Below are 144,179 nucleotides of genomic sequence, written 5' to 3'. Positions count from 1 at the left end.
AAGTAAGACAGGAATGTTAACTTTTAAAATAATAAAATTATTCATTCCTTTTATATATCTTTTCTTCTATGGGATTGACATTTTGTGACAAATAATATATTAGCTTTTGGAACATTTTTATTATTAATTTATGGCAGTTTATACTTGTTAGAGTACTAAATATTTGGACATTTTCAAAATAATATTTGTTTGCCCTCTCTCGACTACGGGTAAAATTACTGGGTTGGTTGGCAGGTGGGAAAATCTTTTTTTCCTGAAAATTTCAACATCTGTTGATGGGAAAAGAGGAATAAAAAGAAAAAATTGTTCTGGAATGTAGAAAAAGAGTGAGGCCATTTTTAGTCTGTCAGTCAAAGAGGACAATCAAACAATATCTTAAAGATGGCTTTATCAGCAACTTTTAAATTTTCAGGAAAGTAAAATAATTAATTTTTTTTTTTTTTGCATTGCAGAATAGATTTTATGTTGAAACCAAATTGAAAACAGATTTGAATGAGGAACTGAAGAAATTATTTCAACAGCACGTGTTAGATCAACATATAGAATTCATTTTGTGTAAGTTGTGGAAATCCTTTTCTTTTAATGTTAATATGTGCTTCATTTCTATTTAATGATAATACATTTCATTCACAAATGAAGTTCAAAAAAATTCTTTGTAATATACATTTACTTCATACAGTTGAAAACAAATTTTTTGAGACAAGACATATAATAAGATGTTGTTTTTTGCACAGTATTGCATTTATAATCTTGGTTTGATTTACTGTAGGCAAACACAGTGACTTTTTTAAGGATTCACAAAGGGGTCATAATTACATGAATTTATAGAATCTCAATTTCTGATTTTGAATCCACTTAAGCAGTTGCCTCAGGCATCCTAATATAGGATGTCTGTTTGCCCCAATAAACACAAATTATACATCTGAGATTTGTTTTTTACACTGTCACTATTTTCCTTGCATTTACATTTTGTACGCTTGGACAAATTTCCGCGGAAAATTTGTGACCGCGTACATAGCGTAAATTAATACTACGCGGAAAAAAGTACTTCTACAGTATTTCAAGATTTTCTTTATCTTTCAGCATTATTGGAAGAAGCTAACTCCAAACCATTCACCATATCTCCCCCTACAATGGCAAACACAGTGAAGAACATACATTCTGTAAATCCAGGTAAGGATTCATTTCAAAGTCAAAGTATGGAATGACATCATATTCTAGATAAGGAATCATGAATTTATAGACCGATTTCTAACAACAAGCAAATTATGTTGATTTTGAATTAATATTTTTATGTCCACTTAAGCAGTTGCCTCAGGCATCCTAATATAGGATGTCTGTTTGCCCCAATAAACACAAATTATACATCTGATTGATTTGTTTTTTTATCTTTTTTCAGACTATGCAAAGATAAAACCAAGTCTCTTCTCTCGATTCCTCCCTACTGTTCTTCCTTCCACCTCGGTCAACGACTTGCCCTTTAACGTCTTTGTTCTTAGTATTGAACCTTAAAGCTTGAAAACTATAAGACGTAGAAGCATGGGGTCAATTGCATTGTAGCAGTACATCGCAGAAACTCGTCAGATGCAGGAAGAGATGAAAATGTTACAGGAATTCAGAGGGTCAGTCATTAGTGTAAAATTAAAGGAGTCAATAATTAAAAATTCAAGGGGTCAGTCATTAACTAAAATTCAAGGGGTCAGTCATTAATTATAAATTCAGGGGGTCAGTCATTAAGTAAGAAATGAGTTCTTATATTTACATTATTTTTCTGATGAATTGACACAAAATTTATGCCATTCGAATGTCATATTTAAAGCAAAACAGTTTGCACTATAGTTTTGACGTCATTTGCAGTATTATGACATAACAATGGAGATATTCATGCTCACCTATGAAAAAATGAACAGTCTTCCTTTTTGCAAAGAATCTTAAAGAAAAGTACATGTATTTGGAAATGGAAATATTTAAAATTACATGTTTATTTCTCCTCTCCTTTCCTTACAAAGTCATATTGTCCTTGAATTTGTTTCACTGCATGTATAATTTTTGAAAATGATTGATAATTGTTTCAGGTGTGATTTCAAACGGAAAAGAGCTGATGATGACGTACCTGTGAAGTGAGGAACAGTTGGTCAGTAAAATTCATAGTCTATCATCTACTCAGCAGAAATTCTATCTTTAATGATGCTTATTAATTAAAATATGGGGTAAAAATGGGGTATAATAGGGGTTTTAAGCATTGCTCTATAGTTAACTTGACGAATTGTTACTCAGATTTTGTGGAAAACCAAGAATTCACAATCTCTGTATATTAGTTATATATACATGTAAGGAGGTAACATTTTGAAATGAGACTCTCACATTTGAAATATTTCAGTCTCAACATTTTGAATTCTTAGATATCTTTTTTTTTTTGTAAGCCTTATCAGTTCCAAGATAATAAGAAGGTTTGATTGTATTATGAAAGCTGCAAAAAAGTGAACTAAATTCTTCCACAGTATACCCTCTATAAAAGTTTGTTTTTAATATTATCAGTATTAATTTTTTTTTAAACTTTTATTTCAGTTGGGAGCTTTTAATTGACTGTGATACTGTAGAGGAAGCCAGAGGGACTTTCTATTTTGCTGTTGAATTAAATTGTATGAGTGCTATGTGACATGTATTTAAATCACTCACAGTGTTGGAGTGGAAAAGTGACTTCCATACCATTCTTACACTGGAGTGATTTCCCTTTAATTTTTTTTTTTTTTATACATTATTGAGCATTATAAGTGTAAAATTATTCTTTTCCTTTAACTTCACAAATTCTATTACCATACTATGTGTTCATTTCTGAGTATTCATGTCATCTAGAACTTTTAAAAATTCACATTTTTTACCTCATTCGAAGAATTCCATCGTGTAAGCAAAATACCAGTGTTATAAAAGACTTATGTATACCGAAGTAAGCTGTAGTTGTGACATAGTCTGTCATGTTTCAACAGTTGGGTTGAAATCTGAATCTTGTAAACTCAGTCACAAAGTCCTTAAAGTTATGTCTACATATATACATTGTGTACTTTGTAGAGAACAGATCTACTGTTTTATATATGTATTGTACAGTGTATATGTTTTCTTATTACGACTTTTATATGACATTAGTTTTTCCATCAGTGAGAATTTGTTGGTCAAAATTTTATCAAATTAGAAAAAAAGTTCCTTTTTTGGAAGAAAAAAAACTACTCAGTTTGTGCTTGTCGTGTACTAGACTGCTGCTTTTGAAGGGAAGATTTGCAAGCATATAGATTTCTTTTCAGTTTTCTGATCTAGGTGACTGACTAGAAAAAAAGACAATGTGTAATTATTGTAATATAATATATAAGCTGTTTGCACCAGCAAGAGATATAGTAGCTTCTGTTGAATAAATAATAAAAAAAATACATTTCCATGTACAATAGTTTGTGTAAATTCTAAGTAAATTATAAGTCATTTTCCTTGAGGAAAATTGTAGTCTACATTATATTTCAACTCTCTTAAATACATGTTTCATATTTAATTTATAATTTATCAGTACTATAGCTGATATATTGGGTGTATTAGAGATCAGTTTTTAAAAGTAGAACCTAATGAAATCATATACTGTATACAGGATTATTTTTGCCCTGTGCTATTTTTGCCCTTTTGTAATTACAAACAATTTTGCCGTTTTAAATTATCCAAGTCATAGTCCTGATGAAGAAATTATGCTGTATACAGTAAAACTTGTTTAGTACGAACACGGATATTGCGAATTCACGGATATAGCGAAGTCGTCTTGGATCCCCAGCTATATAAATTTAATGAATTTCTTATACGGTTATAACGAATTACGGATATAGCGAAGTAATTTCATGGGTCCCAGCAACTTCGTTATAACCGAGTTTTGCTGTACAGTACTATAAAAATCATAGTTTCCTTAATTAAAATTCATCTATGAACTGATGCTTTGTGGTCACCCAAATTGCACAGTTACATTCAATTCATGTCTTGAATCTTCTACACTTTGTATGATTGTTGATATACTTTTAGTTGTATTGCATGACACTTCAAAGATTTTTTTTCTCATATTAAGTGTCAAAATATATTGGGTATGTTAAATTTAATGTTATTGATATATGTTTAATGATGAGTAACATTAAATGAATGAAAAAAAAAATGGTCTGTTTTCCAATTCTTTCACTTTGTGTTATATTATGAATGATAAGAAATTATACAAATCCACATAAACAAGAAGAGACAGAAATACTGTATAAGTAGAATTTAAGCGAGGATTTAATTTTGGCATTATTAGTGAGGGTGCTGACATCGCAAATATTGAATATCGCTAAAAATTAATTGCGTATTATTTGTAATTGCTTCTTTAGTTAGCATACTAAAATCGCTAAAATTACTTCTCGCTAAAAATAAAATACCAGATTTTAGGTAGAAATTGCTAAATTTGTGTCTCGCTATAATTTCCACTTATATGGTACATAAACATTTAGTTAAGTAGGCCTAGATGCTAATGTCAGAATGTCTAATGGTAGACTTTAACCCAGCATTAAATTGGTAAGATTTATGATGAGGTAGTCAAGAAGACTTCTGAAGGTGGTAAACTTAATTGCATTGGTTATAATGACGTTTTGGGCTAATAAACTTGATAAAGGGTCAGACAGAGATCTGAGATTAAGAGGTTTTAGATCTCAGAAGAATGAAGTTTCTGTGGGTATAAAACTTCAGGAAAAGTTTTCTAATAACAGCATTATCACAAACCACAGCCAAAATGTATGATCCTCTCCCATTGACAGTGTGAGATCCCTATTATAACTGTGGCTTGAGACAATGTCTTAACAGTTGAAGACTATTTTGTTTAATCAATGGCTCTCCTAAGCTATGACAAAAAAGTTTTCATTTTATTACCTAAATTCTAGTCGCTGTGCAGATAATTTAAATTAAGGCTTTGAGTTTCTTTCTAAGTTTCCCCCTCCTTTTCTTGGAAAAAAAGGGGGGGGGGCTCATAAATAAAATCTCATTATCTGCCAAAAATATAGAAAAAGTATAGAGTCAATGGAAAACACTATTCTTTATATTTTCTTTCAAACGTACATATGTTCATATGAAGATTATAATTTATATGCAAGCAATACTAAGATAATTACATGCTTGTAAAAAATCATGGGTCCAAAAACAAAACAATTTTATCAATACATGTATGTACAATTTGTTGTTAAATAAAGTTTACTGAAATGCTCATTGCTTTTATGAGTTTTAAAAAATTCCCGCTAAAATGTCAAAGCGGTGTCTCTGTAAGAAAAGTCCCGGACTAAATAAGACCGTTCCATTATGTTGATTATCGATCCCGATGTAAATAATATAAACAGCGCCCTCATATACGCTGATCCTCTCTCAACGTTTAGATTTTCTCTTCTGCACCAGTATCAACATACTAACTTGGATTTAAGCATTATTGAGAGCAGATTTAATTCAAGGACTTGCGAAATTTGCGTTTATCTAAACAATTACTTACTCAAAAAATCCCCTTTATAAGCATCGGGTTCGAGATCAGACAATGTTTACATCGGAACTTTTTACTAGAGGTAAAATTTAAACTTTCACCGTCCAAGAATTGTAAAATGGCGGGTGTGAATGCAAAGAAGAAGAAAACAGCCACTAACAGTAGTGTCAGACCCAGAAATGAAGACTCTGAATCAGAAGCCCCAAGTATGTCGGCTTCTGAAGGCTTTGACTACCTACAGAACCAGAACAAAGAGGAAAGGTTAGAGATTAGGCGAGGGTACAGGAAGCTGATGGAGCAGCTCCATGGTTAGTCTTTTCAAATCCTGCTGTTTTGTTTTCAAGATATGTCTATTTTTTACGTTTAAAGTTATAACGATATACATTGCGTCTGTTATGATAAAAAAAATGTCACAATTTTTTTTTCAAGTTATCCCCCCTGTGTCCCTTATTTTTTTTTTTTTCATTTTTGATTACTGTGCAAAAATTGACAAACTTTAAATATTTTTAAAACATGACCATTATAGAGTTTAGACTTTGGAAGCTATAGCTCTAATATTATTTTAATGTTCCTTTTTCTTGCAGATCAGAAACATGACATGATCAACCCTGAATCCACATGTCTCTCTGATGCTTTGCAAACGGCCAATGATCTGAATAAAAATGGTACGCATTTTATAATTGATCCATATTCATTGTCATGATGTAAAATTTCTGTGAATTAAGAAAGATGATATCTTGTCGTTTTCCAGTGCGGATGCCTAGAGAAGGAGCATTGGATTCTGCAACCATTCTCATGATTTCCAATTATGCTAGAATGAAAGTGGACAATTTAAAGACAGATTTTCTCAAGTTTGAGCCAATTGAATATGCAGAGAAATTGGTGAGTATAGATTCAAGTGGATATTCATAATTAGAATTTAGCATATGATTAGAGTGATGTATATGCAGGTCAGGTATAATGTACTGTTTTCTTATTTCAGATATCGTTCATAAACCAGGATCAACCTCGGCAGACGCAAGACGTTGCCATTTCAGAAAAAGGATGGGTCAGTTTGGGGGCAGCTTCACAGAAATTCTTTTTGAAATCACCAGCTTTTCATTTCATGTAATGATGTGCAATGTACTTTAAGGCATTTATCTGCATTTCACATTGAAACTAAACTTTTCTATTGAAGTATAATTTCAACTATAAATCCACATACTTGCAAAAAGTAATGCCTATTCAATATTTTAAATTTTTTTAAATATTTAAAAATTTGCAATTAAAGATGTAAATTTCAATATTTCTGACATTGATGTGTATTGAAATACACAAGGTCAGGACAGCTTTTTATTAGGTCACCTGAGTAACTCAGGTGACCTATTGCTATCCGTTTTCGTCCATCATGCGTCGTGTGTTAACATTTGAACATTTTCAGCTTCTTCTCTGAAACCACTGAACCAATTTCAACCAAATTTGGTATACAGCATCTATGGGTGGAGGGGAACAAAAATTTTGAATTTCATGGTCCCCGCCCCCCTGGGGCCTGAGGGGTGGGGCCAAAACCACTAAAATTATTGCAGTCTTTAAAAATCTTCTTCTTTGCTCCTGGACATCAAGCAGGCAAACTGTTGGCATGAATGTAATGAGCATTGAGTCCTCTACTAAAATTGTGAAATTCATGGCCCCGGGGTCAGGGGTTCTAGTGCTAGGGCGGGGCTCTATAGATAATATAGTGAAAATGCATTATTTCTTTGAAAATCTTCTTCTCTGCTCCTGGGTATTAAATAAACTAACTAAGCACATAGTTATGATGAGCAAGAATGCCTCTTCCAGATTTGTGAGTTTTATGGCCCCGGGGTCAGAAGTTCTGGTGTTAGGGCAGGGCTCTATTGATTATATTGTGAAAATGCATTATTTCTTTGAGAATCTTCTTCTCTGCTCCTGGGTATTTAATTAACTAACTAAGCACAAAGTTATGATGAGCAAGAGTGCCTCTTCCAGATTTGTGAATTTTATGACCCCAGAGTCAGGGGTTCTGGTGTTAGGGCGGGGCTCTATTGATTATATAGTGAAAATGCATTTATTCTTTGAAAATCTTCTTCTCTGCCTCTGGGTATTAAATAAACTAACTAAGCACATAGTTATGATAAGCAAGAGTGCTTTTTCCAAAATTGTGAATTTTATGGCCCCAGGGTCAGGGGTTCTGGTGTTAGGGCGGGGCTTTATTGATTATATAGTGAAAATGCATTAATTCTTTGAAAATCTTCTTCTCTGCTTTTGTGTATTAAATAAACTAACTAAGTACATAGTTATGATGAGCAAGAGTGCCTCTTCCAAAATTGTGAATTTTATGGCCCCAGGGTCAGGGGTTCTGTTGTTACGGCAGGGCTCTATTGATTATATAGTTAAAATTCATTATTCTTTGAAAATCTTCTTCTCTGCTTCTGGGTATTAAATAAACTGACTAAGCACATAGTTAAGATGAGCAAGAGTGCCTCTTCCAAAATTGTGAATTTTATGGCCCCAGGGTTAGGGGTTCTGGTGTTAGGGCGGGGCTCTATTGATTATATAATAATAATACATTAATTCTTTGAAAATATTTTCCTTTGCTTCTGGGTTTTATGCCAATGATCCAAGTATATATATATTTATGATGAAGAAAGATGCATCTAGCAAAGTGGTTTTTTTATGCCCCCAGGGTCAGAGGGGGGGGGGGCGTTGTGGGTTACATAGCTTGAAAGAAAATAAATTAATGCTTTGAAATCTGCTCTTTGGTATTAATCAACCATTTTATGATAACATTTGCAAAATTTTGAAATATGTAGCCCATGGGACAGCGGTTCCTTTAGGGTGAGTAGCACAACTGGGTATAAAGTGGAAGTGCATTTTCTCTTTGTTACTCTGATCTACCTCTGGGTATTAAGTAAATAGAGTAAGCATGCTAAGTTAAAAATTATGATAAGCAATGGTGCCTCTTTCAAAATTGTAAATTGTGAATTTCGTGGCCTCTGGTTTAAAACACGAACCAAATTTAATTGTTTGAAAGTTGTTACACAATACTCAGGTGACCTATAAGCCCTCTTGTCTTGATTGGAAGAATCAGTAAAAGTGCTGTTGAAGTTGCATAATTGCACATGATAACTGAGTAATTACAGAGCTTTGCATTTTTAATTTAGGGCTGGATCATTTGAGAGAGGGGAACCTGTGAAGAAAGTCAGACGAGTCACTGACGCTCGCAAGAGTGACAAAGAAAATGTATCTACAAGGCCACAGTCCCTAAACAGGTTAGTTTACAAAGGACATATCTCTGTTAGGACAATAAAACATGACTTCACACTTATAATGAAATCATTCTCAAAGTAAAGTAACATTCATTCCCGAAAGTTTTTAAATACATGGTGATTGACCTTACTTATATACTATATATACTCGCCTATAAGTAGGTTGTACGAGGGTTGTCCGTAAAGTTCGTGGACAACATTGATAATTACTGAAAAACATAAACAAAATATATGAAACTATTATTTTCATTAATTTTATGTTTCATTTTATAAATATGCAAGTTTTCAAGAAAAACACGGCACAATTAGTCATCTTTTTATCAGATACAAAAAAGAAACATACTCATACCCGGAGCACTAAAACGAACATTCTTGACGTTACCTGACGTCAAAAGCTAAATACGAGCATATGTATTTTTTTTCAAATTGGTCACCGTTTAACTCAATGCATTTCTTATGTCGTTTTAATCAGTCATAAAAATATGCACAAAATGTTCAGGTTTTATTTGTAAAATAATATTTAACAATGCCTGTCTCATATCTTGCAATCGTCCAACCTCTGTCCGTGTAAAGACGATTTTATTTACGGAAATACGGCAAAGTCATGTTTACGTTTAACTTACGAAATTCATTTTTGACAGCACTGCAGTGTCGGAATAATGGTTTACCTTTATACATGTCATCCTGTAAACTGTTTCTTCCGTCCGAAAATTATATATTCCACTTAAATACTACAAAATGGCTTCCTTTACTATATTTTCCCGACTGTTTACAGCATTTATGGGTCTCTGTTGGTGTTTTTCTGATGTCTACACAGAATTTTATCGCTGCTGTCTGCTCCACCTTTTCCGAAAACATCCCTTTTTCGAACAATCCCGACCCTGTCTTCATAGATTCTAACCTAGATTTCTCAGCCATTTCTAAACTTTGAACGTTCAAATTTTGCAGGTTTAAAGATGTAACTATTGTCAACCTCATAATGTAAAAGCAATCCGAATTTCCGCGGAATTTTTCAAAATACAAATGATATTTATAAAGTAATAAATAAATTTTTAATCAAAATATTGCGGTGCTCCGAATTACCATACCAAGCCTAATAATGAAGCCATAATTGTAATTATTTATTTGAAATTGAATATAATTTTACATTTTGTAATTCACATTTAGTATAGGATTATAAATATATTGATAATTAATATCAATGACACTATTTTTATTTAAATTTTAGCTTGTCCACGAACTTTACGGACAACCCTCGTATTTTTTCAGCTAATATTAAAGGGAATGACCCTTTAAGATACCAGTCTTTTTGTAACTCGCCTATAACTATACACTAATAATGAGTTTTAGTCCAAATTTCAACTCCCAAAAAACTGACTTATAGGCGAGTATATAAGGTAACATTTACCGAGTTCATAACAAATTTAAAAAGTTTGTTGAAATTTTAATAATACAATAAAAAAATATCAATAATAGGTGAGGTTATTTTTTTTCTATATAATGACCATCTTGCCATTTTAAAGCATATTTGATTGCGCCCATGACAAAAGGGCCTTATGGCATTTTTGCTAGAACAGAGAAATAACGTCATAAAGATGTGACGTTGCAGACTTACGGTGAACTTCGACGCAGAATTTTTTTAACCACGTGTTTTGACGTTTGACGCATCCAGAGTTTTTATCGCTGTTTCCAACATGTGGAATTTATTTTCATTTATAAATTAATTTAAACAATATCTGAATCTCCCAAACCACTGATTTTAATATATATAAATGAAAATATTAAGAACTGGTTTCTTAACAAACATATTTGTTATACCTTTAAAAAATTGTTCCTATACAAATCTATACGAAAAAAAGTTTAACATTTTTAATGTTTTGCTGAGCGGGCATAAAAAAATCGATGTTGGACCGCTGATCGAGTGAGATGTTGGACCGCTCGGAGAGATGTTGGACCGCTTACGTCACAGAATGGGCGGAGCTTAATTTCATTTTCATTCGTTGGTGTAAAATAGTGACAGACCTGATGTTACATTATGGAATATATTACAAAATACATGTATGTCAAAAAATATATAATAAAATGAAAGGTATAACAAAACATTTATTGACAGAGTTCTCGGGCAAAATGCGTTTCTGATAGAATAATCAACCTGTATACTCTAGAAAGATAAATTTTATTTACATATTTATATCAGATTTAGGATGCATGTTAGACAGGGGTATATTGTTAAAATATTGCAAAGGAAGATTGTCTTCCTTTTTTGAGATCCGCTCCACCACTCTCGATATACATCGCGATCGCGTCGATCACATGTAAACAATGATCCATCTGTGAATACTACTTAAACTTTTGTTAAATTGTTTGTACTAATGTTGAAACTAAACATACATCTTCTATGTTTTTACAAATTAAACAAAAATGTGTAAGAACGACAGTAAAGATGTTTGTATTTTCAATAAATAAAAAATAGGAGAGATAACTCTGATGTCAACAATCGATATAACAGGGGTACCAGAGAGGGACTTTCATTTGTATGAATTTGAATTTTCTCCCGGATTATAAAAGAGATATTTTGACCAAATAAAAACACTTTTAACTGTCAGCATAATCGCGATTTCAAGTAAATCTGATGAGAGAGAGAGAGAGAGAGAGAGAGAGAGAGAGAGAGAGAGGATGGAGGGTATAGATAAAGATATTTATATGGAGTCTATTTATCCTATATTGAGAAGTGTGAAACTCTATTGAAAAAAGTAAGTTTTCAAAACAAACAAAATAATAAAATACTCTAAAATTAAGAAAAAATCTTTTTTGTTATTTAAACTACATGTATGGCTATTTATTTTCAAGATCTCCAAATTTAATATACATGTAACTCTTTGGTACTTACGTGGTGTTTTTTTTTTTTAAAAACAGGGTTCAAATGTTTTAAGAATTATCTGCAAATTAATCCCTGAAACCATGAAGGACTTTGTCTTTCACAAAAGCTCGATCAGCATTGAATGTCTCCTAACAGATCAATTATCATGCTAAAAACCCAATTCATCACTGGACTTATAATCTCATTGCGGTTATCAGTGTAGAATGTATTGTTTAACCTGCCATCAAATTATGGATGTATATCATTATACATGTAAAAGCATATATTATGATTTTGTTTGTTTTGATTGACAAAAAAAAAAAAAAAAAAAAAAAAAAAAATCCCTATAAATCCAAGGTCGGGTTTTATTTCTTCATGTAAACGCTAACATAAAATAAAATTAAATGCTGAAAATACACGACATAAAACCACAACAACATGCATGCATTTTGTTTTATTTTGGCCGCAGTGCAGGGGATCGGGGTGTCCATTTATATTTCCGTAACATGTACATGATGTAAGGCTTTACATGGCTTAATTAGCATATCAAAGCTTCTGGCACTGGAACAGAATGGAATTCATACTCTGTGAAATTCACTTCATAAAATAAAAGTAGAAAACAAAATCATTACAATGAAGGGGATATTTTAATTAAATCATAAAATAATATGATGAATTTTCTAAGATACTTACATCACTACAATTAAAAATCTGACATTTTAAAACTCAACCAGTTCACAGACAATTGTCAGGAAATATATTATACAAAAAGTCATATTTAACTGACTGCATATTTAGGCATGGACAATTACATAATATTAATTTTTAACCCACCACTACCCCAACAAAATCTATACATTAAAATGCATGATTCAAAAGAAATTACAGGATATAGTTAATATTGATTTGTCTACTGGATATTTTTCAACCAATTTTGTTCAAAATTCTTTTAAAAAATTATGTAACTGGTTTATTTAATTTAATTCTTTTTGTATGCTTCTAAAACCATCCAATTAAAAAAAAATAACCAGATTTTGTTAATCTAAGGTGTCATTATATACATGTACATGTTAAACAAGTCTGAATTCATAGCAATTCATGATCAGTTCCAGGCTCGATTTAGGCGACTTTAAAAATGGCAATGCTCAGAATTAAAGGTACTAATATAAAATGAAGAATACCCGGTATTATGCAGTATTATTTCAAACCTACATAAAAAAGTGAATTTACAAGTTGTAGGGTTAATGGTATTGGTTGTAGGAGAGACACCCTTCCTGCGCACCTAAAAGTTGGGAAGTAAAAAATATTTATTTATTTATTTTAACTCGTGTTCACAAGAATTGTACGTTTCTGCCATTTAGATTAATTGTTACCCTACCCCCCCCCCCCCCTCCCCCAACCAACACACAAATAATCACACCAATTCATTCATTTGCTTATAAAATTTCCATTTTTTAATTGGCAAATATTAAAATATTTACTGCTAGACTGAAATAGATTTCGTGTATTCTTTATATTTTTCAAACAGCAGTGTCATTTTTAAACCTATGCAGACAGACAACCTTAAAGATGCAGTGAATCAACCGAATTTCTTTTGTATTTACTCTCTATTGTATATCGTTATAACAGTGTATCACACTTCACAGTTTTCCTATCTTTATATAAAATTTAGAAAAAAAAGAACGATCAAATAAATTTTCACTTTGCAGGAGCATTTAGGTAGCGTATTGTTGTTCCAGATATAAGGATGTATTCGCTTCAACAAAAGAATTGACCTATAGGAGAGAACAATTTCCCGGAAAAAACGACATTTAAAAATCACTATTTATTTGTTGTTTTCTACCGTATATATGTCTAAATTTTTCAAATTTGTATTTGATACCTCAAATTTATTATTTACAACTTTATAATAAACCTCCAAAGTTGACCGAAACACCATTTTGTCCATAAAAGCATTGATTTTTGCATGAATTTTGGCCTTGAAGTCCTTCAGGGCAGGCCTGCCCCTAAATAAAATTGTGATATTTTGATAGGTTAGGATGTAAGGAATAAATTAAGATAAGAATTTTTTAGGGGCACCCCTGCCCTGGGGTCGAAATTCACAAAAAACCTACAAAAAATAAGGAAACCTGATTTTCATCACCTGCTTGATATTTATGCAACTTATTGTTATAGTCAGACTAGCTCAGTTGATATAAGTGCTGACTTTTACAATAAAAGATAAAAAAAAAAAAAGTGCTGACTTTTGCACCTTGGATACTTTCTTTTTGAAGTCGGGGGTTCGAATCCACCTGGTACAACACTTTTAAACTTTTAAATTTCGCCTTTTCAAAGACTATTTAGATTTTTTATATAGATTTGTGTATTTTTCCTTCAATTATCTATCCTTTATGCATTCCCATTCTTGATATATAAGAAACACTAAAGAGATATCAAATCGTAACAATCCAATGTACAGTTCTCAGTCAAGGGGGAACGAACCTCAGTATAAGCACACTTTCTTCGAAGACAAGAATAACTCACTGTGTGTTACTCAATACAGGTATTCTTGGCAGCATTGAGCTGCGATGAATTTCAATTGTATATATTCCTTATAATTAAATCACATTGATTTTGGCTACATATTTCAGTAAATGCACTCATTTGGATTTTATTTAGGCCTATATAATTGGCACACATTAATTACATGTTTTATTATATCCACGGATAAATGGCCTAGACATGAAGAACGGAATTTCAGAGACAGTAGACACTACCTTTATAAACCATGAGAAGTAAAGACAAATATCAATTAGTACGTATGTAGATAACAAAATAAGAAAATCAATGAAAGGGTCCCTCCTTCCTCTACTAACTGAAATAAAAATTTAGAAAAAAAACAAATTATTATATGTATTTAGCCTAATGTCATTAATCGGAACGGAAATCGACAACCTTTTTGTAGAGAAAAAAAAAACCAAGCCCGGTCCTATAGGTCAGATCCCTATTTATAATGAAGTGATCCTTTTTTAAAAATTAATTTTCACATGTACGATAACTTGAGATATAGAGTTTTATACTGAATTCAGGTAAAAAAGTTACATATTGACCTATCGAGAGCAATGTTTAAATTAAAATAATTTTCTAATGAATTATGCAGGCTTATCAAATGACTCTTGCATGGATTACTAGTAAATATTTTGTTTGAGAAAATAATTGTTTTAAAAAAAACTGAATGGATGTCGCCCGCTGTTCAGGTCTCTTCCTGATGTCAGAGAAAAGCGAAATGTAAAACAAGCACTCACTCATAAATCTATACACCACTGATGAATTCATAATATATTATATACATGTATAACTATTAAATAATTATTAATAATTAAAAGAGACAATGAGATAAAAATGATATGTATTGGTAAATATTAAATATTATACAACTATTAATTACCATAGTAAAATTGCAGAAGAAAATCATTTTACGTTCACTCGGAAAACGCTTTACGTTGTTGAAAAACATGACGCCATTATGAACCTGTTAAAGTATCTTGGATAAAAATGAAGAAAAAACCTACTTAGAGTAGACGTAGAACGATAAAAATTCATATTTGGCAACTTCTAACCTTACTCTATCAAAATCCGTGAAAAACTCAAAATGTATAAAAATTGCCATAAGGGCCCTTTTCCCATGGGCGCAATCATTTATGACAAGACCATTATTGCTATGTTTGTAGATGAAGTCTTTTGAGGACACAGAGAAGAGTGAGGCCACTACAGCTGAAGTAGAAAAGCTGTTTGGTTTACTGCAGCATCTGTACAAAGAGACAGATTGTAAGTACCAACAAGTTTTACTAGTCAGACATGAACCCCGGTAAACTAACACATACATCCACATTGTGCTTGTTCATATCACATACATGTGTATGTTACGGGGATTGGGTACGTCAGACCAGTAGCTCAGTGGTTAGAGCACCTACACTGGAAGCGGGAGGTCCCTGGCTCGAGTCCCAGTCTGGTTGACATTTTCCCCCGCAGGGCTCTCGATTCTCTAAATCTGGGGCTGATATTAGGCCCCGTTCCCAATGCAAAATAGGTACCTTTTTTCCCAAAAGAAAGGTGTAAATTTCCCAATTTCCATAGCAAAATATTAATTAAAAAATAAAAGTCCATGAAACTTAATCGCAAAAAATGAAACTAAACAAAACACACTTGCAATTGAAAGTGAAACTGTACTAATATTTTATTAGTTCGCGCCAAATGCATTCGTAAACTGGTTCCGGGAACCAGGTTATTGTTTTTACAAAAATGTGTACTAATTATGAGTGCAGAGTATCTTGTCATGTAGTTTCGACAAAAAACATCATTTTGGTTTCAAAAATAGACATTTCATTTAAACATTAGTAAGCTGCACCTAGAAACATACCCACACTTCGGGATGTTCAGTCTCGTGCTGTATTGGTAAGCAAAGTTGTCCATGTGATCGAGGAAATTCGGGAATATGTGACTAGCGACTGTCCCTCGGAAAGACATATAACCACAATATCAACAATCAAAGATAGTGATGACAAAGCTAAATAAATGTACTTTCATAAATAGCCTACGTACCCATGTTTGCTCTGTTTAACTGTTTATTCAAAACCAGAGTTAACATGATGACAAAATGCTAGAAAAGCAAAATTTGAGGATTTTTAAAATGAATTTTGGTTATCCAACTTTTCCCAAAATGACGATAATTTTCCCAATTTGAATGGCCCCGGCCCCAGCCCCAAAAAGTGGTGCAGTGTTTCCGTTAACGCATATTTCTGCGTATTTTACGCATAAAAATTACTTTTGACCCCCCAAAACGTCACCTAGAGGGTCATCATGACGCAGAAGAAAATATAAAAACAAGTTTTAAAAATCCAGTTCAATATTGATTTTGTCATATAGAAAAGGATATTTTATATGTTTAATTTACATTCTGGACAACTTTCTAGGAATTAATCATTGCTTTTAGTTTAATTTCAAAGTGGCAGTGATTGAAATCGGCATTTCCACGTCAACAATCTATGAAATATTCTTCTGTACGACTTATCTTATTCTTAACAAAACCGGAAGTGTAGATAAAAATGGCGCTTCAGCATTTTCAGCATGTTCAGTCTTACATCGGCATATTTTTATCAGCTTGGCTTTGTCTAAAAGGCTAATTATGGTAATAAAAAGGTGAGGAAAGTTCAAATCATTAATAGACAGTTTTGTAAAGCAGTCAACCACTTTAAGTTGTTATCTTTTGATTGAGGTATTCACGAAACCCTTTGTAATCGGTAAAAATGTAACTGTGTACCGGTATAATAAAAGAAGTATACATGTATCAATTATATTTTACTTTCATTCTTTTAAATCTTAAATATCAATAATATGATCTTAGAAGGCAGAGCTAATGTTAGAACCGAAATCAAAACCAGAATTCATTTGACCCTCAAAAAATCTTTTTGACCCCCAAAAGTTTATATCAAAGGGTCATAATGACCCTTGGTTTTAAAAATTAGCAGAAACACTGGTGGTGTGAGAGCCCTGCCCCGCCAGTTACATGAATATAAAATATTCAGAATAGGGAGATTTTATAAAGTTTTACCATCATTTTGATTTTTATAGTAGAATGATTTTTTACGTGAAGAGACACATTTTATGTTTTCTATCATGTTTTACATGTCTTTATGTTATATATCTGCTATTTTGAGTTGGTTTTCATCCCTCAATGTTTTCTTTAAAGTTTGACATGTCTTTATGTTATAGGTAATCCTATCTGTTACTTTGAGTTTGTTTTACACCCCCAGTCTTTCAGTCAGACAGTGGAGAATATTTTCTACACATCGTTCCTTGTCCGGGTTAGTATCGGGATTTTCTGGTGTTAGATTAAGTGATTGAGTTATTAAAAATGACATAAAATTTTGCACATTTGTAAATATTTAAATATAAATATAAGTAACCAAAGGTGAAATGAATACTCAGCGTATTTATAAACCAACCACTTATTTATGCAAACAGAGTTACTACATTCGTATCATGTTTATAATGAATGTATATAATCATGAAAATGAAGTTTGAAGAAAACTCTTGAATAAAAAGAGAAATGTACTATATGTAAGAAATTTTTAAGATTATGATAAAATGTATGAAAAATGAATTTTCTGGTATTATGTTTCAGGATGGACTAGCAAAAATCATTTTGGATGATGAGAAGTTACCATTAATAGGTACAAGCTTAATTTTTAAAAAATTAAACTTTAAAATAAGTTTTTTAAATTTCTGAATACATGTATTAAATCAGTGTATTGAAGATTTTAGTTGTAATGAAGTTACATGAACAAATTATCATAAATTGCAATAGGGTGCTTTATTTTCTGATACAGCATACCTGGTAAATATAGCCACATGACAAATTAAATGTAAGGACTTGCGCCATAAGCGCCCTCTACTGAATTCCACATAGACATAAACGTTGACTAGTAAACTATAGTTAATGTGTTATTTTCCTTTTTCAGAACCAATTCAGAATCCAGAGCAGGAGAAAGTCAGGAAAAGGATGCCACACAAACAGGCAGTGGTCAGCATTACTCCTCAAGAATGGAAGGTAGGAACTAAAATTCTAAATTTAAACATGTGTATACTGATTGGTTAATAGAGAGAAAAGATGTTTTCAAAATTGTACCTTCCAAGACTAACTGCTCAGATTAGCACATGGCATTTAGAAATTTCCACAATATCAGTTTCAGACTATGGAAAGAGTAATACTTAAATGTTGATGTTCAGCATATGTAAATTAAGTTTGTATGTTATTAAATTTAATTATTACAGGAATTAATAGAGGTTTACAATATCACGGATCCGTTAATTCCAACTAGAGAGTCTGTCAAGCCAAACATAGTGAAGAAAATGAAGCATAAGTAGTTCTAACCCAGGGTCACCAAGGTTAGTGCAAGGTCATTGGTACTTAGGTCACCGTGTCCTTCAGCTTGGTTTAAAGAATACTCTGTAAATTCAGGAACAATTCTGAAGATATTGTACGTACATTTATGGAACAATCGCATTTCTGTTTTTGCCTCAGGGACCTCGCCAGAAATTAATGGGTCAGATGGACATTTTCCAGGAAATTTAAATGTCAACAAAAGTGGATCCATTTTAGTGCTCAGTCCATTCACAGTCAAAATGCATGTGCCATAAACAAGCATTGATGCTTGAGAATACCAGCAAAAGTATGTGTAAAAAGCCTAAAATCATGGACGTCCATGAAAAATAAGCAAGCTGTTAAAGGTTGGAGGCAGTGTGTTGCTTGTTGTTAAACTTTTCAGTATTTTTATCATTTTTATCAGTAGAACAAGATGTATCTTTTAATGTGTATACAGATTTTATTCAGCTGTTGAAATTTTCACTGTTGCAGTTCTTTTATAGAAAATCCAAACCCATTCCCTGTGCTCAGTTGATTTTGTCTTTGGGGAAGGAGTGGGATGGGGCTATAAATAAAATCTAGTCATTATACTTAAAAAACAAAATAGCATTGTTAGTTGGTATTAACTAAATTATGACTGGTTTTCAGTTTTATGTTTAGGAATATGAAATAGAGGCAAACAACGCTTTATGTTTTCAAGGTTTAGATACAAATAAAGGGTTTTTGTTTTAATTGATTTAAAATTAAATGAGAGATGACTCACTTAAGTAGTGGAAAAGGGCTTCTTGTTAATTTTGAAAGTTTATTACAATATACTAGTGCAACTTGCAACTTTGTTCTTTTAAATTCTGTATCATTTTAATGTGTTTATTTAGTTGTTTTATAATGTATTAGTTCATGCTATAGAAAGCCTGAGGTTGTTCATTCTGAAAATTGAAGTTACTATTTTAATAAGCACTGTTATAATACTCTTCATACTTGAAAACTGGAACGATGTCACGGAAAATTTCCAAGATGCTTCTTAATTTTGATGTGTATTTTCTTGTAAAACTAATCTTGATGTACTTTTACAATTTACCGGAATTGTGTTCAGTATCTTGAAAAAAAAAATCCATATTATGTACATGTAGATTTCAGATTATACAGGTATTTCCAGCATCTTGAAAGCCAATTGAACTGAAGGTTTTAGTGCTTTAATAATAAGGTCAAAGGCTACCTTTCATCATGAAATACAGTTGTATTTGTATATGTTATGTTTTATCATATGAGATTCTTAAATTAAGACATCTACTGAAAGTTTTTTTTTCTGTTCATATTTTTTTTGAAACTGTGGAACAATTTTCTAGATATTTTTCAGACTTTTGTATGATGTTTGAAAAAGTAAAGTTAAAATTGAATTTATGTGTCTTTTCTTTTCCTTGAAGTTATTACACTTCTTAATGAATTTTATCCATCCAATAGAAGTAATTCCATTTTAACTCAACTGGGACACTTTAATTAATTATAGTGACTTGTTCTCTCTGGCTGTTCCTCCTGTCTATTAACATTCAAACTTTTTTGAAGACCTTAATTCTACCAAAATTAGTATGTGGTATGTAGCTTATATTGGTAAAGGGTTACAGAAGTTGTGAATTTCACATGAGCCCCTTATTCTGCAATTCCAGTGGAGGAAAATAGGATAGAATTTCTCTAGAAATTTATTGGCTCAAGCTCTGTACTACTCTAGTCCTGCAGTGAATGCAATGTATGTTAGACAACAGTTGAGACACAATAATCAAAACTTTGCAGTTCTTGGCAACAAATCTTGTGGCTATATAGCCAACTACAGATGGTAGAAAAGTAAACTATGGGATTAATATTTATAGATGTAACTATTTGCAATTGTAATGGTAGCCTCACTGAAAATATCAATTATTAGAAGATGGTCTGAGAAACGTATATTTTGAATTTACAAGGCGGAGGTAAATGCAAAATTTACATGATAAAAAGTACAATTTAAATTGTCAGTTGTTTTTGACAAGCACATTTACAAAATTTTAATATAATGCACTTGCAACAGGGTATTATTCGGAGAGGTCATTCACAGTATCTCTTAGTCTAGTTATCTTTGTGTGAACTAATATGATTGCAAATATTTTTAACTTGAAACAGAATAGTAAACCCAACAGAAGAGTTTGCAATGGTACAATAATTAAAAGAATTTATTCTCAACCTTTATTCTTGATTAAAAATCTCTGAAAACATTCACACAAATATATTTTTGCTGCATGCTTATCAAAAGTCATCCTGTGCACATCTTCACAGAAGAATAGCCTGACAGTAGTGGTTAGTTCTATTTACAGAGCTTTAGCACGGCTTCCACCATTTTGCCCACTCCATCAAACACTTGGTGTACTGCTGTCTCGCACATGAAGGCTGGCGTCGTTACAATTTTGTTCTCAGAATCAATATTTACTTCCTATAAACTGTTGAGGAAACTAACTTGTCAATTAAATGAGTATAATTGTTAAATCGAATTTCTTTGAGGGATATTGTGTCTTGCATAACTAAAGATCAAATTGAGAAGACCTCTAGTTGTTTCATTTGTCTCAGGCTAGATCATAAGGATTTTAATAGAAAATCAGAAGAGCATCATGTTTTTAGAAAACATGCATATAAACAAGGTTATAGAAGATCTTCTTAGTGTTATGAGGCAAATATGGAAGGTATGCAATCTGCATTTTTCTATCCAAGAAAAACTTGTAAACTTAGAGAAAGTTATTTACTTCAGTTACTTGGAAAAATGAACTTTACTACAAATGCATCAACAGAATATTGGAAGTACACTTTAAATGTCAAACAGTACGCAAACTTAAGGATACATTAACATTTTTGTTGACATGTTTGGCACCCATGTTTTGACAGGCCCCTGCTGTACCAGCATACGGCCATTTTCCATCACTGTCCTTGTCTTGTCCTACTGTTACAGTACAACCTGAGATAGTCCTGGCTGCCAGAACAGGAGCTATACAGCATAAACTGAAAAATATGAGTACATGTTAATAAAAAGATCACCCATGGCTATCTTAAAATGTAAATACACATTATCCTTTGAAACAAAAAATTTTGAAAACTATTTTGCTGAATTTAATTTTCATTTCCTACATCTTTACACCCTAGTCAAAACTATTATAGCAGCTATATCTTTCAAACATTTTAGTAGTAAATGTACATCTTATGATTTTTCAAGTACAGTTTAATTTCAATACCTCAAACATGGATAACTTGAATACATTGCTAAGTAAAACTTTGGAAGTCCTTTAAAGTATTTTTACCCTGATATCTGGAATACTGTAAATCACTTTTTATTCGCGAGAACTTTATTTTCGCGTAATTACGCGAGACAATGTGCTAACGAAATTTTAATTTTCCTTACTTAAAGATTATATAGAGCAATAACCACAATTCGTGAAAATTTTGTCTCGCTAATCAACAGACAATGACTATCTTGTGAAAATAAGGTGTCGCGAAAATTTAGTGATCTACAGTACTTGAATGTCTCAAATTTTTTTCATTTCGATTGGGGTAGAGATAACAATGTTTGATTGTATGATATTTTCTCACCCAATAGGCTTCTTTGCAGAGTGAAATTCCTTGATGACCTTCTCCACTGATGGTTGGACTGTCATTTTATCTCCCTCAACGGCAAAGTTACTCCTGGAGTAAAAACACATTTGTCCCACTGAGTTTGAGATAACTTGTTTTCACTGAGTATTTGTTTTACAGAACAGTATATAGGTACTAAATACTAAAACATATTCGTTAAGTAAATATTAAATGTCATCAATTTTCAAAATTTTCATATGTCATCCTTTTTCTATAAATGCAATCTACCAGTTTCTAAAATACTGTATACAGGTTATTTTTGCCCAGTGTTATTTTCACCCTTTCACTCATGCAAACAATTTTGCCCTATTTTAAATTCACCCAGTCATCGTTATGTTTTGGAAATTATACTGTATTCTTTAAATTTGCCCCGTTTTAAATTTGCACAAATGAGGGTAGGGCAAAACGGGCGAAAATTTCCCTGTATACAATATTATTTAAAATCTGCTCAAATACTCAGTATGAGAGTTAAATCAGCTTATTCTAAACATGACCACTTACAGATTTTTAGCTGCGCCAAATCCTCCTGGGAAAATTATAGCATCATAGTCTTTTACATTGAGTTCACTCAGATCTTGAATTTTGCCTCTTGCAATGCGGGCAGATTCCACCAAAACATTTCTGCAGTGAACAAAATGAGAAAATAAAATAACGGTTATGGACAGTCAATGACATTAATAAGTACTAAAGTGAGCGAAACATTGCTGTCATCATGCCTTTATTCTTGTAGTCTCAAAGTTTACTAGTAGCCATCCTATAACAACTTTTTTCAGTCCAATAATATAATTACTGGATGGAAGTAATAATAAAATTTAAAAAAAAAATAATCTAAGAGTAAAACCAAGGTTTAATCTGTTCAGAATTTTTTATAAAAAGGCCTAAAACAGTGTGATTGATAATTTTACAAATAAAACTGTAAGTCAATCTGTCTGTCTGTAAAACTTTTGTTTCTGTACAATATCTCAAGAAGCCTTAGAGCTTTTGCAGGGAAATTACACATAACAATTCCCTTTGGCCTACGGAAGACCCTATTAATTTTGAGGTCAAAGGTCAAGTCATAAATTTGTAATATGTCTTTTTTAACACTTTCTTTTCAGTGCAATATTTCGAGAAGCCTTTAAGCTTTTGCAATGAAATTTCATATCACAACTCCCTATGGTCTAAATTAAACCTCTAAGATTTTGAGATCAAAGGTCAAGGTCAAATATTTTATACTTTCTGTTTGTGTAAAACATTAATTTCAGTGCAATATCTTCAAGAAGCTTTTGAGCTTTTTGCAATGAAATTTCATATCACAACTCCCTATGGTCTAAATTAAACCTCTAAGATTTTGAGATCAAAGGTCAAGGTCAAATATTTTATACTTTCTGTTTGTATGTAAAACATTAATTTCTGTACAATATCTCAAGAAGCTTTTGAGTTTTTGCAATGAAATTTTTATAATACCTTAACTCCCTATACCCCCCCCAATTTCTTGTTCCCCAGAGTCTTTAAAGTGCAGACCCCCCTATTTTAATGTAGAATAAAATCAAATGAATTTCTTTCCCCCCTTTTTTTGTACATTCAAAATGCTCACATGCTCTTGAAAGTGGGGGGGGGGGGGCTAAGTGTAAGAAAAATTATTTTGTACCTAATACAAGGACATTTCCCAGACTCTCTGAATTAGCTTGTTGGCAATGATTGCACTTACTATCATCATGAACAGAAGCCACATAATTTACAAATGTACTAATTACAATGTACTAAATGTATTCACTGTTTTTCTGTGCAGATCGAGGCGCCATATGATACCATACTGATTTATATGCATAAATGTTAGAATATTGTGACAACATGTAGGTATAAATCAAAGAAAGAATAATTAGAATACATACATAAGGTACATGGAAATAGGCATAAAATCATGCAGTTAAATGTGAATTTATAAGGCATTTTTTTGTGTAATTTTTAAAGTCATATATACATGTATACAACATAAGATTGAAAGAAATGGAAAGCATGATTATTTAGTGAATCTGCATTTAAAGAAGATAAAAAAAATTGTATCTAAAATATCATGGTTGTATAACTATAAGCTGTATTCATTACTAAAGAAGTTGAATATCATTTCTTAGATATTTCTCACACAACCCTGGGAAACAAATTACAAGAGTATTACAATATTAATGCAAGATATATCAACAAGTTACAACTGAAAAATATAAGTAAATCAGACTTGAGAAAATTACCAGTACCTTTTTTAAAGCAAAATTTTGAATCAAAACATAATTAAAATATAACTGCAAAATTATTTTGAAGCTATCTTTTTAAAAAAAAAAATGTGATAGAAGTGAATCCACAAGGATTGGTGGCCATCTATAATAACTGAAATGGGTAGATATCCTAAGCCCCTATTTATACTGTTCATGTAAATTAATTGTTTATTGAAGATGAAAAACTATATTGTTGAAAGGCAATACAGATGTACATATTTATACACTGTAATGATACATTTGATCTGAACACATGCACTAGTGACAATCCCATTAGAAAAAATGTTAAAGATCCTTTAAATACTAGAACTGCAAGAAGGATAAGGGGTTTCTTGGAAAAACAGCTTAAATTTTTACCTTTATTTAAGAAATAAGGTATCATTTTTTGAGTTTTATTGAGATGTAAAACGGGTTGGTCACGTGATCAAATCCCATAAAGCCCGAAGGGCTTTATTGAAGATTTGATCATGTGCCATCTCAATAAAACTCAAAAAATGATACCTTATTACTTATATTTACATTTGTGACTTATTCATACTTTATATTTGCCTGATTGTTACTTTTAACGTGTGAAATGCGTTAATTTTTCAAACCCAATGGCATGTATGTAATCAACTAAACGCGCGTCGACCCTTTATGACGTCACAGAGAAATTACGTCGAACGTTTATCCAAACGCACATCTATGCCTCTTGAAATACCTGTATTTACACAGTTATAAAAACGCTTGCCTTCAGTAGTGTTATATAAAGGAAAACATTTGCAAATGTAAATATATAAAGATGAGAAAGTCACAAAAAATACAATACATTTGTAACTAGAAATACATGTCTGTGATGATATTCTGCAGTATTTTGGATTTCTATTAGTCTTATGTTGTAATACTTAACATAAGGTAATACCCTGTAAACAAATATCCAATAAAAATTCTAAAGATTGTGCAGGTTATTCTGAGTTATTATTTTTTTTTTTTACATTTATTAATGTTCATGACTTATGCCAACACTTTAATTGTAAATAAATTAAATTGAATTGAAATATTTAACTCTGATAGTCCGACAATATCTAGCTATGACACTGATTTGATTGCAACCATATATTTCAAACACCAAGATTAAATTCAATTGTAATTTTAATTTCATCATTGTTTTGTGGTGTCAGTTGAGAAGCATTTTCCAATGATTTTAAAGACTTAGAAATACTGCTTGAAATAATAACACAACATCATTTATCTAACCTGTTCACTGCCATAGGCTCTCCCTTTGTGTGATCAATAGCGTGCATTTGTTCAATGTTTGGGGCAAATATTCCAACATCAGCTTCATGTCTGCTCAGATGCACCATAGCTCTGGAAATAATTTGTCTTTATGCAGAAAATGCTATGCTAAAACATCATATCAAAGATCCCAGTATAAAGAACTATTGTGCTATAATAAGTCAATACATGTAATTTATATATAAATTTTGTTTGTTTAACATCCCTTTCCAAAAATTGTTCACACAGATTGAGATGCCAACACTTGCCGGGGGAAGGCCGCAACAATTAGACCTATACTTTGCACTTAGGGACATAGAGCAGTGAGGAATTTTTTTGTGTCAGCACTAGCTATCTTGACATGGGAACTCGGTTTATACGGTTTCATCAGAGTAAACTGTCTCATGTCCTACAGTGGGATTCAAACCAGCAAGGATCAACTTCATACTCTGCAACTATTGAGTACGAGGTTTAATCAGTGAACATTGCGCCACGAGAACAACTTTTATTTTTAAGTAAATAAAATTAGGCCTACCATTTATCAATGCATCAAACATCATCGTACGTTTAAATTACAATTTTCAAAACCCATACATACGAGGATGCTTCATGAATTTCAGTTCCATCGTACACACCACAGCCCGAAAATATCTGAAACATTTAAAATAAACTAATCAGCTGACAAATACAAACTAGTTAAACCCAGAAAATCGAGATGTTTTTCATTTACAGCAGCTGAATAAAAAATTGTCTTTCGATCTCGGATTATGATGACATGTAAAAGTAGAAGTTACCAAAGCAACTTTGGGATTCTTGGCACCTAATACTGATGTCATATGCAAACAATATTTGTTCGTTAATGTCAAACTGTTGCTTCTAAGAAGCGATGTTAGCTTTCTCGACATCATTTCGGGTGACCTGTTCGCTATTTACGTGTATGCCGATCCCGATTTAATTATCAATAATTACGAAAACAGGACAAGATTGTGAAAGTTTGTCAACAATATGCGAACTGCAGTTTTGCGGGTAAGTATTTTTCCAATTTGTGATAAAAATATTTCAGTTTTGAATTGAATTAATCAATCAAATAGTCGAGAAAAGAATAATTGTGTATTATGAACAAATAAGTGTATGTTTTAGTTAATTTCGAATTTTCTCTGGTGTCAAAAGGAATAATGTCTTATCATGCCTACGGAGTAACTTTAGCACATGTCTTCTAAGTAGTACTAAAACATTGAAAAATGCTTCCATTATTATAAAAAAAATTCCACTACATCTTTAAATAATGAGAACAGTAGTATGACTAATGTAGACTTATGCAACTGTCAGACTCTAACCATGCTAACTCTGGACACTGAACTCTGTTGTTAGTAACAGCCAAACAGGAAAGGAGAAAAAGATGATTGGGCTGGTAATCGAACCCCAGACCCCTGCATTATTATTAAGCGGTAGGAACTTTATTGAATCAGAATGAACTGTCAACAAGTTAGGCTGATCGAGGTCGATATCCACATCCCTAACTGATATCTTCATCCCTAGTTAAACTTAAATTTAGTCTTCAACCCCAGAAACACACCAACCAGGTTTTGTAGGCCACTGGCAGGACTTTCGCCTGTAAAGTCCAGTTCTGGTTAATGACACCAATTGTATCAAAAAAGGAGAAATTGTGTACTTGGACTTGTACACAGATTTCTCTAGTTCCTGGAAGGAAGCCATCACATACTGTAATCTACTGTCCGTGTATTGCAATCCACAACACATTTGTGAATTTTAAATAGTAATGCAATCAGGTGTGCATACTATTAGTTGTGCATTAAACCAATAAATAGTGTTTCCTATTCGAACCTGAGGAAAAATAGATTTGCAATTGCAAGCTGCATGTAATATTTATTTTGTTTACATTGTGACTGAATAGTCTACCTTGACCATAATGGCTTTGGACAATTCAGAAGTTGTCATAAAGACATGTAATTATGAATTTTATTTTCTTTCAACAGGGAATCTTAAACCCCTTGAAGTCAGCATCTTCCAGACCTACAAGGAAGACATGGTGCGAGACCAGGAGGTTTATCAGAACCACAGCGCATCTTCAAACCCTAACAGCCAATCAGAGGGCTCTGTCAGAGGAGGTTACCATGGTTACAAGACCAGTTGATATGCTCTCGGAGGAGGAACAAATGATGAAAGAGTCAGGTAAATCAAATTATCAGGTTCTTTAAAATTATCATGAAATTGATCAAAATAGAAGGAATATGAAAAGTCAATTGTCAATGCAGTACCGTAAATCTTCATTTAATCATGTAATATATTTTTTCTTCCTGTAGTTGCCAAATTTGCATCAGAAGTGATCAAACCTTTGGTCAGAAAGATGGATGAAGAATCTCAGTGTGACCCCGCTGTACTCAAGGCTTTGTTTGAAAATGGGGTGAGTCCTATCTTATAACCAGATTCAATCACATGTTTGTAATTCAATTTATTAATTCAAAATTCATGAAATTGTAATGTCTTTTCTACTGTAGTTGATGGGCATTGAGATTGGCTCGGAGTATGGTGGTACGAACTCCTCGTTTTTTGTGGCAAACTTGGTGATTGAGGAGCTGGCTAAGGTAGACCCCGCCATCAGTGTCATGGTGGATGTCCAGAATACCCTGATAAACACCCTCATCAAGAAACTGGGGACCGAGGAACAGAAACAGAAATACCTCACCAGGCTAGCCACAGACATGGTAGGATTAATCACTTATGTAATATTTTGTTTATAATGTTTCTGAAAGAAATTCAAAATGCACACAACTTCAGTTGACTGAAGCAGCCTTTAAAGTGGCAGTGTGTTGTATTTTATGGAGTCACACTGCTACTAGCACTAGTGAACTCCTTAAGCTAAGTGGTAGAGCATAAGATTTCAATTTTCATGCTATAAGTTGAAGCCATGTTGTGGACCTGCTGAAAGTCAATCATTTCATTTTTGACATTTTGCTCATACATGTGTAACCGGTAACCAATATTCTAAAAATACCCGGTACCTTTTTTAAAAAAATTACTTTGATCATACATAGGTAAGCATAATTATATTGTATTTAGGATGGATGAGCCTAAGCCTTCTTTGAAAAAATGGTTAGGGATGGGTATCTCCAAAAATTTCGTATCACGATATATCACGATTTTTCTCCACAATATCACGATAATATCATGATATTTTTAAAAGCAATTTTTACAATGATTTTATATGAAAAGTCATTATTTTTCTAAAAAATATGCAAGAAAAACAAAATTTTACTTTCTTGAAATTTTTATGCATATAAAATCAATTATGTTGGACGGTAAGATGACGTTCTTTTCACTTTTTACATTTTTTATACTTTCTGTAATTGTAATTTGAAAGATTGATCAAATAAATTAATAATTTCTGGACTTTATAATATGTGCTTAAGACCGGTATTTACGTCTCCGTATCACAATACGTATCATGCAACAAAAAATCGCGATATACCGGTATACCAATAAAATTGCACATCCCTAAAAATGTCCACCTTTGATCTGAAAATTTAAAAAAAAATATTGCAGAAAAATTATGCTTTATCTAAACTCTAAAGCTTTATCATTATTTCTTTTTAACTTCTCAGGTGGGCAGTTTTTGTTTATCGGAGGCAGATGCTGGATCAGATGCCTTTGCCATGCGTGGAGCAGCAGTAAAACAAGGAGATTACTACATCCTTAACGGAACAAAAATCTGGATTACCAATGCTGAACATGCTGGGGTTTTCTTAGTCATGGTCAATGCTAACCCAACAGCTGTGAGTTTAACAAATCTTTATTTGACTTGTCATGGTAAAATATGCCTTTTTTAAAAAGATTCCAGAGCTACATTTAAATTGACAGAGATTTTTTATTAAGGTTCAAGATCCATCATCTCTTCACTTATTTAAACTTTTGACAAAACTTGCCATCTAAATTAACAATTTAATAAAGAAATAGTAGACTAGTCATTTATTTGTTAGAGTTATCTCTCTTGTCAGTGTAACAAAGAACCTTAATTTAACTGTTATTAAAGTACCTGGAGGCCAGTATGCACATGAACTGGTTTGTTGATTTATGGAAAGGATACAAAACCTATAGAAATGTTTTCCAGGGTTACAAAGGAATCACCACTTTCCTAGTGGACAGAGACACAGAGGGGCTGAGCATCGGGAAGAAGGAGGACAAACTCGGAATCCGGGCATCAAGCACCTGTCCTGTACATCTAGACAATGTCAAGGTCATTTACTTACAGTAGCATCCACATATCTTCACCCTTTTGTTGATAATCACCATATTAAAGAAAGTTTCAGAAAATACATTTATCACTGGTCTAGATTTTAACAATTTATTTTAAATTCTTTGATCATTTTTGAATTGTACTGTAATTGTGGCATGCTTCAGGTTCCTGCAAGTAATATTCTTGGAGAGTTTGGCATGGGGTACAGATATGCCATAGAAATGTTAAATGAAGGAAGGATTGGGATTGCCTCTCAGGTGAGTATACAGTAAAACACACATAAAGTAAACAAGCTTATAATGAATTGACACTTACAGCGAAGTAATTTTCATTACCCATGACCATAAAATATAACAGATATAACAAAGCAAAATCAGTCGTTCCTGGTGCTTTGTTATACTAAGCATGTTTTACTGTACATCAGAAGAAATCTAAGGTGTTTGAAAAACAATTGTAGAAAAAAAAATCAATATTCAATAAACAAATTTTCTGTGATGTTTTCAGTATTCAATTATAAATTGATTGATAAATCCAATATTTTAGATGCTGGGCTTGGCAGAGGGTTGTTTTAATGCTACAGTTCCTTACACATTGGAAAGAAAACAGTTCGGAAAAAGAGTATTTGATTTTCAGGTATGCCACCTTAAGAAAATGGCTCATTGAAAACAAACAGGAAATGACATCACATTGATATTGATGTAATTGAAAATGAATTAAGATTATATTTCACATTCATTAATGATTCCATAGACATGTATTACATGTACCACATGGCGTATTTTAGGGTATGCATCATCAGATAGCTCATGTGGCGACACAGATTGAGGCCTGTAGATCACTTGTTTATAATGCTGCCAGGAAGAAAGAGGCGGGACAACCATTCCTTAAGGAGGCTGCTATGGCAAAATTATATGCATCTGAGGTATATGTACTGTAAAATTAATTACACATTTTAATAGTGAATTGATTCCTTTCTATATTAATATTTATTATTCTAAAACACCATTTATTGCACAACTTTTTGATAATTATTTTGTCTGATTGCTTGTAGTTGGCCACTCTAACAACATCTAAGTGCATTGAGTGGATGGGAGGGGTGGGCTTTACAAAGGATTATCCTATAGAAAAGTATTACCGGGACTGCAAAGTGGGCAAGTATTCCTTAAGATTTCTTTGAAAAATTTTGCAGTGCCATACTTATTCCTTTCAACACCTGGGTATACCTTTTTAACCAAAAAATTTAATTATATTGTAATAGAAATTTCATTTTTAGGAACCATTTATGAAGGGACATCAAACATTCAGTTGAACACAATTGCCAAATGTCTAGAAGCTGAGGGGTTTTCAGGAAACTGAAAAAACACAAAAAACATGATTTATATTTATATCATTCTAACTTAACAAGAGCGGATGGGATGACCTTTGACGAGGAACAACCCAGTTGCCTACAACATACTTGTGTTAGTCTGTTGAAGTCTGACTTTGTCTTGTTATTTGCTGTGATACACGTTACATTGAACAACAATCAATATTAAAACATATGGTCAGTCAAGACATATTTTCAACTAAAGGAATGTAGCTTACGTTTTATGAATCTCCAAATCCTGATTGAGATTGATGGGATAATCATAAAGATTCAATGGTTTTACTTTACCATTATTATTCAGGAAGAGTTTAAACATTGTATGAATTAAGTGTTGTTGTTGTTAGCATCTCATTGCCTGGAAATGTCCATTCTCAAGTATGGTTCTAGGAGTTTAAAACATGGATTTTAATAAAGGAAATACAATAAAAACCAAATACATGTATATAATATAGAACTGATTGACTGTGAAATGAATTTATTATTTAGTTAGAAACCATGTTTCTTGTTTTGTTTTTGTATATTTATGATTTATTTAATTTTTGTTATTGAACTAATCTGTTGCTCACCTGAACATCATTGAAGCTCATGGTACAAAAAATTTGTGGTTTTTGCATAATTATATAAAATAGAATTATAATATTCATTTTTCTTTTGTTTCTCTATCTCCTTCTCGCAATGTTTGTGTAATGATATTTTCGGTGGACAAATGTACCATAGTAATAAAATTTTCTAAAGGGTTTAGTTTTTTTTCTTGACAAGGGAAGACCAAAGCTGCAGTTGTTTTTTGGTCTAGAATGTGGAAATTACCAGTAACTATTTTAATGTCAAGAGAAATAAGATTTCTTAAACTTGATTGGATATTTTAAAATCTGTTAATTATACAAGTACAGTTGAACCAATGTGGATGTTTTAATAAAAAAATTTTTCTCAAGAACCAATAGACCAGAAAAGCTGAAACTTCTGTGGAAGTATCCTGGGATATCGTAGATTCTAAATTGCTCAAATCATGACCTCTGAGGGTAGGATGGGGCCTTTTCTCTTTAAAGAAGCGAACAGGCTTTCGCCTACATCCATGTAGGCGAAAGCCTGTCCACTTCTTTAAAGAGAATAGGGTGAGGCCATGACAGAGAATCCTTTATATTGAAATACAAAGGAAAAATCTCAAGAAAATCTGGGCCAGTAAAGCTGAAACTTGCATGGAAGTATCCTTGTGTAGTGCAGATTCTAAATTGCTCATATCTTGACTCCCGGGGGGTAGAGTGGGACCACATTAGGCATTTAAAGGGGGGAAATCTAGTAAAAAACAGCATTGCTAAAGTTACTCAGGTTAGCGTTGCGGCCCCCCTTGAATGAGCCCCAATTTATTCCATACTCAAGCAATATACTTGCAGCGAAAACGATCATTTTTTGTCGAAACGAGTTCATTCATCTTTCAAAAACCTACCCACATTTGTTCATAGAAAAGTAAATACACACGAGTCAAAAAATAAAACACAGATTTTAAAAAGTCATAAATATAATATGATTCAAAGAAATTTATTTCTTTTCCTTGCAGAAAGATGAGGCCACCTTTAAAAAAATGTTTGGTTGCCTTCTCCCGACCGACTGACTAAAATGGCCCAACTCAAAACTTTTTTTTTCTATTCCTGTTTATTCCTCTCATCCCATCAATAAATTTATTGAAATTTTCTGGAAAAAAGTATTTTCATACCTACCTACCGACCCAGTAATTTTACCCTGAATCGGGAGAGGGCAAGCAAACACTTTTTTTAAAGGTGGCATCATTTTTTGTGTGCAAAATCAAAGTATTTAAAAGTACTAGTATACTTAATTAAAATACACCTAATATAAAATACTGTAGACAAATGTCTAGAGACTTTGACAGAATCCATAGATTTCGATCAGAATTCTCGATTTTTTTGACTCCGTGTTTTTTTTAATTATTTTTTTCTCACATGGATTGTCAAAAACCAAGGCGCACGCGGACGCTTAACATAGAAAAGAAAAACAAACTTGGAGTGGCCTTATCGTCTATGGTCAGTGAAACATACAAATATGCGTGTACGTGTTATATTAAAACAACTTTGACATTTTGAAATCACACAGTCAAATCTTATTATCTCCAAATCGATGGTTAAGAAAAATATCGAGATATCCGAGTGTTCGAAATATTGAGATTAGAATTAGTCGCTCTAGCATATAGGATCCATGTAGTATTCGAAATACTGATCACTGTATTGCAAACTTATGTTTGAACTTCAGTTAATATTTTAATTAAAGTCAATTTACATAACTGGATTGGACATCAGGCATGGCCTAAATAAGTCCTCTCGGACCTCTCCCCCTTCATTTAAAACTGTAATGTGTTGTAAATAAAAAAAAAAAGACAATTTTGTGAATGACTATTTATTTTGCTTTATCAAAATCTGTTTAATTTCAAGTGTTATTTATATTAATGAAGATAACTACAACAAAATCAAAAGTTTTTTAGCACTGTAAAAGGCTTGTTCTGTTGATCTCTTTGTATTGGTCGGCGGTTTCCGTATACACCCAATCGCTCTCCGGTGCTGGAAATTTCGAGTTGTTGAAAAGCTTCCATCGCCTGTTAAAAACGATAAAACTCGTATAATACCTCAACATCGAGTAATAATTGATAAAAATTGTTTTTGTATCATTTACAGATTTTGCAAAGCATCAATGTACTAATTGTTGCTATAAGCTTAAAGAATTAGCAAGCGAGTTGTAGTTTAAAATTGCTATTAACAATTTTTCTCATAGTTTAGCAAGGTTTAAGTTTTAAGCCAAATAAGGTCAAGTTTCAAATTTTTTTTTTCCAGATCTAAGTTTTTTCTTCACGCAGCCACGTAGCATCGTTTTTAAAAGTGGGGTGGGGGGCAGCCAGAAAATTTTTTTTTTACTTACTTGAAAAAGTTGACAAGCAAAAAAAAAAAAAAAGAAAGAAAGAAATTGCCAAAACTCGAAAATCCTATTTCGTTGGGGGGGGGGGGGATGGGGGGTTGAGGCCAACTTTTTTCAATGCCAACTTCTCTCAGTACCATTTTTTTCATATTCAGCACTACATTTTCCTTAAATCACTTTTCTGTAGTATAAAGTGGGGGAGGGGGGGGGGGCAACAAGTCTTTCACTGAACATTTCCAATAGTAAAAGTAATGTTGGGGGGGGGGGGGGCGTCCCCCCCCCCTGTTGCTACGTGCCTGTCACGCATATATATAAAATATAGTTACAGTAGTTTATTCTCTATAGTAACTACAGTGAAACAAAGTTTGGAAGGATGTGATATAATTGGTTTTATCAAATACAATACTGCATATACATATTAGTTGTGTAAATAAAGCAGGAATGTGTCTTCGTAAGACGTAAATAGTTACAGATTTTGAGACGATGATTGGACACTTCATCAGCACCCACGTGACTGTCTCGGAGCAAGGAGGCGTGGTCAAAGATCCTTGGTAGGTGTAGTAGCTTCCCCGATTGGATGGCAATAAATTCTTTAAGCGTGTGAAAGATTCCACGGAATCGGTTTCTTCAGAGCTCGAGGAATCTAAAAAAAGAAGCATAAAACGTGAGTTTGTGTTTCGGAACAGGGGTGGTCACCAGGTGGGTGGGTGAAGGTCTTATGAGAGAGAGAGAGAGAGAGAGAGAGAGAGAGAGAGAGAGAGAGAGAGAATGATTACCAGGATATTCAGTGCTGGACAGTGTTTCACCCATAAGGTTACTTAAGGTCCTTTTATAATCATTTTCACAACCAGGGAAGGGTGTCAGCGAAAAGCCAGGATATACCTGTGAAAATAGTATTGTTAAACAATTTTATTTTATTTTTTTTTTCATTTTTGTATTAATGTGAGACATTCAAATTTTTGACAAGTAAATTTTAGGGAAAATCAGTATTTTTAATGAGGAACAGCACAAACCGATATATGTCATTTAATCATACCTGTACCATGACACCAATAACTAGCAACCCGTCTGCATTACCAGCAGCTGTTTTAACATCCGGGTATTCTGTGTTGTAGAATACCAAATGTAGCTGAAAAAGAAGACAAACCAATACCCCAGTATCTGTAAAAATGTAAGGTAATCATATCTATTTGTGAAATTATGTTACAAGCTTTCCTTTAGGCGCAACAAATTATAAAAATCCTTGACAAATATCTTATTTTAGTGTTAAAGTTTTGAAACAAAGAAACATGTTCTCACAGAATGTAGAGGGGAAAAATAGTGAGAAAACGGCAAAAAATGTTCTTTTGCCTGTGATTATATTAACACTTTCCAAATTCGAGGGTACAAGAAGGAATAAAAGTGTATTTTTGTTTTAATGAGTAAACTTACCTCCAAGGGTTGGAATTCATTGTCAAATGAATGTTCCGATCCCTTACTGCTACGAAATTTCCCAGCGTGGAAGTGAAAAGAATCCAACTTAAACGATTTTCCATTAAGACCAAACTGGTTCACTTTAGACAAAATTACATCTTCCTCCACTTTGTAACTTGTCTTAAATCCTGGATAAAATACGCTTAATTAAACGATGTTGAATAGCTTTTTCAACGCACAGCTTTATAGATAGCCAATATAATAATAATAATTTGAGCTTCTGTAGCAAACACGGACCTCGAAAAAAACTCATAGGTAGGATCAGGTGCCATGGAGGAGTAAGCATCCACTGTCGACCGGCCAAAAACCGTCTTGCGCTCCTTGTCATGATCGGACAAAGGGGAAATCCTTAGACAATTCAGTATGTAATATAAATGGGCTAACAATTTCTTTGAAAAATGTCAGTCCTTATTCGATTTAAGGGTAGACTGTAATTGCTGAATAAAGTCATTGTATCGACAATGTTGAATAATGAATTTTGACGAAACGGCTCATATCCTAGTTTTATCAAATTTTTGTCAATCTCCTGTCTCGTTTTAGAAATTGCTTTTGCGCATCGAATCAAATTGGAGACATCAACTCCCAGTTTACGATCTGATTACAAGCAGTTGTCGCCTGAGTAGAGAAGATATAGGAATATTTCATATTTTTTGTAGAGTCGCAGAGTTATAGGACCTTAACGTTACATGGCGGGTTCGAATCCCACGCGAAACCGGTCCTTTGGAAAAGTATGTCGTATTGCAGTAGGCGAGGACACGAAAAGGGTCCCTAAGGCCCTAAGTGCCGAGTATAGATCTAAATTTGCAGTCCTCAATCGGCAAAAGGAAATTAAAAAACAAACGAACAAGCATTATTATATGATCCTTCAAATTTTAACTTGGTATTTTTCTACATCGTTGTATCTTAAGTCCTTGCGAGACGCAATGGAAGATCTTTGCTAAATTTTTAAAAACATCATTTTCCAATTCAAGCCAAGACACTAAAATTTTCATCCTTATCAAAGATACTAAAATAACATGCCTTTAATATGAGTGGAGACCATAAACCTGTCTTGAACTCCAATGTTGAAACTGAAGCTTTGGAGATTTGACTGAAAGACTGCCTGGTTTCTGATAATGTTGACGGGAGATTGTCGTTGACCGTTACATGTAGACCAGCAAGGTGTTATTGCAGCCCAGGATGATGGAGCTTAGAAAGTAAATGAAAATAAAGCTTAGATAAAAACAAAAACAAAAAAAGTTGCCCCCCCCCCCTCGGTTCCGACCCCTATGGTAGAAGCAAGTACTTGCAGCAAAAATAGCATACTTTTGTCAGGACCTTTTTAAGTTCTTACATCAAATTTAGATTTTAACCACATTTAAAGAAAGAAAAAATCAAGATTAAATTCAATACAAATATATAATTAACACAGAAACTTAACTTTTCCAAAATACTGGATAGAAAACTTTGAAGATGTGAAAAATGACAGAGACACAATGTCAGTGCAAAAGGGTTATATTATAAATGTAATGTAACATATTGAACTCACTTTTGTTCAGTTTTTAATTAAGCTATGTGTGTACATACTAAAATTTACTTGACAAAAAATTCTTAAGTCTTTTAAAAGTCGTTCTGAGGGGAAGAGAATATTTCAGTGACTCTTAAAGGGGGGGATAACCAAAATTTACGAGTCAGATTATAAATTTTGTTGCCAAGCAAGTACTTTATTTTCAAAATCAGTACTTTATTTATCATCAAAATCTGCCTGCCCCTTTCCATCTTAGAATCAAATGGTCAACCCGGCCCTTATGATACATAGCCTATTCACTAGCCAATTGCAAGGAATTTCAGTCTGCTCTGTCCCACCCCTTTTAAAGTTTTATACTTACCGAGACAGCTAAAAGGATTGTAGTTAAATTTTGCTTTGTTGCAATCAGGTTCAAAACACTGAGTGGAATAGACTACATCTGGTAGAAGAACCTTCAGGAACACAAATAACAGCAGATATCTGGCCATGATGAAATGTCGCTAGATCTATAGTAGCTCTGTAAAATGCTCGGTTACTTTGTGATCGAACAATCACCCTTTTATAGTGTTGGTTTGAAATGACGCAAAAAAAAGAGAAAAAAATCAAAATCATAAAAGCGTTCTAATTTTTTTTTTCCAAATAAAATTTGACCTAAATCATCCGGAAAAATCAAAGTTATATGCTTTTAAATATTTGCATCAAAATTATCTTATCAGCAATCAAAAGGGTGACTGTACTTTAGGCCCAACCAACCGATTACCAAAACACAGCTCTTCATAAAAAAGGAAAGAAAAGAAACAGTACTATTTCGTCTATTACTGCATGGTATTTTTTTTAACATTACTTAAAAGTTTACATCATATTTATTATTTATTGATTATAGATTACCGGGTATATAACTCTCTTCTGTATTTTTCAATCTGTTTGTCAATGAAAAAAGTAAAATAGTAAAATTATCACATTAGTCAGTACACATGATTGTCACTGTTTGGTAAAAATCTTTGGGGTTTACCCTACAAAGGGACACAATCCAATTTAAATAATGCATACTTTTGCAAAGGTAAGTAACCCGTGTAAAACTCGGCATTCTAACTTCAAATACCTATAATGTGTGCATGTTTGATATGCTCTTTTAATAATGTTCAAAATGTCCTCTTGTGTCCCATCTGCGACAAAAATTCTGGTTGGAATGATTTAGATAATTTTTCATAAAATAATGCATATAACTTCCACATTTCATTCAATCAGAAACTAGGCCTACAATATTTAATTGTGAGAGCAAATTCTTGACTTTGTAAATAATTCAATGTCCGAAATATTTCAATTTGATGTTGTTTTTTTTAAATACGAGACGAAACAAGATTATTATTTGCGTGCTTATTTGTCTGAAAGACGAAATTATCAAAATAAAAATTTTCTTTATATCTCTGGAAAAAGTAATAGAAGAATTTTGCTGCAACCATACTAAAGTTCTGGGAAACTTTTTGAAACTTCAGGATATTTCACAAGAAGACATTATAAACAGGGTGAGCCTGCTGCCCAGTCTTATTCAATTCCAGATCTGAGAATAAAATTTTACTTAGAATAAATTCTCTCTCTGTTTTTTTTTAAACGTCGCGGGTTCGAATATTCCACTGTGGGACGTGGAGACCCCTTCGGCCGAGGTCCCTTGTATCAATTTTTCTTAAATATTGAATGTGTAAGCATTGGTTAGAAACTCCAAACATACACTGTATAAAATAACTCATCGTTAAAGAATTCTCAATATGAGTTGAAAACTTTGGATTAACTTTTTTATTTCCAATTAAGTGTTCTGTTTGTATGAGTGTGGATACCAAATTTTCGTTGTAGAGTACATGCAACTTAAAGTAAACGCACACGACACACCTCTTACATCCGTGGTGAAATAAAATTTATTTGTAAACATAATTATTTTTAAACGAAAGGTCACATGTACTTTTGGGAGCTGGAATTCAGCCTAGATAAAAGGCTCTTCAACAAAATAACTAACACATAAGAATAAAGTTATGAACTATTAATATAATTTTTTTGAATAATTAAAAAATAATTATCATTCAGAATATAATCATTCATAAATTTGGAAAAAAAAAACCCAGCTTAAATAATTAAATGAAAGGGGGGCCATCAGAGCATCCTACCATTTTTTCCTTCAGCGGGGACCACACAAGAATTAGGTTGTTGAACTTTGAACCATTAAAATTGTGAGGATGGAAAGACTATTAATGTAGATAATTTATTTCTACAATAACTTTGATCTGCAGATTTTATAGTCAGCAAAAGCAGAGGGCGCTTGATTCGATACTATCTGAAAAATTGATTCAAATCCAAGTAAACAGAGGCGAGGTTGTCGTAATTGGCATCTCTGGGCCTGTACACGCAGGTGTTTGTGGACAGGACCCTCCTTTTACGATGCACACCACTTCCATGATTTTTTTGATTTTTTTATCACTAACTATTCTTCATCTACACGTTCCTGGTTTAAAAAATTATACCTTGAAATCCGACACATACCTATAGCGGTAATCAATGTCAAAAGAATTTGCATCTGCCTCGGATTTCTTAGTGATTTTTTTATTGTATCATATGTGCTATAATCTTTATAGATCATTGGCGTCGGAAGCAAATTAAAAGGGGGGGGGGCTAAGTGTAAGAAAAACTTTTTTTTGGACCACCCAAAATAACCTGACAAGCAAAAAAAAAAAAAAGGTCGGGGGGGGGGATGTCCATTGTCCAAACACGACAATCCTATTATTTTTTTCCAAACAGCACAACATTCCCAATTTTAAACCTTAACTCCAACGTGTCTGTGGAAAGTGGGGGGGGGGGGGGGGGGGGGGGGGGCTAAACCTACGCAGCAATGTTCGTTGTCTATATTAAGTCTATCTTTGAAAAAAAAGTGCCCCCCCCCGGTTCCGACGCCTATGTAGATATTTCATATTTATAGAATTATAAAATGCAGTCTTAGTTTCATGAAATTTTAATGTCGACTGTATGACCCCCCCTTTCGTCCTCCCACTCCCCAGCAACAATATCACATACCCACCGACTTTATTTTTCTCTTCTGAATCTGGATACCGTAAGACATTTCTTTTAAATTATGTTGACCCACACCTTCTCCATAACTCCATAACTAACAGATGATAAAAACAAAAAAAATGGATGCCTGGATTGGTATATATTTTTTGGCCTTATTTCATTGCAAATGATGCAAATAATAAATTTTTTGAATATAAAGAAATTGTAGACCTTCTGTGAAGTTCAAAAGTCCGCCCTTCTGAAACCATCCTTCTTAATCTATACAAATGTTTTTCACTTTAAATTCCATTTTTGTGCAAATTTGAATAAAAAATTAAAAACTACGCGGTGAAAGTTATTCATTTTATACATTTAAACATGACCCAAATTGTTATTTTCAAATTCTTTGACAAGAATTTGTTTGTATCATCTGTCCTTAACAGAATGACTTGGAATTTAAAAAACCTCTATAATTGATTGCATGGTCCAATAACCAACACTCCACTCAGAAAGATCCCACAAAGGCGACAGTGTTACACTAGAGGCGATTTTGTGAACACCAAATCGTCAATAGCGTAAACCAAATACTAGTAATACATATATCAAATCCTTTGGCCAGAAACATGCACGCCAACGATAAAAGGAATTAGAATCATTTAGTGACATGTTCACTGTCTATATATAACTTTTTAAATACGTCTTTTAATGTAGTTTTACATGTATATTCATTGTCCTATATGTATCACATGAATAAATTACAGTAAAATAAAAATCTGCAACCTATACATGAATAATCATGTAGGTTTATATCTTGTACAAAGTCTTTTAAATTACCAAGAAAAGTTGCAAAACAATTTTTGACTGAAAATCTGACATACACATACAATGTTTAAGTAGGAATGGGAATCGCACATGGCACTTTTAGTGGTTCAATAGCTCTATTTTTAGCGTAAACGTTTTTGTATGCATATCTCTTCTCCCCCTTTGTATGCGTTGCAAATTTCTATGGTTTATTTCGTGATTATAAATTAACAGATATGTTTCTTTGGAAATTAATTTTTCAAGAACGTTCACAATCATAATTAGAAATTATTGGTTATGATTTAGCTTGAATCTAACCAACCAGTACCGTAAATTTTGGCGATAATAGTAATGCCAGACTTAAAACACTATTACTTTTTAATAATGTTTCCGTATGTTAAGTTTTTTTACGACCAATAGTTAGCGAATCGTTAAAAAGCAGAAAAATAACAAAAAAAGAAAGAGAGGGTAAGAAGGAGGGAGAGAGTGGTGTGAAAAAAAATATGCTGGGAAAGGGAGACATAGGATAGGGAAAAAACGAAAGGGAAAAAATTCCCTTTCTATTTTACTAGTCTTATTACTATGTCGTTTCGACTCCCTTCTCTTGATTGGATTAGGGAGAAGATAACTCTCATACTCCGCTCTCGATAGAGCTCGACAGGGACCTTAGGAGCTCGAGAGAGAGAGTTCGAGATCGAGAGAGTTCGAGATCGAGAGAGAGAGAGAGAGAGTTAGAGTTCGAGATCGAGAGATCGAGAGAGAGAGAGAGAGAGAGAGAGAGAGAGAGAGAGAGAGAGAGAGAGAGAGAGAGAGAGAGAGAGAGAGAGAGAGAGAGAGAGAGAGAGAGAGAGAGAGAGAGAGAGAGAGAGAGTTGAACCTTTGAGCTTGGATGCTGTTAATTATTTTAGAAAATACTTAGTAACTTAAGTCAGTTGTCTTCAATAAGATCAAATGTCAAGTTGAAGGATATATTAGATATAATATATTTTTTCCACATAAATTTTCCATCCTCTGAAAAAAAAAACTGGTCGGCTTATGCAAGTTTTGATATTTTCATTTTTTTTCTCTCCCCCCCCCCCCCCCCCCCCCCCCCTCAATTGCACGAATTATGTAAGCAGCAAAAAAATATTGTAGTTACAAAACACACACCATTTTACACTACACATAAAAAGGTTTAATTAAAAAATGTTTGTTTTAAAAAGTTCACGGAGAAACATATTTTTTGGAAATAAAATAAAGTGAAAAATAAGTCACCATATACAAAATATGCATGCATGTTTTGATTTAAATCAATTTTGTGCAATCTGTTTCAGTTGAATTATTTAAAAAAGTGCAACTATCTGTAAAATATCTTGTAAATCTGCAAATGTTTTATTACCAAGTAGTGCATTTATGGGGATTGATGTTTAAAAACGAATATGACTGAGTAAGAATGCAGAAGTTACGTAAATATGCTTTAGATCAGGTTAAGAATTTTTGCAAAATACTTGGATTGATCTAAGAATAAAGCCACAACAAACTGAAGTGGTCAGTCAAGAACAATTTTCAACAATAAATGTGGTTGTAAGATTACCATTAACGTCTTTTTCAAGTAAAATATCCAAATATGAAACAAATGTGTCACACTTTGTGGTATCTTTTATCTCGAGCCCATCGGGATATATCGTATAGACAAAAGAATGGAAATAATCATTCTTAATTGACAGTACGTCGTCGATATATCTTAATGTCGAGTTGAAGGCCACAGCAAGTGTTTTCTTCCTTTCACGCATACGATTTTGTCTGCTTCATATTAATACAAAAATTGGTCTGCTAATAACAGGACGCAATTGGTACCCATTGGAGTTCCAGTAGATTATTGGATGACCTGGTCTCCAAAAACCACATCGCTTTTGTCAATCAGAAACTCGGGCATCTTTTTTAATATCAACTTCAAAGTACTTGTATGTACAATCGAATATATTTTTACAAAATGATTTTGCAAATGACCAATGACAATGTAAGTAAATTTACAAGTTCCATTTTTATTTAAAAAAAAAAAACAGCTGTCAATGATGACATATAACCTAAACTTAAATTTATGGTGTGGAATAGTGGTGTATTATACAGTTGAAAAATCGTAAGTTTATACTTTTAAAAAATATTATACAGTTATTGACAGGGTATAAGAGTAACATAATAATTTGTTGGACCTGAAGGTGAAAATGTTGCCCGAATCTCAGTCTATAACTGTTTTGTTATACCTTTCACTTAAGAGTTAATCAATACACACTGCGTTTTCAATTACTTTACATGGAAAATTTTGGCTTAATCAATAAAATTAAAACAAAAGCTCAGAAAGAAAAAAAATAATATTTAAATAAAATTATTATATCACAAAAATCATTTATCATGATTACTGTTCGTTATCTCCATTTGTTTCATTATCACAAATTAAACATAATCTTCCCGAGTCTTTGTATTTTGAATATACTAATAGCAACAACTCTTGCTATATTTCCGTGTCTTTGATAATCGATGATTAATTGTAGAAAGACTTGTCTCTTTAGATACTGTCAATGAGAAACTACACATCTTTTGAAATACTCAAAATGAGTTGTAACATTGTCGATAACCAATTACGTATACTTAGTAAGAAAAAAAGTCTGAGCTTCATTTTTATTTAAAATTAAAAAAAAAGAAAAAAAACACGAGAAAAATATTTTTGGAAATCAAATGAAGTATGGAAAAATAAGTCAATATATACAAAAATGTATACATGCATGCGTTGAAGTGAATCAATTTTGTGCAATTTGTTTCAGTAGAAATATGTGGAAAAAAGTGCATCTATCTGTAAAATATCTTACCGAACTGCATATGTGCATAAATTTATGGTGATTAATGTTTAAATAAAGGACATGACTAAGAACGCAAATGTTACGTTAAAATATGCTTAAAATCAGGTTAATATATTTTTTGGCAAAATATGTGCATTTTTCTAAAAATAAAACCGAAAACTGAAGTGCATGGTCAGTCAAAAACAAATTTTCAACAATACTGTGTAAGTAAATTATGTTTCATGTTATAAATAAACTTTAATTGATAATCAATATCCATTTGTTCTTTGTATTTTACAAACACTGTAGTTTACAATTTTTATTTCGAAAATGTATCTCAAGTTTATTGGGATGTGCGGAGTAATGGTTTAATTCATTTTGTGATAGGGAGAATAAATATGATCATGATCTCATTTTGTTGAACCATATCTTCTTTAATTTTTTGTACAACAACACAGCATTGACTTTGTCGGTGATGCTCCCACCATCCCAACGCTTGTTTATATTCTGGAAAATTTGTAACTGTATTTAATCGTTTTTAATTATATTTCTTATCGGAAAACATTATTTATTTTAATTTATTACAACTATAAGGATTTTTTAATTAAGATTTTAATTTTTACTTCCCTTAAAAACTTTGCAAATAAGACGTTTTGAGGGATAGTACATAATCTCCATAATACCTCTCTAATCACTTGATGAAGCTTGCTAAACCCCGTGGTTTGCGACCAAGCAAATTCAAAGCATTGTGGTCCCCCGCTTTCGAGTCTTTGTTGGTGAGACATATTGTGTCTAATATGAACATCCTATGTTTACAAAGGAAGTTGATTTTTTTGAAGTGCAAACCCTTATCCTGACCGTTAAAAAGTTATGGCCAAAGTGATTTTTTAAAAGTAGGTCCAAGTGATTAAAGGGCAAAGTTGTTGAACACAGTGTTAGTTAACCATTGCGTTAAATTTTTACATAAGCTTTTGATCAACACAATTTAACCACTTGCCACAAAGAATACATATGTGAAATATAAAAGTCTTGATTAGGATTTAACCTGTTGTTTTTTTTTTAAAAGTAACCACTGTGTTAAATTTGTTGGTATCTACATTTTGAAAAACCGGACCCTCACCGAAAAGTTAGGTCAAGGTTAAAGTTTTTTCTAAGGCGAAATGGGAAAAGGTGGTTGTTGGTATCCAATGAAATGTCTTGCAACAAGGAATACATATATGAAATATAAAAGTCCTTGTATCTACTGTTTAAAAGTTGTGACCAAGGTTAAAGTTTTTTTAAAAGTACATGTGTTAATATAAGGTCAAAGGGTAAAAGTTCTTGGTAAAATTTGTACATATGATTAAAAGTTGTATTAATAATTAACGTTTTTAATTACATTTCTATTCAAGGTCAAAACATTATTTATTTTACAAACAATACATTTGTGAAATATGAAAGTCCTAGTACTTAAAAAGTTATGGCCATTTTTTTCTGTGTAAAAGTTAAGATTTTCAAATTTTTACTCTTGTCACAAAATTTTGCAAATAAAATCAAAAGTTATGGGAAAGGTTAAAGTTTTTGTGATAGATGACAGACGGACAGACTGACGGACAGACGAATGAGATTTGATGTCCCCTCGCTTTCGCGAAAGCGGGGGACAATTACGAATTATAATCTTTATCAATAATTACAATAATTGATTACTTTTTAAATTTCAAATTTTAACCTTTTAAAATTTGTACAACAGTCCTGTACAGTGGGCGTTGACAGAGGTGTTGTGAGCGTAGCGGAAGACAACTCTGACTACAGAATGCCACCAAGCAAGGCATATCAGTCCAGCTGACAAACTAGTTATATATTTTTGTGCGTGTTTATTCAGACTATATATACATGTATGTATTTCAAAACGAACAGTATTCAAGAACAAAAGTTCAAAACAAAATACAAAGTAGGAACAGAGCAAACATGCGAACCTTCAAGATATCAGAGGTGGGATCAGGTGTCATGGAGGAGTGAGCATCCCCCTGCTTACCTGTCACACCCGCCGTGTGCTCCTTGTCATAATCGGGAAATAACGGAAAAATCCATGGTCAATTCAGTGTATAAATAATGGACTAACAAATAGTATGAAAAACATCTGTGAACATTTGACTCAAATGATAAATTGTTTTTGCTGACAAGGTCATTGTAACAAAATGATGACTTTAAACGAGACTGCTGATATTCTTGTTTCATCAACTTGTTTGTCAATAATTTACTTCGTTTTAGAAATTGTTCATACATAGAGCATGCTCTTGTGAATCGAATCAACTAATTATATAGCTCTGTATGCAGGTGATTAAGGTATATTGCTGCATAAGTAAGGTAAGTTGACGATAGAAAAGTTAAAGTCATCACGTTTATCATAGAGCTTGGTTGCTAGATTACCATTAACGTCTTTTTCAACTTAAATATCCAAATATAAAACAGATATGTCAGACTCTGTGGTATCTTTTATCTCAAGCTCACCATGATATATTGTATCGATATAAAAATGGAAATTACCATTGTTAATGGACATTACGTCGTCGATATATCTAATTGTCGAGTTGAAGGCCACAGCAAATGTTTCTTCTTTTCTCGCATAAGATTATGCACAAATTCTGCTTGATATGAATACAAAAATAGGTCTGCTAATAACGGGGCGCAATTGATACTCATGGGAATTCCAATAGATTGTTGGAAGACCTGATCTCCAAAAGGCGTAATAATGAATTTTAGAAAGGCGCAATAACGTAATAACGCCTTTTGAAAAGACGTAAAAACGTCTTTTTTCGCGTTATTACGCCTTTTTCGCGTTATATGACCTTTTGAAAAGGCGTTCACTGTAAAAAAAAAAAAAATAGCTAGTTAAAGTCCTAAGGAGACTAGTAAATTTATTGTCCATACAATCACTACCTTAAAAGCAGTTTTACTAGGTATTGGGTATATTTACTAGATAAGATTAGTAAATCTAGAATTGATAAGTAACTTTCACTATGTATGTAAGTATCTATACGACCCCCGCTTCAAAACTCACTTAATCATGACAAACACTTTACGAGGCACACTAGCTAAAATCACTAGGTTTTTCTTTCAATGTTGTAACGACTTTTAATATTTTTCTCCATACATTGATTCTAATAGGCTTCCGTATAAAATCAATTATAGCATAGTGAATTAAAACATAGTATACTAACATTTACCATAGGTACCAATTTACTATTACTTAAACGTATTACTTACAATGAAGGATATGGAGATAACGAATAGTATTCAATATCAAAGTCCATAGAACAATGCAAAATAGGAGCGGAGCAAACACGGACCTTCGAAACATCAGAGGTGGGATCAGGTGCCATTGATATAATGTAAATATTAAATAAATCTTTCAGCATGTCACGTCACTTTCAGATCACCATTGATGTGAACATATTTTATTGAAGCAAATATATATCATAGGAAAAATTTTAGGAAAAATTTATCACTCTTTCCCTAAAATTTCACGAAAATAAAATATTACTTTGTTTGATTTAAGTATGTTTATTTTACTTATAACCTGAACATATATACTTGTCCTTAACAATTAAAAGTTTTTGCATTGCTTTAATTTCCTTTGCTTTTATTCATATATCATGTATGTACGAACAGATATGTCTTTGTTTTATTCAATTTTGTTTATTGAAAAGAGTTGAATTGTTTTCCGTTGGAGATAAACCTGTTGAAAATAGTTTTTTTTCCTTGTTTCAGTTATAAATATCAAAACAACACAGGTGAGTTCAACTAAATTATAGATTATTATTGGGCCATCATAATGTACAAGTAAACTTATCCGAGCACAACAAATTGAGTTATGATCCCAACAAATAAACACGTGTTAATGCATTATATAAGTGAATCAAACCTTTGTTATATTCATAATAGTAACCTTTGTCAAAGAACAACATGTGCCACAAAATAGCTTGAAAAAGTTAATAAACTTGGATTTCGACATGCTGGTGCGATGTTTCCTATATAAAGCCTGTGATAAAAAGTCTCATTGAGCACAATAATGAAGTTTGGTGTGCTTCTGTTGTGCACAGTTGTGCTATTGCACGTAGCACCAGGAGTTGTCTCCAAACGAAAAGGTATGTAATGCATATGAAAATAAAAATATCCAAATGTGGTATTTCAAATTATTTTAAAATTTGGATTTGTTAGATATAAATGACTATAAGAGAAATTGAAGACAATACAGTGTGGCATTGGCAAAATCCATAAAAATGAACATCTTAATTTCTTGAAAAGTTTTGATTTTCTTCACAGTATAATAATTCGCAGGGCAATATTTGACTTAGAGTAGGCACGTGAAATATGTTGAATTATAACTTTGAAATTAAAGATTCTTTTGGTACTTCTTATACTCCTAGGATCACTCTTATTTTGAACAGCCGTTCACACAAATGCATTGTTGTAAGCAAATAAACTTTGACAAAACTATAAAATATAAAAACAATCCTAAACTAGCATATAAAATGGAATAACCTGCAAAAATAATAGATAGAGAGTTTATCTAGCGAAATGTTATGAACAAATACCTGAACGAAATATAAACTTCTCTATTATGAAAGAATATAGTTGATCTCTAAATTCATCAAACATTTACTCGTACATTTTGTTTTATTTGTAGGATGCTTCACCACAAAAACTATTGCTGGCGTTTTCAAGAACCGGATTTCGGCGGGAAAGGCCAATAACCGGGCCCAGTGTTATAAAAAATGTGTGAAAAAAATAGGCCGATTGTCTTATTTTGCAATACAGGTAATTTTCTTAAAAATAATTTTGATACACAGAGCAATATACTGGTAATTGTTGTTTTTTTTTTTTTAAATAAATGTTGATTTAATTTTGGAGTATAAAGTTAGTTTTTATTTTAAAATTCGGTTAGCAAAAAAAAGTTATTCTCCTAGGTCTTTGTGTTTTCCTCCTGCTCAGCAGCCATCAATTTTGAAAAAATTGAAATTAAAAATTGAAAGTGTTCAGATATTTCTTAACACTAATCAGTGTATAGTAGATAGATTAATATCTGATCTGTAAAAATTCAGCTTATTTTCAATCATTTTTGTGAAGTATTTCAAAACATGCGCAGACTTTATCAAGACTTTATCAACTTTAACGAGTAAGCTAGTATATAAATCTAATATTTAATTTGTAACAATTGCAGAATAAAACCAAGAAATGTTTCTGTTTGCTACGCCCTCAGAAGATAAAATTAAGAAAATTGCTGAGAGACTTTACAAAGTTAAATGGAAAACGTCGAAATCAAATATGTAAGAAGAGTTCCATCGTAAGACTTTACAATGGTAAACCCAGAGGAGTAAGCAAGTCCCTGGCAAAGAGATGGATGTCAAATAAATATTTCAGAGATAAGAAAAGTGCACAAAGAAAGGGTAGCACATTTGAAGAGCGACATAGTGTCATATCAAACGCTTGAATATATAAGTACATGTAACATTCTTTCACCAAAGCAATTTTTTATTTCATGGAAACTCCACGTACTGAAATTCAGAATATCCGGAAAATAACAGATATTAAATAATAGATCTCATTCTTTTACAACATGTAGTATTTTACTTTACTTTTTCTTACTAGAACATGTAATATACATCATTTTTATCCATGCGAATATACATGTGAATCTTTCTTATCTTTTTTTTAACTAATGATTTAAAACGCCCTGTATTTGATTGTCTAATCTTTTGTATAATTGGAGATACATGTATATCGAGGTATCTATATATTTCAACTTATTTTAGCTTGGTATATCTATAAAAGTTTCAAAAATACAATAAAAATATGTATTTGTTTTATTTTAATGTGTTTGCATATTTCTTGGTTTCCAACAAACAAGCTTGCTGCGCTTTTTCTTCTTTTGTATAATTGGAGATACATGTATATCGAAGCTTGATATATCTATAAAAGATATATTTTCTTGGATTCCATCAAACGAGCTTATTGCTCCTTGTTTCAACGCAAGGGCAGTTTCGGGTACCATCTCGATTCCTGTTGGCAAGGCAAAGAATAGGCGTCAATGCTATAGGAAATGCTTAAAGAAATTACCAAAAGTTACCAATTACGCAATTCAGGTATTTTCTCAAAATTTAAAGAAAAATACACATTCAATCCTTGAGTCTTCGAAGACCCTCCATTTCATTTGTGGAAAAGGTGTTCAATTTCATAAGCGAAGGTGTATTTATCAAATATATCAACTCTGTTTAATCAGACTATAACAAGGGAATGTCACTTTCCCCAAATACTGTAAACCAACTTTTATTCGTGAGGACTTTATTTTGCGATTTACTGGGGAATTGATATTCGCGATCAAGCCTTTATGGATCTGTTGTTAATAGACACAGAGACTTTAAGGATCGGTTCGCGATGAGAAATATTCGCGATGACGAGGTTCTCGCGAAAATTTCTCGCACGCGAATAAAAGTTGGTATACAGTATATGTAACAATTATTCTGCCTATTAATTAAAGCAAGTCTTATAAAAATAATTTGAATAAGATTTATATCCCTATGCCATCCATGGACGGGTATAGGTAGCTTGAAGGCAGTTATTATTTGATTGTATAGAAGGACATATCATTTTCCTCTTCCATTTCGATTTTTATTGACCTTTGAGCTTGTTTACTGTTCTTTATCTCCATATTCCATGGTATGATAATTTCAGAACAAATCTAAGAGATGCTTCTGTATAAAAAGAATAAAGAAGAGTTTAAGAAAATCGATAAGAAGGTTTAGAAAGTTGAAAATACCAGGGCGAATTCGGGTCTGTAGGAAGCAGTCAGCTGTTAGACTTTACAAAGTTCCTAGAAGAAAGACCAGCAGAGGAAGAAAACCTGGAGAGCCACGTAAGTCAACTGAAAGATGAAGTCAACCGAAAATCAAGAAAGGTTCAAAAGTAATACATGTACCTGTATTTTGATTCTGAAATCGACAGAATAAGATATATGCATTCATTTTTACAATAAACAAAGAACCATTAAAATTCTGACAAGTACATGTATAATTCTATTAAACTATTTATATGCAAACAATTCACAAGTTTGCTATGAAGACAAACCAACAAAAATTCAACTGAACCAGAAGCCTCTGACAAGACCGTAGCTCTGCTGATTTAATTTTTTATAAATAATGAAGAGTGTATCTTAGCATAGTCTACATGTGCCAATATTTAAGTAGACCAAAACTATTTCAAGAGGGTAGTGTATTAAAAAATTTCTATATATTTGTATACTCTAATTCTGTAGCAAGCCTTATTGATACTGGACCAACCTGAAGGAGCAGTAGCGTTTTGAAAAATTCTTTACAGACAGTTTCACAGTTTCTAGAAAAAAAAGTGACTTTAAAATTCATTAAAAAATCATTAAAAATGAGAAATTGTTTTAAAATACTTTATTAATTCAATGAACAGCTTTATACCTTTTATTTTAGGTTGCTTTCAAGCGAAAGCAGTTTTTGGTGCCTTTAAGCGCAGAGTCAAAGTTGGCAGAGCAAGCAACCGAAAACAGTGCTACCGCAAATGCTTGAAGAGAATGAAAAAATTCAGTTATTATGCATTGCAGGTAATTTTTTGATATATATAATTTCAAATTAATCTATCAAAACAACTGTTCATAGGAGAAAAATATCGACTTTAGTTTATATATTAAGACGTATGACTTGTACAAGTTGAATTTGAAAGCATGCGTCTTTTGAAGCTATTATTAGGGGGAAACAGGGGGGAAAGATGTTTGAGTAGCCTAATGCTTAAGTTAAGAATGCAACATGTTTTTACAATATAAAATAAAATGAACACTATATTTTTCTTATGACAAACACATGTTGATATGAATTTCTACGAAATAATATTTGTTAAATTATATTGAACAAATTTTACAAAAGCCTACATATTCACATACATATAATTATATTATATTGGGGTTGGGTTGGGTTGCTGAAGATATACGTTTTCAAAAAACATATGATTGTATACAAATGTGGTTTAATGCTAAAAATTGTATAAATTATAAAGCATATTTTTCACATTTAAAAACTGTCTACTGTTAATTGAATTGTAGTCTTTCTTAAATCTCTAACCTAAAACTAAATTTCCTTCCAACTTGTAACTTGAGAATATCCTACAATCGTATGTTGTTTTTTTTTTTTGTTGTTTTTTTTTTTAGAATAAAACCAAGAAATGTAGCTGCTTTAGACTACGCAAGGGGAATAAGTTAAGAAACTTATTCAGAAAGTTTGGGAAATTGGCGGGCAGAAAGCAACGACAGATATGTAAAAGGGCCTCAAATTTACGACTTTACAGTCGCTCCGAAACAGAAAAGAGGAGGAAAGGAGCTAGAAGGAAGATAAAGTCCAGAGGAAGGAAAGGAAGAAGGGGAGGTAACCTTAAGACCATTATTTTCAAAATTCTAACAAAAAGGGGACAAACGTATATCCCTATATGTGACTATACCAAATAGTTGTGAACAGACATACTTGACGTTTTTTTTGTGTGGCGAAAATTCAACTGAACCAAAAGCCTCTGACTAGACTGTAGCTCTGCTGATTAAAACTTTTATAAATAATGAAGACTGTATCTTAGCATACACTGCATTTGCCAATATTATGTAGACCAAAACTATTACAAGGGGCAGTGTATTAAAAAAATTCTATTTGAAAACTTTAATTTTGTAGCAACCCTTATTGATACTGGACCAATCTGAAGGAGCAGTAGCGTTTTGAAAAAAATTCTTTACAGACAGTTTCACAGTTTCTAGAAAAATAGTGACATTAAAAAATCATAAAAAAAAAATCATTAAAAATGAGAAATTGGTTTAAAATACTTAATTAATTTAATAAACAGCTTTATACCTTTTCTTTCAGGTTGCTTTCAAGCGAAAGCAGTTTTTGGTGCCTTTAAGCGCAACGTCAAAGTTGGCAGAGCAAGCAACCGAAAACAGTGCTACCGCAAATGCTTGAAGAAAATGAAAAAATTCAGTTATTATGCATTGCAGGTAATTTTTTAATATATAGTTTTACATTAATCTATCAAAACAACTGTTCATAGGAGAAAAATATCGACTTTAGTTTATGTATTAAGACGTATGACTTGTACAAGTTGAATTTGAAAGCATGCGTCTTTTGAAGCTATCATTACGGGGAAACAGGGGGGAAAGATGTTTGAGTACCCTAATGCTTAAGTTAAGAATGCAACATGTGTTTACAATATAAAATAAAATGAACACTATATTTTTCTTATGACAAACATATATTAATATGAATTTCTACAAAACAATATTTGTTAAATTATATTGAACAAATTTTACAAAAGCCTACATATTCACATACATATAATTACCGGTATATCTTTATTGGGTTTGGGTAGGGTTGCTGAAGATATACGTTTTCAAAAAACATATGATTGTATACAAATGTGGTTTAATGCTAAAAATTGTATAAATTATAAAGCGTATCTTTCATATTTAAAAACTGTCTACTATTAATTGAATTGTAGTCTTTCTTTAATCTCTAACCTAAGACTAACTTTCCTTCCAACTTGTAACTTGAGAATGTCCTACTGTTGTATGTTTTTTTTTATTTATTTTTCAGAATAAAACCAAGAAATGTACCTGCTTTAGACTACCTAAGGGGAATAAGTTAAGAAACTTATTCAAAAAGTTTGGGAAATTGGCGGGCAGAAAGCAACGACAGATATGTAAAAAGGCCTCAAATTTACGACTTTACAGTCGCTCCGGAACAGAAAAGAGGAGGAAAGGAGCTAGAAGGAAGATAAAGTCCAGAGGAAGGAAAGGAAGAAGGAGAGGTAACTTTAAGACCCTTATTTTCAAAATTCTAACAAAAAGGGGACAAACGTATCCCTGTATGTGACTATACCAAATAGTTGTGAACAGACATACTTGACGTTTTTTTTTTGTGGTGAATTTAAAATTCAGTATTTCTTGTTAATAGGCAAACCTATCACCTTATGAGCTACTCGTATTTATACCCCCCGCTTGAAAAGTGGGAGGGTATATAGTAATCGTTATGTCCGTCCGCCCTTCCGTCCGTCTGTTACGCTTTGGGGTACCCGTCTCTTATCCTCAACTCCTTTTCTTTTTTTTTTTTTTTTTTTTTTGTGGTGTTTTTAAAATTCAGTATTTCTTGTTAATAGGCAAACCTATCACCTTATGAGCTACTCATATTTTTTATTTAGTTCAGACACTATTATGGCAAGGTTCAACTTAATTTCACAGTAGATAAAACCAAATCTACCGTCTTTGATCGGAGAAATATGTGTATAAAGATCATACATGTACATGTATATTTAATGTAAAAGTGTCCGGACATCTGAAGGTCCACTGTATACGCAAACAACTCACAAGTTTGCTACCTGTAATTTATGGGGACAGACTAACAAATTATCAACTAAAAAGATAATTTGGGGTATTTGACAAATTTGCCGAATTGCTTGAAAATTTAGTAAGTAATACAAAAATAAAAAGTTTACTACTGATTGTTGATCGGAAAACTCAAATTGATAAACACGTTATATGAAAAAAAAATATACCGGGGAATAAGTTATAAAATCCAAAGTAACGCTAGCAACAAGACATCCAGTTCGTTTACATCAGTAAGAATACGTGGTTTCGTTTTTTACTAATATATTACCGTATAAGTGGAAATTTTAGCGAGACGCAAATGTAGCGATTTGTCCTTAAAAACTGATAATTCATTTTTTATCGATATCCAATTTTAGCGATTTTAAAATGTTCACTAAAGAAGCTTTTACAAATAAAACACAATTAATTTTTAGCGAAATTAAATTTTAGCGATCTCACCACCCTCGCTAATAATACCAAAATTAAATCCTCGCTAAAATTTCTGCTTATACGATATATGTATGTCGTTTATAAAATACAGATGATATATCTGCTTTAACATCATCCACGCAAACCAAGGCCACTGGTTCCAAAAAGATAGTGACATAAATAAACCATGTTTATTTAAATACCCGGTATACGTCTTCAAACACTTAAAAATTATTTTAAATATTCACTACTTTTTCATTTTATTAGCAGCTTATACCTTTTCTTTCAGGTTGCTTTCAAGCGAAAGCAGTTTTTGGTGCCTTTAAGCGCAGAGTCAAAGTTGGCAGAGCAAGCAACCGAAAACAGTGCTACCGCAAATGCTTGAAGAGAATGAAAAAATTCAGCTATTATGCATTACAGGTAATTTTTTAATATATAATTTTATCCTAACAAAGCAATCGTTCATGGGAGAAAAATATCGTCTCTAGTTTATGCATTATGACTTTGTACAATCTTAGGATGAAGTTGATAGCCATGTGTTTTTAAGGTATTATTACATTGTTAAAACAAGAGAGAAAATAAATAATGTTAGAGTAATACGTAGGGTAAAGAATACAACATACAAGTATGTTTACGATATAAGATGAACACTATATTTTACTTATGACCAACATACGTTCATATGAATTTCTACCAAACAATATTTGTTGATAAGTTTTGTGTACAAATATTACAAAATATATACATGTACACATAACTTAAAATAAAGAAGAAAAACACGAAAAACTCCAGTAAATCTTTAGGCCTTTCATTCTATCTTCAGAAGCTTTATAACTAACTATATCTTTATTGCGGTGGGTGGGTTGGGGAAGAAATACGTTTTCAACAAACATTATTATGATTGTATACAAAGGTGGTTTAATTCTAAAATGTGTAACTATGAAGTATGAAACATATCTTTCATTGTCTTTCGTCAATCTAAATCTTCTCCAACTTTTAAGTTGAGAATGTTGGGGTATTTTTTTTCAGAACAAAACCAAGAAATGTACCTGCTTTAGACTACCTAAGGGGAATAAGTTAAGAAACTTATTCAAAAAGTTTGGGAAATTGGCGGGCAGAAAGCAACGACAGATATGCAAAAAGGCCTCAAATTTACGACTTTACAGTCGCTCCGGAACAGAAAAGAGGAGGAAAGGAGCTAGAAGGAAGATAAAGTCCAGAGGAAGGAAAGGAAGAAGGAGAGGTAACTTTAAGACCCTTATTTTCAAAATTCTGACAAAAAGGGGACAAACGTATCCCTGTATGTGACTATACCAAATAGTTGTAAACAGACATACTTGACGGGTTTTTTTTTTGTGGTGAATTTAAAATTCAGTATTTCTTGTTAATAGGCAAACCTATCACCTTATGAGCTACTCATATTTTTTATTTAGTTCAGACACTATTACGGCGGGGTTCAACTTAATTTCACATTAGATAAATCCAAATCTACCGTCTTTGATCGGAGAAATATGTATATAAAGATCATACATGTACATGTATATTTTCATGTAAAAGCGTCCGGACATCTGAAGGTCCACTGTATACGCAAACAACTCACAAGTTTGCTACCTGTAATTTATGGGGACAGACTAACAAATTATCAACTAAAAAGATAATTTGGGGTATTTGACAAATTTGCTGAATTGCTTGAAAATTTAGTATGTAATACAAAAACAAAAAGTTTACTACTGATTGTTGATCGGAAAACTCAAATTGATAAACACATTATATGGAAAAAAAATTATACTGGGGAATAAGTTATGAAATCCAAAGTAACGCTAGCAACAAGACACCCAGTACGTTTACATCAGTAAAAATACGTGGTTTCGTTTTTTACTAATATATTACCGTATAAGTGGAAATTTTAGGGAGACACAAATGTAGTGATTTGTCCTTAAAAACTGGTAATTCATTTTTAGCGAGATCCAATTTTAGCGATTTTAAAATGTTCACTAAAGAAGCTTTTACAAATAAAACACAATTAATTTTTAGCAAAATTAAATTTTAGCGATCTCACCACCCTCGCTAATAATGCCAAAATTAAATCCTTGCTAAAATTTCTGCTTATACGGTATATGTATGTCGTTTATAAAATACAAATGATAGGTCTGCTTTAACATCATCCTCGCAAACCACGGCCACTGGTTCCAAAAAGATAATGACATAAAAAAACGATGTTTATTTAAATACCCGGTATACGTCTTCAAACACTTAAAAATTATTTTAAATATTCACTACTTTTTAGCTCACCTGAGCCGAAGGCTCAAGTGAGCTTTTCTGATCACATTTTGTCCGGCGTCCGTCTGTCTGTCCGTCTGTCTGTCTGTCTGTCCGTCTGTCTGTAAACTTTTTCACATTTTCGACTTCTTCTCAAGAACCGCTGGGCCAATTTCAATCAAACTTGGCACAAAGTATCCTTGGGTAAAGGGGATTCAAGTTTTTTCAAATGAAGGGCCACACCCTTTTCCAAGGGGAGATAATTATGAATTAGAGAAAAATTAATGGCATTTTTAAAAAATCTTCTTCTCAAGAACGACTGGGCTAGGAAAGCTGAAACTCATGTGGAATCATCCTCAGGTAGTGTAGATTCAAGTTTGTTCAAATCATGACCCCTGGGGCTAGGGTGGGGCCAAAATGGCCGACCCAAGTTTTACATAGTAATATATACGAAAAATCTTTAAAAATCTTCTTCTCCAGAACCACTTGGCCAGGAAAGATGAAACTCATGTGGAATCATCCTAAGGTAGTGTAGATTCAAGTTTGTTCAAATCATGACCCCCGGGGCTAGGGTGGGGCCAAAATGACCGACCCAAGTTTTACATAGGAATATATAGGAAAAATCTTTAAAATCTTCTTCTCCAGAACCACTTGGCCAGGAAAGATGAAACTCATGTGGAATCATCCTAAGGTAGTGTAGATTCAAGTTTGTTCAAATCATGACCCCCGGGGCTAGGGTGGTGCCAAAATGACCGACCCAAATTTTACATAGGAATATATACGAAAAATCTTTAAAAATCTTCTTCTCAACAACCACTGGGCCAGGAAAGATGAAACTCATGTGGAATCATCCTCAGGTAGTGTAGATTCAAGTTTGTTCAAATCATGACCCCCGGGGCTAGGGTGGGGCCAAAATGGCCGACCCAAGTTTTACATAGGAATATATAGGGAAAATCTTTAAAAATCTTCTTCTCCAGAACCACTTGGCCAGGAAAGCTGAAACTCATGTGGAATCATCCTCAGGTAGTGTAGATTCAAGTTTGTTCAAATCATGACCCCCGGGGCTAGGGTGGGGCCAAAATGGCCGACCCAAGTTTTACATAGTAATATATAGGAAAAATCTTTAAAAATCTTCTTCTCATGAACCACTGGGCCAGGAAAGCTGAAACTCATGTGGAATCATCCTCAGGTAGTGTAGATTCAAGTTTGTTCAAATCATGACCCCCGGGGCTAGGGTGGGGCCAAAATAGCCGACCCAAGTTTTACATAGGAATATACATGTGTATAGGAAAAATCTTCAAAAATCTTCTTCTCATGAACCACTTGGCCAGGAAAGATGAAACTCATGTGGAATCATCCTCAGGTAATGTAGATTCAAGTTTGTTCAAATCATGACCCCCGGGGCTAGGGTGGGGCCAAATGGCTGACCCAAATTTTACAAAGGGATATATAGGGAAACCTTTTAAAATCTTCTTTTCAAGTACTTCAAAGCTATGATTAGTGATATTTATACGGAATCATCCTCAGGTAGTGTAGATTCTATTTTGTTCAAATGATGAATGCCGGGGGGGGGGGGTAAATTCAAGCCCGATGTGCTCAGGTGAGCGCTGTGGCCCCTGGGCCTCTTGTTCATTTTATTAACAGCTTATACCTTTTCTTTCAGGTTGCTTTCAAGCGAAAGCAGTTTTTGGTGCCTTTAAGCGTAAAGTCAAAGTTGGCAGAGCAAGCAACCGAAAACAGTGCTACCGCAAATGCTTGAAGAGAATGAAAAAATTCAGCTATTATGCATTACAGGTAATTTTTTAATATATAATTTTATCCTAACAAAGCAATCGTTCATGGGAGAAAAATATCGTCTCTAGTTTATGCATTATGACTTTGTACAATCTTAGGATGAAGTTGATAGCCATATGTTTTTAAGGTATTATTACATTGTTAAAACAGGAGAGAAAATAAATGATGTTAGAGTAATACATTGGGTAAAGAATGCAACATAGTATGTTTACGATATAAGATGAACACTATATTTTACTTATGACCAACATACGTTCATATGAATTTCTACCAAACAATATTTGTTGATAAGTTTTGTGTACAAATATTACATGTACACATAACTTAAAATAAAGAAGAAAAACACGAAAAACTCCAGTAAAGCTTTAGGCCTTTCATTCTATCTTCAGAAGCTTTACAACTAACTATATCTTTATTGCTGTGGGTGGGTTGGGGAAGAAATACGTTTTCAACAAACATTATTATGATTGTATACAAAGGTAGTTAAATGCTAAAATTTGTAACTATGAAGTAATAAACATATCTTTCATTGTCTTTCGTCAATCTAAATCTTCTCCAACTTTTAAGTTGAGAATGTTGGGATATTTCTTTTTCAGAATAAAACCAAGAAATGTACCTGCTTTAGACTACCTAAGGGGAATAAGTTAAGAAACTTATTTAGAAAGTTTGGGAAATTGGCGGGCAGAAAGCAACGACAGATATGTAAAAAGGCCTCAAATTTACGACTTTACAGTCGCTCCGGAAGAGAAAAGAGGAGGAAAGGAGCTAGAAGGAAGATAAAGTCCAGAGGAAGGAAAAGAAGAAGGAGAGGTAACTTTAAGACCCTTATTTTCAAAATTCTGACAAAAAGGGGACAAACGTATCCCTGTATGTGACTATGCCAAATAGTTGTGAACAGACATACTTGACGTTTTTTTGTTTTTGTTTTTTTTGTTGAATTTAAAATTCAGTATTTCTTGTTAATAGACAAACATATCACCTTATGAGCTACTCATATTTTTTATTTAGTTCAGACAATATTATGGCAGGGTTCAGCTTAATTTCACAGTAGATAAAACCAAATCTACCGTCTTAGATCGGAGATATATGTGTATAAAGATTATGCATGTACATGTATATTTACATGTAAAAGCGTCCGGACATCTGAAGGTCCACTGTATACGCAAACAACTCACAAGTTTGATACCTGTAATTTATGGGGACATACTAACAAATTATCAACTAAAAAGATTTGAGGTATTTGACAAATTTGCTGAATTGCTTGAAATTATTTAGTATGTGATACAAAAACAAAAAGTTTATTACTGATTGTTGATCGGAAAACTCAAATTGATAAACACACTGAATTATATGGAAAAAAATTAAACCAGGGATTAAGTTATAAAATCCAAAGTAACGCTAGCAACAAGACACCGAGTCCGTTTACATCAGTAAAAAAATACGTGGTTTCGTTTTTAGCTCACCTCAACGAAGTTGGGGGAGCTTATGTAATACCCTCGGCGTCGGCGTCGGCGTCCCAGGTTAAGGTTAAGTTTTTTAGAGCAGTTTTCTTTTTAAGTACTTCTGTGTCCTATATTGATTAGACAGGCATGGAAGATGCATCTAATGTGTTACATTGTACAAGTCAAAGTTTCAGATGCTGCAATTTCAGCAAAGGAATGTTTTTGGAGCTGGTTAACATTTTTGGTGCAGTTTTTGGTGTAGGTCTCATTTCCAAGGAACTATAAGCCCTATGTTGATCAAACTTGCATGGATGGTACATCTTAGGATGCATACTACCAGGCTTCTTCGGATGCTGAATCTGACCTACATTTTCTGGATGAGTGAACAGGTTAAAGTTTTTGATGCAGGATTCATTTCCAAGTAACTATGAACTCTTTAATGACCAAACTTGCATGGATGATACATCTAAGGTTGCATTCTACCAGGCTGGCTTCAGATGCCGAATCTGACCTACATTTTTTTCTGGATGAATGAAGAGGTGAAAATTTTATGCAGGTTTCATTTCTAAGTAACTATTAGCCCTATGTTGTGCAAACTCGCATGGATGATACATCTTAGGGTGCATACTAATGGACTTGCTACGGATGCTGCATGAATTCGACATACATTTTCCAGATAATGGACCAGGTAAAAGTTATGGGTGCAGGTCTATCACTAAGAAACTATGAGGCTTAGATAAACCAAACTTGCTCAAATGATGCATCAAGGGATGAAAACTCTTAAACTTGCTTCAGATGCTGGATTTTGATCACATTTTCGTGATGAAGAACTAGTTTGAAGTTTTTATATAGGTCTATTCCAAAGTATCTGATCAAAATTGCATAAATTTTGCATTTTTGGATGTACACTTTTTGTTGGGTAATTGTGTACTTTGCCTTACTTAAAGACAACATTCGTTGAGGTGAGCTCTGTAATCTCTGATTACCTATGTTTTACTTATATATTACATGTATTTCGTTTATAAAATACATATGATATATCTGCTTTAACATCATCCTCGCAAACCACGGCCACTGGTTCCAAAAAGATAGTGACATAAATAAACCATGCTTATTTAAATACCCGGTATACGTCTTCAAACACTTAAAAATTATTTTAAATATTCACTACTTTTTCATTTAATTAACAGCTTATACCTTTTCTTTCAGGTTGCTTTCAAGCGAAAGCAGTTTTTGGTGCCTTTAAGCGCAGAGTCAAAGTTGGCAGAGTAAGCAACCGAAAACAGTGCTACCGCAAATGCTTGAAGAAAATGAAAAAATTCAGCTATTATGCAATACAGGTAATTTTTTTTTTACATATGACTTTCCATTAATCCAACAATGTAATTGTTCATAGGAGAAAAATATGGTCTCTAGTTTATGTATTGCATGTATGACTTTGTGCAATCTTAAGTTGAATTTGATAGCCATGTGTCTTTTTAGGTTATTATTACGTTGTTAAAACACGAGACAAAATGAAAGATGTTAGAGTAATACATGTGTAAAGAATGCAATTATGTGTTTAGTTTTTTACAATATAAATGAAGACCATATCTAACTTATGACCAACTTATGTTCATATGAATCTCTCCTCTACGGAAAGATATTTGTTGATAGGATATGTTCAGCAAATTTTACATAAGCCGACCTATTCAACATACATATATATCTTATTTGGGGATGGGTACGGTCAGGGAACATACGCTTATTCAATAAACATAATAATGATTTCATACAAGGGTTATTTAAGGCGAAAATTGGTATAAAGTATGAAACATATCTTTCATTTTTAAAAGCTGTCTACTACTAATTGAATGGGAGTCTTTTGTCAATCTCTAACCTTGACAATACTTCTTGAACATGTAACTTCAGAATGTTGGGACATTTTTTTTTCAGAATAAAACCAAGAAATGTACCTGCTTTAGACTACCTAAGGCGAATAGGATAAGAAACTTATTTAGAAAGTTTAGGAAACTGGCGGGCAGAAAGCAACGACAGATATGTAAAAAGGCCTCAAATTTACGACTTTACAGTCGTTACGAAAGAAAAAAAGGGAGGAGAGGAAGAAGAAGAGGTAGCTTTAAGAACCTTAAGAAGACCTTCAAAATTATAACTATATATTATATAGATTAAACTAAATCGACTGTCTTTGAATGGAGAAATATGCGTGTAAAGATTATATATTTTTATATGTCCGCGTGTTGGAACATAAGATGCATGTATGTTCAAATATAAATTTTACTATTTAACCTCATACGCAAGGTATAAGAAATAGAAATTACTGCTTTCAAATTTACCTGGATATGAATGAAAAAGGTGAAGGTAACGAACAGTGGTTGATCGCATATAAAAAACCACAAAGAAAACAAATCTGTGAACAGGGCGTAAACACGAACCCGCTGAATTTCCAGCGGTGGGATCAGGTGCCTAGAAGGATTAAGCATCCCTTGTTGAATAATAAGTACATCTCTGTCCTAGAGCGATGCCCTCGAGGACGCGGTTATGTGAAGACACGGACTGGATGCTATGCAGTGTTTCATCAGAAGTTCACTTGGCCAGAAGCAGCGGTATGTTACCTCACTATGTTCTTGGTCTAAAAAAGAAAGTTAGTTTAGATATTACTTTTTTCAAGGTGGATAAGATTAATCAATGATCGTTAATTTCATCCATGTGGGTCTAAATTCATTGATTTTTTTTTTCAATATATGTCAACAGACTAATATTAAAAAAAATACTGTATTAAAAAAAACAACAACCCTTAGATCTTTTGCTTCGTGGAGGGAGCACGTCTTGTTGAAATTCGAAATGGAAAAAAGAACAGAGATGTGGTGGCATTAGCAAAAAAGCGAAAACTAGGTATGTCTACAGATTTACATTTCAATGAAGTGGATTTTATATAGAATAGGTTTATGTTTGTCAGAAAGGACTTTGCATTTCATTAGTTATTAATAAAATTCATTCAGGTATAAAAAAAAATATCGTTATTCTCAACCCCAAAAGCATATTTTCTGTAAATTCTTTAATTAGGTTGGTGGTTTTTAAAACTATAATTAGTGAGTAAAACTGGCACTTTTTAGAAAAAGGCTTTATAAAATACTTATTTTTAAGCCGGCAATATATGGATAGCAGCCAATGATATAATTCAAGAAAATGTCCTCCGGTTCATTGGCACCAATCGAGGTGTGCCTAGATCTCTTAAGAAGGGGATAGGCAACAATAGAAGGAAGAACTGTGTCCAGCTCACCCCTGGCTCAAAGTGGAAGTCCGCTGACTGCAACCAGAAACGGGCTTTTATATGCGAAAGGTTTGACTATATTTATATAAATGCTTCTTTTAAAGATCGATGGAATATGGTTTCTGGGTGTCCATTCTTTTATGACAAGCTCTTGTTCACAGCTTAGAAAAGTGAAAGGATAACAAAATACAGGATACTAGTAACGGATGCATCCCTTTCTTAACATCATATCCTTTTGTGTTCTTTGCACACAGGCACTTGTTTCGTATACAGGGCACCCCCTACTTATAATACTATATAATACCTACTATAATAAGAAGAGAAATTTAGATTCTTAATATACACATCATTCTTCGTATTTTTCTCTTCAGATACCCTCGACGATGGGAGTAAAAGGAACTTTGTCCGTTTGTTTGTGTTACTAATACAATACATAATCCTAACAAACTAAACTTTGATTATACTTTTATGCGCTTTGAATAGAAACAAATAAAAAGGAGACGATACAGTTGATCGATCTTATTTTTCGTAGTTTTTTCCGGATTTTGCTTCTAACTTGTACGACTGCTCGGTTCTTTTCTAATTACACTTTGCAAAACACATTTTCCATGTATGTGGGTTTAATTTTCTTTGCTTAGATTATCTTATCAAAAGTGTCGCGGTGATCAGAAAAGAGCCAAGAAGCTTTATAAGAGAGATGCAAAACTCGAAAATTTTTAGCCAGTGTTTTCCAGAGAAAAAAGCAGGTCAAAGCTTTAGGAGCAGGCTTTGGGGTCAAAAAACAAAAACTCAGACGAAATCTCTTTTGACCTCAGTCTAATCTTTTACAAAAGAAGTTTATTGTGGAAAATTGAGATTGAGATCAAAAGTAAGCTCTTGTAAAGTTTATGACCCTGGAACCATGTTTCATATCCATCCTGTCAGCAAATACAAGCTAGTCACATCCTATGGACATTTCCATACTAATTGTCATACCATTAATATCTACTGTGAGTATGTACTAAATTGTCGAAGGATTTCCCCGTCATTTCCCGATCATGACAAGGAGCACACACACACACACACACACACACACACACACACACCCTCACACACACACACACTCACACACACACACACACCCTCACACACACACACACACACACACGGCGGGTGTGACCGGTTGGTAAGGGATGCTCTCTACTCTATGGTACCTGATCCCATCTCTTATGTTTTATGGCTCCATGTTTGCTTTTTCCATAAATTGCATTAATATATGTTTGAGCTTGAAAACTGTTCGTTATCTCCATATACCTCACTTGCACACCATGCACACTACCAGACTTTCTTCGGATGCTGATCTGATGTACAAAAAAGAATACGACAGATTTCACGATCAGCTGGTCCCAGCTAAAAAAGGGGGTTATAACTTTGTCTTTGTTTGAAAGGCTCATTATTCGGTTGTAAATTAGAACTGGAATTAAATTCTTCATATGGAAATCCAACATATACCCATAACCATCTTTGTAAAGAAAAAAAAATCTTCAAAATCATACATCATTATTTTAAATACATGTATTCCCAACAATCAAAATGAATTTTAGTTACCATACCTTTACTAGATTTCTAAACTTCATAGTAATCCTTGCAAACAAAATGTATAAATTTTTATTATGTTTGAAGAGGGTTCAATTTGTCCAGAATCTTATGCTTAAAAAAAGATGTTGTGGCCTTCAACTTGATATTTAGATATATATAGAAGACGTATTGTCAATTAACAATTGGTAATTTCCATTCTTATGTCGACACGATATATACCGGTGAGCTTGATATAAAAGATACTATAGAGTGTGACACATCTGTTTCATATCTGGATATTTTACTTGAAAAAATAACAACCAAGTTCTATGATAAACGTGATGACTTTAACTTTTTATTCTTCAACGTCCTTACTTATGCAGCAATATACCTTCATCACCTGCATACGGAGTTTGTATATCTCAGTTGATTCGATACGCAAGATCATTATCTACGGATGAACGATTTCTAAAACGAAATACATTATTGACAAACAAGTTGGTGAAGCAAGAATATCAGGATTCTCGTTAAAAGTCATCATTTCATAAGTTCTTTTGTCGATATCATGACCTTGTCAGCAAGTATAATTTATCATTGAGTCAAATGCTGACTGATGTTTTTCATACGAATTGTTAGGCCATTATTTATACACTGCATTGACGACAGATTTTTCCGTTATTTCCCGATCATGACAATGAACACGCGGCGGGTGTGACCGGTCGGCAGGGGATGCTCACTCCTCCATGGCACCCGATCCACCTCTGATGTTTTGGAGGTCTGTGTTTGCTCTGCTCCTATTTTGTATTGTTTTATGGATTTTTGATCTTGAATTCTGTTCATTATCTCTATATGTTCCATTCAATGTAATCAAACCCCTTTGATCCCCACTAAAATATTAACAGCAGTGAAAGGAAACTTTAGGTGTATTCTACAACAATATACTAGTATTCAAGAAGTGATGTGAATCAGATATGGATACTTAAAAAAATACCTATGAAGTTTTAGATAACTTGTTATCACACAATTTTAAAATGAACGACATAAAAACGTACGACTTTTCAACACTTCGCCATTTTTAATTCAAGTTCAAGCTTTTTTGTCATCATTTACATCTGTTTTTTTGTTTTATTATTGGAAATGGAACCTTACCCGTTAGTCATTTTTGTTTAAAAACTATTTTGTTTAGAAAAACACTCATGGTGTTTTGTCAATTAGCAATTATTACTTTCATACATAAGACTCGTTTAGACTTAAATTGATTCATCCAATCGTAAGCTTAAAATAAAAGATAGAGTCCGAAACACCTTTTCCATATCTGGATGTTTTACTAGTAGTAACCTAAAAACGAACAAATTCTAAAACGAAGCAAGACAAACAAGTTGAAAGAAGAATATCAATAATACGTCTCGTTTAAATTACAGTCATCATTTCGGAAGTTCTATGGTCGATAAAATATTTCTTTTCGATCAGCAGATACAAAATATTTAAGTCAAATGCTGACTGTTATGCCTTTTTATACTCTGAAATGTCTACGGATTCTTAGTCTTTTTTTTCCGACCATGACAAGGAGCATTCATTGAGTGTAACCGGTCATCAAAGGATGCTCTTACCTCCATGGCACCTGGTCCAACCTCTAAGGTCCGTGTTTGCTTTGCTCCTGGATTGTATAGTTTGAATGGACTAGTGAGCTTGAAATATGCTCACAACCCGTTAATGTTAAATGTACTCTGAAGTTGATATTAAATAGATGCTTGAGTTTCTGATTGACAATATCTATGTGGTTTTTCGAGATCAGGTCCTTCAACGATCTGCTGGAATTTACGTAAGTACCAATGCGCCCATTAATATTTAAAGACCTATATTCTTGTATTCATTTGAAGCAGAATATGTTAAAAATATTGTAGGATCTATGTATGAAAAAGAAAACACTTGTTGTTACCTTCAGTTAACTCGAATTTTACATATATCGATGGCGTATTGTCAATTAACAATGCTTATTTCGATTCTTATGTCGGTACTATTAGGTTATTTGAATATTTTACTAGAAAAGGACGTTTATGGTAATCTAACAACAAAGCTTTATGATAAACTTGATGACTTTTTCTTTTCAATCGTCAACCCCCCTCTTACTTATGCAGCAATATACATACTATCTGCAAGTCTGATTGTGTATAAGATGATATACATTTTTTATTTGATTGTTCAGCATATCAGGACTTTCGAAAAAACATTTTTAAAGACTATAAATACGACCTGTAAGAATTTATCAAGTTTATCTAAAAGAAACAAGTTTACATGGCTTACGAGTAATGAAAATGATAATGTTATCACATATTTTTTTTTTTACCAGATTACATTCATAACTGTTTTAAAAGAAGAGAAGTTGATTTATCATGAGAAATACATGTATGTGTATTCTTATCATCATTAATGTTCATTAATTGTTTGACTATCGTTTAGAAATTGCACTCTTTATTTTGTTACTTATGCTTTTATATGGCCTAATTCTGAGCCCAAAATTGGAAATACTTACTTACTTACTCACCCATAGGCGTCGGGACCGGGGGCTTACATTATATAGGTATTGAAAATTGTGGATTACCTTTTTTGTTGTTTTAGCCCCCCCCCCTTTCAATTAGTCCCCCCCTTCAAATTGCTTCCGACGCCTGTGTCACCTGCGTACGGAGTTTATGTATCTGAGTTAATTCGATACGCAAGAGCATGCTCTACCTATGAACAATTTGTAAAACGAGGTACATTATGATGATTGACAAACAAGTTGATGAAGCAAGAATATCAGCAGTCTCGTTAAAAGTTGTAATTTCATAAGTTCTATGGTCGACACAATGGCCTTTTAAGCAAATACAATCTATTATTGAATTAAATGCTGATTGAAAAAAATTTTCTTACAAATTATTAGGCTATTATTTACACACTGAATTGTCAATAGATTTTCCCCTAATTTACTGTCATGACAAAGAGCAAATAGCTCCTTTACTACCGAATTTACTGTTTTTTACTTTTAAATCACTTTTTAAATTATGTCCTTTTTTAATATTAGCTACAAAGTTTATTTTGATCTTTAAACCACGATCAACAGAATTCTTCGTCTCTCAATAACAATTGTCAGGTGAATATTTTTTTTTATATTTGTTGAAATCGGGTCCATGTCTCGTAAAATTCAAGTCGGGCTCGATAAGCAGAAAAAGTTCATCATCACATTTTTTGTTTCTTGACAAAGAAGAGTGCCCTTTGGAAAAGAGTCTCCACCAGATGCTAGCGGTCGAAAAAGGATACGTCAATGTTTTCTAGAGCTTCTTCCTTTCTTAGATTTATTTCACCATCTGCAAGAAAACTCACGTTTTCTCCCCTGTTTTCACCATCGCATTCGCAAGCAACTTATAGGTGAGCTCAGCTGCTGTGATATAACACTTTATAGAGATTGCATAAGAACCCGTTTTACAGCAAAATTATCCCATAACTAGTAAGTTTTAGTATTTAAAGTGATATTATACCAGTTATTGTTCCTTTCCGTACTGTCATTGGAGTAATAAATTAATGTTGTTCATGCTGTAAGCGATGACATGGGATCAGAGGAAATTCGAATGCGCCTCATTCGCACCCATTGCTTTTCAAAAAAATATTTACCAAAAAATCCTGAAATTTCCATAACGCTGTATTTTCAGAAATATGGTGTTTGACATATTGCGTTGCTGTAAATTTAGACAGAAAATTTACAGCGTGTACATAATTTTGAAAAAATCAATAATGATTAATGCATTTATCATTGTTTAAATTTAACAGCCAGAGACATAACTAACAGAGACTAGCAACTCTGTTGTATTTGCTAAAACATGTGACAGGCTATATATTCATCAAACTATTCTTAATTCACTTCATATTTCAAGCAAAAAAAAAAAATTAAATATTGCTTCCATCAGGTCCAGTCCAAAGACTATTTCTACCTACGTAGCTATTAATAGCTACCTAGGTATTTAAAGCTACCCAAAGTAGCTATTTTTACCTACTTTCTGCTTTACTTGCATTTTGTGGCCAAATGCAGGAACGGCGCAACATGGTGAGCACAAAATTTCTTGATACAGTCACACTAGCTGATGATGGATATGACAAAAATTTGGCCAAAAAATGATTACCTCGTATAGGGTAACCCGAATTACCGAAATGCCCCTGGAAATTACCGAAATGCCCCCTAAAACTACCGAAATGCCCCTTGAATTATATTCTAATAGGCATTTTACATACATGTTAACTCTACCGATTTAGGCGGGAGTCTACCGCTTTTTCACTCCATCTCCCGCCTACCGATTTAATTCAGAAATCTACCGCTTTTCTACAAAAGTTGCGTCTTAAGTATTTTTGGTTCGCTTGGGTATCCATTTTTGAAGCCACTCTCATAAAATCTCGTTAGATGTCGCGTGATTTGACTCGGAAGCATACAAACGCTTTTTTTAGTACCTATATGTGTACATAGATTTCAAGCACGAATTTGACAACGACAACAGCACTCAAGATTACCAGTGATTACATTGGTCACGATAAATTTAGTCAACATCATTGCCATGAAAAAGGAGATACAGCTATTAAAATTAGATGAAACCGTTTGACATCGTCTATAAAAGCACAGGAGTTCACAATGTTATCAATAAAGTCAATAGAAATCACTCGATTGACCAAGCCATGTGGCAATCTCTACTTTCGTTTTCGATCATCGCGGGAAATCTGATTTATATAACGAAAGATAGGAACTTGTTTTAGATCTAGTTTAAACCATGTCTTTGAATGGATAACAGTACACAATCAAAGTTAACAGTGGTGTATGCAGCAGGGGAGACTAAACCCCTGGGGTTCAGAGTTGTAAAATTTATACACTAAATAAACAGAACTATGAAATGCTTATATAGCATATTAAACATAAAAGTTTACATTAGTAAATTTAAATTATTTGGCATGTAAATTGACATCATTCAGAAAATAGGTCTGCTAATATGAAAACAAAATTAATTAAATTGCTTTTCATTTGTTTCAAAAATTTATAAATATATATAAGTGTACAGTTTTCCTCAAATCGGATTAATATGTCGATATTGTGCATGTGTGTTCATTTTGATAAAATAATTTAACTGTTAACAAATATATCAAAAAATATTTTGATTAAATATTAAGTTGCGTAGCATTAGCTAGGTATTAACTAACCGGCAACGAACGATCTTTTTTTCTCGAGATTTAGCAACGAATTTTAAATAAGTGATATAAATGATCGATGAGTAAGCATTACAAAAATTATATTCACGTATTAAAAAAAAAAACAAATCTTCGACAGTAATATAAAATTTGAAACAATAATGTAGTTCTTTTTCGAATATTGCATTGAGATAGATCAACTACAAATACCAGAGTTATCTCTCTTAGATAAACACACCTTTTTGAACAAAAAACACATCTGTAATTTTTTTTTTAATTTCTGAGTTTAAAGTATATATAATAAACTCACTACCTTTCATATTAATCAAAGTATTTAAGGTTTTAAAGGGCATTTCGGTAGTTTTAGGGGGCATTTCGGTAATTTCCATGGGCATTTCAGTAAATCAGGGGCATTTCGGTAATTCGAGGTACCGCTTCGTATATTATCAATTTTGCATAGAAACTAATGGAAATTGCTGATTCAGGAAGTAATCATTTTTTGGCCAAAATTCTATCGTATCCATCATTAGTGTGACTGTATCAATAAATATGATATTCAACATGTTGCGCCGTTTGGTCTTTTGGCCGCAAAATGCAGAAAATATAAAAAGTAGGAAAAAAATAGCTACTTTGGGTAGCTTTAAATACCTAGGTAGCTATTAATAGCTACGTAGGTAGAAATAGTCTTTGGACTTGACCTGTCCATTGAGCCAAAGTAAAAAAAAGTGACAGTGTATGTTTCAGATTTTATCAACTAATTCTTCAGTACAAATTATATTATACAGACACAATAAAAGAATGTCAGACTGCTCGGCCCAACGATACCTCGGCCCATTGACACCTCGGCTACGACGGCTCGGCCCAAATTTGCAGACACCTCGGCTCACATAAAAGACACCTCGGTCCAAACAGAATTATATTATTTTTATTCAATATATTTATAATTTATGCTGTTATATATCTATGAAATGCAAAAGAAAATTAATTTGATACATTTGCAATCTTCCAAGACGGCAAATTGACGGTAATTAAAGAGAGACAATCCATTAAGTGCTAATCATTAAACAAACAAGAAGACGCAGTGCATCCTTTAGAGCGCGTGTATAGGGGGTGGTGACTATGCATGTGCTATGAGGAGTTAATTACGAGAAGCCATAATTGGGAGACTTAATCATTCATCTTAATAAAAAGTTCCTTTAAGAAACCATTGTGGATATTTTATTGAATTGATTTGAAAAAAAAATATGATTTTTTAAAAGTAAACAGTAAAATATATATATAAAAAATAAACAATTATCTTTTGGACCAGGACATAAACTTCTGTGTAGACCTATTGGTTTACACATAATTATAAGTCAATTCATCAGTCAGTCGGGAGAGGGCAACCAAACATTTTTTTAAAATGGCTAATAAATATATTAATAATGTATAATGTTACATTGTAATAAACAACAAAGTAAATAAATAAATAGACCTGTTATCTCCAAATCAACGGATTGTAATTTGATGCTGTGCCGTGGCTTGTTAGAAAATACTGAAATACTGAAATTATTGTACATTTATAAGTAAACGTATAGTGATTAAATATACATAGTATACATTTACATAACCATGACATAGAAAATACGAAGTATAAAAATTAAACTATTTAATCAAACTAAATTTAATGTTATTCCTAATGGGCCGAGCAGTCTTCGGTATGGGCCGAGATATCAATGATTTTGAGCCGACCTGTCAGGGCCGAGATGTCAACTAGCACGGGCCGAGGTGTCGTTGGGCCGAGTAGTCTGTCTACCCAATAAAACCAGGGTACTGACTACTCTAAAACATTTAGATATAAAATGTGATGCAATTCCTTCAAACACTAAGTTCTACTAAGATACATTAAATCTTAATTTTATATCGGTTTTTGATTTCAATGAACAATGTTGTTTTGTTTTCTATTATAGTAGTCTTTTTTCAATTCTTTCCAAATGTTTAAGGTTTACTACAGTTTACTCCAATATTGCAATTTAACTTCTCTATAAAGAGACTGAACAATTTTTACTTTATATATGCTGCATAGGCGTCAAAAGCAAATTGAAAGTGGGGTGGCTAATTGAAAGGGGGGGGCTAAACCAACAAAGAAACCCCCCAATTTTCAGTGCCTATATTATGTTAATATTTGCAATAAAAAAGTAGGGGCGGAGGCTAAGCCCCCCCCCCCCCCCCCCCCCCCCCCCCGATGCCTATGTGCTATTGCCAATCAAATTGCTGCTTTTTACTATCCTGATTTAGTTGATTAGTAAAAAAAATGTTAAAACTTTGCATTAAACAATAATAGATTGACGTGGAATAATGAGCAGATTTTGAACAATTGCTAGTCTAATTTATGTTTCAACATGTTCAACTATTAATTTTACAGTATCCATTTTGATTCATATATAACTAGAGTATTGGGGTATTTGATTTATTTTCAAAATCTTAACATATTATATTAACATTATAGTAAAAATTTCACTTCCAGATCTTTACTAACCTAACTAACCAGAGACAAACTCACTGTCAAGTCCGCTGAAACCTAAAGTTAGTTCCAAAATCTAATTTACTTCTTTTCATTACAATAAGTAGGGAAATATGCAGATTTTAGATTTGATGTATTGCATTTGATTTATAAATAGATCACTTTCTGCCATGGCCACTCAACGTGCTGCGCAAATCGTCGAACATTCAGACATAATTCGGTCTGCTGGTGACAAGCGACTCTACCGGGCAATGACATTGAAAAATGGGATGAAAGTCATTCTCGTCAGTGACCCAGAAACGGATAAATCTTCAGCAGCCCTAGACGTCCATGTAGGTCAGTATTTATCTTTTGACCTTTGTTACTGTAACCTTTGGAATTTCAACCTCTGAAGGTCATGTCAGCTTAATACAGTTGTGAATTCAATAATCAGCTTTTATATCTAGGGTATCGGATATCTCTACAGATATCTCACTTTGCAAAGTTCAAAATATTCACAATTAAGATTGTTTTGTACATGCATGCAAGATGTTTTATGAAAAATTAAGGACCCCAGTAAGCATTTACTGCACAAAAGTACTATATACTAGTATATACATGTAGATTTACAAGAACTTCGATATGATTAAAATGACATAATATGTAGTGATTGTGTATCCATTCTAGGTTTCATGAAGGACCCTAAAGATCTACCAGGTCTGGCTCACTTCTGTGAACATATGCTGTTTCTGGGAACAAAAAAGGTATGTAAGAAGGGCAGGTCAGATTTCTAAAAAGAAATTTAGCTTTTGAAAATGTAAGCAATCCACTGAAGAAATAAATTCAACTCAACTTTTATAGGGTAATGATATTTAAGATCTGCTTCCTGCCAATGTTGTTATGGTGATTCTATTAAAGCTTGATAATCTGAGAAAAGTTGTGGTTTACTCACAGATGTTAATTTCTTACAATAACATGTTATGTTATTTTTCAGTATGAAGAAGAGAATGCATATAACAAAGTAAGTTTTCTATTTATGATATGACTTATCAGAAAAAACAGATCCAAGCTTATTAAAAAAATCATGCTAATAAATTAATACATTACATCAGGTTCTGAATTTTCTTTTAGTTTTTGAGTGAGCATGGAGGGATGTCAAATGCCTATACTTCATCAGAGAATACAAATTATTTCTTTGACGTCAGACCAGAAAACTTATCAGGGGCTCTAGACAGGTAATTACAAATAAATACAAATCTTTAAAATTTTAGATTCCTGACTTAATTTGTAAGATTAGTAAATACACCTAATGCTGTGTTATTTGTGAGGGAAAAAATGTATCTTTTTGATGAGCTGAAGGCTCTGGAATATTTAAACCATGGCGTTGATTCATGTTTACAGATTTGCCCAGTTTTTCTTGTGCCCATTGTTTACACCCTCTGCCACTGATAGAGAGGTAAATGCTGTCAACTCAGAGAACGACAAGAATTTACAGCAAGATCCCTGGAGGTTCAACATGTTGGACAGGTCCCTGGGTAATCCCGATCATGATTACACCAAGTATGGAACAGGTAAATGGAAGTTGTGTTTTTGATACACAGCTGAGTTTTGTTATCTCAAACACTGATATCTTGAATGCTAGGAGTCAGAAGCCCCAACTTTTTTTTCTTTTTGTATATTGAACTTGGTATCTGAAATATCTTGAGATCTTGGAAGTACTTTTGTCCTGTTGAATTCAAGTTAAAGAGATTCTGTTTATAATCCTCAGGTAACAAGGAGACTTTGGATACCATTCCTAAATCCAAGGGACTGAACACGAGAGATGAGCTTCTGAAGTTTCATTCCCAGTATTATTCCTCCAACATCATGTCTCTGGCAGTGCTAGGAAAAGGTATGAAAGTCTTCTGTATAACAGAGTGAAATAATGAAACTTAAAACAAAGAGAATTCCTGGCTTTATTGAATGTATACCAAATTTTCTTTTACTTTTTTTCTCAGTGCTTGATTTTATTTGAGTATATTCAGATTGCAATGATTATTTAATTCATAATGTCTTGAGCTGTTTAGGTTAATGCAAATTTTTATGCATCCGGATCAATAGATCGATGCGTATATTGTTTTTGTCCTGTCTGTCTGTTTATCTGTCTGTCTGTTGTCAACTTTAACCTTCACTATAACTTTTGAATGGTGAGAGATAGAGACTTCATATTTTGTATGCACACTCCACTAATTAAGCTCTTTTAAACGACACCAAGTTCAATGACCTTGTGATCTTGACCTTGACATATATGCTAAAAATAGCTTTTTTGAACTTTCGCCTTTACTTTTAAAATGTGAGAGTTAGAGACTTCATATTTAATATGCATACTCCACTAATTAAGTTCTTTCAAATTTCACCAAGGTCATGACCTTTTGACCTTGACTGTGACGTATATGCTTAAAATAGCTTTTTGGAACTTTGTTGCTGCCAGGTGCATAGTGTTTCACAAGCGCATCTTGTTAATGTTTATGCTTACACTCCCATCATTTCTAAAGAGTATTGGAATTGGTGTAAGTTTTTGATAAATATGCATTTTTTTGCTGAAAAAAGTTACCAGACTTTGTAGACAAGGAAAATAAAGTGTTTCCAAGGATGAAGTATTATATATATAGTATGGCATTGTTTTCTTCCAGAATCTTTGGATGAGTTATCGGAGATGATATTGCCACTGTTTGAACCTGTGGCCAATAAATCTGTGGACATTCCTTCCTGGGCAGAGGGTCCCTATGGTCCAGAGCACGTCAAAGTCAGTAAACATACACATTGTCAAAGTTTTCCTGTAAGAGAGTCTTAAAACGTGTGATTAGCATGGATACACCGTTGCCTCATCAATACATATACAGTGTAAATCTGTTTAAATAGATTTCTAAAAAATTTTAAGGGAAAATACTTTGAAAATTAAAAGGAATATGAGGTATAATAAAAGGTCTTGTCATTTTGTAGAAAATCTGTTATGCGGTGCCTGTGAAGGATTTAAGGAACCTTTCTGTCTCATGGACCATTCCTGACCTCTCAGATTACTACGCCTCAAATGTAAGAGTTAGGCAAATTAACTTTTGGGGAAAAAAATCTTTTTTGTTTCAAACAAGCTCTTATAATATTTAACTGTTTGAAGTAAGACCAATAAAAACAACCTTTTATAATGAGACTGATTTTGATATTGAATTTATTTTAGCCGGGACATATACTGGGTCATTTGATTGGACATGAAGGACAAGGAAGTCTGTTGTCAGAACTCAAACAAAAAGGTCAGATTGCTGCACTGCAATAAAATAATACATAAAATAAAGCTTCCACAAAAAATCAAATTACAATTACATCACATGCAGGTATGGTACACTAAAAACTTTTTCCTATAACATAAATACTATTTATATGATGGGTGAACTCCCTCTTTGATTTAGTTAACATACAGTTACTATTTATAGGTTAGGTGAATCCCCTCTGTGATGTAATTAACATACAGTTACTATTTATAGGTTGGGTGAACTCCCTCTGTGGAGGTCAGACAGATGGAGCCAATGGTTTTATGTTCTTCAGGATCGACTTTGATTTGTCTGAAGAAGGACTTGGTCTGTATTAAAATTGCTTTTTCATTTGACCCTGGTATTTTAGAATCAATATTTGAGATATTTGTACTAATGTTGTACTGTACTCGGGATTTTAAAGAAGTTTCTTAGTTGTGATAAAGGTGAATTTTCTTTGTAGAGCATGTAGATGACATTTTGCTGAAGATGTTCCAGTACATAGAAATGCTGAGGAAAGAAGGTCCCCAGGAATGGGTGTACAAAGAATGTCAGCAGCTCTCAGACATGATCTTCAAGTTCAAGGACAAGGAAATGCCAATCAATTACACATCCTTCTTAGCAAGGAGAACACAGGTAAGAATTAAAAATGAGGTCAGATGAAAACAAAGTATTTACTTACTTTGTCCTCAACCCCCACCCCTTCCAGCAGGGGACTAGGGCCTTAACAGTAGCTCTCCTTGTTTGAGTAATTACCTTGTTTTTTTTTCAAGAAATGCCCCCTCCCTGAGATTCTGAGTGGCTCATATCTGTTATTATTTACTTACTTTGTCTTCAACCTTTATCTTTTTCCAGCAGGGCTTTAACATTAGCTCTCCATTTGTTTTAGTAACTTTTTTGTAATTTTTTTTTTAGAAATATCCCCTCCCTGAGATTCTGAGTGGCTCATATCTGTTGACAGAATACAGACCTGACCTTATCACCATGGTGCTTGATAAACTGGTTCCAGAGACCATGAGGTCAGTTTTCTGTAAAGACTTCACTGAAGACAATTTTAATTTCATGGTATATAACAATGCTTTAATACCATTTCATTGGAATTTAAAGGCAGTTTTGACATTATATTTTTTTCGTAGGATTGGAGTGGTTGCTAAGAAGTTTGCTGACGTAGTTGACCAGAAGGAGAAATGGTACGGCACTGACTATAAAGTGGAGGACATTCCAGAGGAAAAACTTCAGGTGTGTTTTATATCATTCAGTCAATGGAGAAAATTATGACATGCATTCTTTTAGGTGAGAAAATGCAGGTATGCCTTTAGAAAAATGTGTGTTTTATGTCATGCCCATTCTTGTAATGAAGCTCATACTTTATACAAAGATTACTGATACAGTATAATTTGTCCAAACCGGCTACCGCCCGTTCCATAAAATTTGGCCGGTTTAGACAGAATCCGGAGTGCAGGAAAAATGCAGGAAAACATTACTTTGAAAATTTCGTTGTTACTTTACAAGTTCATTATTATACATGATATGAAATATAATTAAATGATGAAATCAATCAATATTTTGGAGTCTAGAAATTATAAAATAGTCTCTTATGACTTACTGTATTTTCTTGTTTTTCACGAAGTTTGAAAGTCGGGTGAAATGTAACCTACATCAAAATTTACAGGCACGCGCAATATAGGCCTACTATATATCAAGCGAATCACGTTTCGCTTGTCAAAGAGCTCATTCAATGTAAAAAGAGTAATGCACAATTATTTACGATGTGCTAATTATTAAATTGAACTTTTAATTTTTATGTAAAAAATTATGTCTTCCCCTACAGTATTGTGGCGCCATTTTGAAATGCGTCCGATTTTCGATCCCGATTTATATATTTATTTGTAAATCGCGTACATATTTATTTTTTTGTTATAATGTGGTGAAAGGATCGAGTTAAAACAAAATTATTATTTTTTAATTGTAATTCAATCATATACTAGTAATTTTTTTTCAACTGGGCTGTGTCACCGCCGCGTTTCACTCAGCTCGTTTCATGGCACTGCTAATGTAAACACAGTTTATCGAATCCACCACAAAAGGTGTTAATTGCTTTGAAGTAACTCAGGTGTGGCCGGATTAGAGGAAATAATTACCGTTAATTATGAGCAGTTGGGACCAGTATGGCCGTTCGGAATACAGAATAGACAGTATCCGGATTACACAGAATTTTTTCTAATGAATTTGTTAAAGAAGTGCATGGGACTAAAATTTATAGACGGAATGGACAAAAATCCGGAGTACACAGAGTCCGGATTAGACAAATTTTACTGTAGTGTCATAACCTTAAACCAAAATATGTACATCATTTCACCAAGTTCAACTTTACATCTACAAAAAGTGTTAAAATTTGTATCTGGTTCTCAATTTTCAACACAAAGATTGCCATGACCTAAAGGTGTGTCAAGACCTTGATCATAGGTCATTCGATCAGGCAGGTTCAAGATATGAAACTGATAAAATTCTAAATGTTGCCATATCTTTTGTATTCACAGAAATGGAAGAATTGTGGATTAGGTGAAAATCTTCATTTGCCACCCAGAAATGAGTTCATTCCAACAAATTTTGATCTTGTGCCTAGAGAAAAAGATGTAAGTTAATGAAAAAAAAAAAAGCTTATTAAACGTTAAAGTGTGGTCATCAAACCTCAAACATTAGTGCTGTAGACCGAAAACTCAGGTAAAAAACGTACCTATATGCCTCACATATCTAATTTTTTTTCTTATAGTGTTCTCCTTTGCCAGAGATGGTTAAAGAAACTGGTCTGACCAGGCTATGGTTCAGACAGGATGATAAATTCCTACTGCCCAAAGCTTGTATAAACTTTGACATTTCAAGGTAAAATCTTAAAAAAATTTTTTTCCCCTCTGTTTCTTAAGGTAAAATATCAATGTCAAAAAAAAACATTGAATAAATCAAAAAAAATTTTTATATGTGTACTTTATGCTTCTTCTTCTTTTTGTTTAATTGCTCTCTCGCTTTTAACATTTCATAATTAATATTGTATCAGATGTTGTTTATGTTGGTCTTTTCCCTAGTTAGCAATTTTTTAAATACTTTTTTTTCGTATCCTTAGCCTTTGCATCAAAAGTAAATAAATTTTAAAGTTACATATTGCATATTTCAGTCCCATTGCATACATTGACCCTCTACATGCCAACATGTCCGCCTTGTTCACCGAGCTATTTAAGGACGCCCTTAATGAGTACGCCTACGACGCTGAGCTGGCGGGATTAAGTTACGACTTAATGAGTACAATATGGGGCATGGTGGTAAGTACAGCGTACTGTAGATCACTTAATTTTGCGACACCTTATTTTAGCAAGATGGTCATTTACTCCTTATTAGTGGGTCAAAAATTTCACGAAATGTGGTCCTTGCTCAATTTAATGTCAAGGAATACTAATATAAGCAAGAATCAAATTTTTTGTAAGTACATTGTTTTGCGTAATTATGTGAAAATAAAGTTCTCCCAAAAAAAGAGAGATTTACAGTATTAAAAGACAAAAATGTGAATACAGACTGGAACATAGTAATAAACTCATAAACAATATTGTACTCCTTTTCAGCTTCAAGTGAAAGGTTACCATGAAAAACAGCCCATTCTTCTGAGGAAGATCTTGGAGAAACTCACTGACTTCAAAGTGGATCCAAAGAGATTTGAAATTCATAAAGAAATGGTAAAAATATACAATAAGTTTGAAAAAGAAACAAATAATGGATTTCAGTTACCTTAGAATTTGATAAAAACCCAGATATCTGATTCATTATGATTAGAAGAATGTACAAATATTGTGCATTACCATTGAAGGTTAAAGTTCACATTATTTGCATATAAGGTTAAAGTTTATATAATTTGCATTTAAGGTTAAAATTTGTATAATTTGCATTTTAGATTAAATTTCACATAGTGTACAATTGTATTTAAGTTTATAATAAATTTATGCTCAATTTGCCTTTAGAAAGATAAAGGTAACTTATTTTAAACACATATTTGGAGGACTTGTGTCCCTTACTCTTGTGTTTTTCTCCACAGTATATAAGAGGGCTCCGTAATTTCTTTGCTGAGGAACCCTATCAACATTCTGTCTACTACACCAATAATCTGATGGCTGAGATTCAGTGGACCAAGGCTGAGCTACTGCAGTCTGCCGCAGGTAAAATTAGGTCACAAAAGTAAAATTAGGTCACAGAAAGGTCGCCTCCAAATTACTATACACATATTGTATTTATTGTAGAGATAGCTCTCAAAGTGCTCAATGGTATCTTCAGATACCTTAGTGATTTCAAATCAAGATCCCCCCATTTTTCTTGGGGGGGGGGGGTTGAATAAGCCACAATCATTGAACTTTCAGAATTTTTTAAAACTCTACATAGAACTTTTCATTACAGATTTATTAACATTCCTCTTTTATATCTTTATTAGCTCACCTGAGCCAAAGGCTCAAGTGAGCTTTTCTGATCAAAATTTGTCCGTTGTCTGTTGTCGTCGTTGTTGTCGTCATAAACTTTTCACATTTTCATCTTCTTCTCAAGAACCACTGGGCCAATTTTAACCAAACTTGCCACAAAGTATACTTAGGTGAAGGGGATTCCAGTTTATTCAAATGAAGGGCCATACCCTCTTCCAAGGGGAGATAATTATGAATTAGTGAAAAATTAATGGCATTTTTAAAAAATCTTCTTCTCAAGAACCACTGGGCCAAGAAAGATGAAACTCATGTGGAATCATCCTTAGGTAGTGTAGATTCAAATTTATTCAAATCATGACCCCCGGGGGTAGGGTGGGGCCAAAATGGCTGATCAAAGTTTTATATTGGAATATTTAGGGAAATCTTTTAAAATCTTCTTCTCAAGTACTTCAAAGCCATGATAAGTGATATTTATATGGAATCATCCTCATGTAGTGTAGATTCAAGTTTGTTCAAATCATAACTTCCAGGGATTGGGTGTGGTTGCAATTGGGGATCCAAGTTTTACATTCATAAAAATATATTTAAAAAAATCTCCTTCTCAAGAATAGCAAAGCCATGATTAGTGATAGTAGTATTTACATGGAAGCATTTTCGGGTAGTGAAGAAAAATAAAGCCAATTAAAGGGAAAAATCCCAAGAACAGAAAAGCTTTGTTTAGTCATATTGATATGTAAGCATCCTCATGTATTGAAGATTTAAATTATTCAAATCATGGCCCTTTGGGTTAGGGACGGAAACAATGGGGAATCAAATTCAAATTTTTATGAAGTTATATATAGGAAGAAAATGTTTTTAAACAAATCTTTTTATCAAGAAAAGCAAAGCTATATCCTGTATTAATATGAAGGCATTCTCAAGTAGTATTAAAATTCAAGCGCCCCCCCCCCCCCCCCCCTCCCCCTCCCCCTTCAGTAAACTTTTCAGTTATGATCTGATTTGTGCTTTTTCCTACCCGATTTGCTCAGGTGAGCGATGTGGCCCCTGGGCCTCTTGTTTTTATGACATTTTCAATTGATGTGAAAATATTGTATAATATAATTAGATCAAAAACAGCAATTTTACACTACAATCATATTTCTGTTGTTCTTTCAACTTTGTTTTAATTTCTTAATTTTTTGAAAATATTTATGGAACTGTATTGCTGATAACAATTTTTCAGATGTGACAGTGGAGAAATTGCAGGCCTTTATACCAGAGCTGTTGTCCCAGTTATTCATTGAAGCCTTAATCTACGGCAATGTGACAAAGCAGGTCAGTCACGCAAAGAGACTTCTAAATACAGTAAAAACATTCTTATTACAAAGTGCCAAGGATGTATGATTTAGCTTTGTTTTGACCGTATATTTATTTTATCCTTATATTAAAGTCATGGGAAATAAAAATCACCTCGCTATAAGTATCAATTCATTAGAAGTGTGTTCTTTTAACTATGTTTTACTGTAAAAATAACAGTTTTAATACAGTTTTTGTTAAGAATTCGAAATGTATGAAAAATTTTTTTATTGTAGCAATCCAAAGACATCATAGATATGACAGAGAAAATTCTGTCAGAAAAGTGTGGTACCAGAGAGTTGTTACCAAGTCAGTACAAGAGATACAGAGAAGTCCAGATTCCAGATGGTCAGTATTTCTTTGTATAAAACATTATATTTGCAAAACATGCACATTGACAGTAGTCCAAAATATTTATTTGAATTTAAAAAAAAAAAAAGAGGGAAAGAAGCTGATATAAGGAGGAAATACGAAATTACAATACTGATTTAGTTTGTTAACATGTAGATAAACTTTATACTTTTATGATAATTATTTTTTTGCAGTGGAATTCAGTGGATGAATGATTTCTTACAATTTACATTAACTGTGTCTCCTTGTAGGTTGTTATTACCTATATCACACAGACAACAAAGTACATAAGAGCAGCTCTATAGCCATTTATTATCAGTGTGGCATGCAGGACACACTGCCCAATATGTTACTGGAGCTACTGGTACAGATCGTGGGGGAACCCTGCTTCGACATCCTCAGAACAAAGGAACAATTAGGTAAGAGTGATACTGTAGAATCATCAATGTTCGCGGGGGACCAATGTTTGTGGATTTCGTGGGTCACCCTTATCCACGAATTTACATCCCCAAGAACATTTATTTTATATACATATTTATCTATTGAATCTTCTGTAGATATGAGTTACCCACGAAATTATGTCCCTACGAACCAACAAAAGTTTGCTTACCCATGAACATTGGCCCCCACGAATTTAAATAAATTCCACAATAGTTAAAAAAATCAGTAAAATTACAGAGCTTAAGAATCAATCTAAACATATGAAAACCAGAAAAGCTCTGTCTCTCAGAAACACAGGGCTAAGTCACTCTTCAATATTATGATGAAAATTTTTAAAATAAAACCCAATAACATTTGATCTTTTGTTGAAGTAATGCTGTGAAAAAAACGTTTACTCTGTATTGAATATTGTACATTGAATGCCATCGCATTTTCACAACAGGTTACATTGTGTTCAGTGGTGTACGGAGAGCTCGTGGAGTCCAAGGTCTACGGGTTATAATTCAATCAGACAGACCGCCACAGTATGTGGATGACAGGGTGGAAGCCTTTTTAAACCACATGGATGTAAGTGTCTTTTAACAGAAAATTTCTGTTCAACCTCATTATGTTGTTATAAAATTGAAGTCTCCACAGACAATATTTTGTTGTGGACAAATATGTTTATGCTTTCTTTTTTTTACATAATTTATTCAAAACTAAGCACATATAGACAATGCAGCAATTACATGTAATCCAGTCTTTTATTCCATGTTTGATTTATTAAATTTGAATTCTTTATTTTTTATCTTATCATGAAAGAATTTCAAGAGGGTAAAAAATCACTGGAAATTGACTCTTTAAAATACATGTAAATACATGTACAATCTTCATCACAATCTTATAATTTTCTTTCCATCATTTATTTCAATCATTCTTTCAAACTAATTTCGGACATTTTTTTCTTGAAGACCGTTATCCAAAACATGAGTGAGGAGGAATATAACAAACACGTCAATGCCCTGGTCACTAAACGAATGGACAAACCAAAGAAGATCAACGGACAGAACACTAAATACTGGTCAGAGATACTGTCCAACACATACAACTTTGACAGAGGTATAAATTAGACGTATTTCTATGTTTGACATTTTTTTGTACATACATGTAGTTTGAATTTAAGAAGTTTAGATAAATAGAAAGCATTGCACATGATAGAGGGTCCTGGAGGAATCTTGTAAGTGGCCTTTGCCTCAGAAGGGGTAGCAGGCACAAGTAAGTAAGCAAGTTTGAATTTTAGTTCACCTAATCTATATATAAGCTGATGAAAGTTTTTCTGATCACCTGTTGTTCAGATCCTTCCTTTCCATCCATCTGTACATCTTTACGACTTTCACATTTTTCCACTGAGAACCACTCTTCTAAATTCAACTTATCACAAAGCATTCCTATGTAAAAGGAATTCAGATAATGTATACAGTCATATCAGTTAGATAAACTGAATCAGTAGACTTGAAGGGTCCTACAGGAATAGTTTGTTTGCCTCTTTGAATGGGATGTTACATCTCAAGTTTCAATAAATGAAGTTTACCTATAAAAGGCTTTTGAAAATACCAAAAGGAAATACATATCCCACAAGTGTAGCCAGCTTGTTTCTGGGAAACTTTTGACTTGACTGACTACCTTTGTGCTAAGTATACACTGTATGTACATGTATGAGCATTTTAGTATTTGTTTATCTTTTGTTGCAGATGACATAGAAGTTGCATGTCTGAAGACAATTAAGAAGGACAGTTTGATGAAGTTTTTCAAGGTATTGATATGAAAAGAGATTATTTCATTGAGAAAGAACTTTGTATGCTGAAAATTTGGTCTTTTTTCTTTCCATTAAAATCTATGTATCCTATTTCACAAATTTACTTTGTCATATCATTATTTACAAATGTATTACCCAAGAATTCATTGGACAACTGCAAATTAGCATTAAACATTTAACTATATGCACATGCTTTAAATGGTAGCACCTGCTGTATCTCTTACTTTTTCAATGTAATTGTGTTAAGATATCAGGTTTAATCAATCAAATTTTACACTATGGTGTTTAAAGTAACTGTTTGCCTGTGTTGTAGGATTTCATAGCTGTAGATGCCCCACAAAGGCACAAGCTCAGCATCCACATTTCGCCAGCCACAGAAGAACTCAGTACAGATGAACCAAACACCAATGGCAATGGAATTGACCTCTTACCTGTACCTCCTAATCTACCAAAGGTAATATTAGATTGACTGTATGGTGTTTAATGTCCCGTTTGATAAATTTTTCACTCATGTATAGACATAAAATACTTGTGAAGGCTTCAAATTTAGACCTCTACTTGGCACTCAGGGCCATTCTTTATCATGCCAACGCCTGCCGTGACATAAGGGCCTTGTTTTTAAGGTCTCATCCAATAAATACCACACCTTTTTCACTTCAAAGTGCCAAGCACTTGGCAAATGAACAGTTGGAAGCTATTTTTGTTATTTAGTTCGGTCTGTTGTGGCCAAGGATCGAACCCACGACCTTAAAATAAATTTTACATTCTATTCAATCTTAACAAATTCTTATCAGGATATTTTGATTTCTTTATATTTTTCTCTTGCAGCCCACTGTTGTGGATGATATTGCAGATTTCAAGAGGCACTTGGGTTTGTACCCCCTTCCCAAACCATTCATAGATATCAGAAAAGCCAAATCAAAGTTATAAAGAGCAGGACTGTCAATACCATATACCAAGTCTTTCTTCATTTTAATCTATCAATTCCCTGTTTTAATTGTAAAATATGGACACTTTTCTAAGCATTTCATGTATTTTGATTGTAAATCTTGTTGCAGTGACCCATAGTTAGTTTTCCTGGCAGATTATTTCTGTTGATTGTTTTTGATTTCCATAGCTCAGGATACAAATATGAAAAATAGTGATCTTAAGCTTAGAACAAAGTTATGTTTATATAGTAATACATGATTTAAGTGAATACTCTCATGATTAATTCGTTCATTCCCTGGTGGTTTTAGAACATATCATAAACTTATTCAATATAGCAATTTACAAGTATTCTTAACAAAATTTTTTGTCCCTGGCACTTTTCTATAAGCCTTAAAAGTGTATACACAATATCTTATTCTAAGTATTATTATCAAAGGGCATTTTCAGGTGCTTATGAATTAAGTACACATAATTGTATATTATAGTAACCAAACTGGTATTTGTGAAGAAATTATGCTCATGGCTTGTAAACATTTAACATTTTATGTATTTCAAATTCTATTGAAAAAAATGCGTATACTTACAAACCTTATGTAGCAGTTTTAAATATGGAACTGTTTTAGTTATTTTAGACACAGATCCAATAAAAAAGATAATGTGTGGGTAGTAATTTCGTGTTGTTGATGTTTTAACTCAAGTTGAAGGGTTTTAAGAATGTGATACAAAAATTTTATATTATTTATGCAGAATGTCTCATTTTGAGTATTTAGCAAAAAAATTATATATTACCCGCTTCCATAAATATCCACATCTGCAGTAATGGTTTCAGGCTTGTACACATTTATCCTTTTCACCTGTTATATGAACTACAGTCCTAATCTGTGTAATCATTCGACAATGATTGATGTATAGTGAAAATTACTGTTAAATATATATACAACAATTTTTTTTGTCTTCTGTTTATGTAAATAAAAGAGCATCTGAATCGTTAATGGATTGTTTTCTTTGTTTTATTTAAGAGAATTAATATGCATGCTTTGAGAAAGGGATAAAAAACTAATTAATACTATAATCATTTGATCAGAATTCTGTTTGGTTTGGAGCCAGATCTGTCCAACTTATGGGCCAGGCCAAAAGGGGCCAGGCCAGGTTTTATAGTATTCTGTGCTTTTACGGTAACATTGTAAATGTTTGAAAATACAACATATATCAGAATTTCAAAGGATATGAGGAATATAAATATTTCACTCTTGTGCAAAGAACGATGTATATAGATAGTTTTTATGTTAAAAAAAATGCCATTGGAAAATAATTATGAAATTTCATATTAATTCCAGTCCCATATTAAAAATAATATATATCAAAATGTTAAAAATATCAATATTATTGAATGTTCGTGTCCACATTGTTCAAGTGTGTTGTAAATTTGAGTTTCAGTATGTTTCCAAGGCCTGGGATTTTCTCGAGGCTCTGAAAGGAAAACAGAATTTAAAACATTAAGAATCTGTTAATCTTTAATATATTTTATTTTTTTAAGGAATTTTCTGAATGGCCTACATGTGCTTGGAAATTTTTTTCCTCTTATTTTTCCCTTTTGCCTCATTAGAGGAGAAGAAAAGAATTCCAAGTAATATTACTTAGCATACAATATCATTTCTTCAACAGAACCAATTTAGGTGAATTTCATACTGGGCAAAATTTGAAAAAAGGCAGAATAAAACAGGGCAAATGTAACCTTGTATACAAACATACCTTTATATCTTTGACAAATTTCTGCCATTTCTTTAATTTGGCATCCTCTTTCTCAGAATTGTCCTTTTGGAAGTCCATTATTGACAAAGCCACATGGAGGCTCTTTAAGTGCTTGCAGGATTCTGACAAAATTTTAAATTTCATTGAGTTTCTTTTAATAATTAATATGAAAAATTTTGAATTTTTTTATCCACTGTGGATTTTCTTCGTATGTCTCTTAATCAATAGGGGAATTATCCCCCCTGGTAAAAAATTGAACTGTCGGTTTTAGTGATGAAGAAAAAAAGAGTTTACTATACAAGTGGAGAATTTTTTTTTTTGGTTTAAAACAAATATGAAATATTATGTTACTTAATTTTATGATATTTAGTCAGGTAATGCAGAACAAGAGGCCCATGGGCCTTATAGGTCACCTGAGCATTATGCAACAACTTTCCAGTGATTGAATTTGATTCATGTTTTAATCCAGATGCTATGGCATTCACAATTTTGAAAGAGGCACCATTGATCATCATAACAATACACTTAGCAGTTGCTTTGTTTGTTTACTTAATACCCATACGCAGGGTAGGGGAACAAAAAATGCATTTCAACTAATCAGTAATATTCAGCAATAATCAGTAGTGCCCCTACCACACATGAACCCCTGACCCTTAGGCCTTGATATTTGATTAATACCAAGGAGCAGATTTCAAACCATTCATTCATTTTCAGTATATAAGTACAGCCCCCCCCCCTCTATGGTACCCCTGACCCTGGGGCCTTGAAATTCACAATTCTGGAAGATTAGGGCCCTTGTCCATCATAACTATATAGGTAGTTCATCTGCTTAATACCCTGGAGCAGAGAAGAAAATTTTCAAAGATTTAACGTATTTTCACTATATAATCTATAGAGTCCTGCCCTAACACCAGAACCCCTGACCCTGGGGCTATAAAATTCTCAATTTTGGAAGAGGCATTCTTGCTCATCATAACTATGTACTTAGTTAGTTTATTTAATTCCTAGGAGCAGAGAAGAAGATTTTCAAAGAATTCATGTATTTTCACTATATAATCAATAGAGTCCCACCCTAACACCAAAACCTCTGACCCTGGGGCCATAAAATTCCTAATTCTGGTAGAGGCACTCTTGCTCATCATAACTATGCACTTAGTTAGTTTATTTAATACCCAGGAGCAGAGAAGAAGATTTTCAAAGAATTCATGTATTTTCACTATATAATCTATATAGCCCCGTCCTAACTCCAGAACCCCTGGCCCTGGGGCCATAAAATTCATAATTTTGGTAGAGGCACTCTTGCTCATCATAACTATGCCCTTAGTTAGTTTATTTAATACCTAGGAGCAGAGAAGAAGATTTTCAAAGAATTCATGTATTTTCACTTTATACATGTAATCTATAGAGCCCCGCCCTAACACCAGAACCCCTGACCCTTGGGCCATAACATTCATAATTTTGGAAGAGGCACTCTTGCTCATCATAACTATGCACTTAGTTAGTTTATTTTATACCCAGGAGCAGAGAAGAAGATTTTCAAAGAATTCATGTATTTTCACGATATAATCAATAGAGTCCCACCCTAACACCAAAACCCCTGACCCTGGGGCCATAAAATTCACAATTTTGGTAGAGGCACTCTTGCTCATCATAACTATGCACTTAGTTAGTTTATTTATAATGCATTTTCACTACCTATTTATTTAGCCCCGCCCTAGCACTAGAACCCCTGACCCCAGGGCCATGAATTACACAATTTTGGTAGAGGACTCATTGCTGATTACAATCATGCAAACAGTTTGACTGCTTGATGTCCAGGAGTAAAGAAGAAGATTTTTAAAGACTGCATTAATTTTAGTGGTTTTGGCCCCACCCCTCAGGCCCCAGGGGGGGGCAGGGATCATGAAATTCATAATTTTTGTTCCCCTTCACCCATAGATGCTTTGTGCCAAATTTGGTTGAAATTGGTTCACTGTGGTTGCAGAGAAGAAGCTGAAAATGTTCAAATGTTAACGCACAATGCACGACGCGAACGAAAACGGATAGCAATAGGTCACCTCAGTTTACTCAGGTGACCTAAAAAAATCAATCTGAAGCTATTGTAGACAGGAAGATGAGTTACAAAGTGGAAAGTACATGTACTTAGAAAATAGTAAAATAAAAATAAAATAATTGTCAGAATTCACAGGGAATTGGGTCAGATTAGACACTTTTTACTATAAAACATTCAACATTAAATTTATTGTGCAAAATTCATGGTTAAAATTTTGTCAGTAACTTTATTTTTGATGAATCTTATTGAGGATGCAATATATTTCATTTTACATATAATTAATATTTTTGCTAAGACAGTAATTAGAATCTGTGTACACTGTAATAACAATTGACCCACTGTAGAAATGCTTGAGAGCGTCAGCGGTGATGGGTGTGTGTACAAATGACAGAGTCAGAAGCTGTTTCAGTCCCAGCCTACAGATGGCGACAGCTGTATCTGATGTCACTTCCTGGCAGTGATGGAGCTCCAGCTCCTGTAGTCTCTGACAGGACTTAGCTAATGTAAATAGTTAAAAAAAAAAGATTATTATGGACCACAGATTTTGTAATATGGTAATTTCTAATTATAGCTCCTTCTCTGATGTCTCTCTTTATAGTAGATTTTGTTACTAATCTGTCATTAGATGTAGAGTCAAACCTTGTTAATTCTCTCAAACTTGACTGGGAAAAAAACTTTTAGATATCCGAGGATTTGAAATTATCTTAGTATAGGTGAAATAGAACTGTACATGATGTATGTTGATGTTAATTTTTTTTTTACCTATTTTGAACATTCACATTAAAAGTAATCAAGTAAAATAGACAAAGATAATTTGCAGACAGTTTACCAATGAGCACAAGTCCATTGATGTCTATCTTGGATCCACCAATGCTTAAAATTTCAAGGTCACAGCAAAACTGAGACACAATCTGCAGGCATTTGTTGGAAAACTTTTCTTCATTTTCACTGCAACAGCATAAATAAATTAGGGTTAAATTTTCATGCAGAAATAAAGATTGCATCAGAAATCTAAAATTTGTTAAATTGGTACATGATACCATGGAAAAATGGGTGAAATCTTGAGGGTTGTGATATTCCCACACCCAGCTCCCAAGGCGTACATAACGTCAGGTCCCAGGGGGAATAAATCTGACAAGTACTCCACGCTTTGAAGCATTCGACTATAACAGCTGACCAACCAAATACTCCTGAAATAGTAATATAACTCAACATTAGAAAAATTTTTTTCACTATTGTCTACAGTGAAACCTCAATATCTCAAACTCAAAAGGACTGTCAAAAAACTCCAGAGTGAAGATGTCTTACTTATCTGTCAGTAGAGCACCACAGCTAATTATTGAGATGGACTTGAGAGAGGACTCGCACACCTGTAGAAGTCGCTCTAATCCTGGCTCTAAACTCCCTCTGATCATGAACAAAATAATGGACATTATAAATTGAAATCTCATCATAGTACTTTTTCACCATACCAGGAGAAAGTACATATTTTTACAGTGAAATTTGACTGATTTGGATTTGGTATATTCAGAAATCTTGTCTAATACTATGGAAACTTTTAGTCCCTTTCAGTTGTTTCAACTGTTCAAAATGTTAACTAATCCGGAATATTGCTTAATCCAGCCAATTTCTTTGGAACCAGATTAGACAAGTCTTACTGTTTTATCAAAGGTCACAATGAAGAATTTTACATTTCTTTACCTGATGGAACTCTGATAAACATCATCTGCTTCTGTTTGCCATTGATTTCTTGGAGAAAGATCTGCCAAGAGTGTAGAAAAGAATGAACAATACTGAGGGTAATGAAAATCAAGAATTCATAAATATCAGATAAAGTTACATAGAATGAACTTACTCCTCAAAGTCAGTTGTTCCATGGAGCTACACCAGTTTGATAAACTGATGAGAAACTGAATTTAGAAAAGAAAAATACATAAATTCAAAATATTATGAGAGTCAATAATTATAAATTCAAGTTCACAAGTTTTTTGACAGTTCTCCTGTGTTCAAGTTATGAAAGATGACTGAATTCGGATGCCTTGCATACCTTGGATGAACACTTCCTGTTTTCCAGAACCACCCGTTTCCATAGTGACCGGTTGCGACTGACCTTTTTCCATTCTCTACAGACCTGAGCCACCACCAGGAGAGATTCCGTGTCCAGGAATCCAAAAATGTTCTGTAGGGCCCGTCTCCTCCTTCTGGTTTCCTCCCTGTGGTTTGTCAACACTCTGCTTCCTGTATAAAAAAATATCAGTAAGTGTTTCAATGTTTAAAAGATTTGAAATTTATCTGGGAAATTCTTTTGCAATTGATTCATAGAGCAAAATGAGATGAAGTTCCATAAAATCATTAAAAGTTCAACAATGAAGTAATTTCCCTTATCATAAGGCTTATGTTTTCTAGACAAGCCGGTACTTTTTCATACTGTCAAATTGTATATGTGTATTATCTGAATGTCAACTGGTATTTATTTTGCATTTTTACCTTCAGAGCTGCTGATGGTTACACTACAGCTGTCCAGTGTGGATAAATCATCCTCATCTTCTGTTTCCTGGGGCTCAGAGAAATCAGGGGCTTTGGCTTCAAAGGCAATGGAGAAGGGTTCAAAGTCTGATGTTGGAGATGCCATCTTGTGCTCTGCTCCAAATCTCTCTGATATTCCTTTTCTGAAGTCTCTTTACCAACTGCCTCATCTTTTTGAAGATATCCCAATGGTTCTTCAAGGCTATCCAAGTCTTTATCGGGATCATCCACCTTTTCTCCCTTTTCTTTTTCAGATGAGCTGTTCTTGAAGAAATTGCTGAAGTTAGAGCTCTGGTTGCTTATGTCAGCAACATGGGAATCAATGCTGAGGTCTGTCATAGCTGAGGTGTCGTCTGCTTCTTCTGTATGGTCACTAGAATGTTTGATTTCATGTGAAAAACTGATGGCATCAGGATCACAAAATGTTTCTGTATTATTTGATAACCTTTGCTTATTTTCTAAGCTCTGAGAACTATTTTCTTTGCATTTCATACTTTTGGAATTTGGTGTAGCACTTCTTGACTGAACACTATTCTTGTTTGACAAAACTTCTTCTTTACTGTAAGATTTCCCATGATAACTGGGTGGATTAGCTTCAGACTTGGAATGACTTATGGAAGAGGATGACTGAGAATGACCCTGTTTGTCATCACTTTTGCCAATTTTGCTATGGTCTGATTCAGAAAAATCTGAAAATGACATCTTTCTTTGTTCACAGTCACTGGAATTCTTGGCAAGATGTTTTGAATCATTTGCATCACTATTTGATTCAGAAGTTTGTATACTGTTCCAAGATTGGTTACTCAATTCATCTTCTGTCAAACTTTTTGCCAATAGCTTTGTCTCTTCATCAACCATTGATCTTCTATTAATGAGACTTTGATCTAAATCATTGTCTACTGTGCTTGCATTTTTACCTGACTTTGTACATGACAATTCTCCACTGGTATTGGAGTTGTATGTTTTTTGACTGTCATTTATATCAGTTTCATCTTTTATTTTTATTTTACTTTCAGTCTTTTCTGAACCAAGTTTTAATCTCTCAGGAGGCTGTTGAGCTAAAGCATCAATACTAGTGTGTGACTTGCTGGATATAGATGCTGAAGGGGTGTGCAAACAGTTATCAGTATTTGAAGATTGTCTTTCTTTGGAAATGTTAGCATTTGGGGTCCCTCTATCTTTGGAAATGTCAGAAGATGAAGAACTGTGAGCCCCTTGAAGTGTGTTAACATTGCCTTTCCCAGATCTCCCACTATTCTCTTCTTGCTGCTTATTAATTTTGTCTTCATTTGGTAATGATGGAGAGGAGTTGCCATCAAACAGAGTAGATCTTTTGCTGCTTTGTTCCCCAACTGAATAAGAAGCAACAGACTCTGATTTCTGATTAGAGGTATGTGTTTGACTACCAAAATGTGAATTTCTAGCAGAAGTTTTATCAGAAGAGGAAACAGAGCTAGAAATTTCCTTCATATAATGAAGATCATTTTCTGTAAGCTGTCTATCAAGCAACCATGTTTGTGTAGTAGAATCCTTGCAGACAGAAGTTCTGGGATAAAGTTCTGAAGCTGCTCTTTGGTTTAGGTTAGATAAACTAGAACTTAGCCTATTTCCAACATTTCTGGTGAATCTTTCTCTCTGGAAGGATGGTCCCCAAGACAAAGAAATGGGTGAATGGAAATTTCTATGAAAACGTGGAATGTCTTCATTTGTAATGTACCTCTTATACAGCCCTGGTGAAGACATTGTTCTTTGTGGTGGTTCCCCAAAGGGTAGAACAGAATGTAATGAATATTCTGGATGACCCTCTCTTTGTCTTGAATAGTTCTGTTGACTAAGAAATGTGTCTGATCTGGTAGACATTGGTAATCTGGTGGATGATTGTCTTGAATGCCATTTTGGATTTTCAGGTCTTCCTACTCTGGAAAAAATTGGAAGCCTAGGAAAAGACACTGCCATCTCTCTCTGAAGATCTGTGTTTACATCAGCTGTCAAGTCTTTCCATCTTTGAATGTCTTCATAATAATCATCTTCATCTGTATCATTGGCAAGAATATCATAACCTCTATTCTTAGGATTGAACCTGTGTTTGTGTGACCTTTTGAAACCCCCATAATGTGTGGGATCACTGTGTCCAGAAATTGTCTGAAAGTTCACTTGCTTTCTACCTGGTGGGTATGTGTGGAAAGAGACACTGCTTAATTCTGCATTTTCATTTTCTTCTGAGTGGTATCCCCCATTTCTATTGGTTTGATCTCTCACAGGAATGTCATCCAGCGAATCAGACTCATCCAAGAGTGCTCCCCCTTGAGTTGAGGAACTCTTCATTTCACTCCCATATGGACTAAATCTTCTGGATTCCATAAGTGAATTGTGGGATTGTTCATCTAGGCCCCATATAATACCATTTTCATCAACTTCTTTCTCAAATGAATCCTGTTTTTCCATGGGATCTGCAATATTTAATATTCATTTCTTTAATTTTTTATGTAAATTCAGTGAAACCTATTTACATGCACTAGTAAAATGGGAATGATTGATTGATTGTATGTTGTTTAACATCTCTCTGGAGAATTTTTCACCCATATGGAAACAAAATGGGAATGAAAATAAAGGTTGGGATTCACAATGAAATTGTTTACAGTGTCAGATTAGTTCAAGTATAATTATAATTTATAGTACTGATGTCAGTGATAGCAATTCAATTTAATAAAGCTTGATCTGCAATCTATGAATTCTATACATTGTATAAAAATAATCACTTACAGTCTTCTGAAAATGAGTTGACATCAGAAAGTGAATTATCAGCCATTTCCATTTCTTCACACGATTCTGACTCTGTACTGGTACCTAAAAATCAAGGAATACATCATAATTTTTAGAATTATTCTCTTTTCTATAATACTAGCCATCTAAATATACTCATGCATCATAGACGAACCTTGGAACGATGGTATGTCAGCCATCACCCCAATGCTCTTCATGGTCACTTTCTCCTTACTATTCTCCCTAGTTCTTTGCTTTGGATGACTCCCAGGATTAGATGATTTTGTAGAAGTATTCTTGGATTTTGTTTTTCTGTTATGTTTATCTTTAGAGCTACTAGGTTCTTTCTGACAATTAAGCTTTTGTCTTGGCTGAATTTCTTTGAATTCAGTGTGACTTGTTGTATAAGTGTCAGAGGTCTGTTCTTCATGGGTTTTTTCTTGGCTTAGGGTCTTTTGGGTAAGCTGATTCGTGGATTGATTTTGATCAGGGTTTTCTTGGGTATTCTGAAACATTAAAGAAAACTAAATTTCTTTGTTAAATTTGTTCTTTGTTGAATTTTTGTAGGCTAACAAAGTACTGGTTTTCTGTGGAATCATAAGATTTTGTGGTACTTGGCTCAATTTTTGCGGACTTTGTGGGTACCTCTTCTCCAAAAATTAAAATCTTTCATGAATTAATAAATGAAGGTTACAAAGTTATATTTCTTTACATACAAGAGAATATACATGTACAAAATTACATCACCACAAACCTGTAAAATTTAAGCAATCTATGAAGATTGGCTCCCACAATTTTAATGATTCAATACTATTAGCTAAGTTTAAAACTTAATTTTGAAATTGTGACTCATAAAACCATGCAAAAGTTTGAGCATGCACCAGTTACCAGTGTATTGATAAATTATCTATAATAAGCCACATAAATCTTTTAAATTACAAGCATTTCCAAATTAGGAAAAACATTATGTGATAACAAAAATAAAAAAAGAAAATAAACTCAAACCCTACCCATAATAAAGATGTTGTGCATGTGAAACCAAAACAAGCTACCACAGTGAATTATCTAGGGGTGTGTGAACACATTCTGTGTCTACCCACAAGATCACTTTTAGTTTCTCGGTGTGGCTCCATTTTGATGGGTTGACCTGTCTTTCTGTTAAAAGGTATGTAAACCACTTTTGGATCACTTCCACAGATTTGGTGAAGTTCATCTGGAAGCTTGTTAAAAGATTCCACACTGATTTTCTCCAACTCGGAGTCATCCATGACCTCACTGTACAAAACAGAATCCGGATCCATCCAACCATGTCTCTGTGAAACATAGGATTGGTTAGAATCAGCTCTCTGAAACTGTTGTCTCCTGTCTGGAAACTTTGCAGTTGGCAAGGGAGAGTACTCTGTAGAATCTTCATCAGGGGACATAACTCCTGTGTCATTAGAGGACTGGTGTTGTAATGCTCTAAAAGATTCTGATTCCTTTGGCTGATGTGCTCTGTTTCTTCTTTTTGGGACTGGCTTCCTGCTATTTCTTTGAGCTACAGGTTTGATATCTTCTTCAGTGGTATTTTCAGAATCTCTCTGATATAGATGTTCTTTGCTGTGATTGGATGCTGGTGCTGTGAAGGATTTCTGCCAGGGTTCAACTGTAGCCTCAACAAGATGTCTGGCCAGAGAGGAGTGTACAGTTGATGATCCAAGTGTAGAGTTTGCTGTTATTTGATTGGATTTAGGCATTCTGAAAGATTTTGCATTATATCTTATCCATGAGTTTCATCAAAAAGTGTAAAATCAATATTAGATTAAAGAGATTGTAGAAGTACTCTCTGCAGCATCTTCATTGTCGGAGTGTAATATAGAGAGAAATTATCCATTTCTTACCTAGAATGCTGCTGTCTTTGATTTTCTATTACAATCTGAACATCCTAAAAAATGGAACATTTGTTTAACATTGCAACTTGCTGACTTCAGAAATACGTAAAAGTATTATCATTTTACAAACAGCGTGACAATTTGCTCAATGATGGGGCCTGCTAAAACGTTGTGTGCAGGTTATCATTTTACTCATCAATTGGATCAATGAAATCAATACTAATTTGCATATGAAACTCAGAATACAACAATCCCTGATAATACTGGCCAATCATATTGAAGGGTTGTTTACCAGTAAGGCATTTGTATTTTGTAGTCACCAGCAACACGTGGTCAGTCGAAGCTCGTTTCGTTTCCTGTTTTAAAAAAAGCATGTATTTATATTTGTTGTGATTTGACCGGGTGGGTTTTTGAATAAGTATAAGAAAATTTGAAGAATGGAATTAGTAAGGCTACTCTTCTTCTGTTGTACTATGTACCTAACTCTATCAATATCATCATTATAGGAAGTAAAACTTGCTTTGTCTGTTCACATGTAATTGTTGTTTATTCAACACGATTGGTCACTATTATCAGTGGTATTGCTGTGTTCTGTGTTTCATATGCAAAGTATTATTGATTCTATTGAAATCAAACATCCAATCGATGAAAGAATGATAATCAGCATACAAAATTTTAGCACGCCCTATCAAGCAAACTGTCATGCTTTTAAAACGAAAATATTTGATATTTTAACAGCATAGCATACACTAACACTAGTATGATATAAATATACAAAACATTGGCACTAACTGGAGAAATGCATGTCAACAAACAGATCATGAACATGTATTTACCACAGGGATCAGTAACATTCTTTATTACACACTTAGTAATAAATACAGGTTTTTTGCATATGCGATATGGCTTTTATAAGCCCTGCAGGGCTGATATATTTGCGGGGCTGATATGTATCAGCCCTGCAAATCCATATCAGCCCTGCAGGGCTGATAATTGTGAAAATCACACCCTTAGTAAATTAAACCACAATAACAGTACTTGTGATCATACACAATTTTTGGTGGGTTCATATTCTCTTAATTTTAACTTTTTGAAAATAAGGTTAATCTTAATTTACAAATACATGTAATACTATAGATTATTTTCAAATAATATATCAAGTGCATTGAAATAGAAGTAGAAACAAACCCAAATCGTATGAAACATTAAACTGTGTACATGCATGATTATTTACTTATTTTCTTCTCAACTGAATGTGTTCTGTATTTTATTACTAAGTATGTAATAAATATAATAAAACATACCCTTTTCCACAGGGTCCTGTATCAGCCCTCGACCAATATCAGCCCTTTCCCCTCTCTGAGGCCTGGACTTTGACAGGATGTGATATGGAAAAGGGTATGTATTATTCTCTATATATTTGATTTTTACGTAATTACTATATATGCATACAAAAACAAATTTAGTATTTGAAGTGATAACGTAAGATCAAAGTCTGCTTCTGGCCCCAGTGGTATTTACCCTCTCTGGTACATCAGCTGATTGGTGGGTGGTTTTCCTGGCCTCTCTCCTCATCATGTCCAGCTCCCTCTCAGCTCGGTCAGCTCGATCAATCAGCTCACTGATAAACTCCTCCAGCTTCTTACGAGCTACTGTCTCTTTCTCTGCAGTAGTGTTGATAAACTTCTTTAAGGATTCCAGCTCCCTGGATTCAGGGATAAAGCATTTTAAAAGATCTTGATCACATTACACATTTTATTGTTAAAGATTATTTTTTTTAATATGAAATAAGCTTTTATACTTTAGAATGTATTTTTTACAATCTGAGCTAGAAAAAAATACTAGAAGCCAGTCAGGCTAAAAAGTGTGACTTACCTCTCTTTTTCTTCCAAATGAACTTGCCTCTCCTCAAGTACAGATTGTAGTTTGCTTAATTCTAAATTATTTACATGTTGTGCTGGAGTTATGTCCCTTTGAATGTGTTCATCAGAATTCTGAAGAGTTATATCCCCTTGATTATGCACCTCCTGTTCATGATCCTTAATTGTCCCATTCCTGTTTAGAGAGCTGAGAGCCTCAGTCCTATTATTTCCTTCTGAGGCCTGGACTTTGACAGGCGCTTGCTTTACTGTCTGCAGTAGCTTGTCCCTCTCTGCTGTCACCCTCCCCAGTTCCTGCTTTATGGAGGAGATGACCCCCTCTTTCTCTATTAGGACCCTCCTCATGGCCTGGCTGTGACTGTCAGCTTGTTCTGTCAGAAGCTGGGATTCACTCACTAAATTCTCTTGCACCTATGAAGATGTGTGTTTCTTAGTGAATAGATTTTGTAACCATATGAAAAAAATCTAGGTCTACCTTTGTAACTCACAAGTTAAAATCATAAGTAGTTTGCTCAGTTTTCATAATTTTATTCAGACATTACTTTTTGGGGATGGGATGATAATTGTTTAAATTCATTTATTTATTTTTTAAATTCCTGGTTCAACTGGGGTTTTTCCTGTGATCTACGTATACAGGGCATACATTTGACTAGCCTTATCTTGTTTCTCCTACCTTCTTTATCCTGAAGAGTTCACTCTCAGCCTGGTGAAGCTTACTGTCCTTGCTTTGTATGACTTTCTCTAATTTCTGATTTCCCCTCTCTGCTGCTTCATACAGCTTCATACTCTCATCCATTAAGTCAGACTGCTCAGTTCTAAGAAAGAATGTCTTTCTCAAAGATACAGTAAATGTAGTCTTTCAAGGGGCATAATTCTTCAGATTATATCAAAATTTCTATTAAATTTATAAGGAAAAAATTATATTGTTGATTTCTTAGATTGCCACTTATATATGCCTTATATGAACTTTAAGTACAATGGGACAAATTTCCACATAAAAATTAATACCATGCATGTACATTGCATAAATTAAACCTCACTGGGAAAAAAAAAGCAGTTCTACAGTATTCAAAAGAGTTATTCCCCTTGAAAATAGCCACATTCTAAATATCAAAACAAATTTCAACTGAAAAATACTCCAGATAAGAAAATGAATGAAAGTAGATAAGAACAATAAAATTCTTCACCTGATTTTAAGCAGTTCATTATTGACCAGTCTGAGCTGCCTCTCTTTGGAATCAAGTGTTTGTTTTAACATTGTATTGTCTCTATCAGTTGCCGTCAATAACTCCTCAACATCCCTCACCAAAGTCTCCTTATCCAATTCCAGTTGATGAACACGATCCTTTGTCACTAACAGCTCATTGTCTTTCCGTCTGATGCTCTCCTCAGTTTTGGCCCTCAGGGCCTTTAATTGGCCCTCCACGGAGTGTAAAACATCATCCCTTCTCTCAAGTTCCAATACAAGCCTCTCATTTTTGATCTCACTTTGTTGAAGCATCTCTTGTGTTTCTCTCATTAATTTCTGTCGTTCTCTCTGCAAACATTGAAGTGTTGTGTTAGCCTGACTTAACTGCTCTTCCCTGTTGTCTAGATTTGAGACAAGATCATTGATAACTCCTCTCTGATCTTGGAATCGCTTCTCGGCAGACTTTTCTAGATTTTCCAGGACACTGTCAATATTATACAAAGCCTCCTCAGCCCTCCATTGCCGACTTCTAGACGACATTAACTTGTGATGTAAATTATGGATCGTGCCCGATTCATCCATTTTCTCCCTCTCGCCATTCTTCAGTCTCATTTTGTTCCTCCTTTCAGCTTCCTTGGCTGCTTGGAGTTCACTCTCAAGTATCCTGGCATCTTCCTTGAAGCTCTGAAGCAGAGGGGAAGATCTTCCATCTAAGGATCCACTCTTGGAAGAAGGTGGCTCCTCTCTCAGAAATCCCTTATTATTGATAGAGGTGTTTTGTTTAGTTTTTACAGATTTGGCATCGAAGACCTGTGTCCTTGTGTGAGGTCTTACATATCCCACTTGATAAGAATGATTTTTCTCCAAATGGAGACGTAAATCGGAGAGGGAGGAAAATTTCCTCTCATCTCTACACTTCGGACACCTATAAGGGATGATGTCATTCAAGTAGTCTAGATCATTCACTTCATTTTCCATCTTCGTATTATGAACTGGTACCTCTGGATCTTGCCTGTAAAATAGAAATAATGTCTGAAGAATTGGCAAAATGGCTCAAAAGGCAGTGTTTCTGAATGGTTTTCTAATCGAATAATATGGTTCAATGCCTGGAAAGTTTCATATGACACCTTTAATAAGGTCCTGGAAAGTTAACAACTTAATAGCTTTGTCCATACATTTTGTGTTGAATATCTCCCTAATAACATTTCTGTTTCGCCATTTTCCAGGTGCGCTATCACACAATCTGAGCTCTAAAGCTCAAAATTAATCTTAACTAAAGAATCAGTTATTGACAGATCTATGTATTATGCAAATAGTTCTCAATGTGATGGATTTTAAAGCTTATTGCCTGAAAACATTGTCTACTATAAACTGAGAAACATTTGTTGCACATTATATAGATTACATAATTTTTAGACTTACCTGAACTTCTTTGAAAAATTCCATATTTCATAAACTCAAGGAAAAAGAATTAATAGCTTTCCTAACATAATTTCTCCCAAAATCTAAAAACAAAATCTTACTCATCCTATGACCATGGATCATCGAGCAGGATAAGACCATGCAGAAAAGAAGTCAATAATGTTGCAGCAGGTGTGAATGCAAAATCATCCCATCTGTTACCTGCCGTTAGGCCTTCTTGTATCCAATTCTCCTTATATGCTTTGTGGTCTTCACAATCTAAATGCAACACCAGTTATCCCTAACCTTTGTTTATGAAATATATGACATCAAATTTCTTGGTCAGAAATTGACAAGATGGGTGAAATTCATAAAAGCTTTGTACCCTCCTATATAGAGGAGAGAGAGAGAGAGGAGAAAGGGAGAGAGAGATGAGTTTACTGAATAATTGATTTATCTATAGGTGAATAGCCCACTATTTTCTCTCAATCAATCAGAGTTATTGCTAGTCCCTTGATGTTTAGGGTGAAAAATTAATCTTCTGTTACACTAGAAGCTGATGTTCTACTGACCTAATTAAATTTATATGCTAATAATGAACTAATGATATAATTTTTTATGTTTTTTAAAGTTTTTTTTTTTCATATATATATTTTTTTTTAAATGAATTAACTGTTGTAATTTTTTATGTGAAAAAAGAGTAGAGAATTAAATGCTTGAGAATTAAATCATGATTTAAAATTTAAAATATATTCTATTTTGATTTATATGGTAGTATAATTACCATAAATTTTATTTCAAATATTCATTACTTTTTATTCCATTTTTAAATAAATTTTGAAAATATATTCAAAAGTTAAATAAATTTCCTAGCAGGTGGAAAAAAGTTCTGTAAATTTTTATTTTTCAATTTTAAGATCAAAGAAAAGCATGTTCTTTAAACCAGTCTAATGTTCAGAATTCAGAACATTAAAATTAGCTCCAGGGAAGTGGCTCTTTGAAGAAAATACCTGGAATCAAAAACACATTAATCAAACAGAAAACAAGGAATATTTAAACAACCAAATTTATAGAAATATAATCATATGAACTTATAATCACCTGAATGCAGAGGTTTGATTTATGATTTAAAGTAATTTAATTTAATTCTGATTTTTAATTATTTTTCTTTAATTTAACTGGTTCATCTTATTAAATTCATTATTAATGATGAAACGAAACATTTACATAAATATTTTTAAAGATAAAATTAAAATTGTTTAATTATATCCATCAGTGAAAATTATATTTAAATTAGATTTTTTTTTCCGCATTTACCATGTATACGCAGAGTTATCTGCCGTTGATATTATACTCGCACCTTGATAGATGGCGCTACGTTGTTTATTTTCAATTTTAGAGAGTTGTCTTCGCCAACGAAAAGATGGATACGCCAACACGTAAACGCAAGCGCGAAATTCAAGATGAGGAAAACGATGAATTTACTTTTGTTTTCGGAACGTGTGGTCTTAGTTTCAAGAGGAGAAAGAAAACATCGAAATCGGCATTGCCATTTCCCCCAAATGCCAAACAACTCCCTCAACTTCCTGCTCGCTTCGACCATCACGATGCTCAGGTATGGTTTCGAATGACAAGCAAACCGGTATAAATTCTTTATGTGTGGAGTTTTATATTATAAAAACGTAGAAAAGTCTTTCAGAAAAAAGGATAATTCGAATACAGATTAAAAAAAAAAAATGTTTTTGTATCATTCATGATGTTGGTCAATGGTCAATCAGCATGATCAATGAGTCATCATTTATCATTATCACGATTATGGTCATGGTTCTAAAGTGTGAAGGCATAGTTTACTTTAAAAATTTTAGTTATTTCTTTACACGACTATAAGTCAAGATCCTCGTCTAACCATTTCATTGGGGTTTTTTTTGTAAAATTTTTTGTTAATGTTGGTTTTTGCATGTTTTGTAAATTTTTTTTTTTTGAAGAATGATGAGGATGCTGAAAACATCTCTCCCCAAAGTACGTCATGGAAGCCACCAAAACAAATTGATAAATCAGTCTTCACTCCACAACGTGGCCAGCCCCTGAGAAGAAATGATACATTACGTCACAGTCTGCAGAGAAGGGTGTCCATGAATGTGTTGCGGAAAAAGATGAAGAAATTCCAAGATTACTCTCTGCCTTACGACACAAACTTCAAGTATCTTAACCACCTAGCTCAGGCCTACAGAATTCGATACTGCAAGACATGCTCAGAAGATGTGGTATGTTTGGAGTTTTTACTTATTTTTTTTCAAAATATCAATTGCATGCATAATTCATGCAGTGATAAAATCAACATATACATGATATAAGAGACATGAGAATAACATTTAGTGAATGGAATATACAGGATTTGTTTTGAAAATGTATATTTCATGATTTAGTACTTTGCTAGTTATTGCATAAGGGTAATGTTTGACCACACCTCTATCACATGACATTCAGGCAGAGGTATACCTGTATACAGGTGTGTTATAATCACATGTTATGGGCATGGGAACTTTGACAATATCCTGTCATGAGTGGCCAATAATTCAAAAATAAATACAAATTCCCCATTGCCACCTATTAGACTTAACAATCTCCTTGGTAAACACCTTGGAACAATGCAGCCTGTGGATAACAAATAGACAAGGATTAATTTGGGGAAGTAATGCTACCCAAGATCTGATAATGGCCTGTCACTTTCCTATCTGTAGGGCCCTCTGGGGGTACTAGGAGATTTTTTTGATAAGTTCAGCAGGGTGCTCATCTGCCTGCCTTACATTATTTAGTAATGCACACTCTCTAGTGGAATATATAAATTCATAGTTCACAAGGGGGAGGGGGAGAATAGTTCAATTTGGAATTGACAATTTACAACTTTTAGGGTCTGCATGCTTTCACTGTGTCTTGATGTATTGCAATCAAGACATACTATCAGAAAGTGTAAAATAAAATATAAGATTTTCTTAAATATTTATTTTAAAAAAATTATAATATTTTAAATTAAAAAATATTTTTAAAAAATATTTATTAATATAAATTTGTTACAAAAAGTCAGTACTGAATATCAAAATTTAAATATATATGCAATAAATGAATGTTTTTGCACAGTATTTTTTCTTGCTCATGAATTAAGGGTATTAACTAGTGTAATTAATGTAAGAATCTATTTCCCAGTTTCCATAATGAGTAAAGATAAGTGATTGTGACATCAGTGTGTATAACATCTTCCCACAGGCAGTCCTGTGATCAGGTTCTTCACACCCACCCTGTGTATAACACACCTGATATCCCCCCTGCTGTGTTAATTAACACCCCCTGTCTAGTGATACTATTGTTTGGTTTGATCCTTGTCGAATGAGTAATTCCGCTCCTTCAATAGTTCTTTTCAAATGTACATGATGTTTGGATTCATTTCATTGAGAAAATATAAGGGGCATAACTCCTGGTCTCTTATGTGTCAAATTAACAGTGAACATAAGCAGTTAGTATTGCTGCTCGATCTCTCCTTATTTTTAGCCCTTGATATATATTTCCTAGAGGGACATCAGTAAACACTAAACACTGGGAAGATTAACTACTGTACACTCTATTTAGTCTCATTTGTCCTCTAATTTATTGTGACGGCAGATTTTATGGGCCCTATGGCTAGCATAGAGGTTATGTCCTGATGCAGATAATGAACTCATGTATTTATAGACATTTTGGGAGGACTCTCACTATATATATACTGTACATTTCTGAAAAGTGGAAACAATAATATATATCTGTTTTATTGGTTGAATTATATCACTCCACCCTTTATCATTCTACTTTGTTTTCTACTTCCTTTTTTTAAGATAATAAGTTTGTTTAGAGGACATAAAAGAAGATCCTTAATATTTCCTTATCTTTTTAGAAGTGGAATAATGCATGGGTACAAATAATTATTTTTAAGAATATTAACAATAATATATGATCCATGAGGAAGGTCTAATTATAAATACACAAAACTTGGACTTGGGAAATTGTAATGGATCCCACTTTTGAGGTAAAAACTTAAGTGTGCTCATAATGAAAACCATTCTGTGGTAACCATATGGCTCAGGGGGTTGGGCACCAAGGGATGATTTAAAAAAATCATATTGGCTGCAATTTGTTTTCTTTGTTCGTGAATTCAGGAAGTTAATTTGCTTATTATAAAGCATAAAGACTTATGGGATTAATATGATTTTTGCCAAATATTGCATGAAGTATTTTTTAAGAGATCATTGGGGATGTATTTGATTTTGTTCTTATTTCTATACTAAAAGGAAATAATTTGATAAGAGAAAAAAATTCTTTCAGAGATCTTTCTTTAAAATTAAAGATTACCAACTGAAGGACAAAAATTTCATTAAGTTTTTGAAGCTCAAACCCTGTTTATACCACACACCCCTCCTTCCCTCTCCAAATAAATCACAGTCAGAGTCTATATTTTTGATACATACTAACTGTTATTACTAATAAATGATCTGAGATATACAAGAATCTCATTAAAACCATCAGCATATGTAAGTTAATGGGTCTTTTGGCCTAACAATGTGCCTATCTGTCTAAAAAGGAAGAACCAGTAATTATAATGTGATTAAACAGATGTCATGATTATAAACTTGACAGAAATGGCTGTGAAGTGACACAGTAGTCCTAGATTTTATGTCCAGATTTCCTGTGAACATTCCCGTCTTTATGGGCTTTGGGTCCGTCTCACAAAAATAAAAAAAGATGCTTCTGACACAGTCCCTGACGAGATGGAGGAAAAGCATCAACGCTCCAGCTTTTTAGAGGCACGCAGTGACATTTGACATGATAATTTAGTTTTTGTTGTATGATTGGGGGAAATGATTGGAGTACAGATATAGAAAATACTTAACGGTGAAGTGGGACGGATTTTTCAAAACAAAAAAAAAATTGTTCGGGAAATGAATCCTTAAGTTCTGTATACTATCATTTTTGAATACAATGTCAAAGGATTTACCAGTATTCATAAATGTAAGTAAATTAAGTTTTACTACTTTGTTTTTGGTTTGAGTTGTGTCTTCATGTTTCAGGGTTTTTTTTTTTCTAGTGTGTATAAAAAAGAAATTACAGTATTTCCTATCAACTTAATTTTCACTCATTAGGAAAATTTCATAGCTGTAAAAAAATAATCATTTGAAAATAATTACTACACATTTTTATGGCAGTCAATTAAATAAATATTTTTTTGAATTTTAATTATATTTAATTACCAGAAAAAAGACATGTAATTATCTCTCATGAAGTTACATGGTCCTTTTGATAATTTTGCTTTCCCCCAGGTGACTTGGCTAATTGTGTCTTTATCAACTACAATTCTGACTAAGGGCTATATGGTACAGTTAATGGTAGAAATTTCACAAATAAGAGATGATTAATTGTAAAATTAACAGGTTGGTACACACCAGGCATAAGATATGGGTGTATAAAAGCTCTATGTTATGAATCAAGGGTCACATTTCTCAATCTTATCTTCATCTGAGATCTAAATCAAAAGAAAATACCAGTCAGCCATCATGCCTTCCCTGGCCCACACTATGAAAAAAAGATTTATGTACATCAAGATCCGCAGTACCCCACCCAAAAGAAAAATCACCATGGTAAAGCTCTCCTTTTTTGCTATTTTAGTTTTTTGTTTTCATTTTTTGCTGTTTTGTCATTTTGTGATTTATATGTCTAGATACAAGGACGTTGATTGAATAGTGGTGTATTTTTACCCCCCTGCTGAAATTTTCAAGAGTAAAAGCTAACAGTTCATTTTTGGGGAGAATATACATGTATGTATTCATTTATGCATTGGGAGTCTGCAGAAAGGGAGATAACTCTTACGACATGAGACATTTATTCATGGGTTATTGGAAAATATTCTTTTGTTGCTGATGTTTGGTAAAGAATGTATGTAGGGTTATTGATTTCTGCCAATCCCCATGTCAATTCTGAATCAGCTTCAGAAACTCAATAGAAAAACAATGACAACCCTCACAGAGCAAGTTATGTAACTGGACGGTCCTAGATTTTAGGTTAAAAACAAAAATATCGGGGAGAATTGTTGGTTTTAAAATCGGATAGCCATTATTTCTAAGTAGAGTTCGTATAATGACAAATAATGGAGGTGGATGATGAAGCGATGCCGACCAGAGCTGTGCAACAGAAGGTCAGATTCAGTGTTGTCAGATTTTTAGCTTTTGTGTTTTTCGTGACAAAGGGATCATGGGCGTGAACCTGTAAATCAAAACTGTGATGAATTTCATGTTTGGTCATTTTTCCTTCAGTCATTTCAATCTAATAGAGTATTAATGTATAATCTAAGTAGGTTCTTGGCTGATTGATTGATGTAGGTTTTGTGGGTTTGATTATTAGTTTGTGGGGTATATAAATAAGATTGTACATTTATTTTAGTATGTTCTATGTAAGGGGTGATAAGTAAGGGATTATCTCTCAGAGCTGAAGTGGAAGGAGGATTATAAAAGACTAATCACTTCAGATATTTACAGATCAGATTAGAGACTTTCTGCCAGGTCTAGACAATATTCAAACAGTCCAGTTTTATAAAAACACACCTTTTCTTGCATAATGTCTACCAGTTGGTTTTACTAATAATGTGTAGGTGTAAATCAGTTGTTTTGTTGTTATAAATGAAAAAAAGTGATCAAATTGCTGCTACAACCTTTTTTCAGTCTTTTTCCCTTTTATGCTTATATATAATGCCATATATTTATTACATAGACCAGATTTGAACATGAAAATATTACCTTATGTCTAAAATAAAAATATTTTCCATGAAATTTAGTATTAATGTATTATTGAAATATATTTTTAAAAATTTTTTTTAAAATAAGGAAATAATATTTAAAAATAGTGAAAATTTCTGACCTTCATTTTGATTTGACAAATTATAGGTCTCAAAAAAAAATTTATGATACTGATTTTTTTTACTACAAAATTAGTACTTTATCTTTGATAGTTTGTAGGTAAGAGTTTGATTAAGTGTGGTAAATAAAAGAACACAAAAACAGCTGATTATGGGGAAACACGGGGTTATCAGACCTGGGGATCAATGAATTAAAAGTCCTGTGTAGGTCCGTATCCAGCTGTTTGCCTGCACACCTGAAAGGATAAAGGGTTTTGTATGTTGAGAGACAGGGCAGAGGGTAGAAACCAATAAGAAGCGGCTATCTACAAAGGGGCTCTCTCTCTACCCTGTGTGACATTTAAAACACGGTGTCAGATAGGTGAAAGTGAACAGCGAGGGGCAAATGTTTGATAACGTTATCTAGGATGGTGTAATCACCCATTTTGTTATTTATTTTGGGGTGGATTGCATGCATGTGTAGGGAAAATTGGAACCTGAGAAACATGCTGTGAACTATTGATGTATAGGGATTCTGACAGGGTGATTTTTATATTGACTGACAAAGTGTTGGTTCCAACAGAAGGAGTCACTCACTTCTCACCTTGAATTAATGGGATGCAAATCAGCTGTGGTTTTCAATGGAACATGTTTTTTTTTCTTTCTCTCTCTCTCCATGTGTTTTTAAAATTTTGATTGATGAACGTTGTGGTGACTAAGGATGAATGGAGTTAGTAAATTCATTCATGTGTGTGCCTGTTCTACAAACCAGTCTGCATTAAAAAAATAATGTTTTGGACTAAATTAGTAATGGGTGTGAAGAAGTTTAATTTTTCTCTATAATTAATCGTGGTATCTCATTAGAAATCTTTACAGTCAAAGGCGGCCCGGGGTGATTCAACAGGTACTTATTTTTTGATGCCACTGATGCATGTGCAGTACGCGGTGTTGCTCTGGGAAAAGATTCAGCGTGAAAAAAAAATACATTGTGCTCCAAGGATGTGAGAGAAAAAAGCGGGTCGAAGGCAGTGCAGTACTGCGCTCTGTGACACTGGTGTTGTTGTCTTCTTAATGTGTATAAGTTCATATCTCCCATTAGTCAACAGACAGAGCTACAGTGGTTTGTACAGGGAAAAATACCTGCTCAGTAATTCATAGACAGTGTTCTTCAGGACTTAGTCAGGAAGTGTCACCTTTATATACTGTTAGTGATTGTGAAAGTCATGACTGAGCCTAGTTAGTGCATTTATTACTATTAGTATAATGGCCTGATTGATGGCTAGCTCACACTGAGGAGGTAAGGAGTTATCAGTGGGACATTTTAACGATGGATAAATGCCTTCCCGTGATAGACCTATTCAGCAATGGACACAAGGACAGCAGGCCGGTGTCGGAGGAGGTTTCCTCCCCCATTATCTGGGAGGATATGAGCGTCTACTACCTCCGACAGCTGGCGTCTAGTTTACAGGTGAGGACAGGTGTGTTTTGGCTTAATGAATTTGATGAAGCCCCCTGGTGACCCTGAAGAATTGAATGAATCTGAAGACTCCGGACTTCTTGATTTTAACGTCAATTTCAAAATTGATAGAAATTCTTACATTTTGCCCATGATATATATCTAAAAGTATGAATGGACAAGGGCTTTCAATAATTTAATATGACATAAAGAGCACAGGCACTTGAGATAAAGAGCTGAATTTATTCATTTGAAGAGGCTGTTATAGAATTATTTCTATCATTCAGTTTAATTTGCTATTATGAAAGTCAAAGCAGCATATTGAAATTGAAGGTTGCCCCCCCCCCCCCATCTCCACTTATTGAAAGCTCTGCTTGGTGTAGGGGTATTGGGGTGGGGGGTGGGGAGGAGGGTTATGTTTTTTTGTCACAACCTAATCCACTTTGAAGTCACAGGTACAAAAATATTTCTCTACAAAAATTTGAACAGGATACACATCTCAATCCTAATATAATTGATTTTAACCTAACGTACATTTCTGAGGTGACCAGTGGAATTTATAATTCATAACTGGAAGTACACCTGCACTTCATGATCATATTGGGAATTGATTTGATCTCGGCAGGTCTTCCATGTTATTGATTTTCATAAAACTTGGTCTGTTATCTCAGAAAGAACTACCTGCCACACGGATGTGCAATTGTTTTACAATTTCCTCTCTGTTGTTTTCATTATGAGTCAGAGCCCAGGTTCGGGACAACATTGTGCCGGCTGATTTACCGATTTTTAAGTTTGTGTGTACATCCTTCGTGAGTCAGTAGGTAAATAATAATAAGTCATTCAGAAGTCCCTTCCTACTTGACCTCTTATTAAAATCGGTCTTAACGAGCCAGGTAATCACAGGTAACATCTCAGGTGTGCCTTTTTAACATGTACCTATAAATTACAGGTTAACGAGGTGTTTTATCATTATAGATTATTACCTATGATGGTGCAGTACTGTAAACATGGGTTTATTGTTTTCATAAAGTTGTAAAGGTGAATGAATTTTTTTCTGCCCATCTTTAGGCTTAACCCAGTGTGTTCTAGGAGACATGAATTATTAATATAAATTTAGATGATGTGAACTAACTTCATGAATTAATTATGTTTGAAGCGAACACAGCTGTTTTGAGGATATTTACATGATTATACAAATTGACATTCACTCAGCCATGAAATTGATAGTACTAAGACTTTGCTAGTATTCTAGAAGTGTTGGTTTGACTTATTTACGTTAGTATATTTGTCGACAGTAATTGGAGCTATAACCCATATTGATTTAATGTAAATAATCTATTGACATGGGGAAAGGCCCTGCCATGCCAGCTTATATTTACACACAAGGAGTGTTGTTTACATTGACATCAAATGTCAATCCATATCAAATGTACTTCAAAAGAAACTTTTTAATTACCATTTTTGAGTCCACTTGATACAGAAATTTTATATATCATCCAAGAAATTTTGAAACTTTATAGCCTTCTGAGTTCAACAATTTTTTTCCCCTCCTTTTTAAGGTCAGTTTAGTCCCATTGTAATTTGGACCCTGGACATAAAATATATTATTTATTTGTATAACACATTGCACACATACTTTGTACTTTCTCCCTCACTTGTTAGATATTCTTACTGCACAATTATGAGAGAATTTTCTGATTACAATCTCATCTGCGACAATGAATCTCTCGTAGACAACACAACATACCACATTAATACAGACGTGAACATAAAGCGCATACCTACATCTGCACTAACAGACCTGTGTCAGCATTATCACCAATGCAATCATACATTAATTAGGAACAATAAATCACTTGCTTTTTTCTCTTTACAGGATCATGATCTTCAGCAAAAGATCGACCATGAAATCAAGATGCGAGAGGGGACTGCCAAATTGTTGGCGGCATCCAAACACCCCGCCCAGATGCTGGAAGCCGCCAAAAACCTGCTCACATCCAACACCCGCATAATGACCTACATGACAGAACTTCAGCGTCGCAAAACCGCAGAGGTGCTAGGAAAAAATGTGTAAGGACCTTAGTGCTTTTTGTGTGTCATATCAGTTTTTCCGAACCCAGTAAATGATGGCTATCTAAGTTTATAGTAATGGGAATCAATTGCAATAATACAATTAGGAATAATAAGTGGATGACTCACTAAGTACATATCATTGACAATAATGTTGGGGAGGCTTTCTCGTGCAGTTTTCGTAAACCTAAAAAGCTTCCTTGTTTTGGCATTACAAACTCTTAACTAGACTCTGGACTTCCCAGTATTAAGAGAAAAGCTTGGCATGTTTTGAAGTGGTCAGATTTTCCCATGCCAGACTTTCAATTGTTTGCCCTGCTATACTTTGGTTTCATGTATCAGCTGACAACAAAGCCTTTTATAGTCCTTAATTAGAGGAAGAAAATTGGAGATAAACCTCAATATTTTCTTAATGATAAAAATTGATTGATAATTTCCTAGCATTTATGTCTTTGTTTTTGATTTTAGATCAACACTTGGCAACCAGCTACCATGTAAAGCTAAAGTCAGTATTTCTGGTGAGTTGATTATTATAGTTGTCATGGTAACCTCCTGACCCTCAAATTGGGCTTTTTATCAATAAAGCAGAAACTAATGACAAGTGTCATGTTCCATCTACAAAATTATGTCCACCAAGAATCCAAACAGGAAATTGGATTTTTTCTTGTGGATAAGCTCAAATTTTCAGTCATATATGACCAATATCTGACAGTGTTTATTCTATTTCTGATAAATTTATTGGAAAGTATGCTTGGGTTATCCTTTATATTGCTCTGGTTTCTGACAGTAAATTAGTAATGATTTTTTTGAGCACAGATACTCTCAGACCAATTTTGTTAAGGATCTGAAGGGGAGCATTTCAAAAGTTATCAAGTTTTCAAAGACAAAAGATTTCTTTACAGACTTGCTTACTATTTTGTTTGGGTGAAATGAAGAGTTCGACAAATTTATTTTTGCAAAGAAATGTAAAACATTTCTTCAACCACAATGACAACCACAAAATCTAATTCCCACGAATTTTTCCTCAGACTGTGAGAATTCAAAACAAAAAAAAATACATGATCTTACAGTGTATATATTTTCTTTACTGTACCATATATATTTTGAAATTAATTTTCTTTCTTCTTTCTTCAGATATTCGCATTCCATTGATGTGGAAAGATACAGACCATTTCAAGAATAAAGGAGGTAAGGCTACGTACAGATCTCGGTTTTAAAAACTTTAATGAATTGGACATTTTCCACAAAAAAGTCTCTTTCGAGTGTTATCTTTATCATTCACACTTCTTACAGATTACAGACGGTATGCGGTTTTCTGTTTGCTGAGGATTGGAACCGATATTTATGAGACGTCCATGCTGAGCAATGTAGATCGCAGTATGACTGATCTCACATTTGATGACATTATGGTTTTGTAAGTACAAATATCTTTATCATGAAGTACTGTATTGAAAAAAAGAATTAAAGGGTTAATAATTATAAAACTTCTTGTTATATTTTATTAGGAAATTGGGCAAATATTAAAAAAATATATTTAAATATACACGAAATATAAGTTTCTTTCAAATTTTGCTTGTGCAGGTCATTTACTTCTTTGAAATTTTGTATGATATTCTTTCCAACATGGATAAACTTTAAAAAAAAAAAAAAGAGGGAAGACAGACGAAATTTGACCACCTTCACAGTTGAATGTAACCTTGTATAAAACCTCCACTTTTTATGATATCAAATTTACAGTCAATGGAATTGTAGATCATTGTGTCAATCTCTTTTTACAGCAATAATGTCCCCCATGATTTCACGTGTAAATTCGAGGTGTATTGTCACAAACTTCATGAAGATCTCACCATTGCGAGCACACCCAAGAAGCTTCGCAAGAAGATCAACGATTTGTCAGGGTCTGTTGGGCGCAGTGTCGGGAAACGCCTGTCGGGATTGGTACGTTATCAGAATTTAAATTAACAAAGGGAAACTTTAATGGTCTTTTTTAGTTTAAAGATGCTTATTATTGAAGTCTGTAGACTGGAAATAAACAAATCTTGTTTAAAAGCAGGTCAAAAAGATACCATCGAAGAAATCAAAACACTTAAAAAATAGTAGATTAAAGTTTAACACTTTCAATAGAGATATCTGTAAATTTACTGTTGACTTTGTCAAATTGCATGTTGTCATGCAAAAATACTGTGAATTGTCTTGAAGATACAGGATAGCGTATCAAATTTGATAACCTAAGAAGTGTTTGAGTTAAAGTATGGCTTCATTTTTATGCTCCATATTCATGTGTGTTCCTTTTTGTTTTGTTTCAGAATGACTCAGACATTATAGGAAACATGGTCCTGTAAGTATCTTTATGTAATTTATCTAAGTATAATTTATTTAATGCACTGTCATGTAGGGCTTGATCGTATTCAGACAGATTACCGTACATTACGGTATTAATAACGCTACACATGTTGATGCTCTACCCAGTTCATTATTGAATATTTTGTAATTACTCTACACTTTTGGATCTAGGGATTTATAAAGATGATAAGCATTTAATTTCCCAAGTTAATATAAGATGAAAATTTATATGAAGTGCTTGTTCATAGTCTAAAGTTAATGTAAGATAAACATTTATATGTTTGTTCATGTCTATTGCAATAAAAAATATTCTATAATTACAACCTTTGAAAAGTGCAATGCTTTCATTGACAATTTTTTTTTATTTCTTTAGGGGTCCTCGTTTTGAGCTGATGGCCAGTGGAACTATGGAGCTGAAAGATGTGAGCGATTCCATTGGGAACTTTGACCTACAGTTGACCTCTGGTGCTGACCTCGCAACCTGTGAACTCCCCCTGTTTGGTGTTTACTGTCTGAGATTGGCTAGTCAGCCAGAGTGTCTAGTGGAGCCCATTGTCTCCGGAAACCTCAAACTTGTGGTAAGGAAACTTGTTCAAGTCATATAATACACTATTGGTCTCTTGTGAAAAGAATATTTACAAGACAAATGGCTTTCAGGCAAATTCAAATTAGCAAGTACAAACGAGCAAAAAAAAACCTGTTTACACATTGTGAAAATAAACCCATATACCCTGTAATCAAAAGGAAGGATTAATTATCATCAATCTGATTTTGACCCCCCCTCCCTCCCCCAAAAAAATGCCATAATACTGTGTTGAATATTTTTATTAGTGTATATACAACAAGAAAGATAACTCTTACATTAAATATTTGAATATTGTAGGAGGAGGATAAAGCTAAGCCGTTCTGGTGTGTGTTAAAGAACCTCTCTCTCTCCTGCTGGTCCTGTAAAGAAGACATGGAGGTCACAGAGCCACTGCTAGTGATCCCTGTTACCAAGGTAAACAAAATTTATAACAAACAGAATTTCCTCTCTATGCATTCTTATGCATATACAATATTGATCAAAATGTGTATGTATGCAAGTTTGAAACACTTCAAGTGCATATAGTGGAATTGAAGCAGGTGAAAATTAAAAACAGAAAAAGGATATTTTTATTGTTAATGTTTCTGACAATAGGTTTCAAATTACTTTAAGAAGATGATTGCAGTCCTCACTAATTGTATAAAATAAGAGTATATATGAAGATATTAAAGTAATGAAAATATTGTATTAAGACAAATTTTAATCTGTTCCCTACAGAATACTCAGATCAGTGATTCAGATCCCAGTAAGAGCTCAGGAACAGAACACACGTTCCACATCATGACAAAACAGAGGGGTGGATCCCGGGAATACACATTGGCGGCGGAGTCCAAAGACGAATTGGCCCAGTGGTGGGACGGACTCCAGCAACATCTACTGGATCAAGGTAGCATTTACTGCACAAATTATTTCTTTTCATTCGCAAAGATTTTGTATTTGATTAAAATCAGATTCTCAATCTGTTCCTTTATTTTATGTATTGTGGCTACCTTGTGTATTGACAATAAAAAATAAAGGAATGAATCAAGGATCTGATTTTAATTAAATTGCAAAGATTTTTTCCCTTAATTTGTCATGTTTTTATCTCTCAAGTTTAATGGTGAATTATCTTTTTTTATATTCAAAAGAATTTGTTTTTAAATACAAATTGAGACTTTTATTTAATGTTTTCATTGTCCATTTCAGCTCTCTGGAAGCATGCCTGTGATTACCTTATGGAGATCAAATCTCCTTCACCTCACAAAAAACCCGCCTTCTTAAGGAAATCCTCTATTTATGATGATACTCCATTAGCAGGTAGGGGAAGATGCCATTAAAATTGATTTGTTAAATGAAATGCCTGTTATTTAAAATAATTTCATTTCAAGTGCTTTACCTCTTTAGAAATTCATTTTATACCTGATCAAATCATATATTTTTGTTTTTATCCAATTTTAGACAAAGCCAGTTCAAGACCCAGAAGTGTTGTAAATGACATCAAGAAAGAAGATGACCAGCTCAGCCAAATGTTGAACACACTGATGGGTGAAGCCAAGCAGATTAGGGGAGATAACCCATACACAACAACAGTGTAGGGGAGAAAGAGTTATCTCTCTTCGACCATAACCCATTCCTTACAATACACCATGTTGTGTTCAACAGGACAAAATATTTAAAAGTGCTATAAAGTATCTACTGATAACCAGGACAAATACTCTGTACTCCAGTGCAATTCATTGTATGTAGAAGCATCTGTGTACTGGGTAACTGCACACCTTAGTGCTAGTATGTTACAGTATTTAATGTACATATTTCTAAAAACCAAGTGATTGTGAATGAAAGAAGACTGTTACGCGTTTGTGAAATCGTGTTCATCAAATTTTGGACCAAAGAATCCTATGTAAATGGCATTCAGAGAAACTGGTTTGTGTGCTTGGTTGTTTTTTTTTTTTCATGAAGCAAGTTAATTTTTGTTAATAGTACATGTATATGAACTAGTCAAAGAAAATTTTTGAGAAGGCAGCTTGTTTGATAACTGTAATATATTTCAGATGTATCAATTTTCAAAGTATTGTAAAAATAAAGGATAAATTTAAGGAAGAATATTTTTTGAAATTTGAGAAATTGACTAAAATGCCACTGTTTTATCAGCTATCATTTCCATAAATTGATTTTTAGCAACACTTTTACTAGAAAAATCATTTTTATTGACATGCCTCTTATTTTAAAAAAGTTTTTAAATTGATTGTCCTTTTTAAAAAAAAGTTATTTGAAAACTAGCTCCTTAGATAATTGTAATGGTTGTTTTGCGTAGAATTGATATGCCAACATGTTTTTATAATAATTTATTGATTTGCCTGTACATCAGCCTCGCAATTTCTCAGGTGTCCAACCTTTTGCCTTGCTCCATATTTTCTTACTTTGTGTGTGTGTTTGTGTGTAAATGTTTACAGACAAGAAGATTTGTGAACATCTGTGAAAAGATAAACTTTCTTTTTAGATATCTTGTAGGATTTGATTTCTGTCTAGGATCTTGATTTCTTGATATCTGTCTAGAATCTTTGATATTTGTGTAGGATCCTTGATATCTCTTTAGGATCTTTGATGTTTGTCTATTGGATCTTTGATTTCTGTTTAGGATCTTAACTTCCACAATCTTTATATCTTCCATTTGTTGATAACATTAATTATGCCCCCCTTCGAAGAAGGGAGGGCATATTGCTTTGCTGCTGTCTGTCGGTCGGTCGGTCGGTCGGTCTGTCGGTCTGTCGGTCCACTTAGTTTCCGTTCATTTTCTTCGCAACCGTTGCACATACTGAAATCAAATTTGGTATACAGATATATCACATGAATATCTAGGTCAAGTTCTGTTTTGGGTACAATGGCACCATTTTTGACAGAGTTATGCCCCTTGGACTTAGAAAAATTTCAATTATTTACAGTTTCCGCTCATTTTCTTTGGAGCCGTTGCACATACTGAAATGAAATTTGGTATACAGATATATCAAATTATTATCTAGGTCAAGTTCTGTTTTGGGTACGATTGCACCATTTTTGACAGAGTTATGCCCCTTGGACTTAGAAAAATTTTAATTATTTGCAGTTTCCGCTCATTTTCTTTAGAAAAGTTGCACATACTGAAATGAAATTTGGTATACAGATGTATCACATGAATATCTAAGTCAAGTTCTGTTTTGGGTACAATGGCACCATTTTTGACAGAGTTATGCCCCTTGGACTTAGAAAAATTTCTATTATTTGCAGTTTCTGCTCATTTTCTTTGGAGCCGTTGCACATACTGAAATCAAATTTGGTATACAGATATATCAAATTGATATCTAGGTCAAGTTCTACTTTGGATACGATCACACCATTTTTGAAAGAGTAATGCCCCTTGGACTTAGAAAAATTTCAATTATTTGCAGTTTCCGCTCATTTTCTTTAGAACAGTTGCACATACTGAAATGAAATTTGGTATACAGATATATCACATGAATATCTAGGTCAAGTTGTATTTTGGGTACAATGGCACCATTTTTGACAGAGTTATGCCCCTTGGACTTAGAAAAATTTCTATTATTTGCAGTTTCCGCTCATTTTCTTTGGAGCTGTTGCACATACTGAAATCAAATTTGGTATACAGATATATCAAATTAATATCTATTAATTTAAGTTCTATTTTGGATACTATCACACCATTTTTGAAAGAGTTATGCCCCTTGGAGTTTGAAAAAAATCCAATTATTTGCAGTTTTTGTTCATTTTCTTTGCACTCGTTGCACATACTGAGATGAAATTTAATATACAGATTTATCAGATGAATATCTAGGTCAAGTTCTGTTTTGGGTACGATGGTGCCATTTTTGACAGAGTTATGCCCCTTGGACTTACAAAAAAAATCCAATTTGGGGGGAGGGGGGCATAAGTGTTTTACAAACATCTCTTGTTTTTTGTTTAAAATGCTGTGAATTGAAGTTAATACATAACCTACAAAATAAAAAAAAAGATTCTATAGTCAAATTGCTTTTTTTTCCTTGTGCATTTTTTGCACTCTTAGGATCAAATAAATTAAGAAAGTCATCTGAGATTCTAAATATCAGGTGCTGAGTACTGTAAAATCACTTATTTTAAAGGGGTAAAAATTTTCAAGGTTTGAGGAAAAATATTGGTTTGTGGGGATTTGATTTTGTGGTCGAGAATGTTAAGTAGTAATGCATATGCAATTCTACATTTCGTGGTAGTCATGAATTTGTGGGTGTCTCCATACCTTGAAAACAACAAAAATTAACCCCCGCGAAAATTAGTGATTTCAGAGTAATTGAATATGTTCCAAAAAAATGTCTCTGAAATCTTAAAGTGATGGGTAACTATTGATCAATTACCCATTTTTAGCTCACCTGAGCCGAAGGCTCAAGTGAGCTTTTCTGATCACATTTTGTCCGGCGTCCGTCTGTCTGTCCGTCTGTCTGTAAACTTTTCACATTTTCGACTTCTTCTCATTTTCAACCAAACTTGCAACAAAGTATCCTTGGGTGAAGGGGATTCAAGTTTGTTCAAATAAAGGGCCAAGCCCTTATTCAAGGGGAGATAATTGGGAATTAATGAAAATTTAGTGGCATATTTAAAAAATCTTCTTCTCAAGAACCACTGGGCCAGGAAAGATGAAACTCATGTGGAATCATCCTCAGGTAGTGTAGATTCAATTTTGTTCAAATCATGACCCCCGGGGATAGGGCGGGGCCAAAATGGCCGACCAAAGTTTTACATAGAAATATATAGGAAAATTCTTTAAAAATCTTCTTCTCAAGAATGACAAAGCCATAATTCATCATATTTATGTGGGAGCATGCTCAGGCAGTGTAGATTCAAGTTTGTTCAAATCATGACCCCCCGGGGTAGGGTGGGGCCAAAATGGCCGACCAAACTTTTACATAGAAATAAATAGGAAAATTCTTTAAAAAATCTTCTTCTCAAGAATGACAAAGCCATAATTCATCATATTTATATGGAAGCATGTTCAGGTAGTGTAGATTTAAGTTTGTTCAAATCATGACCCACTGGGGTAGGGCGGGGCCAAAATGGCCGAAAAGTTTTACATAGAAATATATAGGAAAATTCTTTAAAAATCTTCTTCTCAAGAATGACAAAGCCATAATTCATCATATATATATGGAAGCATGCTCAGGTAGTGTAGTTTCAAGTTTGTTCAAATCATGACCCCCCGGGGTAGGGTGGGGCCAAAATGGCCGACCAAAGTTTTATATAGAAATAAATAGGAAAATTCTTTAAAAATCTCCTCAAGAATGACAAAGCCATAATTGATCATCTTTATATGGAAGCATGCTCAAGTAGTGTAGATTCAAATTTGTTCTAATCATGACCCCCAGGGATAGGGCGGGGCCAAAATGGCCGACCAAAGTTTTTAAAGATATATATAGGAAAATTCTTTAAAAATCATTTTCTAAAAAATAGCAAATCCATGATTGGTCATGGGACTACTTTTGGATTTAAACTTGACAATAAAAAGCCATTTTCTACTTTTTCCTACCCTTAGTGCTCAGGTGAGCGATGTGGCCCATGGGCCTCTTGTTTCATTAAAGTTAATGATAAGATATAGGGAAAATAATTAAATGAAAAAAAAAATTCGGGAAATGCAAATAAAAACATCTACTGTACTATGCTTTTTCTAAATAAAAATGGGTCAACAAATATATTTTAGGATAACAAAATTGATGAGTATCCAAGCATTAATTAAAGAAAATGACATGATTTTATTACTATAAGGTGTTTGAAATTCAGGAATCTCTAGAATTTCTCTAGGTTCTATTGATGGATGCATGAAATTACTTTGCTCACAACATTTATATATTTGTATGTTCAGAATTGATTCAAAATATAGCATTTGATATGTAAATATATTTTAGAAACATGTGCACTGTTGTGACCCAATGTAGCAATAAATCCTTGTATTTAGGGTAACCTTTTCCTCACACTCAGGCCGCAGTTGGCATTAAATGGCTAACTCCCTGTACACTTATGAAAACACAACCTAAATGTGTCAATACACACTATACAATGTCCAAATAAGTTCATATTAGCGATTAAGGGGATTATAAGATTAATATTTTAGTGGGTTAATTTTAAAGCACACGATTTCTTTATAAATTTGAGGTTATTGGAACCAATGTGTTAAAACGGATTACTTTCTTCTGTACATTTACACGGAATATGGGCCAGTAAAAAATATGGAATGTTTTTTTCTTGATAGATAGTTTACAAATTTATAAAAAAAAACAATGGACAGATTCTTTATTTCTGCGGTTTTGGTGGCCTTTTTCCTTTCGCTAACAGGTACGTGATTATAAAAGAATATGACTTTTGAGAAAATAAATGTTTATCTATAAAGTAGCTAAGTTCACGTTTTTTTCATATAGAAAATATACCAGTTTTTAAAATAATAAAATGTCCATAATTGAATAAAATTGATTACCATCCAAGATATCGATCCAAGTGGGTAAATTATGGAGGGCCAGATTTGGACGTTTCAACGATTCATTGTTTGCGCATTGAATTCAATAAAAAGATAAACAGAATTTTTTTTTTATTAATTTTCATTTTCAGATTTCAGCCATGCAGACTATTGTCTTACTTACTACTCAAACAACATCAACACCTACTACATGTATTGTGCTAATGGCTGCTGTGGCTACGCACACGACAGGGAATGCTGCAAAAAGACCAAGTATATGAAAGAATTAAGACTTCAACTTCTACCTTCTCTCTCTCTCTAGATCTTTCTTCAAATTTTTCTCCCAAAGCTGAACTTTGGAAATAGAACTGGATATTGTTTATTTTAATATAAACCAAGGAAGAATTTTTTAAATGGACGTAATAACGAAAAAAAGCAAAATACAGTAGAACTTCAATATCTCCAACTTCGATATCTCGAATGAATTGGATATGTCGAAATGAGTTAAAGTCACCTCAAAATTTTCGATATCAATTTTGAATAATAACATCAATTGTAGAATTTCTCATTTTTGTCCGTCGGCCCCATTAAGTTCAAGAGGTTTGGTAAACATTGCCTCATTTTTTTTTTAGAATTTCAAAAGATGCATTTTATATCGTGTTAAAACTTTGCCTCTCTCATTTCAGCGCGGGGGCAATCGCCGGCGGAGTAATCGGGGCTCTCACCGCTATCGCTGTCATCGTAGGAATCATCGTATACTGTCACATTTCCAAAAAGAAGAAGAAGAAAGAAGAAGAGGAGATTGATGAAGGCTTTGATTTTAATATGAGTAGGTATAGACTGTGTCTTAAAACGGGTCCCAAAACCTACACGCCCTGTATAATACACATTATGAATGTTAACGTACCAATTCTGTATACTGACACCTCTTCTATACTTATTAATTGCTTATACCCAACCTTGGTCTTTTTCACTTTTAAGCTTAATCATATTCAGTTAAGCATCTTCGCTAGCCAAGGGTGATGATCTGCTTCGCTAGCCATGCAGGTGACGATGCGCTCCTCTCCTCTGGCTAGCGAAGATGAGATACAATGTACTATCAGAATGCAAACCAAATTTTGATGTGATAACGATCTAGTTTTAAGATTTCAGCGTCCTAAAACATGTACATATTCGATGCATGTTCAAAACAGTCCGAGAAAATATCAGGCATAGTGATTGATATTGCTTGTAACTTTGTACTAGTCTATTGTTTAGGTATTTTCGGGGGTGGGCTTAGTGGGCAAAGTGCAAATAACATAGAGGGTGAGGCTTTGAAGAGGTGATGTTGATAGATGGGGAAATTTACTTGATATTTTCTTATATTCACTCAAAGCTTTAAAAGTTTCTCAAGGTGTTAAACCAATTGTAAAACTGTTTTGAAAGCATAAAACGTCTGAACTCAAAGTGCATTTTTTTTTTTATTTAAAAAGTCAATTATTTAGAAAGTTGATTATTAAAGGTTATTTTTCTTGTGGAAGATGTAGAAAGTGATAAAAATAAAAAAAATTGTAAGAAAATTAAAAAATGTCTGTATATTTGAATATAGAAGGCTGATTTCAACTATGTGTGCTTCTTTCTTTCCACTTTCCTTCACATTTTATTTCAACTTTCCCTCAACCTATTCTACACTACCATAAAAACTGCTCCTCATTTATGTATAACACTAGTAGTTCAATAAGAATAACTAATTACTTTCGATATATAACTATAATTTCTTCTATCAGTTTCGAAACTTATTTATTCATAATTCATCAAATCGAACTACTATACTATACATAAATGAACTTTGATCCGCTCCTCTAATATACAATCATCCACCGGCGGATCAAAGTTTCTCCAGGTGTTGGGACTTTTTTGTTTTAAGATCCAAACCATCCTTACATGGGATATGGATTACCCCCTGCAGGTGAGCCAGAGCCAGAGTACCTGAACCATGGATTTCCCGGGGCCCCACTGGGACCACCGCCCGCCTACGACCACCCACCACCCGCGCCTATCGGAGCCAGGGGAGGGCCGGGCGATCTACCACCGCCGATGCCCAACACAGAACACATGTGAAGACAACATACAGTGATATAAACATTATACTGATATCGACATTATCGGTTGTGATGAGAGTTCAAATTTAATTCATGTTTTATATTTAAAGTAATAAAACAATACTTATTTCCACATGTACAATCAAATTCATTTTTCATGTAATTATATATAATAAATAAAAATCATATTTTTTCCATAATGGCGTTTGATTGTTCTTATACTCTGTAATTACGCGACCATACCTGATTTTTTAGATATTGAATAAGGTACTCAAAATGTTGGAAACAAAGATCAACTTAGAACGATAAATAAACCCAAACTCATAGCATGAATTACATGTACATGCATAAGCTCGAATGGAATGAAATATATGGAGATAACGAACAGTTTTCAAGCTCAAAATTCTATAAAAAAATCAAAATAGGAGCAGAGCAAACACGGACCTCCAAAACATCAGAGGTGGGATCAGGTGTCATTGAGGAGTGAGCATGTCCTGTCGACCGATCACACCCGCTGTGTCCTCCTTGTCATGATCGGGAAATAACGGAAAAATCCGTCGTCAATTCAGTTTGTAAATAATGGCCTAACAAAAATTATGAAAAAATATAGGACAGACTCTTTGAAACTGAAAGGTCAATGCAATGTCAGTTCTCTCTTTTTCTTTAAAAAAGTTTTAAACTTATCTCCAATATGTTTCGGTATATGAAGTTTGAAAAAATATTTTTATTTCTCTAAGTCAGTTTCAACTAGAAAAGGGAGAGAAAAAATTCTGACTTGGGATGCAGTTGATGAGACGTTGAGCTCAAGGATGGTTCGGTTGAATATATTTCTAACAGTAAACTAACTTGGATAAATTTTCATTGATCATTCCCCAGGAAGCACAACATAGCAATGTTATACAAGGTTTATTATGAATAAAAGAAAATTTACACGGATCTATTGGGGGTCGGACTTTATTTGAATTTGCAGAGTTATTATAAAATATATATGCTAAACAAACTAAAAGTGACATTGGGTCTCCCCTAGAAAACGAGGAACCCCCTCGAAGAGGCAGACTTTAATAATTTTTTTTCAAAATTATTTTATTTTTCTTATTTTTTCTTCATCAAAGCTTTACATTATGAAAAATCATAGAAGTCAACGACCACCCCGGCCTCCCCACCACCACGAAATAGTTTTGAAAGTTGGAAAAGGAGTTTACGTGTTTGTTTTTTTGGACTGGGGTTGAACCCCCCTCCCTCCCTTGGAAAAAATCCTGGATCCAAGAAAAGTTCTTTAAACGATTGATAAATAGTAATATATTTTTAAGAAGCATTTTAATCAATAACTTAACGTGTTTCAAAAATGATTCGTAATCAAAACATGATTTTAGAAAGATGTAAAAGAACCTTGTTGAAATATTTAACCAAGGTCTTCAATTTTTGAAACTGGGACAAAATAGAAGTAGAGGTTCTCTTTTTGGAATTCAACATTTCATAACTCATTTTGAAAAGTTCTTGGAAGTGATTTTTCAATTTTTTTAACATTAATTTTTCACATTATTTACATTGAGTTACTCCCCTTTGAAGAGTTCGCGTGACTTTCACAAGTCACATGATCATTACTATCAAAGATGGCGAGCACAGGAAAAATGGACATGAAATCGTTGAACGGGCCGCTGAGCGATATTGCGGCCAGAAATACCCACAAAATGGCAATAACAAGGGACTATATTTCACAACCAAGAATAAGTAAGTGGACTTTTTGTCAAGTTGAGATAGACGAAACCAAAATCACTTTCTTTGCTCTCGGTTTGTCCCAAACAACACCGGTACGCAATCGACGTGTAGAGAGATACCTCGGTTGTGTCGCCCAGGGTATCGTTATATAAGCTATTTGCCCTTCACAGATAAATTGACTGTGGTTTGGGCTGTGAAGTACATTTTGAATATTTTGTGTTCTTCTTCCTAAAGGCACTGAGATTCCTTCATTTCAAGTGAAAAATTTTCTTTGATGAAATAGTTAGCAAATGCACATTTCAAAATTGCAGACTTAGTATGTGTATGTCAGAAAAACAGAATGTCATGTAGTCGTGTTGATGACTGAAAGAATAAATGTACGCAAGTCCTTTCATTACACAAAAAAGTAAAAAGGGCAGGTTTACGAAAGAAGTTGAAACTGCAGCAGTTAACCCAAACTGCCCCAAAGGGCCAGCAACTTTCAATTTCTGCAAATGAATTACAAAGGCTGCTGGTCGAATTCTTAAACCCATGGGTGGGGTAGGTGCAGAGGTGGTTTCCCCTCTTATTAGTTGAATACGAGGGTTGGGGGTTGCGTTCCGGTTGAATTTTTGAATAAAATTTGCCATGTCATGAACGTAAGGAGAGACATTTTTTAAAGAATGAAATATTCCATATTTATTTTGTAAAGAATTGAATTAAATTACATTTTTAAGGTAATTTATTGATTAAGTATGTGCATTGCTTGCATGTATTCTCTAGGTTTTAAACACTTGGGTGATAAAGATAATTGATTGGGCAAACCAAAACAACTTTCGAAAATGACAAAATTAACAGTTCAATTTGACTTATCTGACAATGACAAAATTTGAACTTGTACTTTAAAGAATTTTACAATTGCTTCAAATTAAAATTAGACTTTTTGAAAATTTATTTTATTTAAATTCAACAATAATTATTGATTTTAGAAAATGTTTCATATTTAAAATTAGTAGCCCTGTTGGAAAAGCTGAAAGACTTATTAAATAGCCCTATCTTATTATTCAGTTGCCCGGGCTGGTGGGCAACCATTAATGTTGATCCCTGCACAGTAGTTCTCAGTGTAAAAAGTCTGAAATATTTTAAGCATACATCTGAACATTATTTCATGGTCAAGAGCAAAATCTTGCAGATAAGGTAAAAAGTTCAACATATATTCCATCAGATTGGTACCATGCAGTACTGACTACTCTCACGAAGTGCTGTCCAGACCAGGAATTGAACCATCAACTTTTTATAACCCCCTGCTTTAAAAGTGGGAGGGTATACTGTAATCGGTATGTCCGTCCGTCTGTCTGTTACTCTTTGGGTTACCCATCTCTTATCCACAACTCCTCTCATACCACTGAATGAAATTTAATACTTTCACAGAATCTTTGTTACATATTGCCATTGTGCACCTCCTATTTTACTTTTTGATCCGACACATATTTTGGGTTTCCCGGCCACAACAAAACATGGACTTTGCCATTATAACCATAAAACATAAAGTGAGCTCATTGCTCACAGTACCTCTAGTTTTAAAATTAATTTGTTGATGCATTGATAGCTAGTATTAAAGCAATAGCACACCCTCCCTGTGGCTGAAAGGAGCACCAGTTCAAGTTATGCTGCCTATGGATAATGCCCCTAGTAAGCATTTTTAGGTCACCTGAGTAAACTCAGGTGACCTATTGCTATCCGTTTTCGTCCGTCGTCGTCCGTCGTTCGTCGTCCGTCGTCCGTCGTTTGTCGTCCGTCGTGTGTTAACATTTGAACATTTTCATGCTTCTTTGATGAACCACTGAACCAATTTCAACCAAATTTGGCACAAAGCATCTTGGGTGAAGGGAAACATAAACTGTGAATTTCATGATCCCTGCCCCTTAGGGCCTGATGGGTGGGGCCAAAACCACTAAAATTAATGCAATCTTTAAAAATCTTCTTCTTTACTCCTGGACATTTAAGCAGTCAAACTGTTTGTTTTGTAATCAGCATTGATCCTTTACCAAAATTGTGAAATTCATGGCCCTGGGGTCAGGGGTTTAGTGCTAGGGCTGGGCTAAATAAGTATATAGTGAAAATGCATTATTTCTTTGGAAATCTTCTTCTCTATAAGGGTATTAAATAAACCATACTGTACATAGTGTGATGAGCAAGAGTGCCTCTACCAAAATTGTGAATTTTATGGCCCCGGGGTCTTCTGGTGTTATAAGGCTGCAATGTGATTATATATAGTGAAAATACATGATTTCTTTGAAAATCTGCTTCTCTGCCCCTGGGTATTAAATATACTAACTAAGTGCAAGTTATGATGAGCATGAGTGCCTTTACCAAAATTGTTAATTTTATGGCCCCAGGGTTTAATGGTTCTAGTGTTAGGGACAGAGACTATTGATTATATATAGTGAAAATACATGATTTCTTTGAAAATCTTCTTCTTGCCCCTGGGTATTAAATATACACAAGTGCATAGTTATGATGAGCATGAGTGCCTCTACCAAAATTGTGAATTTTATGGCCCCAGGGTCAAGGGTTCAGGTGTTGGGGGGGGGGGCTCTATTGATTATATAGTGAAAATACATGAATTCTTTGAAAATCTTCTACTCTGCTCCTAGGTATTAAATAAACCAACTAAGTGCATAGTTATGATGAGCAAGAGTGCCTCAACCAAAATTGTGAATTTTATGGCTCAAGGGTTCTGGTGTTAGGGCGGGGCTGTTTAGATTATATATAGTAAAAATACATGAATTCTTTGAAAATCTTCTTCTCTGCTCCTAGGTATTAAAAAAAACTAAGTGCATAGTTATGATGACAAAGTGCTTTTACCAAAATTGTGAATTTTATGGTCCCTGGGTCAGGGTTTCTGGTGTTAGGGCAGGGCTCTATTGATTATATATTGAAAATACATGAATTCTTTAAAATCTTTTTCTGCTCCTAGGAATTAAATAAACTAAGTACATAGTTATATATTTTTTAAAATTATAAATTTTATGGCCCCAGGGTCAGGGGTTCTGGTGCTAGGGCGGGGCTCAATTGATTATATATTAATGAAAATACATTAAATCTTTGAAATTTTTTTTCTTTAGTCTCTGAATAAAGCAGATGAACTACCTTTATAGTTATTTTAGCAAGGGCCCTAATCTTGCAGAATTGTGAATTTCAAAGCTCCAGGGTCAGGGGTGGGGTGGGGGCTCTACTTATATACTGAAAATGAATTTATTGTTTGAAGTCTGCTCTTTTGTGTTTATAAAACATTTATTTATTTTTTGATATTAAGGGTGCCTTTTTGAAATTTGTGCAAATTGTGTGGACCTAGGGTCAGGGGTTTATGTCACAGTGTTAGGGGCACTACTGGTTAGTTGGAATGCATTTTTGTTCCCCTACCCTGCATATGGGTATTCAGTAACCAAGCTAAGCAACTGCTAAGTGTATTGTTATGATGATCAATGGTGCCTCTTTCAAAATTGTGAATGTCATATAGCATCTGGCTTAAAACATGAATCAAATTCAATAACTGGAAAATTGTTGCATAATGCTCAGGTGACCTATAAGGCCCGTGGGCCTCTTGTCTGTATAAGCATATTTTACTGTTTCAATCATGCCCTTCAAAAAAAAAAAAGTTTTTTTTTTTTCATCTTATCCGAGGGGGGGGGGGGGGGTTAAGTGAGTCCACTTCCTCTCTTATATATGTTTGATGACCTTGACCAATAGGTACAATATTGATGTCCGTTGTTGATGTAGAGAAAAAAATCCTTACTAGTATCAGGGTTCATAGATTTTCTCTGTGTGTATTCAGAATGCATATTAGTGAGTTATTGGTTAACCGCAGGTCTTGAGAAAATGGAGGTTGTACATGCTTATGGATTTTCACCTATGTGTACTTTTAAGAGAGTAAATATTTGTTTTTAACAAGATTATCCTTACATGAATAGCAAATCTGTCTTGATAGAAAAAAATCCCTTTACATTAACATGTTTTTTTTTCTCAATATAAGCTTACTAGAAAATATTGAATATGTGTAGGAAACTTTGTACTGAATGAAATTAATCCATTTCTTTGGAATATAAGGCAACAATGTGTAGATGAAAGAGAACATAAACTGGATCCATTCTGTATTGCATCATTCAGACAGACTAGTAGTTGCTCAATAGAAAGTTAGATCACTGTCTCATCTTCCCACAAGTTTTTAATGTTAAATACATCTTCAGAAGTTTAATGCTTTAGCTACTGACAGAGACTAATAATATTGATCTGCTCCCTTCTATTACGCTTACTGCTTCCCATTGTCTACCTAAATCCACACGTCCATTGATCTTCTATAGATTTCAGGGGACCAGGATGGCTCTCGATCATTCCGCTTTATTTCTTCATTCAGTCCTTAAAGTCCAATTCTTATTGATTTCTCCATAGGCATCTGGAGAGCTGTTTTTGGCCATGGGATGTAAATCAAAAGTCCTCCTCTGATAATTCAATTAATAGAAGTTTTTCGTTGGTTATGGACCAATTTGTATTCTTCAGTAAACTGTTAGATACTCAGAATATTAACACCTCCCCCCCCCCAATAAAAAGGAGCAACAACAACAAACAAAGAAAAAAAAAGCAATTTTCAGTGTATTGAATATTGAAGTAAGTCATGATACATTGTCACAACATGTAATGATTTTAAATTATATTTTTCTTCCTGTACACATGTAAATGTATCATTTTATATATTTTTCAGCATATAAAACAGTATCAGGTGTCAATGGGCCTCTTGTCATCCTGGATGATGTTAAGGTATTTTTAACAAGTTACCCTTATAGTCAAATAAATCTTATCCATAATATTATCTTAATTTTAGCATTTTTAGGTCAAATATGTACAATAGTAAAAATGTCAAGTTTGCTTGCTTCTGACACCATTGATTAAATTAAATACAGTTTACTGTTATAATGTATGCTTGTTAATGAAATTTATATTTTTGTTTTCAGTTTCCTAAATATGCCGAGATTGTCCACCTAACCCTAGCTGATGGCAGCAGTAGGAGTGGACAGGTGTTAGAAGTCAGTGGCTCTAAGGCCGTTGTACAGGTATTGATAGTGAAAAAAGTTGGGAGGAAATTGACTCATATAAAGTGTGTACAAATTATACACATCACCATAATAAGCCCACAAAATCAGAGCCTGTAGTGTCAGTGTATATATTTATGTAATATTGTACATGGCCTTGAGTTGTACCTAATATTACTACCTCCATACATTTACCAGTATGCTTCTACTAAGCACATGGAATTTGCTACAGAGTAATGAAATACAGGGTTTTATTACAATATAAATATGTGATGCTATGTGTTCCTAGAAATTAACTGTGAACAGCTGCTCAAAAGCAATTTCAAGGCAGTTACTGGTATACATCAACTTGTAATTTGGGGCAATTTTAACTCATCTGTCTTGAAGTTGAATTAGGCCTATACTATATGATGCAGTAACACTACCAGTGTCTTAGGCGTATAGTCATCATTAGGTTTGATGGAATGCTCTACCATGTAGATGTAATGTTGAGAAGAAATATCTCCAACTGATGCAATACTGTAGATCACTAAATTTTCGTGACACCTTTTTTTCACGAGATAGTCATTGACTCTTCATTAGCTAGACATAATTTTCACGAATTGTTGTTTTCCCTCTATATAATCGTAAGGAATACTTTTAAACGCGAGATTGAAATTTTCGCGACCTCATTGTCTCACGTAATTACGCGAAAATAAAGTTCTCGCGAATAAAACGTGATTTACAGTATGTAATTTTTTTTCTACTTGGTGCTAAGACATACATATCACATGTATTGTTATTTATAATTGATATGACCCCATACTCCAATAAGGATGACTTTTTTCCCCTTGAAAATTTGACCATTTGACCTAATTTTGTATGGTCTATCGTCTGATAAGATGTGATAAAACTAAATAGAGGCATGCATCTTATAATCACTAGGTTATTCAACCATTGCCATTTGTGTACTTAGAGAAAAAAATAAAATGATCAATATATAACAATAATACACTGTATTCTTTCAAATGTTATCACATCTTTCAAAACAGAAAGTATGAATATCTCCTTAAATAAAAGATAGTCAAGTGGTACCACTATATTTAAGGGTATTCGACTCCTTGGGAGGGGTATTGACTAGGTGACTTTTTGCTGACACCATGTTCTGATATACTGCTCCACTTTTGGTAGTTCAGAAGATGATTTTATCAGGCCTAGATTTTAGATTTACTCAGAAATATGCTGTGTACATAGAAACTCTGGATTCTAGTGGAGTTAATGTCACTTGTTTACCTATACCTTCAGACAGTGATTAAGAACAGGTGAATTTGGTCAGAGGGCACACTGTTAACCAAAAAATGATTTGGGCCAATACCTTAACCTAAATCTATAGTTCTTGATTTCTTGATTTATGCAGCAGGTAGTTGCAATTGATTAGAATTTCTTTCTTCTAGTGTTTAAAAAAACTACGCAATAAAGATAAAATTGCATCCACATTTATTAAAGTCAGTTTGATAATTAGGTAATGCAGGTACAAGCAAAAATAAGATTCCATGGAGTTAGAATTTTACCTGCTTCGTGATTTGCAAATAGGTCAATGAATATGATCACTTGTTTTATTGCATTAATTTGTAAGTGTAATGAAACACTTGTTGGCCTGGAAATGGCCAATTACTTTAGAGTGTATCACAAGGCAGATTTGTTTGATTTACAAATTAGGAGAATATAAAACAATAATGAAAAGACAGTGGAGCGATCAATTTTTGTTCATGCAATATTATGCTTCCCTAGGGCAATGTAGAAATTTTTCCTTACTTTAAACCTGGGGGTGTTTAATACATGTGTAGATAACTACAGACTTTTTATTGCTGCATCAACAGTCAAATGTAGGATTTATATGGCTTTGAACTGGTTTGTTTTAAAGTCATACAGAGGCAATGATTTTCAGGTTGGCAAATAGATGGCAATGTGTTTTATAAAGAATGATTGTCTAAATTATTGGTTTTTTCAAAGGAATGAAGATTTTGATGTCAATTAAAATGAAAAATGTCCCATAGGCTCAGAAAATCAATAGTTGAGGTTTTATTTGTCAGTGGATTTTAGTGAATTTCAAAAATATTATCACTAAGAACATCTATTTTTCTTTTAATTGTCAGAAATATTTGATTATTATGAGACATAGCAAATAATCTTTAAATATGAACACCTGCATTGGGATATAGAAAAAACCCCAACAAAAATAAAGTATATATATTTTTTTTTTTATAAAAATACCGGTATTACATTAAACTATAGGTATATGCATATACTATGAACAGTAACTCACAGAATGTAAAGTTAAAGATACTTTGTGTGTACAATATTCTGTGAAAGTTCCATTGAATTTCATCCAAAAATTTAGAGAAGTAGGACTGGGAGGAGTTGCATTAACAAAATGGGTACCCCTGTATCAAGTACCAAGTAGTAGCAAATCCCATGTTCTGCTATGGGAAACTCCAAATATCTGTCCAATCAAAACATAAAATACGAGGTGCACAAAAGCAATATGTAGCAAAGATTAGATGTAAAAGTCATTAAATTGCATTCAGTGATATGTAAGAGGAATAGAAGATAACTGATGGTACAACCCCAAAAATGGCCAAATCCAAGCTGTGGGAAATCTGAAGTATCCATCGGACCAAAATAAAAGATACATATTTGCAAGGAGCTCAGGAGTCAGGAATTGGTGCCACATACAGTATAACTTAAATTTTTTTTTGCTTCATTGTAGGTGTTTGAAGGTACCTCAGGAATTGATGCCAAACACACACTCTGTGAGTTTACAGGAGACATTTTGAGAATGCCTGTGTCAGAAGACATGTTGGGTAAGCCTGGCAAAATTTTTGGTTATTTTTTTAAATACAGAAAAGAAAAAAAAATCTTTCTTAAGAAAATAAGAAAATTCTGATACCATTATAAGTACTGTATGTATGTCACCAGTTTCATGTTTCCATTGACTATTTGTATTTTATGCCTTTTTTAATACATTTATGGGAAATATTTAAAAAAAAGATAGATCTAATTTTAATAAATGCAAAAAATTATATTGTAAAATACATAAAATTTTATTTCAATGCACATTTTTAATTAATTTTGTTGAATTTTCAGGTAGAGTGTTCAATGGATCAGGGAAGCCTATAGATAGAGGACCTCCTGTGTTAGCAGAGGACTACTTAGATATCCAAGGTCAGAGTTACCAAAGAAAGCACAGACCTATTAGCTTCTGATGAAGTTGTAAAATTAGGATGCTATTGTTTTGTCAAGCTCTGTATTAGAGGAATTTTGCTGAATGTTGATATGAGTTATTCTTGTCAGTATTTGAGACCCTCAACCTCACAGAGCAATGTCAGCTGCCTAATCAATTAATGTTAAAAGAGACTTGACAGTCAAGTGTTCTTTTTTTTCCTTACACAGGTCAGCCTATTAACCCTTGTGTCCTTTTTTCCTTACACAGGTCAGCCTATTAACCCCTGGTCTAGGATTTACCCTGAGGAAATGATTCAGACAGGCATCTCAGCCATAGACACTATGAACAGTATTGCCAGAGGACAGAAAATCCCCATCTTCTCTGCAGCTGGTCTGCCACACAATGAAGTAAATATCTTTTTGAGTTACTGAATCACAAGGGTGGATCCTACTTTTTGGGAAAGGGGGGGGGGGGGTAATTAGGCATATATTAGGATTTTTTCTTTCAAGGGAGACCAAAATAAAAATAGTGCTGGAATGTTTAATGTAAAATTACGTCCAATAATAGAGACACATTTGTGCAGAAGTGACAAAACAAAAATAAAAAAAAATTGGATAACAATACTTATTTTGTTTGTTATAACTTCTATCTACAGATTGCTGCCCAAATCTGTCGACAGGGAGGTCTGGTTAAACTCCCAGGGAAGAGTGTACTGGATGACCATGAGGATAACTTTGCTATTGTCTTTGCTGCTATGGGTGTAAGTACTCTGATAATTACCATTCAGTTAAATGCAATAAAACAACCAATATATTATATCATATGACATGTATATGAAACGGAAGATATTTGAAAGAATGGAGTCTAGATCAAGGGAGATAACTTAAGAATGACTTTAAGAAAGAGAATTTTTCAATAAATAATAATCATTTGCTTTTATGCTGACTTACTATTTCATGTTCATATTTTAGGTAAACATGGAAGCTGCTAGGTTCTTTAAACAAGACTTTGAAGAGAACGGTTCTATGGAAAATGTATGCTTGTTCTTAAACTTGGCTAACGATCCAACGTAAGTTTCATGCTTTTCAAGAAAGCATTTGCTAAATTGTTGAAAAAGAAACATAAAATTTAAAAAAATATATATATATTTTAGAAAATAATCTCAATTTTTTTGTCCTTCTAGAATTGAACGTATCATCACCCCTAGGATAGCTTTAACCACAGCAGAGTTTTTGGCTTATCAATGTGAGAAGCACGTACTGGTCATCTTAACAGACATGAGCTCATACGCAGACGCTTTAAGAGAAGTATGTATTTCAATTAATTATTTTAGATTTATAGAAAAAAATAATTTGAAATAAACTAATGAAAAAAAATTCTACTCAATTAAAATAAAGTAAGGGCTATTCCAGAAAAAATGTAGGGAGGGGGGGGGGGGTTGGGTGGTTGGAAGGTACTTTTATTTTTACCCCACCACCCATACATTTTTAATTGCTTTCTCCCCCATGGCCCATCAAAATAAAAATGATTTTAATACAATCACCCATCTAAATTCAAAATATTTTTTTTTATAATTGTGTTCTTATCTATATATAAAAAAAAAAAATTATGTACCAGTACTTTTTTCTAGCATTTGCACTACATGCAATTTGAATTTAGTGTTCGCTTTTGGGATCTATCCAAACCAGGGCCTTGTTAAAAAAGAGAAAACTTAATAAATATGATGAAAATCTAAATATTTTGCACAAAACTTTCTTTTTATCATTACTTTGAAAGTGATTTAATCTTTTTGAAAAGAATTTAGAAAGACATTTTTATGCAAATAAATTTTAACCGAAGCAAAAGATTTGTAAGACTTTCCAATCAACTAAAATTTTTTAGTTCAAGTCCAAAGTTCTTTTTATACCCCACGCAACTAGTTGCGGGAGGTATAATGTTTTTGACCCATCCGTCAGTCAGTCCGTCAGTCAGTCCTCTTTTTTTGTCAGCGCAACTCCTCATAAACCGCTGGACAGAATTTCGTCAAACTTTGCAGGTATTTAGGACACAATGTGTAGATGTGCATATTACCAGGAAATTCCGATTCCTTTATTTATTCCGGGAATTTCCGCACTTTTTAACTTAGGCATTTGGCCATACCTTGAATATAGAGATGAACAGTTTGTCAGCGCAACTCCTCATACACCGCTGCACAGAATTTCGTCAAACTTTGCAGGTATTTAGGACACAATGTGTAGATGTGCATATTACCAGGAAATTCCGATTCCTTTATTTTTCCCGGATTTTCCTCACTTTTTAACTTACGCATTTGACCATGCCTTGAATATAGAGATGAACAGTTTGTCAGCGCAACTCCTCATAAACCGCTGCACAGAATTTCGTCAAACTTTGCAGGTATTTAGGACACAATGTGTAGATGTGCATATTACCAGGAAATTCCGATTCCATTATTTTTTCCGGGAATTTCCGCACTTTTTAACTTAGGCATTTGGCCATACCTTGAATATAGAGATGAACAGTTTGTCAGCGCAACTCCTCATAAACCGCTGCACAGAATTTCGTCAAACTTTGCAGGTATTTAGGACACAATGTGTAGATGTGCATATTACCAGGAAATTTCGATTCCATTATTTTTTCCGGGAATTTCCGCACTTTTTAACTTAGGCATTTGGCCATACCTTGAATATAGAGATGAACAGTTTGTCAGCGCAACTCCTCATAAACCCCTGCACAGAATTTCGTCAAACTTTGCAGGTATTTAGGACACAAGGTGTAGATGTGCATATTACCAGGAAATTCCGATTCCATTATTTTTTCCGGGAATTTCCGCACTTTTTAACTTAGGCATTTGGCCATACCTTGAATATAGAGATGAACAGTTTGTCAGCGCAACTCCTCATAAACTGCTGCACAGAATTTTGTCAAACTTTGCAGGTATTTAGGACACAATGTGTAGATGTGCATATTACCAGGAAATTCCGATTCCTTTATTTTTTCCGGGAATTTCCGCACTTTTTAACTTAGGCATTTGGCCATACCTTGAATATAGAGATGAACAGTTTGTCAGCGCAACTCCTCATAAACCGCTGCACAGAATTTCATCAAACTTTGTAGATATTTAGGACACAATATTTAGATGTGCATATTACCAGGAAATTCCGATTCCTTTATTTTTCCGGGAATTTCCACACTTTCCAACTTAGACTTTTTGGCCATATTTAGAATATAGAGATGAACAGTTTGTTAGCACCACTCCTCTTAAACTGTTGTACATAGTTTCTTTTATCCCAAAGAGTTTTGCCTATTATTCAAGAAAATTTCTCCCCCCCCCCCCCACCACTTCAAATTAATGTTTGGATTTGTATAATGCCAAGAAATTTTGATTCCATTATTTATCTAGAAACTTCATTCCACATTTAAATGTCCTCATATGTAAGACATTTTGATGTGAAGATTTTTTTGCAATTATTGCCCTTTTTGATCTATACTATGTATTTAAAGTGCACTGTGCCTTTCATTATGTGTTTCACCGTCAAGTTTTGGGGGAGCGTGGGGTATGTGAGCTAGCTCACTTTTTCTTTCATTTTAAACAGATCACAGGGTTCCTGCTATAGCCTATAGGTTAAAAAATTTACCCCTTTAGGTCTGTCATACATACCACTGAAAGCCCTATAAATAATGATTTGTATTAATCTGTTTTGATGCTTGACTTTGTAATCTGAAATGTTTGAGTAAAACTAATACATGTCAACATGCACTAGTAAAAATTATATTCCTATAATAATTAAAATATTATTGTGAATTATAGCCTATCCTTACGTTATTTATACCAGGGACCTATACACTTAGTATACTTAGTATATAGGTCCCTGTTTATGCTTCACAACAAAAAATTCTTGGTTTTTTTTCTTTTTTTGGAGGGGTTGGGGGGCACTTAAGTTATGTAGGCATTTTCTATTTAGTGGAAATGTGAAAAAAAAATACCAAGTCTAAATCCCACCTAACAACTACAGGCTATTGTTTCTAAAATATGTATTTTTTTAAATTCATTTTAAATGAACTAATTGTAATAATGGGTTAAATGTTACACACACTTTACAACTGTTTAAGACGAGAGTTTTTTTTTTTTTTTTTTCAAAATAAAAAAGTGCAACCTCCCATCTAAAAATATATTGGATGAGGACAACCACCCATGCAGATTTAATTGCTCCAGTCCCCATTACCCATAAAAAAATATATGAAGTGCCATCCAACCCTCCCATACATTTTTTTCTGGAATAGCCCTAATTAAATTGTATGAGAACTTTAAAATGATTAAAAACCAAATTCTATATTATGATTTATCCCATGTTTACCCCTTTATCCCGTTGATATGGCTCATGTGATATCGTTTTCGTATCACACAGTTGTGACGTCACAATGGGTTTTTCGTCAGAGTGATGAAGTAAAATGAAGTGGAGTCCTATATAAAACAGTGTTAAACATTATTTGTGGTGTAAAAAACATGGGATAAAAAGAATCTCACATGATTTGTAGTTAGATATTATTTTTATCCAACTTGTTGTGTGTTTTTATCCCCTTGCTAAGGCTCGGGGATAAAAACTACACAACTCGTTGGATAAAAATCATATCTTACTACAAATCATGTGAGATCCTATAAATATACCGTATAAGTGGAAATTTTAGCGAGACGCAAATTTAGCGATTTGTCCTTAAAAACTGGTAATTTAATTTTAGCGAGATGTTATTTTAGCGAATTTAAAATGCACATTCAAGGAACTATTACTAAAAACGCAATTGATTTTTAACGATATTCAATTTTAGCGATCTCGGCACCCTCGCTAATAATGCCAAAATTAAATCCTCGCTAAAAATTCTACTTATACGGTATTACACTTTTTCTTTAGAGAACCAAACATTGAAAATATGTACATATGTACAATTACAGGGATTGGTGTTAATATTTATAACTTTTTTAGGTGTCAGCAGCTAGAGAGGAAGTGCCAGGTCGCCGTGGTTTCCCTGGTTACATGTACACAGATTTAGCCACAATTTACGAGAGAGCTGGTCGGGTAGAGGGACGTAACGGATCTATCACACAGATTCCTATCTTAACCATGCCTAACGATGGTAAGTATTGTATAGTTTTTACTTACTTTTCTAGAAAAAAAAAATCATTCTTTTTAATTTGAAAAAAAATTCTAGTTCTGCTAGCATTTAAAAAAAAATGCAGGGGATTTGATTCTTTTGGAACCACAGGTATTGAAACTTGTGAAAAGAAAATGAAGCAATTAATTTTTATGAAAAGATGAATTTAGATCATCAAAAGAAATAAAAAAAGTTTCATCGTTTTTCAAAGTTCTTAAGATTTAAATTATTTGAACAAAATATGTCAAAAGAAAGTTAATATGGTACTTGAACTTAACAATGGTGCATTGTCTTTGTTCCCTTCCTGAGTACATAGAAAGAAATGTTGGAAATATTCATAACATATATATCTATATTGAAGAATTCTACAAATCCATACATTGTTGTGAATTTGTTTTATAAATGATCTTGTACCTTTTCAGATATTACCCATCCTATCCCTGATTTAACGGGTTACATCACAGAGGGACAGATTTATGTAGACAGACAGCTTCATAACAGACAGGTAGGGCGACTTCATCACAAGGAGCATGGAGGAATTATAGTTAAATTCATAGACTTTCATTTCTTTTTCAAAAGTTTACTTCAAAAGCTAAGGTCTTGTACATAAATTGTTGGATAGGTATACATGTACTGGTAAGGAATACAAGTTAGCTATTAAGAAAAATTGAAGATTGGCTAATAATTCTCAATGCATTTTTCATCTACATTCTCAACATTTTTAAAAAGAAAAATAGAATATTTTCCATTTGCTTATATTTTAGATATAGGAAATTGTCAAATTTCAGGCTATAAAACCATGTTAACTCAACACTTTTGAACTCTTATTTTGTTTGTATTTATACAATGCTTAAACTTTCATGTTTTTGTTTTTTAAACTAATTAATATGATTTTTTTGACAGATCTACCCACCAATCAATGTGTTACCCTCCCTGTCTCGATTGATGAAGTCTGCCATTGGAGAAGGCATGACAAGGGAAGACCACTCTGATGTGTCTAACCAACTGGTGAGTTATCAAAATGTTTTTGTTCCTCACTATTCAGTTAAACACTCTTATAAATAACTAACATTGTTACATGTTTACATGTATAATGAATTGACACTTACAGCATATCTAGAATCAAAATTTTTATGCTGCTTGAGCTTTATAAAGTTTATTGTGAAATTAAAAGATGTAACAGTTTACGTTTATAACCAGAAAAATCGTCTTCTCTTAATACTTTGTTATAAGTGTGTTTTTCTGTTAAAGGGAGATTACTCCTCAGATCTTAAGCATTTCTCACTGAAGTATCACATATTGCAAATTCATTTCCGGTTTCGAGAAAATATAATCATGAAAATTTCAAGTATTTTAAATTTAGGTATGTTAGTAATGTTTTATAGTAACATTATAGCCATTAAGTACTTGAGATAATAGTTTTTATTAAGGCTTTATCAGAATCATTTGTTACTTACTTTAATATAAGTACATAAAAGTACAAGAGAATTAGATACAAATTGCCCTGGCTTGTGTTTGTTTAAATACATGTATGCTTTGATTTTGTAATGAATTTAATTTTTGGAAATTCATGAAGTACATGAACTACAATGCTTCACGCTGGCATATTTATCACAAGATGTGTTTGTTCATTTAAAGAGTAGTTGCAAATTATGCTATTTAGTTGCCTTTCTCAAAAATAAAACAATTTGCACCTTAGATGTCAAATAGGGTTTTACAATTAAACAATAAGATTAAACATGAAAATAAATTGTTCTCAAATTTGTCAAAAAAAAAAAAGAATTATTTTCAAGTAAAGTGATTAGAATGGTAATATTTTTGATTGAATATCTAAAATTCAGAATTTTTGTTTAGCGTAATTATTTTGGGTTCAAATTATCCTACTTTGTAAAGAATGCTACCAATTATTCCATTTAATAAAGCATACTGAGTAAAAATTGTAACAAAGTCATTCTGCAAAGCTATGTAGTTAAACTTGAAATTTCCACATTTTGATTTTGTAAGGTGTTGCCCGTAATTTAATACAGTTAAATTTGTCTAATCCAGATGCTGAGTATTCCAAAAAGTTGTCTAATACATTGTAAACTTAAGCTCCTTCCAGTATTTTCAATTATTTAAAATGTTGTCTTATTCGGAATGTTGTGTAATTCGGTGAATTTCTTTGGAACCAGTACTGGCCAGATTAGACAAGTTTTACTGTACTATTTTGGTTTTAATTTTAATATTTATCGTAATTTTTCTGTCTGTACCTTTTCAGTATCCTGTTATTTTAAGTTTTATTTGTCATTTTATGATAATATGATTTCTTTGTACCTTTTTAGTATGCCTGTTATGCCATTGGTAAAGATGTCCAAGCTATGAAGGCTGTGGTAGGAGAAGAGGCCTTGACCCCTGATGACCTCTTGTATCTAGAATTCCTGACCAAGTTTGAGAAGAATTTCATTTCCCAAGGTCAGTCCAAGAAATAGATTATATTTTAAAGTTACACAACTGTAATTGAATTCCCACCAAATTTTCTTGGATTCTTATAATATTTATAATGCATGAAGTCAGGAAACCACATATTTATGTCTGCTATTTATTTATTGCAATTTTTTTGTTAATTGAGGAAGGCACAGCCAAGGAAGTTATGCAATCTATTAATGATCTTAAAAGCTCATTTTCTCTTCCTCTATGGTGTATTAATCATAATTAATGAAATAACTATGTGGTGTAATCAAAATTCTGGCCTTGGGGAGCATTTTTCTTCAGATAAAATGAAGAGCTTTGGGTGATTGTAAACATTTATGGCTTTATTTTCTAGGTCACTACGAAAATAGAACAATCTTTGAATCTCTCGACATTGGCTGGCAGTTGCTCCGAATCTTCCCCAAGCAAATGTTAAAGAGAATTCCCCAGTCCACACTAGAGAAGTACTACCCCCGTGACGCCCACAAGAAAAACACCGGGGCGGGCCCCAGCAAAGCTCCCGAACACAGCACCCAGTTATAGGACAGTCACAGTGGTGAACTTAGATCATTCCAGACATATTGATCAAATCATGTATCCAGTGGCAATATCATGACCATGGACTCCTGGTAGAGAACTAGTGCTCATATCCCTATAAAATAAAATGTCAGGGTATCCCCCCTCCTCCTCCCATTATAAATTATATTCATCATCTGGTAATTCTGCTGTTTCCTTTCAAGTGTTAAGCTCTTGAGTCTCATATTTTCTGAGAAATTCCCTTTCCCTATTGCTGCCAAGTGCTACATTTAATATTAACCTATTAAAACCATGATACAGAACTGATGGAATTTTAACATTAACATTTGTGTCAAGGTGTTATTCTATTATCTTTGAGTCTGGTGCAAGTCTAGTCTTTTATGTATGTATTAGAAGATGCCCTTCAAGAGAATTTATACTTGGCTATAGAATTAGCCTAGGTATCACTGGGTTGTAGAGCATACACAATGAGTGGTCTCTATATATCTCATGTTACTATTTTCTTGTGATATTTTAAAATTATTACTGTTATGTGTGAAAGTTTGAAAAAGTAGTTTGCTTTTTGATCAAACTGTATACAATATTCAATTTGTATTTACTTGTAAACCTAAAAAAGTTTTTTTTTGTGATGACAAGGCATTACAGTTAAGATATCTATGTATAAATTTAAATCAATTTAGTGATATATGTCATTTAACAAGATTCTTAATTTAGCACCTAGAGAACTAAAAAGTTTATAAATTTACAGGAAAAATTTAAATGTTAACACAGAAAGTGTTCATTTCTGATTGGCTTTTTAGACCATGTCATCAGATCTGCTGAAATGAGCTATAAATTTTACAATATTTTATATAAAGACAGACCTAGACCAATTCTAAGTTCCCATCACATTTAAGTACTCAGAATAGCTTTGCGATAGAAATTTTTCATGTTAGTCGGATGTAAATATTAAATTAGATTAATGAGCACGCTGATATTGTAGAAGTGACAAAGGAATTAACGAGTGTAAAGTGCTAATTGTCTCGTATCTGTAAATTTTGTGATATAAAATTATCTATAGATACTGTAATATATTTGATTCTTTTGTGAATGAAAACAATGAAATAAAAGTAATACTCAAAATTTATGCTTTTATTTTATTCCACAATGAACATAAAGTTTATATTTTCATCACAAAACAGAGATGTGATCTAGATGCGAACGTTTCTTCCACTTCAAGAATTAAGTATTTATAACTATTAATTAATTAATCAAAGTTTGGTCTGAACTTTAATTTCACAAAGCAGCTCGTGATCCTGATCGGCGTCAATATCATGAATTGGTACGTTGCGATATTTTGTCGAAATTGACCGTACATGCACGACTCTGCTATTCTTGTTTATTTCCCGTAGAACCGGAGCATGCATAGCAAGCCGGATTTTGAGTTCTGTGCCTAAAACATTTGGGTCCTGGGACTTTAAACAGGAAATTCGATCTCGACAAGGCAGCACTGCAAGTCTTTTTTGCAAATCTTTTATTCCAGTATTTTTCGCAGAACTCGATTTACCACGCATGCTGTTAGAAATTAGATTAAAAATTTTTCGAAACAATTTGTTATTGAAAAAAAGGGCGGGTGCCAGCTATTTAAGACATATAAGAAATACACCCCCCTTCTCTCCCATTTTTTCAACGAGATAACGATTCAAAACGCGAGTGTATGGAGAAGAGATGGAGCTTTTGCTCTTTGCTGATACCACTCGCTGCCACTGTTTGCATATTGAATAACTTAACAAGCTATGTATTATAATAGGATAATGTTGAAAATAATCAAAAGCAGATAAACATACCTCTTACTTTCTTTCTTCATGGTGACACAATACGATCATTATGACGTCACATTACTGTGACGTCATAATCATACTAAAAGATAACTTCTCTTTCTAATTTTTGACTAGAAATATTTATGTTTTTTTACTTAAAAATCGCACGATATTTATAGCATGTACAGACTACTTTCCTCATAATAACACTTATAAACTAACAGTATGCACATGTATTTTCAAACTTGCACTCTATCAAAAGCGGACGCGGAGTTTAAGGTTACTCGTCGAATAAGGAAGGGTCTCCCGATTCTTGGAACACCAGGGATCTCGCTAACGACCGGATGTGACCTTGTATTTCTGAGAGGTACTCTCCCCTGACCTACATCACCTCTGCTGTGTTGCTAAGTGTGAATCAAATTATCGTGAATCAAATTATCTTGTATCTCAGTAAACAAGATTATATACAATTATGCATAAAAAAATCAATGACGTAAATTTTTAAGCTGTTCATTAACTCCAATGGCTTAAACAAGTCCTTGAGAGATCCCCAGTCAAGAGCTGAACGTGATAACAAAATTTTACAATATTTTAATTAGAAAATATTTCGTGTGTTTATTTACTATCTTTGAAAGAATTGTAAATGCAACATAGCTTAATCATGAAACAAGCTTGGTTAATTGGAGTCATACTGTCACTCTTTACCTCTCATATATGTACTTCGAATCCTATCACAATGCGTTAATCTGTTCCACCCATAATCATGTATTACCAGATTATGAGGACATATGATCATAATGTTAGTTCGTTCCTATGTACTTTTCTGCTATAATTATTTTCTTTTTTCATTAAAAGTTCGTGGTAAGCTACAGTATATTGCTTGAATACTATTACTTTAGTAAATTTTTTGCTTGAAAAAAAAATGAATTAAAAATATTTTAAATTAAAAACTTCAAATCGGGATGATTTTAAATTCAGGGATTGTACCCAATGAGTAGAATCGAGCACTAAATCATAATTTAGTGATGAGTTTGTCACATGTATCAATTGCAAACGTTATATGTAATGATTTTACAAAATATTGTTTACTTGTACGTAGTTTAGAACGCGATAGGTATGATAAAATGCTAGAGATTAATCTATCATACATAACAAAGAACTTTTCAAAAGTTTGAGATACTATTATATTCATTTTGACCACTGAGTCTGACAAATCTGGTTGCCATTTGGCTATTTTAATAGAAAAATACGTTAATGGTAACATAACAGCAAAGATTATTGAAAAATGCGATGACTTCAACTTTTCAATCGTCGACTTCCCTTAATAATGTAGCAATTATTATTTTACCCTTATCACCTGCATATGCATATAGATGGGGTTAACATCTCTCATAATTTTGTTTCGATGCGCAAGAACATGCTCTAATTAAGAAAGAACAATTTCTAAAAACGAGCCAAGCTATTAACAAAAAGATGATGAAACAAGATTATCTACAGTCTCATATAAAGTCATAATTTCGCACGTCCTATGATCAATACAATTAATGATCTTGTCAGTAATTAAAATCTAGCATTCAGACTAATTGTTAGGGCATTAACCACTTAATTGTCTACGGACT

At 33.4% G+C, this 144,179-nt stretch overlaps 10 protein-coding genes and 1 long non-coding RNA gene across 17 annotated transcripts in view; 8 read left to right on the top strand and 3 right to left on the bottom strand.

Annotated features, from left to right (window-relative positions):
- Nucleotides 1–2,746, top strand: part of LOC134235436 (CDK2-associated and cullin domain-containing protein 1-like) — a 5,368-nt gene extending 2,622 nt beyond the window's left edge. Inside the window, exons 5-10 of the mRNA XM_062717568.1 lie at nt 453–555; nt 1,084–1,173; nt 1,400–1,485; nt 1,561–1,622; nt 2,076–2,134; nt 2,569–2,746. Coding sequence (XP_062573552.1) covers nt 453–555; nt 1,084–1,173; nt 1,400–1,485; nt 1,561–1,622; nt 2,076–2,124 — 390 coding nt within the window. The 3' untranslated portion in view covers nt 2,125–2,134; nt 2,569–2,746. The remainder of the gene's footprint in view (nt 1–452; nt 556–1,083; nt 1,174–1,399; nt 1,486–1,560; nt 1,623–2,075; nt 2,135–2,568) is intronic.
- Nucleotides 2,747–5,603: 2,857 nt separating this feature from the next.
- Nucleotides 5,604–19,942, top strand: LOC134235435 (EP300-interacting inhibitor of differentiation 3-like). The gene is given in 11 exon segments (XM_062717567.1): nt 5,604–5,823; nt 6,100–6,180; nt 6,267–6,397; nt 6,498–6,622; nt 8,677–8,759; nt 8,762–8,784; nt 15,352–15,448; nt 17,393–17,484; nt 17,805–17,853; nt 18,142–18,230; nt 18,455–19,942. Coding segments are annotated over 11 exon segments (1,053 nt in total). The 5' UTR covers nt 5,604–5,633; the 3' UTR covers nt 18,548–19,942.
- An 803-nt stretch (nt 19,943–20,745) lies between these two features.
- On the bottom strand, nt 20,746–26,644 carry LOC134235433 (glutamine amidotransferase-like class 1 domain-containing protein 3, mitochondrial). The gene is made up of 7 exons (XM_062717565.1): nt 26,491–26,644; nt 26,295–26,347; nt 25,679–25,789; nt 22,692–22,811; nt 22,149–22,241; nt 21,407–21,563; nt 20,746–21,003 (listed from the first exon to the last, which is right to left on the bottom strand). The coding sequence occupies exons 1-7, from the start codon at nt 26,602–26,604 to the stop codon at nt 20,878–20,880; spliced, it is 774 nt and encodes a 257-aa protein (XP_062573549.1). The 5' UTR covers nt 26,605–26,644; the 3' UTR covers nt 20,746–20,877.
- On the top strand, nt 26,599–31,467 carry LOC134235434 (short/branched chain specific acyl-CoA dehydrogenase, mitochondrial-like). Its single transcript, XM_062717566.1, has 11 exons — nt 26,599–26,722; nt 27,694–27,889; nt 28,021–28,121; nt 28,216–28,422; nt 29,320–29,490; nt 29,826–29,951; nt 30,116–30,208; nt 30,495–30,584; nt 30,736–30,873; nt 31,003–31,102; nt 31,225–31,467. The coding sequence occupies exons 1-11, from the start codon at nt 26,702–26,704 to the stop codon at nt 31,305–31,307; spliced, it is 1,326 nt and encodes a 441-aa protein (XP_062573550.1). The 5' UTR covers nt 26,599–26,701; the 3' UTR covers nt 31,308–31,467.
- A 2,255-nt stretch (nt 31,468–33,722) lies between these two features.
- On the bottom strand, nt 33,723–37,758 carry LOC134235452 (nacrein-like protein F). The gene is made up of 7 exons (XM_062717589.1): nt 37,578–37,758; nt 36,730–36,897; nt 35,668–35,837; nt 35,273–35,365; nt 35,013–35,118; nt 34,707–34,879; nt 33,723–33,919 (listed from the first exon to the last, which is right to left on the bottom strand). The coding sequence occupies exons 1-7, from the start codon at nt 37,702–37,704 to the stop codon at nt 33,794–33,796; spliced, it is 963 nt and encodes a 320-aa protein (XP_062573573.1). The 5' UTR covers nt 37,705–37,758; the 3' UTR covers nt 33,723–33,793.
- Nucleotides 37,759–62,710: 24,952 nt separating this feature from the next.
- LOC134235451 (uncharacterized) lies at nt 62,711–63,532 on the top strand. Its single transcript, XR_009985410.1, has 3 exons — nt 62,711–62,801; nt 62,997–63,090; nt 63,343–63,532. It is a non-coding gene; the product is annotated as an uncharacterized LOC134235451 (long non-coding RNA).
- A 4,724-nt stretch (nt 63,533–68,256) lies between these two features.
- LOC134235431 (insulin-degrading enzyme-like) lies at nt 68,257–86,295 on the top strand. 2 transcript variants are annotated; one of them, XM_062717563.1, is made up of 27 exons: nt 68,257–68,431; nt 72,889–73,067; nt 73,398–73,474; nt 73,705–73,731; nt 73,842–73,945; nt 74,112–74,281; nt 74,479–74,601; nt 75,383–75,495; nt 75,693–75,782; nt 75,925–75,997; nt 76,229–76,321; nt 76,458–76,630; nt 76,910–77,013; nt 77,131–77,233; nt 78,535–78,630; nt 78,768–78,877; nt 79,167–79,311; nt 79,609–79,719; nt 80,076–80,196; nt 81,674–81,765; nt 82,023–82,134; nt 82,389–82,556; nt 83,021–83,145; nt 83,529–83,676; nt 84,309–84,370; nt 84,687–84,827; nt 85,202–86,295. In XM_062717563.1, exons 1-27 carry the CDS (start codon nt 68,328–68,330, stop codon nt 85,301–85,303), a joined length of 3,066 nt encoding a protein of 1,021 aa, XP_062573547.1. In that variant the 5' UTR covers nt 68,257–68,327; the 3' UTR covers nt 85,304–86,295. The 2 variants fall into 2 exon arrangements, with proteins under 2 accessions (XP_062573547.1, XP_062573548.1); XM_062717564.1 differs by lacking the exons at nt 68,257–68,431; nt 72,889–73,067 and having other exon boundaries at nt 73,397–73,473; nt 73,703–73,731.
- Nucleotides 86,296–86,599: 304 nt separating this feature from the next.
- Nucleotides 86,600–100,442, bottom strand: LOC134235449 (uncharacterized). Its single transcript, XM_062717586.1, is given in 19 exon segments — nt 86,600–86,773; nt 87,056–87,177; nt 89,448–89,606; nt 89,938–90,056; nt 90,149–90,298; nt 90,417–90,515; nt 90,810–90,870; nt 90,964–91,018; nt 91,156–91,346; nt 91,596–91,745; nt 91,748–94,084; nt 94,398–94,481; nt 94,573–94,903; nt 95,462–96,134; nt 96,278–96,321; nt 97,790–97,973; nt 98,144–98,559; nt 98,822–98,963; nt 99,336–100,442. Coding segments are annotated over 19 exon segments (6,384 nt in total). The 5' UTR covers nt 100,316–100,442; the 3' UTR covers nt 86,600–86,686.
- Nucleotides 100,443–102,086: 1,644 nt separating this feature from the next.
- Nucleotides 102,087–116,283, top strand: LOC134235430 (rhotekin-like). Of its 5 annotated transcripts, XM_062717558.1 has the most exons (13): nt 102,087–102,353; nt 102,724–103,002; nt 110,984–111,177; nt 111,646–111,695; nt 112,312–112,365; nt 112,471–112,591; nt 112,956–113,115; nt 113,484–113,515; nt 113,894–114,098; nt 114,404–114,520; nt 114,824–114,992; nt 115,292–115,402; nt 115,544–116,283. In XM_062717558.1, exons 1-13 carry the CDS (start codon nt 102,162–102,164, stop codon nt 115,678–115,680), a joined length of 1,821 nt encoding a protein of 606 aa, XP_062573542.1. In that variant the 5' UTR covers nt 102,087–102,161; the 3' UTR covers nt 115,681–116,283. The 5 variants fall into 5 exon arrangements, with proteins under 5 accessions (XP_062573542.1, XP_062573546.1, XP_062573545.1 ...); XM_062717562.1 differs by lacking the exons at nt 102,087–102,353; nt 102,724–103,002 and adding an exon at nt 104,683–104,795; XM_062717561.1 differs by lacking the exons at nt 102,087–102,353; nt 102,724–103,002 and adding an exon at nt 105,555–105,775.
- A 3,868-nt stretch (nt 116,284–120,151) lies between these two features.
- On the top strand, nt 120,152–122,662 carry LOC134235450 (uncharacterized). 2 transcript variants are annotated; one of them, XM_062717588.1, is made up of 4 exons: nt 120,152–120,436; nt 120,707–120,827; nt 121,241–121,383; nt 122,503–122,662. In XM_062717588.1, the coding sequence occupies exons 1-4, from the start codon at nt 120,382–120,384 to the stop codon at nt 122,652–122,654; spliced, it is 471 nt and encodes a 156-aa protein (XP_062573572.1). In that variant the 5' UTR covers nt 120,152–120,381; the 3' UTR covers nt 122,655–122,662. The 2 variants fall into 2 exon arrangements, with proteins under 2 accessions (XP_062573572.1, XP_062573571.1); XM_062717587.1 differs by having other exon boundaries at nt 122,461–122,662.
- A 1,571-nt stretch (nt 122,663–124,233) lies between these two features.
- On the top strand, nt 124,234–141,887 carry LOC134235429 (V-type proton ATPase subunit B). The gene is made up of 14 exons (XM_062717557.1): nt 124,234–124,366; nt 129,096–129,151; nt 129,346–129,444; nt 132,173–132,266; nt 132,550–132,627; nt 132,896–133,035; nt 133,284–133,388; nt 133,600–133,697; nt 133,812–133,935; nt 137,608–137,758; nt 138,199–138,281; nt 138,680–138,784; nt 140,098–140,227; nt 140,580–141,887. The coding sequence occupies exons 1-14, from the start codon at nt 124,249–124,251 to the stop codon at nt 140,765–140,767; spliced, it is 1,569 nt and encodes a 522-aa protein (XP_062573541.1). The 5' UTR covers nt 124,234–124,248; the 3' UTR covers nt 140,768–141,887.
- The last annotated feature ends 2,292 nt before the right edge of the window (nt 141,888–144,179 follow it).

The sequence above is a fragment of the Saccostrea cucullata genome, unplaced genomic scaffold (genome assembly GCF_032062105.1).
Source record: "Saccostrea cucullata isolate Sc308-1 unplaced genomic scaffold, CSIRO_AGI_Scuc_v1 ctg446, whole genome shotgun sequence".
NCBI lineage: Eukaryota > Metazoa > Mollusca > Bivalvia > Ostreida > Ostreidae > Saccostrea > Saccostrea cuccullata.
Note: the sequence above shows the minus strand (reverse complement) of the source record. Positions and strands in the feature narration are given on the sequence as shown.

Excerpts from the sequence above, each read along its gene's own strand:
- LOC134235450 (XM_062717587.1), top strand. The coding sequence starts at position 120,382 with ATGGACAGATTCTTTATTTCTGCGGTTTTGGTGGCCTTTTTCCTTTCG. Across the intron at positions 120,437-120,706 it reads CTTTTTCCTTTCGCTAACAG|ATTTCAGCCATGCAGACTAT; the intron begins GTACGTGATTAT and ends TTTCATTTTCAG. Across the intron at positions 120,828-121,240 it reads GAATGCTGCAAAAAGACCAA|CGCGGGGGCAATCGCCGGCG; the intron begins GTATATGAAAGA and ends CTCTCATTTCAG.
- LOC134235429 (XM_062717557.1), top strand. The coding sequence starts at position 124,249 with ATGGCGAGCACAGGAAAAATGGACATGAAATCGTTGAACGGGCCGCTG. Across the intron at positions 129,152-129,345 it reads TCATCCTGGATGATGTTAAG|TTTCCTAAATATGCCGAGAT; the intron begins GTATTTTTAACA and ends TTTTGTTTTCAG. Across the intron at positions 133,936-137,607 it reads ACGCAGACGCTTTAAGAGAA|GTGTCAGCAGCTAGAGAGGA; the intron begins GTATGTATTTCA and ends TAACTTTTTTAG.
- LOC134235434 (XM_062717566.1), top strand. The coding sequence starts at position 26,702 with ATGCGAACTGCAGTTTTGCGG. Across the intron at positions 27,890-28,020 it reads ACAAATGATGAAAGAGTCAG|TTGCCAAATTTGCATCAGAA; the intron begins GTAAATCAAATT and ends TTCTTCCTGTAG. Across the intron at positions 29,491-29,825 it reads TCAATGCTAACCCAACAGCT|GGTTACAAAGGAATCACCAC; the intron begins GTGAGTTTAACA and ends AATGTTTTCCAG.
- LOC134235430 (XM_062717558.1), top strand. The coding sequence starts at position 102,162 with ATGGATACGCCAACACGTAAACGCAAGCGCGAAATTCAAGATGAGGAA. Across the intron at positions 111,178-111,645 it reads GAGGTGCTAGGAAAAAATGT|ATCAACACTTGGCAACCAGC; the intron begins GTAAGGACCTTA and ends TTTTGATTTTAG. Across the intron at positions 114,099-114,403 it reads CCGGAAACCTCAAACTTGTG|GAGGAGGATAAAGCTAAGCC; the intron begins GTAAGGAAACTT and ends TGAATATTGTAG.
- LOC134235452 (XM_062717589.1), bottom strand. The coding sequence starts at position 37,704 with ATGGCCAGATATCTGCTGTTATTTGTGTTCCTGAAGGTTCTTCTACCA. Across the intron at positions 35,119-35,272 it reads TTATTGGTGTCATGGTACAG|GTATATCCTGGCTTTTCGCT; the intron begins GTATGATTAAAT and ends CTATTTTCACAG. Across the intron at positions 34,880-35,012 it reads GTCCAGCACTGAATATCCTG|ATTCCTCGAGCTCTGAAGAA; the intron begins GTAATCATTCTC and ends TTCTTTTTTTAG.
- LOC134235433 (XM_062717565.1), bottom strand. The coding sequence starts at position 26,604 with ATGATGTCGAGAAAGCTAACATCGCTTCTTAGAAGCAACAGTTTGACA. Across the intron at positions 26,348-26,490 it reads AGAATCCCAAAGTTGCTTTG|ATATTTTCGGGCTGTGGTGT; the intron begins GTAACTTCTACT and ends TAAATGTTTCAG. Across the intron at positions 22,242-22,691 it reads TTTGGCGCAGCTAAAAATCT|GAGTAACTTTGCCGTTGAGG; the intron begins GTAAGTGGTCAT and ends TTTTTACTCCAG.
- LOC134235431 (XM_062717563.1), top strand. The coding sequence starts at position 68,328 with ATGTTTTCTAGAGCTTCTTCCTTTCTTAGATTTATTTCACCATCTGCA. Across the intron at positions 73,946-74,111 it reads TTATCAGGGGCTCTAGACAG|ATTTGCCCAGTTTTTCTTGT; the intron begins GTAATTACAAAT and ends TCATGTTTACAG. Across the intron at positions 74,602-75,382 it reads TCTGGCAGTGCTAGGAAAAG|AATCTTTGGATGAGTTATCG; the intron begins GTATGAAAGTCT and ends GTTTTCTTCCAG.